Below are 116,899 nucleotides of genomic sequence, written 5' to 3' on the forward strand. Positions count from 1 at the left end.
AAAAAAAAAAAAAAAAAAAAAAAAAAAAAAGAAAAGAAGCCAGGAAAAGAAATACCAGTTCACCCTGAGAAAGCACATAAGAAGTTTTCAATCAGGAAAAGAGCAGAGCCCCAGTGCAGTGACTAGAACATGAAAATAATTTTGTCTGCAGCAAAAATATAAGCACAAAGTGGAGATGACAGGGTTGAGCTGCCTAGACTAGCAGTAGAGGGCTGACAGGGTGGTGAAACCAGGCAGAGGGGGAGACCAGACAACAAGCTCAAGAGCTGCCGTCACAGCAAGTCTACAAAAAAAAAGGTTAGAGATGCCTGGAATGTAAAATTCACTCACTCAACCTGCACTAATTTCACAGTGCAACAGCAGAGAATCTAAGCAAACAAAAAAATGGCTGGTACTTGAAATGACAGATTTAAAATGGCATCCCGAAGAGGGGGATGCTTATTTGAACTAAGAAAAAGGAGTAGTTTGGACATGATGATTCTGCATGCTGTTCACATCAAGCCTTGTGGAGCATACTGGGTTGGAATGCTGCATGTGCTATTTTTGTTTCTTTTTGTAGAAAGAGAGGTGTAAGCACCAGCACCATGATGCTAGCACAGATGCCTCTCTATGCTCCTGGTTGTCAGAATTTCTCTGGCCCAAGCCAGTGCTGTGCTTTCCGACTGGTAAGCTACACTCCTCCAGTCAAAGAGGAATCAGATTTGTTTAGTCAATCACAAGCACACGAAAATGAAATTTAAATTCCAAAATACCTCAAGCAAAGTGGGCACAAAGGACCCAAAAGTTCAAAACTTCTTATCAAAGTTTGATCATGGAACAAGCATGAATAAAGCACAGTATGTTCAGAAAATTCACTGTACCAGAAGGGTACATTGACTGTGTGGTGGTTTTACCATGCAATACAGACTGAAAAAGTCATTTCAACTCATTAAGCTTTTACTGTAATTATTCAATTCCTCCGAAGAAAAAATCAACTGAAGAATTCATTATGCCATATGTAAATGTGAATGGGACAGAACATGTACAGGTGATGTGTATATATGTCTCACATATAGACATACAGGACAACATAAAACACACATATATGAGCCAGACATTCTTTAGCAAAAAGCTGACACAGAAAAAGTACAACACAGCCAGAATTTTTTAAACACTCAGAGGACATTTTCCAGGACTCTTGTTCAGGAAACAAAACTACAAGCTTATCCACTTAAAACACTTAGGCGGAAGTGACTGAGAAACAATAAATGTGAAACCCAAATTATTCCTCCCCCGCATTTTTTTACTGTCATTTTCCAGAGTTTAACAACATTATACTTGTGTGCTTTTGTTTCTAAGACAGGGACAGTGCAGCAAACTGCCAAGAAATATCTTTGCTGGACATAATAAGTACTTGACTTCCATCTGAGGAGGAGTGGCTTAGCATAATTAAACTCTTCCATGACGCAGGGGAACAGACCTGACAACCCACGAAGGGTTCCAAAGGTTCCTTCCAAACATGTTTCTGTGATTAGATGCTGATTAAATACCTGTGTGCACAGCCAGCGTATTTCCCCATTTTTTTCAAAATGCATGGGTCAGACTTGAATCTGAATCACTATGACATGCAGCATTGTATCAGGACCTACGAATAAATGCCCGCCTCCTTTGTATGTCTGCCCCAGATGTTCTTGCTTCCCCTTCCCACCCTGTCCTCCTCCTTTTATAATCATTTACCCTCTCCATGTCTTTGTGCACAAACCTTCACCCAGCCCCTGCATGCCCCTGCCAGCACAAGCAGTCTGACATTGCCATGGTGTATTCTCCAAAGATCTGCCAAAAAGGATGCCCTTGATAAATTGGAAAAAAAAAAAAAAAAAAAAAAAAAGATTATCACGGGCAATTGGGAGCTGACCAGGAAGGATCTGGGCCAGGTTTCACTGCTATGCATTACATTCAACTCTAAAACTCTAAATAAACTTTGGAAGAGTAACTAGCCATTAGAGAGAAATCAGAGGTTAAGGAGACAAGCCAGCAGCACACTTCCCTCTGTTAGAAAAGGTTTGCTTGTGTTTTCTTCCAGACAGGCCAAAAGTAGAGAGGTCTGAAGTGGCTTCTCTGGGGCCTCAGGAACATTGCTCAGCAGAGGATTCACTGTACAGCCACCATGGCTCCCCTCCAGTAGACCCAAGTATACTCTCGTTCCTGGAAACACTAGCTAAACCAAGGGGAGCCAGGTTGCCTGGCCCTAGGATGTATATGCTTCAGGTGCAATCTCTTCAGACCAGGAACAATAACATCCTGTATTCAGACATCCACGTAATACCTGCAGCTAACTGTCATCTTAACAATTGTCTGTGTATTAAATCAATAGCTACACAAGATTACCTGCATTGCTTGCACTCTCTTAGGGGATAAAAACAGTTTCTGTTTGCTTTTAAAGTCTTTTCTAAACCATGTGTGGAACAGTGGTTAATCCTTGGGAAAGAAAACAAATGCATGCAAGTTGCCTGCACATGGCTGCTGAAAGCTTTTGAATAGCAGGGTGAGTTTACTCAATTCGGTTTCGAACCAATCCTCTTCTCCATCAAAATATTTTAAATTTGTTATACACATTCACAACAGATTCCTGTAATGCATCTTTTACACCTAGCCCATGGCAAATACAGTGGCACTCCCAAGCTCGTAATATCCTAGGTGATACCATACTGATCATATTAAGAGTCAGTACAAAGGACATATATCACCATTTTGGAAAACCACCATTTTTGGAAAAAGATCACTAGAAGAATACAGTAGCAGAACTCCTTCATCTCTCTCCAAACTGCCATTCCTTCAATTTTAGTAAGCGAAGGCTACCACTGCTAATGACAGACACAGAAAAGTCTCATTACCTGGCAACAAATTAGTATAGAGACTGTACGTGCGCCATTGAAAACTCCCAGTCTCACCATTTACCCATTGTTCTGCTGAAGAAATTTGTTGCCAATACACACCAAAATTGCAGAACCTAGGAGCTGAGGGAAGCATCTCTATGCCTTAGGTAAGAGTGCTCCCTGCTGGCTACAGGTCTGAAAGAGAACGATCTGAAGTGAAGTAACCTCCTTTGTCTAGATGTAAATTCAGAAAATTGTGCATCATCACTTTAAGCATAAAATTATATATACATATGTATATGAATGATACCCTGTTTGCATCTGGATGTGGGTATTTCAACATATCAGAACCTCTCACCTCACATCCAAAACATGGGGGAGATAAAACACTGTTTATGGAGGAAAAAAGAATATCATAACAGAGGCATAAGCCATGTCAGCTGAGCATTCATATCGATAGGTTTCCAAAAGCACTATCTGCACCATACTTTCTGCAAACATTTTACTAATAAGCTACTGTTCCTATAAATTCCACAATGCGTGGAATACTAAACATTATCAAATTAATTTGTTTTGATTTTGTAGTAAAAATAGTCATGCTTCAGCAAGCAATTGGGCCAATTGAAAAAACACAGAGAATGATTAATGGCAGTGGTTTGTTTTATCAACAGGCTTGAAACACAGGAATTCAGACTATTTTGCTAGTTAGACATAGATGTAGTGCTCAAAAGCACTTCCACCTGTCACACACATTCCATAAGCAAAGGAATGCTTGCTTTAGTAAAGTTTCCCATTTCTCGATATGATAAGCTAAGATTTTTATGCAACCAGTACATTCATTTTGCACTTCTGTTTGAAAAGCATTTAGATGATTCAGTAAACTACAATACACACAGTCTAGGGGTAGTTTACAAATACAACTGAGGAAGTAACTAAATATGGTGCAACCCACACAATTCTCACATCATTTCCACATGAAAGCATATAGAAATATATATAGCATTCTCATACCTACTCTACAGACTTTATTTCCCAAAGTATCTTCCATAATCACAGGCAAGTAGTTCATGTAATTGCTTTCAGACACAACCGTTGCTGCCATCGACAACCCGCAGTGTGCAGGTATAAGGATGAAGTGGGAGGGTTTTGGTTCACAGGCACATCTCTGAAAACATTCCCTGTGTTTAGCCAGCAAATGACTGCATAAAACTAATTTAACACAATAAATACAGGTGTGATAGATTCTCCCTCTGAATGTTTCAAGTGGATATGCAAATATTTTATGATTTTTTTAATATCATGTTTCATCTTTTAAAATGTAAGACAGCAAAACTTAATAATGTACCAAAGTACACACTAATGGTTTCCCTCTCAGTCACATCTTCCAAATGGAAAGAGATCGGTGTAACATTATTAATCCAGAGCACGCAGTAGAAACTGATAGAAAAGCAAGCTGCGTGCTTTGTGACAGTGCTGCAAGCATACAATTCTCTTACTTTTCAAAAGCCAACACTGACCTCTATGGGTAAATACATGTAATGGTACCAAACAGATTACTAAAGAGAGGCCAAGTGTGATACCAAAACACTACAGAAATCTTTGTGGCCCTAAGACAAAGCCATTACACTGAAGTAGGATGCGTATCCCTTCTCTGGATGCAACGATAGACGTCAGCCGCAGCTATATAATTCTTTCATTCACCAGAATAACTTTCATTGGTTTTGTATGGAACTGATTTTGTCCATAAATCGATTCTGAATACATAAAATGCACGACTAATTCTGAGGGAACAGTTCACAAACACAACATCCTCAATGCTCGAACGACTCCAAATTGCATCTTGGAACAGCCCAGGTTGGAGAAGACCTCAAAAGATCACAAGCTCCACGCTCGCACACTCCAGGTGGCATGGAGCATGAACAGGAAGCACAGGTTTCCCAGGCGCACACCAGCACTCCAGATGTCAAGCATGTGGCACTGACCCAGCCCTTGCTGCAGGACAACACAGCAGATGCACCTTGAGTAAGCTGGGCAAAGGAGTGACAGAGGATGGGCACCTGGGAACATGCCTTCTCTGTGTCCTCTTAAAATACAGGTGCCACGAGTGGGCACACACCTGGGTCTCTCTGGCACAAGGATGCATGCAGGAGACCTGGGCTATACTGGGATAAAAGCCAATACAAAAAAAATACAACACAAAATGCAAAAATACGAAACGACAGCACATGGCTGGGCAGTGGGAAGATGGGAGAAGTCTCACCCCAACACCATCTGGGCTATCCCCAGAGCTCTTTGATGTGGGAGTGTGGCCATGGGGGTCAACAAGCGCCATGGTTGGTGATAACATCAAGCTCTGAACGATGAAACCATGAGGAATGTAAAGCGTTTAGGAGGAACACAGAAGGGTGATTCAGAGGACGCCCTGTTGTCTTGGACTGCTTGTTCTCCAGCCATTAAGACATGGAAGTTGCTGGGTGTTTGCTGTTGCCAGGCAAAGTTGTTGACCAATGAATAGTTAGTGGAAAAGTACTGCTGTAGAGTGAAAGGTATAAGAAGGGGGCTGTCCTCAGTAAAGGAGTTGAAGTTATGTCCTCATTAAAGAAGTAGAAGTTATGAATCTTTAAAGAACCCTGGCCTCTGTGTGGTCATTATGCCACACCTTCAGTGCTCCTGCCCTGGTGCAAGAGGCCACTCTGACAGCTGCTGTGAAAAACAATTAAATGGGACAAAAATTTAAGGCTTGCTGTGCCTCAGAGCTGCAAAGGATAAGGCACTGCAGCTCGGTGATGAAGCGGACACAAGAAACACATTGCTCTTCTTCCTGCTCTATATTTTAATCTTCCTTAAGTTAATGACAAGGATGCAAACAGGCAGAGTTTCCCTAATTGGTTTAGTATCAGTTTCCATGCCAAGACTTCATCATTGGCTTAAATAGCCCTTTGCTGCAAAAAGGTGGATTAACGACTATAATTTTGTAAATCTTCCTGCAAGAAGCAACTATTCATCATTAGATACAAAGATAGCACAACATAACACTAGTAATATTTTTATTTTTAAAAATCTATCTTTCTGAAATTGTGGTACATGCTGTTGTTAGCAAAGAAAATACAATTTTACATTACAGAAATTAAGGGTATCTTTTAACCTAAAACAGTAGAAGTGATATCTCACCAAAAAAATAAGGGAAAAAAAGAAATCAAGTTTCTCTAAATCAAAATTTAAGAAAAACGTATCAGTTATGGAAGACTGAACTGTTTCAAAATGGCCTTTATAGACCCCACCACGCTATTAGGCCATACTAATTTAAAAGACTATCTCAGTATGGCATATTGGGAATAGACATCTCAATGGCTTCCAGCAGGGAAAAGCTAAGAAGAGGATGGAGTTACGACTGAGGTTGTCATATCCAAGCCTCCTAAAATAATTCTGTCCTACAGACAGAAATGAATGCCCATAGTTTCAAGTTGTAAAAGAATGGATGAAAAAATAAAAGTGCAAGTTCAAAAGTTTTAAATAATGATATTGATTATCATAGTCAAAGGTAAGCCACTCTCCAATGTAAGGAGACTATGTCTTCAAAGAGAAGAACCAGAAGTTGACAAACTTATAGTTATGAATTCCCTGCTTGCCCTCTTTCCCATATATACATCCCCCTCTATTTGGGCCTTGGAAAAACCCCATGAACTACTTCATTGTTAAAATGAATTTTGCCTATATGCTGCTGTCTGGAGACAGTAATATTATATGTTTTCTTAAGGTATGAACCACTCTTCAAGTAATTGTCTTGCTTTTGCCCTTTCAAATAGAGCTATTAAACATTCCAATTTAATGGGATTTTCCATTAAAAATTAACAGCCACCTCATAAAAAGTCATTTAAATACTGTGTAAGGAAGTGAAGCAATTGAAGCACCTGCAATCTCTGAAAGCTAGGGTGTATCAGGTAGGAAATAGCTCGAGGCAATCTTATCTTAGCAAATGGAAACCTAATCAAGCAAGAAATAAAAATAAGAAAAAGAACAAATGTATATAAACTGCTACATAAATGCTAGATGTTGGGGGAAAACAACAGTGAATTTGAATGTATAATTTTAAATAGTATTGTTATTTAAGTTTCTCAAAACTTTTTTGTTTGTTTTAAAACAGAGCACAATACATACACAAATCAAACTGGCTGGTGTCAGTGGGCACATGAACGAGTACTGGCTCCGCTAAGATAAATGAGGTTATATGTATCAAAAATAATACATAATTTCATTTGAATGTATTTACATGCTAGAACAGAAAAAGGATGGCAGACTGGCTTTTCCACTGGCATCTCAACTGTTCTTTCACCTGACATGATACCACACGAAGCTGGTCACGGAGCAGCTTAGAGCAGCTGGAGCCATCCTGCCGGCTTTGGTAGTGCCCTTGGTTCTGCCTGGGAGGGAGAGGCAGGCTCTGCACAAATGCTGTTCCCATGAAAATATCCCATCAAACCAGCCCAGTGGAGGCTTTTCCTCCTGGGCAATACTCCACTTGGCAGATATACCAGATACACAGTCATTGTTCCAACTCTCTGCAACTTAAATGTGGAGACATAGGAAAAAATCTACAGGAATGTTTAGCTTTGTCTTCCCATGCAGGAATCATGGAGAGGAATTTTTGCAGGTTCCCAACACACTTACAGTGTTATTTAAGAAAATAACCAACCTTTAATATGAAATAGAGTTTAATTGGTACAGGGAAAACTAACCGCTGTTATCCTTGTCTACCATCTTAGTTCTAAGAAAACAGGGATCCTATTTTTCAGTAATTTGCTACTATTCCCTAAGAAACTGGTACCATCTTATTAATTACTCAAGGAATAGCTGAGGTTGGAGTCACCTCTAGAGATCAGCTAGTCCAAAGCCTTGTTCAAGCAGGGTCTGCCAAAGCAGGGTCCGTCAAAGCAGGGTCCCAGGACTGCCCCATTGGGTTTTGAATGCTTCCAAGGATGGAGGCTTTTATATTGAAGCTCTCCAGCCAACCTGTCCCAGTGTTCAACCACCCTCCCAAATAAAAATAAACATTTTCAGAGGGAATTTCATATAATTTTGTGCCCATTGCCTTTTCTCCTTTCACTGGGCAGCACTGAAAAGGTCCTGGCTCCATCTTTGCACCCTCCCATCAGGTTTTCATAAACATTGATACAATCCCTCTGAGCCTTCCCTCCTGCAGGCTGAACCTGCACTCTCAGCTTCTTCATACAACCAATCCCATAGTCATCTTTCTGCCCCTTTTCTGTACTCATTCCACTACGTTCACATCTATCCTGCCCTGGGGAGCCCAGGACTGGCCACAGCACTCCACATGTGCCTCACCAGTGACGAGAAAAGTGACACTAGTGGCCTCACAATGACATCAGCCAGCTCCTTTGCCACTCGTGGGTGTACCCTCTCATGTCCTGTGGACTTCCATCCAATTTGTTTAAATGCTCCCTAATCTGATCCTCCATCACTGCAATGAGGAGTCTTCCCTGTGCCAGACTTTCTGGGCTCAGGGACCTGGGGCTCCTCCTAATTAGAGCTCAGTTCTTTGGCAAACTTTTAGTTTTATAAAAGTTCCAGGTAGATAAAATCAAAACTGAAAACTGACTAAAAGTTGGTCATTACTTTATCTCTAATGTTAGTCACAAATCACATGATACCAAATTTAACCTGAGCTATCAGATGGCCTCTCCAGAAACTCCTTCAGAGCCAGGTTTCTGAAAGCTCCCCACATCCTGAGTCCTGCTCACTCTGTGCATAGAGCAGTAAACCCCACATCGCACCTCTGTAGCATTTTTTCTCTGCACATATTTTGCTTTTTACCAAGTCAATTTTGCTTATTTTGGTGCAACAAATAAATTACTTCCATACTGTTGCATAAGCACTTTGAATGAGCTGAAAGCAGCTGAGGCCTTCGTACAATTGCTGTTCTCTCAGAACAATTTACAGACTGTGGGCTTAAAGAAAAAGAGGGCAGTTAAAAAAGGAGGAGGGGGCAGACAGTGCTATGGAAAAGCACAAGAGCGCATATGGCTTGAATGGTGGGGAAGGAACTGGAGGGGAAAAGGCAGTAGGTGTGGCGTGTGCTTGGAGCTGATGGACTGAAACTCTGGTGATCATTAAAGGAATTCAGTTCGCATTAATTTTTTGGATTAGCTTTATCCAAGCAGACGTTATGGAACTTACAGAGGTACATTCAGGGTAATTCAGGGTACAGTTTGAAAGGAAGAACTCTCAACAAAAATGCTGCATGTGATAGAGCAAGACAGCTCAAAAAACAGCAGTTCCCACTCTCTGACAGGGCATTGATGGCAGCACTTCCCCAGTCCCTTGCCTGCCTTGTGACCTCCAAAGGTGCCCAAGAGCATAAACAAGCAGCCCAAGCTATGTTCTCTGTGCACAGAAGCAACCCAAAGCCAGGTACTGCAGAGAACAGCAAAGCTTGTGCATGGTGCTGTAGGCCTTGTTCTTTCAAATGTAGTTCACAGGGTTTCTCTGAACTTAGTATATTATTACAGTATACTTTCAAATAGAGTAATATATGAATATACTTGGCATTGACTGAGTAGAGCTTGGCAGGTGATAGCCTGCTGGATATCTGGGTGCTACAGTTCTCCTTTACTGCATAAAAAAAAAAAGTGAGACATGCGCTCAAGGGGAGCAGGATGACTCACAGGTAAGGTTGGGGTAAGGTATCACACTGCGCGCATCTTGCTTCCGCGCTGCCCAGCCAGGTGCTTCCAGGAGACACCTGGGCAAGGACGTGAAAGTCAGGGTCCCTGTCCCTTCCCAGCTCTCTGCTGGTGTCACTGCTTATCCAAATTTCAACAGGGCCCCACTCCTTAAGCTTGTCTGAGCAGCACAGTGGGCAAGAGCTGGACCTTCTTGGTTGCAAGACCTCCAACTAAGAGAAAAAGCCACAGTCACAAGATGTTTAAACACAAGTCTTCCACTGAAAGCTGCTCCAAATTTGTTTCTTACAGCCACATAAGGCACTATATCTACAGTTTTCCACACAGTAAACGTCTCTCCCCCTCTTCTTTTGTATATTTTTTAAATTCATGAGTAGATGGGTATGACTGGGCTATTCAATTAATTATTAGCATGATTTCCAGAATTAGTTTTATGCTTTTCTTTAAACAGGAGTCTTATCACAATTCAGAAGTCTTTAAAAGGCAATCAGGGTTGTAATGGCAGCTTTCCTATATGCAGCAATGGGTTATCATACTGTACTTATAATCTATCTGTATATCTTGATCGTTTTCAAGACACCTTGCTCTGTAATACCAAGGTGCCCATCTGTATCTCTTCTTTAGGCTCAGTTGTTTTTCCTCCTTCCCAATAATATCTATGCACTAAATCCTTTAAATCTCTATCCAGCCTGCAACTTCATTGGCTCAAACTAACTAACAGAATTTTCTAATTCCCTTATGATAATCCTATTATCTGTCCAAAGCTATTTCTGCAAGGGTCATCATTATACAGAGATGTAAATCTGAGACCAGGTCTATCTATGTTCAGTTGTAATCCAGCTCCCCTCCTGGAAACCATCAAGGGCATTTGCCAACGCTTGAAAAAAGCGGAGCTGAGCGACTGAGCGTCTCAGGTAGAGTGATTTGTATGTTGATTGCCTTTCAAGTTTTATTTTAGGAGAGGAATAAAATATGGTTTTTGAAGTTTGCCGCAGCTGCAAACATTTATTAGTAATGTATTAAACATTCTAGTAGTTAAGCTTCACTGATATGGTCTGTCAGAAAACCTCACCTTTGGCATCCTACTGAAATGTAACCGAGATAAAAACTAATGCCAGATTTTCAGTTATGCATCTGGCAGGCTGTTTTGAATAAGGTGAGAATAAAAAGCTACAAGAGCTGTCATTATTCATGCTTTAAATAAACGTAGGCTTTACTCTAGATTTATAGTAAAAGGTGCATCACTCCAGATGGGAGTAATTTTGGCAAAGAGGAAATGCATTAGAAATCTGACCCCTGACCTGCTGATGGTGTCCAGACTATTGGAACTGACACCTATGTCTAATTTAAGAGCTTTCATATTTATTGCATGGAATCCTCTCTCTATTTGATTTTGTCATACAAAAAAGCAATTTGGTTTGAATGAAATCAATCTTTGAATACTAACCTATATATAAGAATGTGCAAAAGAATATAAACATAACATTTCTACCACCTGTACTTGGATTGAGTTTTACACACTGGTGACAAGTGAGTGAAGGGCTCAAATGTTTGGGATAATCCACACAACATTTTCCCATCAAAATGTTTGAATCATTTTCACAACCTCCAGGATACTCTAAATTCTAACTTTAGAATAAATCCTCTTTAATCAAGTATCTAATTTCAGGCTCAGAATTATTTTGTTGCCAAAGAGCATTTTGTTAAATATAAATATTGATGTAAAAGAATTTTAAAAATGCATTGGGTAAGTATGTAGATGGTATAGCAGCATTAATTTTAGGCGGACTGCAAGTATATAACTAAAGGTATAAATTACCTGTTATATGAAAATACCTCCCCCCTGTCAAGGATGCTAGCCTACCTACTTTGAGGCCACTGTCACTGACCTCAATGGAAAAATGTCACGTTCACAGCTCAGTGACGATGCAGAGACTGCTCCACTTACATATCAGTATTTTGCTGTTTTCAATGGCACATCTTTGTCATTTGTACTCAGCCTTGGATTTAGTAACGGACTTAACAAGAAATGATGTATTTTATATGCATGTCAATCCTCACAAAATCACTATAACAAGCGCAAACAGAAAACTTAGTATATATAATAGTTCCTTATGCCCCCATTTTTTCATACTCTACAGCTGAGAACCCCAGAAGATGAGCAGTTGTGAATTGTATGTTAAGTGGTCAAGAAACCTTAGGGAAAAATCACATTATGAATTCTTGTTTCCTGTCTGCTTACACAAGCAATATCATCTTCACAATCAACAGCTTTAAAAGCTCTGTGAAAGTACTTGAAAAATTTTTGACAGGAGGGAATAGTTTGAACAGTCATTCTTCTGCGGCTGCTATCTCCCAGATTGTTAGAATTATACACGAATACTTCATCCTGTTTCAAAATGAGATTTTAAGTTGATCTTTGTTATAAATATTAATAACTAAACCTACCAATTCCAACTGCAGCACAGCTCAAATCACAGGGAAATGCATTAGGGAAAGAAAGATAGTTAAAAAATAACTTGAGAGCAAATTACACGGCTAAAGATGATTGCTCTACACCAGCGTATGTAACTACTAGATCTCAGTGATAAAGGAAACTCATCACTAGCACCAATGGATCTTGAAACCATCATAAGGTTCTCAGCCTTAGCGTTGTCAAAGAGCATTACTTATTCCTAATTTACAAAGTGCAAAAACCCTACAGATATTTCACAGCTTCAAATTTCTCATGATGCTCTGTTCATATCCTCATCTCAACCACTGCTTGCTTTTCTTTTCCTATTACTAAAGGACATTCCAGAACTCAAAAAAAAAAAAAAAAAAAAGAGCATCAGTTCAGAAAAAAAAAAAAAAGGAAAAAAAAAAAGGCCTGACTCCAATACAACCAGAACCCCCCCACCTCAATGAGGAAATAACTTTCAATAAATATTGCACCAGATACTGGACTGGATTACAGAGTTCAGTTGTGCAACTAACTGCAGGTATACGCGGCTGTATATCACTACATGCAAAAGCTTTGCAAATTCAGAATTGTTTTAAATGCAGAAGACAGGACTTATAACAAAATCTCTGTCAGCCTTAAATTTCCACCTCATTTTATAGACCTATTATCTTCTTAGACCATTTTCAGATAGCCAGTGGTATACAACCAGAATAACAAGCTCATATTCCACAAGCTACCTATGGATAGAAAACCCTCCGAAGACCATACAGCAGTCTGGTTACATACTGGTGAGAAAAGAAAGAAAAATTGGGTTGCCTTCATGATTTGGTCTGTTTAATGTGATGACAGGATCCAGCAAACTCAGCTGGAGAGTGCAGTAACTGGCTTTCAGTGCTAACATACATTAAGCTACATAATAGACTTCATTTTAGGGTATACAGGTAATCACAGACTGAATTATAACCTCAGCTCTGAGTTTCCTGAATGAGCAGAAGGATTTAGCTTGAGTCTCAATACAGGGAAATGTTAAACATAAGCTGGAACTGCTATAAATCAACACACAGCACTCCATTATATTGCAACAAGCATACACCACAGTTTTTGCCTTTAAATGTTAACGCTCAATGCCTACTGAGTTCAGCTGAGAGCTGAAGAGGAATTCTCACAATCAGCATTTAGATGCAGAACAATTCCTACTCTGCCGCTTACTGGAAAGAAGATATCCAAGAACTATGAGTCGAAGAACGTAAAACAAATGAGAAATGGGGTTTACCCAATGCCATGTATGAGCAGAGCTGGCCAAGGAGAGGGGAATAGCACTTCCTGGGTGAAAGAAGAACAACTGAAATCCAAAGTCACCCTTTCTAACTACTTCAAAAACGAAAGACTTTGTGAATTCATGTCAGCTCTTGAATCAACTCTTACAAGCTGAAATTCAATTCAAAAATCAATTTTTCATTGGTATTTTCATTTCAAGTAGGCATGCAAGATGGGGGCAAGACGTAGAGGAAGTAGGATAAACCAAAAAAATAACTCTATAGTTGCCTGACTTAACAGAATCTATTTGATGACCCAGAACCCTTTCCATTGTAACTGCCACAGATAATAGAAGAAAAATACAAGAAACTCCACTGAGCAAATGCCAATTAGTTTTTCTCACTGCATTCAGTCAAAAGAATGGATAGAAACTTTGTGGGAACTGTGATTCCTGCAGAGAGAGCTACACTGGGTTTTAATGAGCTATCTCAGATGCTCCTAACAAAATACCTACAGCATTACCAATCTCTACATGGTCAAAGCTTCCCCAAGCAATTTTCGAACTACTGCTCTTGTTATCCAAGGCAGCCATCTGAATAAGGCTATATAAATTGTAAGAGCAGCAGCAACTTCAAAGTAAACTCAGCCATGCTAAGTGTCAGGTTCAGGTCTTGTTTTTTCTCAGCCTCACACAGAACTGTTGGACTTGCATAAAGCCAGCTGAAAATGTGTGATTCAAAAAGGTTCTTAAGAAATATCAATTAATTGATTTTTTTTTTTTTGTAATTGCTTCAGTGTTGATGAGAATTTCCACAAAACCAGTATCTTTGTTTTGAACACATGAAAGTAATAAATTAAAATGGCATCTTAAAATTAAATTGGTTTATAATTGCATATTCTTGCCATTTCACTAATATAACAGTAATTCATAATATGACATCACAGTTAAAATACTCTTAAATGATTCAATTTGTGCAATATTTTAAGGCCAGTTGTTTTGCATGGAAGTAAATGTTTTATCTTAATTTGAAATGAAAGCATATCATAATAAAGTCTTGTCATTTTTGACACAAAGAATCAAATAAAGTAATTCCTTTGCTGAGCCCTATCCTTCGTAATTGCTGAAATCCTATTAAAATAGCTGTGCCTTCAGCAGTACTCAAAGATAACCACAGATTACCATTTCTTCTTATAGCAGTGATGCTGTCTGTGCTTAAAGCAGTGAAGAGAATAATTATTCCTTTTCACAGAGATCCCTTAAGGAAGGCCTTCAAAACTTTTAAATAAAGCAAACTGAGACTGTTTGCAATGAAAGAAAGGAATTATGAGATAAGGCCTTGGATCTCACCAATGCCTTCATTGCCAATTTTAAGTCCAAACATATTAGTGCTGCTGACCATTAAATTCTGCGGTGTTGCCCTTTGAAACCTCATGATATGCAATACTGGACTTGGAGAAACCTCATTTATTTCTTGGAAAAAAAAAATCCCAGAAGGCAGCATTTGGCAGCAGTTCATATTCATTCTCATGTATGCTGGATGCAGTCTAGGTTTATTTTGTTATGTATCGCATTTGGTCACAGAGAAGAAGTACATTTGAAAAAACAGCCTGGTTGCTAAGATTTAAGCCAAACAGTATGAAGTAAACCATCAGAAAGAGTTAGGAGAAATCAGGCTGTATTACATGAGGAAATATGCTGGTCATTTATCCAAGTTCTAAAAGTGCCTTGGGGATTTCCTCGGTGTCCACGCTACAGCCATGTCCAGGCACCATTTGCTTTCCAGCATGTCTCCCCTCCCAACGAATACAAAATTCTGTTAGCGTTATCCATGTCTGTCTCCTCTCAAGGTTAGTTAGCATGAAGTTCTGTATACAAAAATTGAGTTTGTCCAAAAAGGGTTTCAGGCCACTGAACCAAGTTGTCTTGGAGATGTCAGTAATTTTAGAACTTAATTTGAAGGTACTCTTTCACTTAGTATAAATATTGATATGCCACCTAAGACTATCCTACAATATTTAAAATACAAGGATTAACATAGATTTGCTGTCAGACAGACCAGCCTGGTGTTTACTGAACATTAAATAGTTAAATGAATTATGATTTGATTTTCTTCAGAGATTGTGTTGTAACATTAATAAATGATGCTCTAACAAATTGATTCACATCTGAAGTGTTCTGTCGGGACAGTTAATGCTGTAGCAATCATTTTTCATTAATTCAATTAACTGACATCATGATAATCTGTCATTATACATAATACTATTATGTTTTTTTTCTGGTTTATGGAACTCTGTGTTTTTGTATCTGAGCTTACTTTTCCCAAAGGGAAAATGCTCTGTCATGCACTCACACCTTTAACGCAAGAGAATCTACAATTAGAAACACTTTAAATGCTGAAGCTGTCAAAAAACTTTTAGACATCAAACCCAGTAGAAAAATATGCTAGGAAATCAGATTTCATTTCTTCTAGGGCTCACAGAATTCTTTACCTGTCATGGCATATGGCACTCTATATGTCTGCTATTCTATCCACTTCTCGTGTCTGTTGCAGTTAACTCCAAAGCTGCAGAGTTGGGTACCTACAGCAGCTCATGTTTAACCAAGTGTTATGCTCTGCTGCATAATCACAACTGGAAGGAGATGAAAAAACATCACCAGAACAACTTTAGGACTTATTGATCTTACATCTTTGACCCGTCATATGACCTGCTGCTGCAAAGAGAAGAGTTCAGGACCTGGCTTATTTTATCACTTCAGCCATAACAGTGACAAGACAGAGCTACTCCCTTTACAGAACGTACCTAAAGTCTGCATCAAGTTTCTACAACAGCTGCACCAAACCTCTCAGTAGTGCTGTTGCAGAGTTGGTGGGGGATGTAGCACAAGATGCCCACACACGTTTTATGGCAAAGAACACTCTTTTCAGACACTTGCCATTCACTTCCTATTTTATTCACCAGAAATTCATGCTGTTGAGTACACTGTCAGTTTCCCCTTGAAATTAGCAGTGAAAACCAAAGGAATAAAGACATCTTTGCCCATACCTAGGACTGCAATACTGTTATTTCTTCTGTTTTGCATAAGCAGTTCTTTTCGTATCACGCAGGTGATAGGTAATGCTGAACTTCGGCTTTGTTCCAAATCCTGTCACTGGGAGGTAAATTGGTATTTGAATACTGTATTGCTGTACACATTGTGCTGCTGTGCACAAAAGAAACACCTGAAATGAATCAGAGGCATTCACAGTAAGATCTTTTTCAGATAAGGTTATTTTGTTCCTGTTCATTTTCCTTTTCCCCTTTCCCTTCTTTTCCCCCACTTTCCCTAAGCAAATAAGCTTCCTTGTATCTTGTACTTCTTGTTACAACAAGCCATTTTCTTTTGATGTTAATGTTCTTTTCTTGTGTTGAGATGCATGTTGGAAACCTTCAAGAAAAAAAAAAAAAAACACACTACTAGATCACCGCAACAAGACTGGCTTATTATGAATTGATGCAACTGCAGCCTGACCGTGGGAAAGGGTAAAACACTCAGAATCTCATGATAGAGTATTAGGAACAACTAGATCTACACAGAAAATTTTGCTCAGAATTTACACCCCAGTTTCTACATAAATTTAAGTCCCAGGAAAAGGACTTACTTTGCTGTTTATCTGAGCTATGTTTTTGGAGCAGGACAGGGAAGGCATGTCTTTTAAGTCATTGGCCTTTTCTCCAAGGTGTGACATTTATTTTCATGTTCAGAGAAAACCTGTGTAAATGCATTAGTTGCTATAGGAAAACTGGACGTGTACTTATAGTTTTGGTCTGTAAAGGAAGCACAAATGTTAATTCTAATCTCCTGCATTTTTACAAGCCACGTGTAAAGTTGTTTACAACTTTGCTGGCAAAAGTTCACTGTTTATAGTTAAGAATAAATCACAGGAGCTGAAGAAAAATACGAAGCCTCTGGAATGATACCAATGGTATAAAAGAGTTACACAGGAAAGGAATAAACCAAGAAGCAATGTAAACTCTGTAGAAATTACAGCTCTCCATGGTTCTCTGTGGCCACATGCTATTGTCTGCTCTGGCTTTCATCTTCTCATTAATAAAAGTAACACAAGGAACACATTCCTATTACTGCTTTTGTTTCACTCAATTGTAGTTGCCACAGGAATGTCAGGATCATACAGAGGAGATGTTATTCCTGGTAACGTGAGTAATAGGGCCAGGTAATCCCGCCATAAACACTGTGAAGTTGCAGCTGGTTGGAATGGGACTTGGACATCCATCATTTAATCAAATACCTTTTAAAACATTATAACCGTTTTTTTTGTAAATAGTTGAGTAAAAATCATGCTGTTGTAATACATCCAACTGGCACAGCCCTACAGCTCAAGAGAGCAAACTTTCTTTCCTCCCACTTAAGATGTGCTGATCTTATTCAAGATTACCTGTGTTCTCCTCAGTGTCTTTTTTGCCTTTTGACAAATCAAGGGTATATCACTTTTACATGCAGATCTTCTCATTTAAGATAAATATGGGGGAAATGAATAGATAATATAAGATAAATAATATAAAAATAAAATAAAATAAGATAAATAATAGATAATATAAGATAAATTTGGGGAAATGAATCCCCAAACTAGCAAGTTTCACTTTTTGTTCTGTGAAGGGAAAATATTTCTACATCCAATACTGGCAGATGTAGCTACTGTGTTAGCGTAAGCGTTAAGGACAGAAGAAAAGCATTTTTCCATTCTTCTTTCCACGCGCCTAAGAAACTTTAGTGGACAGTTGGGAAGAGAGAACAGAACCGTGTACCCAACCTACCTTTAGGTGGTGGCTCTTCCCATATTAATAGAGTGAAAGCTATTAATGCAGCAAGAGTATCTGCTTAACAACATAACAGCAAGGAAGGTGAAAGGTTCACACCAGCCCAGCCTGATCTGTGTTACACAGCTAGTCTCTTCAGCTTCCTAGAAGGGTCGACAAAACCAAAAGACACCTGAAAAAGGCAACAGGCTTGTTTTCTGTAAAGCAACCCCACACGTTGACCAGATCATGTTGAGAAAAAAAATGGCTTCCCACTGTTGATGCCTTAAGTTCATATCTTGTTACACTTGTTTAACAACTGTCAACTCTTCTAAAATATGTAGATGTACTTGGTGGAGTCTAAGGATATGTAGCCAGCTTTATTTGTCTACCAAAATTATAAAAAAAATAAAGGGGGGGGTTGTACTTGCAACTGAAGAGTAGCAAGTACAACTACAAGCAAGCATGCCTGTCTGCTTGCTTCTGGCAGTCCTAAAGGAAGAATTCCAAAGCAGCAAGCTGCAAGACCCAAGAGCTTCTTTAGAGCACAGGTCAAAGACACATCAAAACCCTCCTTCTTACCAGAGCAGTCTTTCTTGGTCTGCTCTGACTTATCTTACCCTAGAATCATCATCAAAAGACACATGTAAATCTAATACAGCCACCATTAAGTTAAAAAGTACTCCCTGTCAAGAGTGACTGCCCTAGCTTGCCCAAAGCATTAGAATCTGCACAGGGACACCCAACTGGGGTGAGCAGGTCCAGCTGCAGAGAGAGGTACTAATCCAGTGTTATCAAGCAAGAACTGGAAGCTAACACAACTTTTCAAATGACAGGAACATGGCAAACAAAATCTTCACACATCTCAGAGGATGCATATTAACAGTCAGAGAAAGCCAGGAATGAAAAATACATGAATTTGAAAGTTGTCATAAACAACTTCTGATAAATTGGCTTATTCTATCAAATCTGACAGTAAAACTGTTTATGTAGACTGCATTCATACTGAGCCTGATGGCTCAGTCAAGCCTGCCTTTTGCAGGTAATGATAAGAAACTGTAGATATGAAGAAAGCAAAAGCAAGAATGCCTACTGATATACTTTTACAAATACAAGTATACACTCTTTAAAAACTTTCAACCAAGCTAAGAAAGACCAGAAGAATTAAATATTACTCTTTCACAGACAAACTTATTTTGCTAACTGTTTTCTGCAGGCAATTTTTTGCACATCCAGAGCCCTCACGATGAAACCCTACCCCCAAACAGTCGGTGGATGTTCTCCCAACTTCACAAGTTTTGATTGCCACAGCCCTCCCTGCAGGGCCCTTTCTTCTTGCCAGAAAGGGAGCAGTAAGACTCCCTTCGAAGTGCCTACAAGGTACTTCTTCCTCTAGCTTTTCAATTAACTCCACAACAATTTCATAAAAAAATGGCCATCTACCGTTCTAAACATCTCTCTCTGGACACTGTCAGAGTTACAGCTTTATCATAGGTGATTTTTGACAACTTACTGGGATGAGAGGCACTGCCAAACACCCACCGGGCTTGAAGAAGGAAAAAAAAAAAACAACAAAAAACCCTCTGTGGCTTTGTGCTATTCAGCGGGCATTTGCTAACCTGCAAAAAGCTCCAACCAACTCTCTCAAGGACATGTCAATTCTAGCAGGTGTACAGATGTCTACTTAGAGTTCAGAAACTAAATACATACTTAAACATCAACTGGAACATCTGTCCTGACTTTTGAAGGACAAATCAGGTCAGGCATTGAGGTTAAACATGGATTGAGGTTTGTAGCCTCAGATATCTGCATTTGAAAATGTTGGCTGCTCTGCTTTTGCTGCAAATAGATATTTTCTTGGCATCCAACCATCCTCCCCCTGCACCCCATTTGATAAAATCCACATTTATTAAAAACAAGATAAGAGTAAAAATATGCATCACCATACTAACAAATATGTAACTGCACACATTCCAAAAATTCAAACCCTGAGTCAAATCCTGAATTTCAAAAGACATTTACCATTGAATACACAAAACTTAGATGTTTTGTTTGATTGTTTTATATCTGGTTAATGTTATTTAAACAATAAGGGAATTTCCTAATTGGCAAAGCCTTAAAGATAAATGAAACATTGAACTGCATCTATTTAAAATGTTTCCATCTTACAAATAAAGAACAGCATAACTCTCCTAAAGCGGATAGACCAAATAATCCAATCCAGTAACGCTCTCATCCGTCACAGTGATCTGCAGTGAAGCTGACAGCTTTCTGCGTCAGCCCCTCCTGGTTTATATTCTCTTCCTATCATAAGACCTATTCTTTAAGCTAATAGTGTCCTGTTTCAGCTTTGAGATATCTTTTTTCCTCTCCAAACACAGTGATCTAATCACTATGTGATACCCCAGCAAAGTTATCCTCTAGGTAAACCCACAAAATGTTCACTTTCCCACTCAAGTCTGCATTCACAAACCTCAGCAACACTACACTGGTGCAAATGGTCAAATGGGGCGACCGAAGTTGTGAAGGCTGGCTCTGAAACTGGTGTTTAGCACAACAACTGAGAGCGAGCCACTCGCTGCTGAAGGTCACAGGAGCTGTGGGTACTTTGCCTAGCAGCTACCTGGGTTGGTGCCCGGCGTCACTGATCTGCTCTGGATGATTAAAGGCGCTTAAGGCTTTCAGTTGCCTCTGCAGTGCTCTGGCAATGGGTCTGAAATTCTGACCTCAGACCTTGACATTGGTTTTGCTTATGTAATGACGTTAATGCCATTTGCAAATCTAAATACATACATGATCAAGGATTGATTTATTATTTTTTAATTGGACCAGCTGATGATACTCGGTACTGATGGACTTCACCCTCACCCCTATGTCTCTTATTCAGCAAACACGTGTTTTAGCCAACAGCAAGAACAACACAACATGAACATGGAACGAAAAATCTGTCACAAATGCAGTGACTTCAGAGTCACTATAGCAGCTATGCGACAGATCATGTCTGGGTCTGAAGCACATATATCCTAACTAACCAAACCGTGCAAACAACCTCAAACACACAAATTGTGTTCACTAGTGCAGATTACATCCTGCAGTGCACAAGTGCATTTATTTACTGACAAGGCTTCAATGACATTGATAAGCTTTAGATTAGGCTCCTCAGAAATTTGTCACCGTTGCTAGCACAGAAGGTGCTGCCTCCTGTCCCAACAGAAGGTGCAGGGTCTCGCACATGAAGGGCTCTTGATTCTGCTGTATTGGAAAATTGCCTCTACCTACACAGGGGCGGACGATGCCGCGTTCCAGTGTCTGGGAGAAAGGACTGAACACAGTCTGCAAGAGGAAATTGACATCTCATTACTGGATCATGCAGAACCTAAAGGGAGCAGTTCTTCATATCTCCCAACATGAGATTTTCACAGCTGTATCTGCATTTCCACAACTCTCTCATGGACAAAGCCCATGGGAAAACACAAGCACCTGCAGGTCAGAATAGCTGCAGACCTGCAGGTCAGAAAAGCTGGCTTCAGAAACTGAAGTCAGAATAGCTGCTACAGTATTACTTCCAGTCTATTTGGAGTAGTGTGTAGACTGACACTTAACATACCATTCAGAGTATCTGACTTCACCTGCTTCCTCCAATGTCTAGCAACCTAAGCATTTAAGTCCATAGCTACTCCTCTTGGCGTGCTTAATCAACTTTCCATCTTCCTGGTAAGTTCTAAGTTGATCAAACAATAGAGGGGACAAGCCTCGCAGGGAAGAAATTCCACAAATGGAAAACAGGAAAAAACAGTAGAGAGGAGAGATGTAAATGAGTGTTTTGAGAGAGGGAAATGCTGTTAATATTGAATCATGTTTTCCATGAGGCAGGAGACAACTGGACAATCTGGGTGCACACACTGGCTAGCCAACCACCCACACACAGCTCAATACGAACCTGCAATTGCAGCTCACTGACGAAGACGGCTTTCAGTCATCATTTACTTTTCATTCTTCCATTTCCACAAGTCCCTAAATTTCATAGTTCATAGGCAATTTTCCACTGATTGCTGGGGATTAGCATGATGCTGATTTACAACTTTATGTAAACAGAACTGCATTTTGAGTGGGATTTGCACATATGGAGAGCAGTGAATTTCTGCCTAGAGCTTGTTTACATTTTGAGAAAAATATTTCTTGTGTTTACTTATTGGACCACTAGCAAAACTTTTCTTTTAGGAAGCAATTTTTATTTATTGGCTTTGTCCTTTACAGAACACATCTTGCCTTTTACAGTTTGTTTATAGATTTATTTTTTTATTTCCCTCTCTCCTGTAACTATAATTTACTACTAAAGATACTATTTTTGCATTTGCAGCTGCAATATCTTACAAGGATTAAATAAGCCATTATTACAAATACAAAGGTAACATGCTTTCTTGCTGAGCTACCTTGAAATTTCAATATGCATAGGAATAGTAAAAACAGGAAACTACTCTGTGAAGCTCAAAAATACATTATATTTTTACTATATAAGTAGGAAGAATTATTTCATACTGGTTAAAAGGAAACACTTTAATAAATGGTCGTTTCTGTACTGTAGTAAGACAGCCCTGCCTGGTCTTATCACAAGAGAAGGATAAGCACCAGCAACATGAATGGCCAGGAACTACATATCCTTGAATGACAGCTCCAAAGCTCACAGAAATTAATTTGTAGCTTCAAGCATATGCTAGGGAGTTGGGCTTTGCTTTTGCTGAAGATGTGGCTGTGGAGACATAGGAAGGTCCCAAATACCCTCTACCAAGAAACACTACTTTCTGCTTTGTTCACTCAAAGTTTGACAGTAAGACAGGGAAGTAAAGAAGTTATAGAATTATCAGTCTCCTAAAATATATACAGGAAGTCACCTTACACGTCATTACATAGGATGGTCTAAAGCACTGATGATCAGCAGAACTGATTAGGAACTCCCCACACCCCAGCATTTTTCAAATAAAAACATAGGGAACAGTTTTCAGTTGTCAAAAGCAATGATAAAAAAATAAATGAAAATGCAATATATCTTCTAAATAAATGCCCCTTCCCCCAAGATTTTTATTCATCTGGCACGTCACATGCTCTTAAAATGTTGCAAAGAGAAAAAAATTTGACTAACAGCAATGCAGCCGGAGCTCTGAAAAGTCTATTGGCACTTCCTTAGAATTAGCTGATACAACTAATAGCTTTAGTGACTATGTTATCACTTTATTTGACCATCATCTCAGGATGTTCTGGCTCTCATCATGTGCTCCCACACAGAACGAATATTTAGCTGAACTCCAAGATGGCACATTTCCATGAAAAAAAAAAAAAAAAAAAGTTTAAAAAAAGGTTTAAAGCAGAAGACATTTTATATGAGATGGTTGCAACTGAACAAGTTCTCCAGCATGCAAGTCCAACCCTATAAATGGAAATAGGAAAAAGCTTTCTCTAGAAATATATTGTCCTATTACCATCTGATGTACACACTTTCTTATACTTGGTTTTGATGCCTTTCACAGAAGCCTCCACCAAACAGAGGATACTGAACTTGATGGGCTATGCTGTGTCAATTCCTGGATTCCTGAGAGGTTCTGGATACCCTGTGGCCCACAAATAAGAAAGATAAAAATGGAGAAGCTAGGTACTTCTGTGGCCTTACAGGAGAACATCAATCTAAGTATTGTAACAGAGAATAAGTGAAACTGAATTCATAGTCTTTATTTCCCACACACAAAGCTACCCTGTAGAGTGCATTTGTCAGCTTCTGCTCAGAAATCACTCCTGCCTCATCACCGAAAGTCCTGGAGAATTAAACTGTTGCAAAGTAACCCAGAGACATTTGAACAGAAGCTGTGTCACCGTGTACAGCTGCACCAAAGAGTGACAAGAGAAGGAATTCCCCAATGGTCATATAATCCTCACCTGTGCCACCCCTTTGCAACTAACTGCTGCCTCCAAGCTCTGCGGTCCACCAGGCTGTATGACTGACTCAGGTTTAATAGCACTGTGCTAACAGATGACCTTACATTTCTGAAAGGCAGTACAGTCAGACAACTAATTATGGTCCACTGGCAGATGGGAGTGTGAACGCACACTGGTCCAGCCATAGGGTTGCATGGTGCAGTCACTCTTCGGAAAGCTGCTGACTCATTCAGAAGACAGCTTTAGTTGCCCCTGCTCCCGGGCACACCAGAGCTCTGTGCACCTATACAGCAGGGGAAGTTGCAACTTCAGGTCCAAGGCACCTTGTGCTGGGTCGTTACAAACTGTTCTTTTACACAGCCTACTTTACTATCTCAGCATTAGGCTGACTTCGTGGTTTTAAAACTTTGTACAAGTAACGGCTGGGCATATTTTCTACCTGAAGGCACTTATACAACATGCTCGAGACCTGGTAGCACCCAAATACTAGGGATTTATATTTTTCCTTTGGAAAATGCTGTATGATTGCCTCATTACACCACGACAAAAACCAACAAACAAACCACAACAACAAACAGTAGCAACAAAGAACATGTCTATATCCTTCGCTAAGACATAGGAGAATCTCCTACCCGCATTAGGGTAGGAAATCACCCACACAAAACAGTAAATGCAACAGCTTACACCTTTTTTCACTGTGATTTTTTGGATGGAAGAGTATGTATAGAGGAGAGCCAACTCATGCTATTAGCTGAGCTTCCCACGGATCACCTTGCAGTTACATGTTCATTTGCCCTTATCCTCAGGTGGCTAATTGGGAAACACCTGGCTTGGACAACCCAGTGCCCGCAGCGCGGAGCTAAGAACTATAAATATTTATAACTCCACTGAGAGGAACAGAAAACGATTTGCGTGACTTGCTCCAGGCTCACAGTCTGACTCAGCTGAGGGCCAGGATTAAATTTGAGGAGTTCCCCACTCCCAGGCCTATGGTCAGCTTACTGGTCTGTGTATTGCCAAGATTATTGCCTCATGTCACACTTCAGAACAGTGGTGAAATGCAACGTGGTGTTATTATGAGTCACCTAATCTTTTCAGATTTATTAGGTACAACAGATCAGTAACACAAATTTTCAAGAGAGTTTTCATTCATTAAGCAATCAGTTTCCATCATTACTGTTCACCTAAAATGTGGCCCATTACTGGTTCAAGCCTGCAACAGGCCACTTAGCATCATATCCTGTGTTTTTAGTGTTTTTCAGGGCTAAAAGATATGAAAAAGCAAAGTATCAAACCTTCTCTTTCCCCATGAAAGAAAAAAAATTCCTCAGCATCAGCACACAGTAGAGCTTTCTGTAGACACCAGTGTAAGTGATGGGAATGCCTTACAAGGCCCAGCTTATCCATGTAGTAGTATATCACTGACATGACAGTTCTTACTTTTGCACATGTGAAAAGGGATTAGCTCCATATTTCTATTTCAGAATTGACTGAATAGCAATTGACCCAGCAATTGGGATCTATACTATCTATAGTCATCTACAGATGGAATTTCTACCAACTCATTACCTACTTCTATCCAAAACTAATTTGCAAGACTTCCCCCTAGTTTGATTAGTTGCCACCAATATATGTATGGAATGACATATCCATGTTTACTAATTAGAATTAGTCCCAATACACACAAGCATCAGATTCTTTGTGCCTTGCTCAGCCATTATTCCTCTTCACCCCTTGATGCTGATAGGTAAAAAACGAAGGTCCATTTCCTCTTGTGTATACATACTACAACACTGAAGTCATACAGGTCTAACTCTCCACCAACTTTTAAACATGACATTCATGGTATAATAACATTTAAGTATTTGCTTCAAGATCGGATTTATTTGACTTCATGGCAAATCCTATCTTAACATCTGAACACCTAAAGCTAAAAACTAGTCTAAGGTGAATGGAGGCACTCAAATTCTCTGCCTTAAGACTCCTGTGGACAGTGACACTTCATGATACTATAATTAAAAATTTAAACTAAAAAGGAAACTTCTGATTGATGTGTAATGCAAGAAAAGACTCATTACTAGGTGGTGGCTGAGCTCATACAGAGGAATATGTAGGATACCAAACATAGATCTGAAGTATCAGTACTTTTCTCTCCCAGTATATACATCTAACACAGGAAATTGATCTGCTTGTGAAAGTTGCAGGACCCCAAGAACTTTCAGGATGCAGCAGAACATCAACCTGACCAGCTGAGTTTGAGACCAAATGCTCTGGTCAAATCCTGCTGCTTTGTAATGCTCTGGCATTACTCAAAACTCATCTCTTCTTCTGAATTCTTCACACACAGAAACTTCTCTCTTCCCTTAAAGATCAGTGGTTCTACTTCACCCATCAAAAACTCCATTATAAAAGACATAAAAAGAATGTTACTTGAGCACTGCTCAGTATTTGAGTATCCCCTGGGTGGGGACTAGCTCCTGGGGTTGCCTTTTTATAGAACAGGTGGAAGAGGAAAATGATTTATAAACCCTACATTATTTTTTTTCAGTTTTGTAATAAATAAATAAACAGTTCAAGCAGTCTAGCTCCAGGATATTCAGAGGTTCTTTGCCCAAGAAGTACAAATACTCAGCTCCATCCTCCATATGAGAAATGAGCTATTCAGGCATTCCTTAAAAATGGACACACATGCAGGACTTGGAGAATAGGTTCCCACTTCCAAGGGGAAACCATTCCCCTTGCACAAAGCTTTACTAGCACTATTTATATGCTACGTTCAGAACACCAAGTTCTGAATATTCTCTGATGACTGAGAAGAAACAGTAGAGTGAAGAAACCCTTGCTGAGGCATTTTCAGTAAGGGTTTGGCCAGAGATCTTTAAGAAGAGATTGACATATCATCCTAATTGCTTTTTACAAGCTGATGAGAAGCTCTACAATTATCACGTGTTTTGATCTTCGCTGATACCTAACTGCTACAGGAAATACCCTGCTGTAAGGATACTTATTTCCTTTTCCATCCTGTTATTAATTGCTCTCCTTTTTGAACTTGCAGCATCTCCTGCACCAGTGACCAAAATGGAAGAAAATGCAAACACTAGCTTGGAAGAAGATTTTGAAGGACAAGCTACACACACAGGCAAGAAAACTGACTATACGTGTTTTCTAAAAGAAAGCTAAACTGTCTCTGCTCAGTAGGAAAGCCTAGAATCCAGGTATATTCACTGGGTTGCCAAAATCCTTGCAGAGAAATATATGCTGCAAATCCAGTGAGAATATTCGCCTATCTACTCTCTCCAGTGACCAGTGATAGTCCCCAAGGGAATGAAGTCAAGCTGCAATAGGGGAGGTTCAGGCTGGATATCAGGAAAAGGTTCTTCACTGAGAGGGTTGTAAGGCACTGGAACAGGCTCCCCAGGGAAACAGTCACAGCACCAAGCCTGTCAGAGTTTAGGAAGCATTTGGACTGTGCTCTCAGTCATATGGTCTGAATTTCTGGGTAGAGCTGTGTGGTGCCAGGAGTTGGACTCGAGGATCCTTGTGGGTCCTTTCCAACTTGGGATATTCTATGACTCTGTGATATTTTGGATTAAGTGACACCCCTCATAGAAGGGCAGGTAACATCAAACTGATTTTGACACCAATCCTTCTTGTACTTCAAACAAATGACAAATTCAGACACCTGAGGACAGCAACTGCCCAATGCAGACCTTATTAGTTTGTTTCAGTCACAAACAAACTGCCTTTCTTCTGTGGGGGGAAGGGTGGGGAGTAGGAACAAGAATCACAATGCACTAGAATTAGGTTGCAAAGTTTCACTTAAAAAAAAAGATTTTTTTTACCTTCTTATGGAAGGAACATTCAGTGTTAAAACTATAAATCCTTTTGGCAAATACAGCATAGCATTTAAAAGCTTTAAAAGCATCCTTGCTCAGACCACAATTCTTTTTAAACCAGCCCTCAATCACCATGAATTTTTATGAGCACTCACATTGTACTCAGTTCTACAGTTCTCTCTTCATCCTATCACCCTAATAGGTAACTGTATGCTTTAAGACAATCATCCCTCTCTGTGCTCCAACAGCTTCTTTTTCTTGTGCTGTAACAACTCTTGTAGCTCTTATAACAATCGTTTTTAGGGTTCTTTCCCAAGTAGCCTTGCTGCTGTTGGCTAAGATTTTTTTCCCCCTCCAGAGACCTAAACATAGGCACAACATCCACACTTAGGCTTCTAAGTAATTTGGAAAATCAGGTCACTGTATACTTAAATCATTATCACTATGCCAAGACTTTCAGGGTAATTCCTATCTTGGAATCCTATTTGCAAAAGATAATTCACCTTCCCTTTCCACCTAGGGGCGCAGTGCGTTTAGCTGCCTCTGAGATGTTGAAATTTAATCCAAAACAGAAAATGGCAGCAGTACTCTCCCCTCTCTCTCATGAGAGGGTGAGCTTCTTACCTAGCCTTTTCTAAATCTTCCATTCACCTCTGACAACACTGAAATATTCATTGTTTTTGCTTTATAATCTAAGGTGCAGATTTAAGTGTTTTGTTTTGAAAAATAACATTGGAATTTTGAACTGAAAATGCCCCCCACCCCCAACCAAATTTAGTCAATCAACCAGCTCCAAAGAACAAGATCCGCATTACAATCAGAATTATCATACCAATGCCTTACAGGTTACTCTTCCAAGAGAACTCATATGGCTTTAAAAAATAAAATAAAATAAAATCTTGAGTGTCCTGTGTTCTTAGCTTTACTATCAATGTCCACTCCTTATGTATGGTATGTATTCAAAGACCCTGGTCATAAAAATGGACAAATGTACAGTTACAAAACATTAGCCTTAGCCAAGACATCCGTTTTAACAGGCTTCAATTTCAACTATTCATGTAGCTCACCAAAATCCTTTTATAGGATCATGACATGTACCAGACCACCTAAGCGATGCAGGGTAGAAACTTTTTTTTTTTTTTTGGAGGTCCATGTAACACACTGGTTCCAAAACTCTGGTTTTCAGCACTCCTGGAGAGTGCTCTGAAATGAAAAGTGGTGGATAAATTGCAGCACAGAAGGACAAGCCAACAAAGGGTAGAAACTTAAGACATTCTTGTTGCAGCCAGTTTTTCATCTAACTTCTTCTCTCTCAGGACCCAAAGGTGTGATCAATGACTGGAGAAAGTTTAAATTAGAAAGCGAAGACAGAGATTCCTTACCCTTGAGCAAGAAAGAAATTCTTCGACAAATGTCTTCACCGCACAGGTCTTTCAGTAAAGATGATAAAGACACCAGAGAGAGATTCTGTCGTAAGGTAAGAGGGAAAAAAAAGAAAAAGCAAAATAAATACATTTTGATTCCGTATAAAATGCGTAAGTCTATAAACATGAAAATCCTGAATTCGCCAAACTCAATTCCTTGGCAGTTTAGGAGTCTTGTCATATAGACAGAACAAATCAGAACTACTGACAGTAAGTTTACTTTGTATTTATACTGTAAATTTAATATAAAGCATCCTCTTGGGCAGAGATTATACTACTAAGTGGCATGCAGCTACATAGTGTCATTGAAGAACAAGAGCATATTCAAAGAATGAAGACTTGCTTACCATGAAAATAGCAATACCTGACCTAAAATACAGATCCAACTGTCTACCTAGCCCTCTCTCCAGCAGGGTCTAACTTCTGTAAAATAAGCAGAATACTTCACAACAACATACCACACAATCCTTTGAGTCTGACCTTTCATGCTCCCTTCCCTGCCTCAGTGCAGGAGTGCAAGCACTCAAATGCCTGGTTAAAGAAATTGAAAGTTTTTTAATGTGCTTAAAAACCTTGATATGGGATCTTCCTGCCTGTCTCAATAGACATTAAAGAAACACCAGGATTTTGGTCTTCTTGCTAAGCTTTCTATGCAGCACTCTTTAGCCAGCAACTTATACTTTTCCTGTTTGAGTGGTCATTTGTTGACACTGATTTATATAGCATTCTCTCAATATTCACAGATGAGTATGCAGGAGTATGAATTAATACAAGATGAGAAAGAAGATGAAAGCTGCCTACAAAAATACCGCAAACGCTGCATGCAGGATATGCACCAGAGGCTAAGTTTTGGGCCTAAATATGGTTATCTGTGTGAGCTGGAAAACGGAGAACAGTTCCTGGAAGCCATTGAAAAAGAACGGAAGACTACCACCGTCATCGTCCACATTTATGAAGATGGCATCAAGGGCTGTGATGCTCTGAACAGCAGCTTAACCTGCCTTGCTGCCGAGTATGCCACCGTGAAGTTCTGCAAGATCAAGGCCTCCAACACTGGGGCTGGAGACCGCTTCTCAGATGAAGTGCTTCCCACCCTGCTTGTCTACAAGGGTGGGGAGCTCCTGAGCAACTTCATTAGCGTTTCTGAACAATTCAACGAGGAATTCTTTGCCGTGGATGTGGAGTCTTTCCTAAATGAGTATGGGTTGCTACCTGAAAGGGAGCTTCCAGCACTGGGAAATGGTAACACCGATGAGCAAGATGTTGAATAATTAGACACAGTCCTCACTCTCCCCTCAGTATGTCATAAATCCATCTCAGTAACAACCATCTCATTTAGAGAAGGATCTCCTTGCTTCCTAACTTATTTGTAAGATACACATATATTCCTTATCTGTTAGCACGTGAGTTTTACTGAAAACACATACAACAGCCAGTCCTGCACATACTTATTTCTGTAACGGCCACAAGCAATAGGTAGAACAGGGGATAACATTGGTGATCTCTAAGAAATCAGGGACACACAAAATTAAGGGCCCAACCACGCAAAAGACCTACTGCATTTCAACAGGAACAGAACTGACCTACCCCTCTTCACAGAAAAGTTATCCCCGGGCTCTGAAATTATGGAGAGGCCTGGCTCAAGAGATTCATTTCTCCATCCACCTTCAGTAGGAACAAGACCTCATCCAACAAGACCTCATCCTGCAGTTTTAGGGACAAACAAATAGCCTGAAGTCCTTGCATTCCTAAATGGCTTAGGTATCTCATAGAACCACAGAACGGTTCAGGTTGGAAGGGCCTTAAAGGTCATCTAATTTCAACCCCCGCCATGGGCAGCACATTACGTTTCTGCGTTTAAGTTTCAGTAATTGTGAAAATACAGAAGTTAACTCATCGCTTTTATTAACTTTGCCATCAAAACCACTAACAAACCAATTAGCTAGTAATTTCAGTTTATCATTGCTGTATGTTTTGAACTGTAATATTTTAAATATTTGCAAGCTACTGAAGAAGTATATTGTGCTTATGTAATAACTTGGAATAAAACTTAACAGCTCTCAAAACCTGCCATCAGGCATGTGAAATATGCTTGCAATATATGCCCCTAACCTTAAAAATATGGGAAATATTAGTAAACATTTATTCAAAGTTTTCGCTTTAGTGAAAGGGATGCTGCAAAGAACTAGAGTTTATAAACCTGTTTGAGGAAGATACATGGTAAATTCACTATAAACTAACTGGTTCTCCCCCTCCCTGTAGGCATAAAGACATCCAGCTCTTCCAGTTCTGATACAAAACAGCAAAACATTAGTAATGTTTCAGTGACTTCTTTTGCACTGTGGCAAATCTAATGGCTAAACTTTACTTTGAAGACAGAAATATCTGTATCTTGCTCTGAAGTTAAAAAATATCTACATGTTGATACAGTTTAGCTGATAACATTTGGGATTACCAAAATCTTAAAAGATAAGTTTTGACACTCACCTGATTCACTTACCGGTTTTTAATGGATTTGGTAGTTTCAAATTTCGCTCACTTTAGAGCGAGAGCTTCCAGTTCTGCTTCAGATCAGGATCCCACCACAGACAAGTCTGAACATGCATCAGTTGGAATTCAGTGACTAGCATCAAGGAACTATTGCTGCAGTGATATGACCCACATAGCTCAACTTCCATGACCACATAAAAAGCAGGCTCCTGTTTACTCTTTTAACACATTTTTTTCCTCCACTTTTCCTTTGCATGGAAAATTCATAAGATAACCAAAAGTAACACTACTTTCTAAAAGTAAATAAAAATAATAGTAAATAAAAATGCTCTAAACATTTTTGAAAAACATAACCTTTTAAAAAGTTACTGTAGGACTCACCAGAGAGCCTTTCAAACAAAATGATTAAGACCCAACTTATGCCTCATTTTTGAAAAATGGCAAAAAATCCAGTTTTTCATTTGTCCAATTTTAATGGCCATCAAAATACTACTGAACTGAATTTCTATTTTTAATATTGTTTTGCTATGGATTAATGTTTTAATGGAGTATTTATAACCCCACCTCACAGAAATAAAGCAACATGAAGTTTCATATCTCAGCAACACAATCTCTTTCAATCTGTAAAGCAATTAATGGTTTCATTTCACCAAGAAGCGTAAAACGGTGCCTTCCCAAAATTCAGTGATTTCCGTGTTATAAATTTCAATGAATACAAGAGTGATACAAGTTTGTTTTTTTTTCTGGTGGATGTCCTGATGGAATAAAGCTTGCACCACTCTGTTCCCTTACAGCAGACCTTTTCCCCTTCAACAAGCATGATGCTTGCCCCTCAGCTAAAAGCACCTACATCTTAGTATTTCATTTGCATCAGCATGTCAAAGTTTCAAAAACCTACTCTTTGCGGGTACACCTAACGTTATGAAAATCCCATATTAATATACCAGGTTATACAGAAACTAATGAATTACCTTCAGTTCATCAGAAAAACAACTAGCTCCCTGAGTAGCAGGACATTTGTCCTGGGTGAAATGTTTGAAACAGGAGGTATGAAAAGTTTGTCCTCTACACACCAGAAAACCTCCACATAACTGGCCAGAGTTTAACACTCTTGAGAACTCTTTCTCTTCATCAAGCTTGGTTCAAAAGTTAGGAGGAGATGGACACTAGCAGTCTAATCACGTAAGTCTCATTTCTTTGAGAAACCAGACTGAAAGCAAAAAAACCTTACAAACAATAACCAGCCCAGAAACTACATTAACAGCTAGTTGTAAGAAACAAGCTGACACTCCAATTTAAAAGACAGATTAAGCATGCTTAAGCAGGATTTCCTTCAACATGTAATTTAAAAAAAAAAAAAGAAATGTGACACCAAGCCTCAACAGAACCTCATGACTAAGTTTCATGTAAAGCTCTGATCACAGCAGTCATCCCTATTTCTGCAGGAAAAAAAAAGGCCACACACACTAGGAACTTCAAAACAAAAAGCAAGACTTGACTCAAACATCATCCTACTGTACAGAAGATTCTTGAATAACAAGTAGTAAATGTTTTAACAAGCACATGGGAGCAGCCTTCCTGCTACCCTAATCTACAGTTACTCTTCTGTTTGACAGAAAGTGGGATAGACCCTGCACGTCTTCAGACACACCAACACAGACAAAAATGAAGGTGGGGAGCCTAATTATCAGTGGTGTCACTGCTGATCAGACTGAGAATAGAAGCTCTAGTAGGTACACGTTAGTTATTGACATGCTGAAAGATAGCCCTTAGAATTGAAGCTTCTAGATGTAAACATTGCAAAAGAAATACTAATGAATTAAAGGGACAAGCAGAGAAAATGAATTTTTTTTTTTAAAAAAAGTATTCCAGAACTTTAATTTTAGAACTACATTTAGAGGAGCCAGATTTTCTGACATGGAAGTTCCAACAGCTCCTCTAGACTCTTGCACATTAAAATAAAAATCTGTTTGCAGACATCAATATGAGTTAGTCAAGCTCTATTTCAGTCGCAATGGGATTTTCACAAACTGAAAGCTTTAGATTGTCTAATTATCAGGAAGAGGATGTGCCTACGTAAGACCTGAATAAAAGTTATATAAGTCAATAAATAGGCATTTAGAAGTTTGCTTTTCTTTTTTCTAACACATACCTTTTAATTTTCCTTAAAATAAATTGTTATCTCAGGTTGTCAATGACCTAACAGTGCAAAGGGAATGGGAAGCAAGAAGATGATAAAATCCCTTCTGTAATTCTTAAACAAGCGAGAACCTGCTTTCTTCTACAACCACTATTTCCTCACAGCAGGATGACTGGAAGGCTCAATCTGTAGATACAAGTCAAATTACTCATTTTTGCTTTGACAGGGTTAAGTTGTTTTCTTACTGCACAGATGGTTACAAAACGCAGTCTCCTTTATTAAAGCAGAAAGCTCATCAAAAGCAACTTCTTTCTTTGCCTTCTTCCAACCTCAAACTACAATACTAAACTATCACAGATCCCTGATACCTGGTAAATTATAAACTGAAGGCTTAATTTGACAATTAGTGTGTTAATGTCATAAAGACCATTTAGTACACTTTGAAATACGCCTGCATAAGGAAGGGAGAATAGAGAGTTCTTTGCAAGGGGATCCATGGAACATCTAAACAAGCTGTACTTTTTGTACCACAGCTGCCAAACACAACAAAGAGCTATAGGAAGAGCATTTCATGACAATTTTCCTTTTGGGTGCAAGTGTCTCGATTGCTGTACTTCTCCCTTCCTTGGCTTAGTTTTGAGTAAAAGGCACCTACAGAATAACACGCACTGAGGTGGACACTGAAGCACTTCGCAGTTGAGTGGATTTTTGTTTTACAGATAAGCTAGGCATTCTGAGACTGAAGTAGAGAACTTCAAAAAGCATTACAGAAGCAGACAGTTTCTTGCATTTCTTTCTTGGCGCTGTACACAGAAACTGCAGGCAAACTCCAGTTCGAGACTGGCAAGAGGGGTGCAATTTAGTGACTTTGTTGTTGTTTAGGGTACAAAGATAACGCTTTGTTTTCTAATCTCATACCAAATGATTTAACCATTAAGAAAGCCAGACAATAGTCACACTTGGGCAAGAAAATATCAAGTGGATACAAGTTTAAGAGCATACTTGTTTAAAAAGAGCAAGAGGGAACTTCTACAGAATCAAGCCCTGGTCCTCCAGAGACAGAGATAAGAATGAGACAAATGGAATGATGGGTATGGGAAACAAACAAACAAACAAACACCTTTTTCTTCCCATTATTACCCTGCCCTACTTCCTTATACAGGCTGTAGTAGAGCTATTTTTAGACCAAGCATGTTTTGAAGCACATTGGTAAATTCATCTCATTTTCTGGACAGCACCCAACTTCCACCACAGGAGTGCCCGAATTGACTGCTTTTGTATGTCACTTTATATACTGATTCCACTCATTTGCACAGAATAATACACATCTATAAAACATGCAGCAGCTGAAGGACTTACCTGAAAGCAATGTTTCCAATTATAACATTCACTTTTCCCTGAGAGGCTCTACTTGAACAATACTGAGCACAAAAGATCAGCACTGTGTTCCAAAACACAGTTCAACACTCAAAGCACATAATTTTAACAAACACACGAAAACAGAATACACAGACGAGGCAAGAAGATTTAAAATGCATCCTTTTCATTGTTGACTTTTAATAAAAGTATCAATACATAGTCTATTATGCTTTAGAACGTAAGCGTTTATTTTTCATAGTGCTCTAGAACCTTTACACTAAAAAGAAATTTGCAGTGGTATTAAAATGCCCTAAAATCTGGAATTCTATTCTAATTCAGATCCAAACAAACATCATATTTCATATATGCATTGCCTTTACTAATCTTACTAGTTTTTCCTTCCTCCTGCTTTCCTCATGGCAAGTTTATAGTAATGTTATTGCCTAACATACCCAGGAGAATATCTTATAACAAAAAAAAAAATCTGCTTATATTCTAAAAATCATGATTACCAAACAAACTTTGACAACTTAGTTATCTACAAGATAATTAGAGCTGTCTAGATGAAGCTGTTGCTGAAATAGTTAAAATTTTTAAGAGAAAGATGACTGAATCAGGGCTGGATGAAGAAATTGTCATCAGAAGTCAGCAAGTAAAAGGCAGCATATCTATATTCCAGAAGCTCAATATATTTTACTGATTTCTGAATTCTCCTGGTCTTGAACTAAGGTATTTGCAGTCTGAATTGGTCTACTGAAAACTATTTGTATACCTAGTAAGACAGTTAACTAGTATTACCTAAAAATGCATGTGGTAAGATGTTGGCTTCATAAAACCTAATTTTTCCCTAATTAAGTTTAATGAGATGAGATTTCTCTTAACAAAGGAACCTCTAAAGCAAGAATTGCCATACTGAGTAACTCTGCTAGTATTACCAATAGCCTGAAAAACACCAGCTGGAGCATTTTACATTAAAATAGCAAGTCACAGAAAAATTGAGGTTCTGTGTTGGTTTAGGGGCTCTTTCTAGAGCATAGTACTATTAATTAATTTATACACAATAACAGAGTCAGCTTAAGAACTTGATTCACTGGCTACTTGCAATAGTAACTACGTGCTGGAACAAGGTAACTGAATGTTTCATTACAATTTATGTTGCACATCTAACCGGTGTCATTTAGGTAACAATTCTCAGGTGCTAATGTATTAAACCCAGATGTTTCAGTCTTGTGTAAGTGTGATTACTGATCAATATGTCAATGAGGGTTCTTTTTCTTGACTTCAGTCGCTGAAGTAATTGAAAGAGAAGATTGATGCAAAGACTGCAACAGCAGCTGCTATTACCACACCTAAAAACAACAAAAGAAATGAATTCAATGAGCGGCAATGGCAGCACAGTCATCAGCAGCTAGGGTGTGGAGGGCAGGGTCAATGTGAATGACAAGCAAGAGGAAAAACAGTAAAAGCCACCCCAAAAGCTAAGTACACCAGCGCTAAGCCTAAATCGAAACTTATGATCTCAGTTAATTAAATTATAGAAGTACCACATAACATTTCTGATCAGAGCAGGCTCCTTCCAGAACTACAGCTGCATATTCTGCAGTAACTTGGCCATGTCCTAGTCCATAAAATCATGCTATGACTACACACTACTGCTTAATTCTAGGAAGAATAGGCAGAAGACTAGCAAAAAAAAAAAAAAGCTTTAAGAAACAAAAGTTACTAAGTTTTTCCTTTCCTGTGTGGCACCTAGTCCTTAAGTCTTTTTGTACAAGAACAGCCATTTTCTTATTAATAGTTTGTTACTGATGCAGTTGAGTAGAACGTACTAGGAAAAAAAAGACTGATGATTCACAGGAAACATGGTTATATGCAAAACAAACAGAAATTAATATTCTTCTGCTTTAATCTTCCAGTTACCATGTTCTAGGCTTAAGAATTAATGGAAAGCAAATGATATCGGTTTGTTGACTGAAATATAATTGTTATAAGACAAAAAGGCAAAGCTCTCAGCAAAGAGAACTCCAGTAAGTGCAGACAGATGTATGAGAGCTGGACCAAGGGATATCATGGAGATGTTGTAGTTGGAGGATTTTGGTGACTGCTCTTCCCCCAATTTCTGAGGCTGACAATTACCACCCAAGCCCATACATATTTGTCAGCATCAGAAGAAGCTAATGAGTCACTAACCAATTTCAGGATGCCTATTTGAACAAGCCACTCAACTGTGGTTTTGTTTTTCCAACTACAGAATTATAGAAGTGATGGCTCTCCAACAAAGAAAGAAATCTACTTAAGCTTTCTGTATCAACTTGTAGGCTGAACAAACGCAAGCACTGGTTTTGTTCAAATAGCAGCTTGCAGTTCTTTTCTCCCCCAAAACACCATGCTCCAGTGAAATCAGGACACATCTTAAAAAAGCTGTTGCATTAGGATAGCAGGAGGGATTAAGACATTTTTAAATTAATCTTGCCAGCTGTGAGAATACCACCACCACTGTGGAAGCAAATTTTAGTGAAAGGAACCCATTAGAAATTCTGGATTGCCACAGCAGAAACAGTGAAGTAACATACCCATATTTTGTTGCAGTTTCAACAGCAATGTTGCTTTTGTCAGTTGTTTCTGTTGTGTGTCATCTCTGTTTTCAGTAACTGGACAAATATCAACTGCATGGAAATCAAGTGAACAATACCAGGTGAAAAGCTAACATCTGCATTTCATACTTCTGTTAATGCAAAATATAATCAACTTCATATCAGCTTCACAAAGTATATTTATGTTAGAAAAAACAGTTTGTTCTAGTAGGAATGGTACAGCAGCTACCCCAGACATATGAGAAAGACTAACAGACAGCTCCCATTCTGAAAATTAAGACAAAGAGGAAAAAAATACAACAGTGCAAACTATCAAGTCTACAAAATATTGATCTAAATAATAAATGGATCTCCCATTTTCAGAGTGAGGTTGTCAATCTGCTTTAATTACAAATTACATAGCTGAGTAATACAAGGCACATCCCATTATGATTCATGTGCTAATGATTCATGGAAAAGTACTTTATCATAAAATATGGGGGAATGTATAAACCAAATGTGTGATCAGATAGACTGTTTCTGTCATCTAAGATGAGTCATGTGCATGTATCTTCAGAATCTTAAGACTAACTTGCACAAGATCTTGAGTTTCAAAAAAAGCACTCAAACTAGTCTTTTACAACCTGTCTTTAGCCATTTCTACCCTTGAATCAACCAGCTTTGTATAGGATGTACTACAATACAGTAGTTAAGAACTGTCTGATACGAAACTTAACAGGATATACATATATACACACACCAAGCATAAACACACCTTTAAGATGTCTCTGCAACCTGCACAAAATACATAAAATAATGGCAAAAAAATTCAATGCATGGGAGTGATTTTTTGAAAGGGAATTATCATCACTTTAAAGTCCATTTGAGGATGTTGTTTCATCATTATTTTTTTCTGTGCAAAGGAAAACACGCCCTCACCTGCCTAAAATATGAGGCAGAAATCTGCAACTAGCACACATTAAATAAGTGATTAACTGTTACAAGATAGCTTTTCAAGTAAATACCTTAACCAGCAAAATAAGAGCATCACATTCTGTCCAGAGTACTTAATAGTTTTCAATTCCCTAAATAGCATCTTACTTTTAGAGAAGTTGACTACATTTCTTGGCTCCCCGTTGAAGCCTAGATCCAGCAGGTTACCTTCTGCTTTATTTCTGATGAGCAAGTAGGGCAGTTTGTGCCCTCTAACTTTTTTTTTTTTTACACGGTTTTAAGGACAGTTACACCTCTGAAAGAAACTGTTGAAGCTGCACATCAAGGCAGCAAAGCTCACTTGCTCAGGGAAAAAAAAAAGGGGGGGGAAAGAAGCAGTAAAAAAAACCTGGAGCTATTTAGTTACTGAAGGCATTTATGCCATTAAGTTACGGAAGGCCTGTATTTGAAGCAGCTGTGGTATAAATCACAAGCAGTTTTTGAAAGCAGAAGCTTTCCGTTACCAATTATATGAATACTTAATTCTTCATTAATTCTTCAATTTTCTAACAAAGATGGGGAAGAGATTACTACCACCACCTCATCTACTTAGTATATTTAACATCCCCCACCCTGAGGTGGAACAGGGATTTAGTAAAGCCAATAATAAATGCAGAGCTTTCAATGGCATGTATTAAAGTACTAAATACCTTGAAACCACAGTGTTAGAGTCATTTATAACTTTCAATTATAAAGAGGTCATTTTTTTTTTTTTCTCTTTTCCAAGTAACAATTTTAAAGCGTGGCCCATAGTGACCTCGCTGGAGAGCTGTTCAAAGAATTGAGAGAATAAAACTGCACGAGACAGCAGCAGGCCGTATTAAGAAAGCATACCTGACCCGCTCAAAACATCTTTGTCATATGTGCTGACTAAATGCTGCTTAAAAAATAAATCTTTTCACTGTGTTGATTGGATACTCTTCTTTACAAGTTTCCTGTTTTAAAAAGCACCGTTTTAAAAGCCTGCTTAAATGTTTTTAATTTTAAACATTACTTTTTAAAAGCAAAGGTTCCCCACTATTTTGTAATGGATATAATTTTCAGTTAATTCAAGGTTGGTGTCCAAAACCACAATAATTGGGATACAAACAGAAAGATGTCAAAATCCACATTACTAAAGCCAGCTCTAAGCTCTGAGAAACAACAAATCCCTCCCATATTAGAATGATGCACTGTGAATGCACAAGAGAAACCCCAAACTCTAATGCCACAAAAGCACGTTTACAGCAATCTATAGAAACTTCATCTCAAAGTACCAATAAAAGTCAAACTGCAAAGTGAATGCTTTTCTTTACAATAAATAATATTTGGGGGCGGGGGGGAAAGGAGCAGACAGCTAACAGGTCTAATTTCTAAAATGACCTCCTAACATTAATAAAAGAAGAGGCATTTTAATAAATGACAAGCTAATAATTTCACAACAATAATTATAAGAAACAAACAGCATGGCGTTCATAGCATTATTGCCACCACCATTGTTAACAGAACTCATTCTTATAGGCAAACATTTTGGTGTTCATTGGGGCAAGGCCAGTCTCTTTTTTTTTCAGAAATCCTTTTAGTATGTTTTTCCCCTTTCTTCTTTTACATGTTTACTTCAATTCACATTAAAAAAAATACCATGTGCCTACTTCTACAACCAGAAAGTTATGAGAACTGCTGACAAAGTAAGTTTGGGTATCTGGACATCACTTTAGACATATTAGTGCCATCAAATCTTTGTGATGCATTATGTTATTCCAAATTATGCTTTCCTCCTACCTCCAGATCATACATCCTTACATAAGCAATAAAGCCAAACTGAGTCATCATGTTTCCCCCCACACACCTACCTTTAGTGCTGCTACAACAACGTTAATTTACTTCCCTAAGTTACGCTAATTGTTTAATGCTCACTAACAATTAGCTTTAAGATTACTAAAGTTACTCTTGTATTATAAGGCAGATTTTTATTGGCTTTACTGTTTTTTCTTTAGGCTCTTGAGCTGTGCACATCTTTTACTTCTCAACTTGATGAGTCAGATTCACTGCTAACAGGTTTAGTTAACACCTAGGAATACTGATGTATTCAGAAAGACATGAATTTATGGTTAGTTCTCAAATTAAGAAATACAAAAAACCCTAAGTACACAAGCGGGTCAAACAGTTATCAGTAATCACAGTTGAACTCAGAGCACGTTGGCTAAACGTCTCCTTTTCTTGTACACAAGTATCAATATATATAAAAAAAAGTGTTTACTGCTATATCTGAGAATCAGTGGGGCTTTTTTGTATTCAAATTACAAAACTTTAAGCAGCAGCTTTTAAGGATATGTGGGAGGAATCTCTTCCAAGAGGTGACAGGAAGTATTACTAGATCCATTTCACAGATTCGGCTTCAACATTAAAATAAAATTCATGGAAAAAACATGAAACAATTTAAGTCAGGTTATTCAGAAAAAAATTCAATGATTAGATTATAACAATATCTATATTAAAAAAAATATAACAGTCTCATAGACAAATCATAAACTTATTAGACATTCAGTAGATGAAAAGCTCTGTTGATTTTCTTTCCCTTTCAAATGAACCACAAAACTTCAGTATTGAAGCACCATATTTGGCACATAAATTACAACATTCAGAACAAAGAAGAGACTTGGTATTTTTGAAGGGGTCTTATCATGAGAACTTCTTGAAAGACAATAGACTATTTTGTTTGTTTGTTTGTTTTGTTTGTTTTTTTGCTAATAGCTTAAACTTCTACTATCTATCTGAACTTATGAGCTGCGACCATAGTTGCACAGATAATGCAAGCAATGAGAAAGCACATCTTTTTCTGGAGGGCAAGTACTCTGTTACAAGCCAAACTCAGAAGCTGCAAAAACACTTACCATTTTTCAAAAATATATACAAAATGTAATTAGATTTATATAGAAAAAATGTTTAAGCTTGACAAGTAAACCAACCTTAAACATACTACATTCCGTATTTGGATAAAGCTGGCCTATGATATTAGTCAACATTTCAGCAATCACAGATGCCTTCTATCCTAGTTCTCAGCTGCTTTGTTTACCTGTGTTAAGTTCCTCTGCTATATGGATATCTTCAGCTTGCACAGATTGGTCCAACATCTCAACAAAACGTTCCCGAATTTCTCCAGCAGCCTCATCACCGAACTTATAATCACTGAGCATCACACTGGATCCAGCAAAAGGGACAAACAGTCTCTGAGGTAAGACATGATATACCCTCTCAAAATCTAAAAGAAAATGGGGAAAAATGCCATTCAAATAAAAGCCTTGCAAGTTATGATAAGATTCCTAAGTAATCTCTGACAGTAAAACAAAGCTATTGCAACAGAACTGCTCAAGGTTTCCATGTAGAAATCCTGATTTCAAACATGGTTTGTTAAGTTGTTACTATTTTATGAAAGTTTTGGCTGCTATTATACTGATTTATATTTTCACATTACTCTCTCCAGAAATATCTGAGAGACCTCCAAAACAGACTATAAAATGTTAAACAGACCTTTTATCATGTTTACAGTAACTAGCAAAAGAACTCTGGGAGAGACTGAAGATAAGAGTGTACGCAGGACAGCATATAATTTCAACAACACAGAGGATTTGCAAACACTTGGCTTCTTTATTGCATGTTTACAGCCACAAAGCACGGGTGCCATCTAAAGAGGAAACTGAAAACTGCATGCAAATAAAAGCATCAAATTTAAAGCACGGAGTTCAGATAAAGGTTAGCTAATAGTAATGTAGAATGGTATAGCACACCAAAAAGAACTGTTATCCTAAAGTAAATGATAATTTTGAACACAAGTTCTTTTTCCTTATACGATCAACCTGTTTCCATTTCTTTTCTTTTTTTTTTTCCCCTAGAATCACTACAAAAGATTGAAGATCCTATATACAAGAAAACCTTGTAGAAGATACAAACAGATATTTCAACTAATATTTGTTTTAAAAAAATTAAATAACACAGTATCATTACACTGCCTCAAAGAAGTTTAAAGAATCCTCCGAAATGAGCTAGCAGATTTGGTCTCTGTATATATCCCATTGGTTTTTAATATAATCAGGGTAAGAACTTTTATTTTCACGAGATCAACTTGCATTGTATTCTGGCTTCTGTTAGGATGCTCTGATAAATTCAAGCCAATGCAATTTTAGCAATTATTAGTGGTGTTGAAATAAGATCTACTTCTTTAAATGATACCAAGCCTGTAAAATGAAATTTGAAGTGATGAGAAGTTCTGTGGGAAGAGCCAACATGGCTCTTATAGTTACATAGTTAATTAGAAAATATGAGAGTGACGATACTTTTTCCACACCATAATGACCAGATACAAGGCCATATTTAATTTAACAGAGATGAAGTACTGGACTTCAAAAATGATGTCCACTAGCATTCATAACATGGGTGATGTAAGAACACCCAAGGCCACGTCCGGCTAGTTCTTTAATCTTGACAAATTTTATATCTTTAATTTCAATATTAATATGAATACCATAGGGAGATTTAAAAAAAAGTACACAGCACAAATGTGCTAGTTACAATTAGGAGTTCAGTAACAGGAGCTTCAACTACAGAATTAAAAAAAAAAAAATTACAAAATTCACTGCCATTGAGAAAGAGGCTGAAATTGCATTTAGTGGTTAGAAGACCTGAACACAAAATTTGTTTGAAAACTGTAATACCAATGAACATATACAAACTGAACCAAAATTCTCCGGATTTAAGAAAAAGTCAGGGCTGCCAAATAGAAACTGTGCCATTTGCTTTTTACTCTGCTCTAAGTATAGTGGAAATTCCTTATGCCAGCTGATTTTTCTATAAAAACACAAAATTCACTGCAAATGTAAATGGATTTTCCATTAATTCCTACTTTTTTTGTGAGGTCCTTCATTTATAATGAGATCCTCAAACAGTATTTCACAACGATCATTCAATGTGTTTATTATGTCTCTTTTCAAAGCCTGCAAAGAAAAAGACAAAGCTTGAGCAATGTAAAAGACATTTGCAAACCTTTTGACTAGTAAGAAACAACAAAAGAAGTCCCTCATAGGTCAAGCCCTTGTTGAAAGATTAGTTTTCCAGACAATAAGAGCTCTAAAGAGAATTAAAGGTCCAATAAAGACAAGCTAACATCACAAGAATATAAACCAGAAAACAAAGCAAAGATGAAAGAAGACAAAAAATTAGTACTGTTAGAACTAAAAATTTCTGAGCATTACTACTAAAAACAAAACACAATCACAAGGCATTGATTTAATAAGAAACAACACGGAACAAGACTGGATTTTCTCATTTATGTGTACATAAATATACAGTCTGAAATATTTTCTTAATTTTAAGAAAACTTGTGACAGCCTCATCATAAGTTTATAAGTTTTGTAAAGATTCACCAGAGAACAGTATTAACAGAAGACATATCTGCTAAAAGCAAGAAAGGAATTGAATCCATCACACAAATAGATGATTTCAGAAATAAATCTGTAAGTTCAAAAGGTGAATGTTTCAACACCAGTTTAGACCTCACTATTTCAGCAAAGTAAAAAACAGTATGATAAACTTCAAGTATTTTGGAAAAAAAAAACTGATGAACTGCTAGTTCACCTTTTCACTACCTGAACAGCTTCTTTAACTTTTGGCTTGTTGTTATGTACGTAGGCTCTGCATTTCACAGCACCTTTGAGATTTATGGAACCACTGCAGACTTGGACTGTTGCCGTTGATCTATGACTTGAACCCTGGGACTGAAAAATAAATGTTTCAATTTTATCTCGTTACCTAGGCACTTGCAGCATGATTAAGAAAAAACATAACTAGGAAATTAATAGCATACCGTAAGATGTTTACACATAATCTGTCTTCCCTCATAATTTGTCAGTTTTTTTCTTTGTTTTGTTAGCTACGACTGAGAATCTCTCTCCTTTTCCATTATGTATGATGTATTTACTTTGCCAGACATTCCATATTTTGTGATTTAAATATGCGTCTATAGAAATTCTCAAACCTTTCAGAGAAGTGGCTTGTGGCTTTTTTGTTATTATTATTCAAAGGTTTATTTATTTACTATGTAGTAAGCATAACCTAGGGTATCCTGAAAACCATCCCATCAGTCATCAATAAATCATAAATCTGATAATGTTTAGAACTGCATCGAACTGCTGCTGCGTACAAATAGTTCCCCTGATTGCCAAAACAATGAGTATGTTCTAGGAAGCATTTTAAGACAACACCTGGAAATAAGTGGATTCGTAACTTCCACATGAACTGCTTAACTGACTCATGTCATGATTGGAAACCCTTTTAAAAAGCGTAATGGTTTTAAATTAAAAGAGGGTAAATTTAGATTAGATATGAAGAGGAAGTTATTTACTATAAGGGTGGTGAGGCACTGGAACAGGTTGCCCAGAGAAGCTGCAGATGCTACATCCTTGGAAGTGGAGACCAGGTTTGATGGAGCTTTGAGCATACAGGTGTAGTGGGAGGTGTCTCTGCCCATGGCAGGGGGTTGGAACCAGATAATCCTTAAGGTCCTCTCCAACCCAAACCATTCTATGAGTCTATAATAATGTCAAAATAAAAAGCCTTCCTTCCTCTGAAGTGATTAACCATTGGAGCAATGACAGAAACTAATCTACTTTTGTTGATACAAGTCTTAAAAATGACACTTTATAAATGTATATATGTATATATATATACATATGTATATGTATGTATATATGTATAAATGTATAAATGCTTTGCTAGATGCATTCAGCTTTAGAGAATCCTATGTGACAAAACAGGTTGGCCTGTTTACTAAAGGAAGCCTACAAAACAATGCCTATACATTGGACTTTGCAAACTTGGCTGGGGCACCTAATTCAAATGTCACATCAACATAAGCTCTGCTGGAGTGGAAACTTCTAACACAGACCCAACAGCTCCAGATTATGATTCAGCTCACAGGATCTGTATCTTAACCCCAGACCAGTGACTGAGCTTCTGATGAAAGCATTAAAGTAAATGTCCAAAGATAGCCACGACAAACTAAAGCATGGGGTTCGTTCTGAACATCAGAATGCAGTCACTGTGAAAATAACGTATGCAGGGAGGTACAGGTGTCCCACTATCAACTGAATTAGTTCGTAGGACTTCATTTCGCTAACCAGCGGTTCAAATTTTCCTCACAGCTATATTGTGCAATTCTTACACAACATTACTATCACACTACGAAAATTTCAAAGACAAAAAGCATTCCAATCTGTCCATAGCCAGTTTCACAGACAATATCCAAGGGGGAAAATATCTTACGATAAATTAAGGTGGATTTCTAGACAACAATTAAGAATGTTCTTTCATTTTTTATTGTATTTTATCAGAGTGCACTACTTACCAGCTGTGTCAGAACCTTGACATCAGAAATCTGACTGCTGTACTGAGTATTTCCTCTTAACTTTTTCTGAGAGAAAAAGAATGTCAGATGAAATACAAAAAATCTCCCTGAATCAGTAATGTCAAGCTACTTTACAGTTACCTTCACAATAGCATAAAATGCGCCCTTGTTTATAGCTTTTAAGAGACAAAAACTTACGTAAAACAGCCATGAAAACATAATTACAAAACTAAAAGAAGATATGAATGTGGCAGCCACTCTTTATTGAGCATTTTGACACACTAGGTCTTAGAAATCTCATCACCTATATTTACACCTGACTCAGGTTGTTTAATGAGGCAACAAAGCCAGAGACAACATATAGAAAAAATTTTAGTCAGGCTTCACATATAGTAATTGCTTTCACTGTGTTAGAGGAAGAAGAGGCAATTTACTGCCGTGAGAATGGGAAAACAAGGAGTCCTGTGCATTACTTATTTGAAAGAGGCCAATTACATCAACCAACATCGTACAGAAGACCTCCCATTCACTGTTCTATTACACCAGGAGTTCTAACTATAAAATCTATTAAGAGTTTAATTCCTTGTTGTAAAGCACTCACCTGCCCTTCCAGCAGTTCTGTATCATCATCTTTAACTTGTCCATTGATCAGAAAAACACTGTCCTCTATCTGTTTTGACCATCGATTTAATCCATTCTTTAAAGAAAGCAAAGGCAAAAATCTCATAAAAAGAACTTCACTAAAAGAGTTGGGCAGTATCATGCTGAAGACTACAGAAACATGTTTCAAAAGTTACTCTGAGGAGGTTTTAAAGTCTCTGAAAATATCTGTTTATATATTTTTCTATGCCAAATCTTAAAGTATTCAGAATATATTGAAATATGAATATTGATGAAATATTCATTATTCATATATTCAATATGAATATTGAATATATTCAATATTCATTATTCGTTGTTCATATATTCGATATTCAATATTCATTTCAATATTCATTAATAAATGAATATTGAAATATTAATTTCTTTATGGATAAGTGCTACCCCAGAAATGAAACACACGATTATACTTTTGTAAATTCTATTGAAAGTTAATTTGTATTAAAAGCATCCCACCCCCATTTTAACTGGGTGCAACCTTTCACCAGGTGAAACAGAAGGGACTTTAATTAGGATCCTCATGACATTGCCAATAATTTTGAGAAAAGGGAACTGCCAACACTAAGCACAGCGGAAAAAAAAATATCTGTCAGCATTTTTTATACTAGGAATGCTTCACAGTAACTTCAGATAACATTTAAAAGATGAATTATAGTGTCAGACATCCCCTGCTTACTAGTCCTACTCATCTACTTACACTGTGTATTCAAATCTTTGTCACATTTAATTTCCAGCAGAAGAAGTACTGTAGAAATTAAAAACAAGACTGGTGCAGCCAGTTAGTTACCTTGGTATTCTTCTCCAAGTCATGGTTGGGTGAAGTAGCAAGAAGTGGAATGTGGATATTAACATTTACTGTGCAGTCCAAAGACAACCAGGAAGCAGACAGAGCACTGTGATATTTCCAATCTGCTGGTTTAGCTGAACTCTGAGAGAAGAAATAAGGAAGAAAGTGTCTATACAAAAAACAGTACATAACTAACGTGTTTTTTTTTCTTTTTTGAACATTGTCATGCATTAAAAGCTGTGCAAAAACACAAGTCAAACTTACCTTTGGATCTTGTACATCGTAGGTTCGGCAAACTATTCTGCACTACTTAAAGAAAAAGATTCAGTGAAAAGTAAAAAGCAAATAAGAACAGTTACTCTATCCTTTATATAGTAAATTCTTCTCCAATATAAGCTTTGAATAAAGTTTGCATCTTTCATTAGTGTAAAAAAGTACAAATGCATTTGACTGTAAATTCATACTACCATAGTGATGCTGTCCCATCTCTTACAAGTACTAAGATCAATGGTTTTTTTTTTTTTACAACCACCAATGTACACATTTGCAATCTGTCCTGGTTTCTCTCACTTTTCTCTGGAAAGCCTTGCTTTTTCTTGTGCTTATCCTGTTATCAACAGACACAACATTCTTCTGCAGCACTAGTGTCCACATGCTTGGCACTTCCCACTACCATTACAGCACCACTTAATGACAATCTTAAGTTGTACAGTATTTCAGATGCTCCCCTTATTTTATACAAATCAAGGAAACTGGTGAAAGGCATAGTTTGATACCACCACACACAAACCTAATAGTAACAAATCATGGAACTTGTGCAGCAACGAGAAGACCAGCAGCCTTACTAATGGCTAATCAGAAAACTCTATGATAGCAACTTACTGGTCTATCCAAACTCAAACAAATTTCCCCTTCCAATTCACCTACCAGTCTAAAACTTTGCTCTCTATTCCAGTTCTGAAGAAAACAAAGAACAATTATGTCTATCGGTAACAAACAGTTTCGCCTGGCAGTTTCTACATTAAAAGTACCAAACATAGCACACCCATTACTTTTAATCCAAAGAAAAATTTAGTTTCTAGCATGAGCAGTCTGATACCCTATCCTAGGTACTCATACAGAATACCCAGAAAAAGAGAGCTGCACATGCCATACCAAACACTGACTGGTTACACTAAGCACAGACAACATGTATTAACTGGACATCGTGCAGTGAACGGAGCAAACCAGAAGACACACTGCTTTTTAAGGTTTGTGTGCCAAACAAACCCTGGGAATCTTAACACAATCTTTCATTCAAAAATAACTACAAAAACCAGATTGGGGGGTAGTGGCCTCAGTCAAAGCTTGCTAATAAAGGATACTTCTTTGTAGCAGAACAAACTTGAAGGGCTGCTCTGTCTGAGACTTCCTCCTCAGCAGGTTTCCAGAGCCTTCTTTTAGTCAAAGACTTTTCTATTGAGAAGATTATCTAAAGATTTTTTTAAAAAAAAAAAAAAAAGTAAAAAAAAGTATTATGGATTTTTCCACGCAAATAATGCATTACAAGTTCTGGTAAATAGCCTTGCACTAAAGTTGTAAGCTCAACAATATCATGACTATAGATAAACTGAAAACACAGCTTATACATCACCAAATTATCACATTAAAAGAACATTCAGCAAAGTTTCATAGGCTAATACTCTAAAGGAAATGTTGCTTGTGCAAACTTAATTTAGGTTCCTCTTAAACTGAACCAAGCACATATTTAACTTGTATGCTTTTCTCCTTAGAAAAAAAATATTACAGCTTTATTCTTAAGGGTTAAGGATCAGGAATGACAGCTGTGCAAAACAGCTACTAAGTCAACAAACAAATTTGAATTCAGCAATCACTGATCACCTATACACAAATCATCTTCTCATGTTGGTTTCTAGTTTCAATAATCACTATTGAGACCAGATTATGCTGCACTATAAATATATTCTACTGCCAACGTTCAGTCTTAGACCCAAGGCTTTAAATCTTACTCATGTTAAAATCACTTATGTTTGTCTTATGAAAAGAAGAAAATGAAACTATATCTAGGGAACAAAAAGTGAATGTAGCACTAGATGCTCTGATCCTGGAACAATAAGGAATGTTACTAGACATGGTAGCAAGTAGTTTTTAAATATAATACCCCACACAGTTAAGTCAACATTTATATATACAATATTCCTTTTAAAGAAACCAGAACTATAGATCTTGCACTAGTATAAGTGCCTCTAAACAATTCAATCAGTCACAAAGCTAGTATGCTACCATTACTAATGATTGTGCTACAAAGATTTAGCTTAATATATGCAACTTTAAAGATATTTTCTTTAAGACAGAATGCCCACTTTTAGTAAACACCTTAAGACAGCATATTTGAAGAATTAATATTGCAATAACACCCTAATACACAGGTAGCAAATGAAGGCTGCTGTACAGTCCCAAAGGACAGCAGCTTCTGAGGTTTCAATCTCAAAACCAGAAATCAAACCAGAATGTTTTTGCTGCTTTATTTCTAAAAGGGCAAATAACCACGATTGTCTACTGTCTTCAGTAGACAGTAACAGAAAATTACTCAGCTACACACCTAAAATTCTCATCTTTCCTCCTCTTTCCTCTACTTACCTTGCGCAAAGCATTTTGACTGTCTTTTGACAATTCTGGAGTTGCAATAATAAACACACCAAGAACTAATAAACCTCCAGGAAGCATTCTAGAAACCTTAATAGAAAAGAACATGTATTAATAGAAATCAGATATCCAGCAGAGGTATAACCATATATACCAAAAATTCCTAACGAGAGAAGTATGCAGAGAATCGAAATAAAATAAGCAAGGCTGTTTTTCCGATACAGCATCCTCTGAAATGGAAGGAGAGTATCTCGCAAATTTTCCCACTTCAGCCCAATCAAGTCACTGTTTCGTCATAAACTTTGAAAACAATAAACATGGGGATTTTGGTTTAATTACTATACCAGACTGTGTGCCTAAAAAGGTTCCTTTACTTTGAGAAAGGGGCTAGAAATTACTGAAGTGATAGAAATTTCTGTACATTATATTTCCTTTTTGTTTCTCCCATCCCCTTCAATAACTCACTGTGCTACCTGACTTGCATGTGCAGTGATCCATTCTTCATCAATGGATTCCAGTTTTGAAGGGCTGGTGTTGCCTTCCTTCTGCTCTTCCTTTGGAGGTGTTCGAACAGCCCGAATAACGTAGTCTCTTTGTGATGAACACTTTCAAGAACATTAATATGAACAAATACAGCATTAGGGTTTTATCAAGTCTGGCAATATACTACGTAACACTGTAAAACTATGTAAATACTATGTAACACCTGTAAAAGCTGCCTTACAGCATGTAGCCTTAAACTCTGTAATAACCTGACACAAAACTACTTCCTTCATGTTATTCATTTGCCTTAACTCTAAACAAGGTTTTAATGCAAAGTTTTACAACTGAGATTTTTAGTTTCTTTTCTTTGTGTCATATCTTTCAGGAAAAAAAAAAAAAAAAGTTTTCAGAGACTTGAGTACTCATTTGATGCTGCATACACTTTATAGTATCCTTTCTGGTCATAGCACGACTCTGCAGCATTATACAAGCTCAGTATTACGTTAATAGACCTAACAACAATGATTAAAGCTAAGGGGAATTTATCCTACTAACACAAAGGCATGCTCCAAGCTTCACAAACTTACCTGCCCTATTAACAGGCCAGTGACATAAGGTTTAAATTTTGTGCTGAGGTCTGAAAAATACTGCCCAATAGCTTCCTCAACAAAGTAAGTTCTACCCATTGCTGCGGGTTTAAGACTCAGTATTACATTTTCAGCCTACAAAACAAAGGACACAAAGTCAGAGTATATATTGGCAACTACACCGGTTACACAAAAGGAAGTCTCAGAGAAAAAATCCTGAATACATTAATTTTTATCCAGCAAAGATCTTCATGATCTTGAAGTTCTTTGTAGCTTAAAAATACTCATTTCTGAACGGAAGGAAAAGCACACATGAGCCTTACTTTAAAGAAAACTATTTTAAAACCCTGGAGGAAAGTGCTAGGAAAAACATGCTTCCAAGTAACAGTTTCTTGCTGCATCACGTTGCATCAGAGATAAGCAGGGCGTTTGCTTTCACATTCAGCCCCCTCTGGGAGCGAACTGCTACAGTGCACGTTTGCACTGAACAAATTTAACCCTAATTATTATGAATTAAAAGCAGGGCAGCCGTACACTCTCCAAGATGCCGTCTTTAGGGTGACCACAGGAGGGCACGGGGACAGGGGGACTCACCGCGCCCTTACACGCAGCCCTGTGCCGGGAAGGGCCCGAGGCGCCGCGGCTGGCCCAGCAGCTGCCAGGGAGCGGCGGAGGTCGGCGGGCACCGAGGGCGGGCAGCGCCTGCGGCCGAAAGCAGCTCGGGGCCGGCGGAGCTGCAGCTGTGGGCCGGGCCGAGGCACACGGCGGGAACGGACACCTCACCTCACCCCAACCCACCTCACCCCACCTCGCCTCGCCTCAGCCCGCGCTGCCAGGCCAACAGCGCCTCCGCTGCCCGGGGCTGCCCGGGACCGCCCCGGCCGCCCTCTCACCGCCTCCCGCCTACGGGGGCTCGCAGCGGGAGGGCTGGCCGCCATGCTGTGTGCGGCAGAAGCCCCAACGCCGCGCCGCTCCGCTCCGCTCCCCCCCCACCGCAGCGCCCGGCCGTGCGGGACGCCCCATAGAAGCGAGCCGTTCCCCGGCGGGAGGGCCGCAAAGCCTTAGCGCCTCGCGGCGCCATTTCAGCCGTGCTCGGGGGGCGACCGGGGGCGCGGCCTCACCCAACATGGCGGACGGAGCTGCCCGACCAGAAGCGGAAGCAGCCGTCAGCGCGCCGGCAGCCGCGCAGGAAAACGCCGTGTCCCGCGGTGCCTGGGCGGGGAGGTGCGGCGCGCGGCGCCAAGATGGCGGCCGTGCTGCAGCAGGTCCTGGAGCGGGCCGAGCTCGCCAAGCTGCCCAAGGCGGTGCAGGGCAAGCTGGAGCGCTTCCTGGCCGACCAGCAGAGCGAGATCGATGGGCTGCGGGCCAGGCACGAGCGCTTCAAGGTGGACAGCGGTGAGCGCGGGGCGAGGGGTAGCGGGAGCCGGGCCGGGAGCCTCGCGGCCCCCCGATGGGAGGAGCGGGACCGGAGGGGTCGCTCGGTGTGGGGCGGCGAGGAGAGCGTGGTGCTGCTCCCTCGAGTTATCCTACAGAGTCAGAACCCCTCCAAAATGCGCGCACAGAGCGTCTTTGGTTAGGTTTGCAGAGGCAGTGCCTCGCTCCGGTCAGCTTCGATCCTCGTGGAGGAGCAGTACTGATTTGTTCACTCGACTCCCCAAGGTTTTCCTTTAAATTCCACGCCGGAGACTGCAACTTTTCCGGATAAAGTGCTCCTAATCCAAACAAAGCCTTTGTATTGGTTTGGAGATTACATGGTCACGGAGAAAGTGGTGGCTGTGGAGAGCTGGGGTAAAGCGGGAGGAGGGTAGATGAGTGTAAGCCCTGGACAATGCTGACAAAATAAGTTAGTTTACATAGTAGGCATAAACATTCTATTTTTCCTTCAACCTTTCTGTCTGTTTCACGATAAAAGTCTAGCTACAGTAAGTGATTAAATTGTACTGTAAATTAAGGTGAGTTACAAGTTTTAGCACGTTAGTCTCTTTCATGTGCTGGCTTTATTCACGTAGCTGGAAGGCAGCATTATTTCGAATTTTAAAACGTGGTAGTAAGTATAAAATACATTAAAAAATCCCTCAATACTTCCCTAGAAGTCCACTGTGCCTGATAGATTAACTCTGGTTTAACAAAGCATTTAACAGTTAAGCTCTGTGACACAGTGTTTCAGGTGATGAATCAAAATTCAGATCTATTTTATTTTTATTTTTTAGTGCTATGAGAAATGCAGCATAGAGCACGAGTTAGTTTTTTTTAAGAACTTTTAAACATTTTCCAAATTAAATCTCAACACCTAGACTTACATGGCTTTCCTTGTATATGTGTAGACGTAGTCTGTCTTCTTACATCTAAAGACGTAAGAAGCTTGAAGCTTTATGTTGGCACAACTGAGCCCACTATATGATTGTGCTAATCTAGCTAACTCTAGCTACATAAAAATTTTCAAGAAGTATAAAAATTAATCAAACTGTTATTTTGTGGATCATTTCTGGAAACATATATTTCCATATTAAAAATGCATTAAACAGCGCTAATTATATGTGAAAACTTATCTTTTAGCTTCAAAAAGACATTTTTATTCAAATTCTATTTTAGTATTTTTAAAATATTTTATTGACAAATACTGTTTTTGTCTAAAGTCTGTAAATATGGATCCTTGATAAATAGAAGAAAGAAAAATAACAGTTTTGAAGCAAAATTGAGGTAATATTGTTATTTTTCAGAACAACAGTACTTTGAAGTAGAAAAGCGACTGGCTCAAAGTCAGGAGAGGCTTGTAACTGAGACACAAGAATGTCAAACTCTCCGTGAGGAGGTTAAAAAACTTCGTGAGTATGACCATTCTTAAGACTGGATGGGATTTTAATTCTTTAGTCCAATGTTATGTTGATATGCATTAAGTTTTAAATAGGAGTTGAATATTCAACCATCAAATGCAATTATTACTTCTGCAAACAGGGAGGTTTTGTGCTTATGTATGTCTGCATTTTTAATGGAATTTTCTGTTCTAATGGGGAAAAAATTGTAATGGTAATATGGTGGTTTACGTATTTCTTTTCACAATAAATGCCTCTGCCCCCAGTGACTATTTGAGGCTGCTGCAATACTGCCTAGTCCACCCAGTCCACTTACTGGATTTTTATTATAGACACCTCACTACTGTGTGTTCTTTCCCAACAGATGAGCAGTTGAAGTCACTGAATGAGAAAAACAGAGAGCTTGAAGATGCTCAGGATCGTAATGCATCCATCCAGGTATTGGAAGAACTAGGCAGTAAGACTTCAGTTTATCTGATGCCAGTGAAGAACACAATCAAATTCCAAGCTGGGCTGTGTCAATATCAGCACAACTTTGTATTGATGTACACATCCAGATGAACATGTGTAAAGGAAAATTGCACGTGCTTCTCATGTTGGTTTATTTGAGTAGACATTTATGTTCTAGCAAATTAAATTACAGGTGAACGTATGCCAAAGCAGATGCTTTTATTTCATTTTGAATAGATTTGTTTCATTCTATCTGAAACCTGTTCCAAAGTGACTTTAAGCTGAACCTCAAAAATCAGACAAAGGTGTGCTTCATGTTACAGTTAATTTAATGCAGAGCTGCAAATTAAAGAGGAGATCTGTTTTTCTTCCGTTCTTTCCCCTATCCTGGTACTGTTTTCCTTATGCTCAGAAGTCATGGGGTTACAGGATGAGTCACTTTGGATGACTGATCCAGCGGAACACTAATTTTGGGGCAGGAAAGAAAATGTTATCATTATATTGATTCTTCCACAATGAGAAGGCGGACGTGATTGTTTTGCCAGAGGGCCTTACATGGGTCTGCCTGAAGTGGTTTGTATTGCCACCTTAGAAGACAAAGGCAATACAATGGCCTGTAAATAATCCAAGACTATTGACTTTGTTTTTGTTTTTTTTTTTAACGTGTTCATTCCTCGGTTACTCAGTTATCTTTTACTTAACCAAATAAAACAGTTTCAACGAACACCTTATCTAAAAAAGTTGTATTTCAAAGCATGTTATAATTAGATGTAGTTTTGAACAGTTCTTGTTGTTTGATTTGCATTTCTTCTAGGACTTCAGTTCATTTAATCTGCTGTATGTACAAAACTTTTCATTTTAGTCTTTGTTTAAATACAGCAAGAATCAGGAGGAATCTTATGGCAGTCCAGACCTTAATGTCAGTTAAAATGCAAAGATGTGGAGACTACCTATTCAGTCTTGGTCTTGAAAAGCTGTGTTATAGTTCTCTCTGCTTTGCTGTCTGATCTTTGATATTTTGCATTTAAGCACAAAAGGGCAATTGGGCATTAGTATCGAAATGATTTATGGGGGGAAAAAAAAGAACTGAAACCTGTTGTCTCTTAGGCTCTAGAAGAGTATGTATGTTAACTTGAAATTGTTTGACTTGTTCCCAACACGACAGAAACAATGGACTTCAGCCATAATTTCATACTCTGTAGTTTAGACTGTTTCGGTTGTCCACTGTAGAAGCTTCTTATCCTAGTTTTCAATCTCTGTAGTTGGGTGGGATAGCATTTAGCAGTTTCCCTGTGATGATAAGTGTAAGTACTGGCTGAACTGTCTTAAATGCTATCAGCTTTCTCTCTCTTTATTGCTCTTTTCTTTTTTTCTTTTTTTTTCTTTTTTTTTTTTTTCAGAACCAATTAAGTAGAGAAAAAGAAGAACTGGAAGCTGAAAAGAGAGATTTGGTTCGAACAAGTGAAAGACGATCTCAGGAAGTTGAACATTTAAATGGTATAACCAAGAATATATTAACAAATTGGTTCATATGATTATGCTAAGTAGAATGCTTCCCTGGGTGATTGGAACACTACGCAATGTCCAGTTTATATAGGCAGCTCCAAATAATGGATTATCAGGAAGCTACTTAGAGGAAAGAAAGCAAGCAAGGCTTTTTATGCCAGTTGCACAAAACTACAGTAGTTTGATAATTGATGTTTGATTTTCTAGATACAAAATCATAAATTGTACATTGTGTAATGAGATATTGTATAATTTATACGTTATATGTTGTTTGTTCTCATTCTTTACAATTCATTGAAACTTGGTCAGTAATGAAATCTGAGTTCTACATTTAATTCTACATTTACCTTTTGATTTTAACAATGGTTTCACTTCTTCTTCCCCCAGAGGATGTTAAACGCTTAAATGAAAAACTCACAGAAGCAAACACAGAAAAGGTGAAACTTCAGCTAAAATTGGATGAACTTCAAACATCAGATATTACTGTGAAGGTGAGTAGTTCCTATGTGCATAGTACCTGTTAGTGTCATAATGTTACCAGTAAGTAGTTGTTTATATGTGATGTAATCATTTTGTCATTATTGACTTTGAAAGTAGGTCAAGCCTACTCCTGTTACTTATGATGAATGATTTTATTTTAAAGTTGATGGTTGGGCCTGGAAGTGAGAAGTATAATCATGGAAGACAAGCGGGAGAGGGGAGCATTGAGTTAGGCAAGCTTATCCAAGCCTCATCAGTGGCAACAGTGGCTGCTTCTGCCAGCTAGTAGGAAGGGCTAAAAGGAGGAAGGGCTCACAAAGGCAGGTAGAAGGGAGAAAAATCATTATTTGTGAATGTTTCTCTGTGGGCAGAAATAACTCTGTAAAAAATTAAAAGGGTGAAAGGAAAAGAGAGGAGAAAAAAACTTTGATACCTTAATTTATTTCTTTGAACTAGGTATTACCCTAGTTACTGTTCCCAGCTGAAATAACCATTGAGGAAACTAACTTATGTGTCAGGAAGTTCTTAGTCTGAGATTGGTAACTTAGTGTTACCAATGTATTACCTTTCATTTGGTGTTATTTACCAAATTAAAATACATAATTTTTACTCTGATGGTAGTACTTTGTTAGCTTCTTTATTTTCTAGGGAACCAGTACAATTACAATGTGTGATTTTCTTTTTAGTACCGTGAGAAAAGGTTGGAGCAAGAAAAAGAACTGCTACAGAGTCAAAACACTTGGCTGAACACCGAGTTGAAAGCCAAAACAGATGAACTTCTACATACTGCCAGGGAGAAAGGCAATGAAATCTTGGAGCTTAGATGTAATCTGGAGAACAAGAAGGAGGAGGTAATATAATTTCTGAGTGCTTTTGCCATTTATTTTTTTAAGTTATATTTCCCGATTACCTGAATTTAACAAAAATAAGTAATAGCTGTATTAAAGGAAAAAATAGTGTGTTTTATGCAATTAGCAAGGAGTTCTTTCTTTTAACTTGAGAATTATAAGGAATATGAATGCTTATGACTGTCAAACTTTTAATGGTAAGCTAGAAATTTAGGAATCACTTCTAACAAAAGGATAAAACAATATAATGCTATTAAAATGTACAGGAATGTAATTCTTAATTGTGCATGGGGCAAAGGAATCTGATTCAACTTTCTTTTGGAGGTGGGTTGCTGATATTTTTGTTTTCCTGAATCAAAATATGTGCCAGAATCAGTGGCTGTATTTTGCAAATATTCAACTTTAGTGAGCTTCTGTTTAGGTAACTAAACAGTTGTTTTAATGGGTCAATTGGTCAGGCTTTCTATAGCACTTACATGCCTTGAGGACCATGCGGCTATTTGGGTATACGTAACGTAATATGAGCAATTTGAGGATTCGCACTATTTCATTTAGGTGAATGTGTTTGAGCCAAGACTGTTTTCTACTTATAAACAAGCAAAGGTGCCAGAAAGAGCATAAAAGTTTACATTTTATAACAATGGGATCGGTATTTTGAAAACAAATTACTAATTTGGCTCAAATAAAGACAAATTTATACATTGTGTCCTCATTCACTGTTTGAACAGGTATCCAGAATGGAGGAACAGGTTAGCAGTTTAAAACAGTCAAATGAAAATCTTCAGAAACATGTGGAAGACCTTTTGAATAAACTGAAGGAGGTAAGGTAACTCGAAGTACATGCGTAATAGCATTACAGCTGATTGTAAAAAAAATTTTTTAAGTGTGAAATAGAGGTGATTGAATGCTCTCTTGCCCTGTGTCTCCTTTCATTTACTAGGCAAAAGAACAACAAGCTAGTATGGAGGAAAGATTCCACAATGAACTGAATGCCCACATAAAGTTATCTAATCTGTATAAGGTAAGTTTAACGATTCAGCAATGAGAGTATATTAGTATTACTTGTGGCTGCTCTTAGGCTTAAGTGTGATGCAGGCCAATTTTTGTGAGAGTTCTTTGCTTTTTTTTTATTTCTGCAAAGTAGAGGATGTAAGGAAGACTACCTTCCATTACAAACATTGTAAAACATCCTGTCTTAGGCAACATGTTTGCATCATTTTGTAGTTTAAACAAAACTGGTTAAATAGTAACTTTATGCTCACTGTTTTAGTGCTTCATATTTTTATCAGTGTAGTTATATTTTATGATGTATTAGGAGTTAAATGTTGTTACATAAAACATGAGTGGAAGCATTTGTTTATGTTTAGTAGAAGTTCACTTCAGTGAATGCTGCAAGTGTTAGAGATCCAGTTGAGAAAGCTGAATGTCATGCTTGTGTCAAGCAGTGTCTAAGCAAGAAATTTTTGATAGTTTTGTCAGCTCAGAGTGAAAAATATTCTATAGTATGTTGAATAAGACAAAGATAGGTAAAGAGGCCAACTGAATGGTCTTTAGTTTGCATGTCAGGTTCACAGGCTAATTAGTTCTGTTTCCAGAGTTTTCATGCATAAATGCCCACCTAGAATTAAGTGCAATAGAATGCTTGAATTCTGCATTAATATTGTGTCTGATCAGATGTTAGCTGATGACCCTTCAGTTAACAATCAATAGCTGACTTTTCCATGCATCACCGTTTACCTTTTCGTTTGGTAGTGGTTGTTTTTTACTGCTTTCTTTCAATTATAGAAACACTGGGTTGAAGGGGCTTGAATACTTGCCTTCTACTTAACATAAGTTTCACTGTAAGTTTGGAATCACTGACTTGATACTAAAGGCATCCAGATTTAGTGTCCTCACATGAGAGCTTACTCTGAGACTTTTCTCAACTTTATTTCAGTTATTTCCAATGGATTTGCAGAACTGCTGAAGTATCGTGAAGTCATGCACTCAGGAGATCTTTAATTGGGAGCAAACATAAACTGTTTATATAAGATTTTTGAAAAATTAAAATTTTTAAGAATGATCAAAATTGAACATTGAAAATTTCTTCATATTGTTCCAGCTCTTCAATAAAAAAAAAGCTAGCACTACCTATGAAGCAGCTAAATGGCATAGAAGCATACATATTAGTTGGTTTTGTTCTGTTGTATCAGTGTCTGACACTTCTTGCTCTCAGACAGTTTGTATCAAGTGAAAGTTAATTCAAGTGGAAACACTTGTCCAGTTCAGCTGAATCTCTTAGTATTTTACTCAAAAATCTGTATGTTTGTAACTTTTTTGGTCAGTTCAGGCTTTCTTCTATAGTTGCTCTTACTATGTAATAAAAGCTTAAATAAAATGCTTTTATTTAGAGTGCTGCTGATGACTCAGAGGCAAAGAGCAATGAACTGACAGGAGCGGTAGAAGAGCTGCACAAGCTTCTGAAGGAAGCAGGGGAAGGTAAGCTCTGAGTGAGAAATGGCAAATGGGAGGAACAGAACTTTTTTCCTTCTTCATAACTAAGCTGACTTATTGAAAGATAGATATCGAGCACTTCTGAAGGGATAATCTCTAGGATTGGGGGATAGAGAGAGCAAATTTTGTAACAAAATTTTACCATTTTACCATGTTACTATTTGAATTCACTTGAAGGCATGTGTGGGCAGGGGGATCTTCAAACAAACCTGGAATTTTACTTTGGATTTTTAGGAGAGAGAAGCATATCTCATCATTTTGGTTTCTTAGTTTTTTAGGTTTAGATTTTGTTGATAAATGGGCAGTTATTATTTTATCCCAATTCAATGCAAAGGTGATAGGCAGCAGTTCTAACTTCTGTCACACTACTGAGTTTTCTTCTCAGCGTGATCTTCTGCAGACTATATAAAAGTCAAAGTGGAGTTTAAGGTTCATATGCCAACTTTGGTCTTTCTAAAGGAAAAAAAAAAGGAAAACAAAAACCACAAATTGCTTGTTAATTTTAGCTAATAAAGCAACCCAAGAGCATTTGGCTGAGTTGGAAGAGTCAAAAGCTGTAATGGAAAAAGAACTGGGAGAGAAGATCAGTAAGCTGGAAAAGGAGCTAGAGAATGCTAACGATCTTCTATCTGCAACGAAACGTAAAGGTAACATCAAGAGCTAAAATACATGAAGCCTCAGGCATGTTATCTGTACCAGTCTACCATGAAATTATTATGCTTTTATATCTATATATAGATAGAGATTTATATTTGGTAATTATATAATAATTTTCCCCTGACAGAAATGCATTTTTCTACCAAAATGTTTTCTCAAGTTGTTTTGTTAATCTGAAATACCTTTTCAAAGAAAATGGAAAGGAAAATACTTTCCTTAAGGCTGAATCATCCTGCTTGTAATGCTTTTCTGGAGAGTGGAGCGGGGATAGTACACTATTCTTATTTTCCTCTTTATAAACAAAAAAACACTAGACACGCCAGTCTTTAAATTTGTTTACCATTAAATCTTGCTCAGTATTAACTGCTCTGCTTGTAAAGAGTAGTCTATTTGTTGAACGTTTGTAATATTGAAGGTAATTATGAGCAAGAGAGAATAGAGCAGAAAGGAACACAGGCATTAAGTGCATTTGCTGTCTCTGTATGTTAATGTAGTGAAAGTCAACAAGCACTTTGCCACTCTAAACCTCCTGCAGTTTGCCAAGAAATGATGTTAAGCTTTGCTTCAGCCATCTCTATTTACCTTCTGGCATGATCTAAGTCTTAAGAGTCTAATAGTAAAAACTGTTAATCATTTCAAATTAAATTGGTCAAAGGACTTGATAATATATGAAAAGGAATATTAAATATAATATCAATCATTTGCACATGTGTATGTATCATATAGAATGCAGAAAACTCTTGTACCAGTAACCTTAAGAAGTTAAAATACGATCACTTCATGTACAGTAGTTAAGAAAGTGCAAAGGTTTATGAGGACACTCTTTATATCAATAAAGAATATTTAAGATGGGAATTACTGCAACTTTTTAATGGTAATTGGTGGGATTATTTATTCAGGAGCTATCTTGTCTGAGGAAGAACTGGCAGCTATGTCTCCCACTGCTGCAGCAGTAGCTAAAGTAGTCAAACCTGGAATGAAATTAACAGAGGTAAGTGAGAAGAAATTCTTCAAGTTTCAAGGCCCTTGAATAGCCAACAGAGATGCACTAATAACAAAATTATATAGACTGTCATGTACAGTCTAGCATTTGGTGTAATGCCTGAATGAAGCTGATGAAATCCTGTTTTTGAGGATTTTATTAGCTTTATTAGCTATGATTTTGGGATGTTTATGCGACATAAATGACAGACTTTCCCTGGTATATCAAAACATTTGCAGGGTTGTTTGTTTGTGTTTTGAGCACATGAACTTATTTTCTGTATGGATTTTTGATAGGAGCTTTTCTTCAATTTCCTTTTTTTTTTTTCCTTTTTTTTATGAATAAGTGCATAATTTAGATTTGTTTTGCTGTGGCATTGGCTTATTCTTGCAGAAAAAATGAACATAGCCATGGAACTATTATTTTCCTTTAGTTATTGCTCATTCTGTCCATTCATTAAATAGTTTTCTGTTCTTGCTGCTTTTTTTATATTTCTTTAGTCTTAACCTTGCTTGAGATTTATCCCTGTTATGGGATATTATTATTACTTTACTATATACAGTTGCATGTCTTTTATTATATATATTATTATTCTTTTATTATATACAGTTGTACTATAAATGTTAGCAGTTTTAAAATTAGTAGGGATAATTGCTTTGCCGTGGTATGACTCATAAGAATATTTTACTTGTCATACTCATTTATTTGAAGAAATTACTTTATGAGCAGTCAAATTTTATACAGCAATATGGTGTAATTACCAATGGTTCTTTGACGCATCTGGACAGATGTCTTTAAAAACATCTTTTGTTGCAGCTGTACAATGCATATGTAGAAACTCAGGATCAGTTGCTTTTGGAAAAGCTGGAGAATAAGAGAATTAATAAATATTTGGATGAAATAGTGCAGGAGGTGGAAGCCAAAGCACCAATCTTAAAACGTCAGCGTGAAGAATTTGAGCGTTCCCAAAAAGCTGTTGCTAGTCTGTCTGCAAAGCTTGAGCAAGCTATGAAGGTTAGTATAAAAGAAGGAGAAAAGAGTGTGTAAAAATATTGAAGAAAATGATTTGTAGTCCCTTAATCCTGAGTATAATCCTTCCTTAATCCTATGTGTATAAACTAGATCTTTTGGTCACCTATTGCTGGGGGGAAAATGTCCATTGAACTTTCTAGCTTGAGATTTATTTTCCTATATGCTGTATTTCACAGAACCATCATTCTTCAGCAATTATTACATTGAAGGCTTAAATGCAGTGACTTATCTCCAATTCTTTGTGAAAGTAGAATTCTTTATAACCGAATACCAGTATTTGTCAAAAAAATTAAAAAAAAAAAAAAAAAAACACTTTGGTGCCCAGTTCCTATTAATTTTAATACACGCTAATAGAGCATAAAACATCATGGCTTTTGATTCCTAAATAAGTGGAGTTTAACCTTTGGAGTGCAACTCCAAAGCTTTACTTCTTGAAGTAACACACTTTAGCTGAAGAGAGCTATTGACATATCTTTCTAGAAAGAAATGGATGAATTGCTTCGTATTTCTGAATTGCAGGAAATCCAGCGATTACAGGAGGCTGCTGATAAAGCCAATAAGCAGGCTTCTACGCTTGAAAGAGAAAACCAGAGACTGGGAATACAAGTAAAAGACCTTTCACAACAGGTAGAACAAAAGTTGCTATGGCTTTAAAATGTACCCTTCACCGTTCTTTATTAATATGATACTGTATTTCTGAAGTCTGCTTGGAACAGTTGTGTATGAGAGCCCTAATGCTATTTAAAAAATCTCCTTGGGACAATGCGGTATTTACATTTCTGCTAAATTAGAGTAAGTTTATGGATGCAAGGGATGCTGCTTTAGCATAGTACTGGTCAACATCTGGCAGGAAAACTGAAGTATAGCTTGTTTTGTTTGTTTGATTGGAATGTCCTGTGATATTTTCAAAGAACGGAACACCAAGAATAGTTCCAATTTTGATGTGGTTTTCTTTTGCCAAACTTTTCTGTAATGCAGTTACCTTACAAGGATGTGTTGATAGTAATAGTTCAGGTGTTGTAGAAAAAATATAATTCCAAACACTTTCTAATACCGTTTTTCAGAGCAAACTTCTAAAGCTGTGTGCAAGTCTTATGCTAGAATGTTCTCTTCCAGATTCGTGTCCTTTTAATGGAACTTGAAGAAGCTAGAGGAAATCATGTGATTCGTGATGAAGAAGTGAGCTCTGCTGACATCAGTAGCTCTTCTGAAGTAATTTCTCAACATCTAGTGTCTTACAGAAATATTGAAGAACTTCAGCAGCAGAATCAGCGTCTTTTGGTAGCTCTTAGGGAGCTGGGAGAAGCTAGAGAAAAAGAAGAGCAAGAAACAACATCATCTAAGTAAATAATCTGTTCCTTCTAGTAAAGTGCTTATACTAACTAGTAACAGGGATTTATTCACGTACATTTTGCTTCTTATTGTTACTGATTATGTATATTTAAGTGCATATATGCTTAATGAACAACTATGTAATCCGTAACGGCAATTAAGGAACATTTTTTTTCAATCCACAGATGCAAGAACACACACTGAAATGCTAGTCTTATTATAATAGGAGTAGATTTGTGTGAAAATCCTTGAAAAAAGATTTGTGTGAAAATGTGTTGTTCAAGAAAAGTATTTGTCATTGAAAAACTTCACTGAATGTTCTTTTCAGCAAATGTAGTTATACTCTGAGCTGATTTTCAAACAAGGAAGATAAAGTTTTCATTCTTGTTAGCTGAGAAAAATGTGAGTATGTGCACATCTGTTTCACTAGCTATAAAGTCCACAGATAATATAATTCTGTATGAAAAAAGTTCGTAGCATGATTTTCTGTTCACACTACTGTTTGAAGTTACTTACGTGAGCAGAATTACCTGTATTCTGCTTTGTCGTGGAAGAGACCTACACTCTTTTAGTCATCTATAAAATGTCAAGACCAAAGGCCAATGTTCCCAGAAGTTTTCTCAAAAATCTCAGGGATGCTTAGCCTTTCAAAGATGTAGTAAGTGTACACTGGAAGGCAAAATATAAGTATTATGTGTTATCTTAGTAAACTTTTCTGTGTATTCTACTAAAAATAACTGGTCTTGGTTTCAGAATTTCTGAGCTTCAGAGTCAGCTTGAGGAAGCTCTCAGTGAGCTAGAAAAACTGCGTGAATCACGTCATCATCAGCTGCAGCTCGTCGAGTCTATAGTTCGTCAGCGTGACATGTTCCGCATATTGTTGGCACAGACCACAGGAGCTGTTATTCCTTTGCAAGGTAAGCTTCACGTTTCTGTACCACTCAATAAATAAATAGAAATAAAACTCATTTGTTATTAGCTTCCAGTGATGACGCTAAAATGTTACCAGTAACTTGTTAATCTGGTATTCAACTTTTACTCACTAGAAAACCCAATACTTTAGATTTAGGCACCTGATTCTATTTGTGCAGTGTAATAACTTACCACACAAAGACTGAGCTGTAGTGGTGATTACATATGCGATCTGGTAGCATGTTGTACTAAAAAGAATGGACAACCAGTTGCTTTCTCAGTAATGTCCAAGGCTTTCCTAGGAAACATGGTAATCTTAGCTGTGTTTAAGTATGGTTATATGGTGCTTTGGCAAACATTCATTCAACTGCTGCTTTTAAAATCCCCTTCCATTTCTACCCTTCCTATTTTTTTTATTTTTTTTTTTAGCATCAGGCATGTTACCAGAGGAGATTTCTCTTACATCTACTCCAAAGCGCTCAAGCATACCTCAGGCCATGTCAACTCCTGCTCCAGTGTCGATGAGTGAGTCAGTGGAGACAGTGGAGGCTAAGGCTGCACTTAAGCAGGTATTCTTTTCAGTAAACACGGTAGAAAACTATCATAGTTTTTACTTTTGTAAGCACTTCAACGTCTATTCTTTGATGTAGTTGCAGGAAGTTTTTGAGAACTATAAAAAAGAAAAAGCAGAGAATGACAAGCTGCTGAATGAACAAAATGAAAAGCTTCAGGAGCAGGTCACAGAATTAAGGTCACAAAATGCAAAGATATCTACACAGCTGGAATTTGCCTCCAAACGGTATATCAGTTATTTAATTGCATTACCATATGTGCGTGTTCTTTGTCAATAGAGTCACGTTGACTGCTTGATGCAGATTGCTCAGGAAGAGTTGTCAGTTAAATGTTAGTGTTGTCTAATCTGTTAAGAACACAAAGTCATGAAGGTGGGATCAAGAACATACTTTCTAGATGAGTGTGCCACATAAGGCTATCTGAAAACTCACATATGTGAAAATGAAACATAGCTGTGTGCCTCTTACAAATAAATAAAAATAAAATATGGTCGCAAACATACTTTGTTTTGTTCTAAGTTATGAGATGCTACAGGATAATGTTGAAGGCTATCGTCGAGAAATAACATCTCTGCATGAAAGAACCCAGAAACTCACAGCAACAACTCAGAAGCAAGAGCAGATTATTAACACTATGACTCAAGACCTGAGGGGAGCTAATGAAAAACTGGCTGTGGCGGAGGTGAGCAGTATATTGTATTATAGTCTCAGATATTCCAAGTTTGTAGAAGGATTTTTCATACAATTAAAAACTGTCAGAATTGATTGCGTGGATTTTTGAAATGCACCAGCTATTACATTTGTACAAGTTTGTTTATATGTATGTCATTGTATTTATGGGTGCCTTTGTAACATTCCAGAAAAAGTCTCAAGTACTGACTAAAGATAGAGTGAAATGTACAAGGTGTTTCAAAACTCATATTTACAGAGAAAACAGAGATTAGTAAAACAGTTATGTTCTTATAGTTCTTGGCCTATTTGCATAAATCTTAATTTACAGTCTGTAATCTTACATACAACACTTGTTTTTTTCATGAGTATTAACAGACGATAAAATTAGTATTGTCCAAATTGAAATCAACAAACAGATTTGGGATTGATAACTAAGTTCTTGTTATTTGTTATCGTAAAGGTGAGAGCAGAAAACTTAAAAAAAGAGAAGGATATCTTGAAGTTGTCAGATGCGCGTTTGACTCAGCAACGTGAGTCTTTACTGGTTGAACAAAGAGGACAGAACTTACTACTTACTAATTTGCGAACTATTCAGGTATGTGGTATTATTGATATGTTAGATCTGGTCTATCTGTCAGAGTTAGCAATAAATAACAATTGAAATTGACTTCAGCGTTAATGGAATTTATTCTGAAAGAGGGTATTTTTTTGGTTACAAGTTTGACACTGAACGTAAATTACTTGAGTAACTTGTTTTAGTAAGTTTGTCATTCCTATCATGAATTATGATACGTAGTACTTTATCCACATATAAAAAGGAGAATTTTGAGATAAGGAGCAGGGTTTTCACAGTAAAATAGGGAGGAAAAAAAGTACAAAGAAAACAAGGTATATTAATTCTTATAACAATAAAATTGACTAATGCCCAACTTGGTAGTTTTTTATACTGTTTTAAGTTACCTGTTTTTTAATAATTCTGTTTTCTATTTTAAAGTGTACTTAGTTATATACAGCTTAAATATTGAAGGCTGCACATTTTGTCATGTGACTGACTCCTATTTCTGTAGTAGGTTTCTGGTTTTTTAATCCCCAATATCGGACTGCTTAGATAATGGATTTTCTTCTAATAGTTGTTGTTGTATTGATGTTATTAAAGAATATTTCAAAAGTCATAATTTTTAAGTCATAATTTTTAAGTGTGACTGTTCATAATATTCTATGTTTACCTTTTATTTCTTGTTCTGTGCAGTAATTATGTTGTGGATAGGAGAATTGTTGTGACAGTAACCTTTTATGAACTGCAGTAATTCAGAAAAAAGATTTTGAAATGTGTTGTAAGCATACTGTGTGATGTTTTTTTGTCAGGGAATACTGGAGAGGTCTGAGACAGAAACAAAACAAAGACTCAATAATCAAATAGAAAAGCTAGAGCGTGAGATATCTCAGCTAAAGAAGAAACTAGAGAATGAGGTTGAACAAAGACATGCCCTTTCCAAAAATCAAGAGGCAAGTATAATTATAAATGTTATAATTGCTTTAGTGAAAATAAAGCCTGAGTTGCATGGCTTCTGCTAGCCTACAATGTATTGTTTTTCATATGTGAAATTTACTAACATGTTGGGGCTTCATGTCATGTGTGAATTAAATACAAGTCTAAAAATCTTTTATTTTCAGGTTCATATCCTGGATCTTAAGAGGCAACTAGAGACTGAGACAAACCGTCATGTTAACACAAAGGAACTTCTGAAGAATGCCCAGAAAGAAACTACAGTGTTGAAACAACAACTTAATAATACAGAGGCTCAGCTAGCATCTCAGTCATCACAGAGGGCTCTAGGGAAAGGTAGGATGTTTTCCTACATATAATTTCTTTTTATGTTAAACACTGCTCTCAGCAGAATGATAAAAATCATCATTTAGAGTTAGGAGATCAGTACTCTAAATAATAAACCTCTTTGTTATTGTAACCACAGATTTGAGCAAAAGATAACCAGGATAATTTTTTTAAAGTAAAATCTCAGTCCAGACCAATTTAAACAAAAGGGGGAAAAAAAAAAAAGGCCAAACTTAAGGCTCTTCCATCTATAATGTTACCTATTCTTAAAAAGCCATTTTTGTGAAACAATTGTTTACTCTAAGGTTCTATTTCGATTAGGGATGACAACTTTCTGTAGGGAAGCTTTGTGAGAATCTTTTTATTTTATTATTGTTTTCTTCTTTGTTGTTATCCTCAAAAGACTTCAGTTTTTAAATAGAACAGTGGTTTAAAAGCTGCATTGGGCTTCCACAGTTAACAGTATGTTCTGATATTATAGGTCAGCCTACTACAAGTGAAGATGTGGATGATCTTCTAAGTCGACTAAGACAAGCTGATGAACAAGTTAATGACCTGAGAGAAAGACTCAAGACTAGTTCTAACAATGTGGAACAGTACAGGGCCATGGTTCTTAGTCTAGAGGAATCCCTTAATAAGGAAAAACAAGTAAGTAGTTAACATCTAACATTCTTGAATAAAGCAAAACGAAAGATGATATTTTTGGTTTGTATTGTAGTCTGTAGAATTATGGGCTGCATTGCAAAGAAACTCAAGCTAGTTTAGAAGGTGTTCCAAAATAAAGTAGAAAAAAACATATTTTAGACAACTTGATTAAAAATACTTCTAGGGATGAGAAAACTTTTTGCAACATATTTTTAAAATGTTGATTCATATGTTTGACTCAGCTGTACTCTGCCAATGTCTTTCTTCTAAAGAGGGGAATTCTTCCTATAACACTGTGATCAGTGATTTAAAAAATTTAATAAGCTCTCAGTCAAAAGCAGTTAAATCCCTACCTTTTCCATCAAAATGTTACGGTCTTCAGTGATGCAAGAGAACATTCTTTATGTGGTCTCCCTTCTGTCATATACTTCACCATGTTAATGGTGAACAAGGCCCCTTCTTCTAAGCTGTTCAGCATGTCAAAATAAGAGCAGGAAAACAGAATTCTCATTTTCTACTTAAGTTACAGCATCAGAAGATGACAGAATGTCTAGTATCCTGTTCTGTTCTGGTCTGTGTTCTGTTTCTCTAAAAATCTCATTGTAACTTTATTTGCTTTATGAGTATTGCAGACTTCAGCGTGTAATAAGAAGATATGCTAGCTTCTGTGTATTTGAATGTAGTCACCTAAAACTTTTTTTAGATGGACTTCATGCTGTATTGCAGTTTTGAAAAAAACAAATATTTCTTTCTTCTGTGCTATATGTGATTTTCAACATTTTTAGTGATGTTCTAAATTAGGTCTTGAGAATACCTGCTGTGGCTTTAAAATGTTACTAAAATGTTGGTTTCACATTGGAATACCATATTTAAAGCAAAATAAGACAAAAAATATTGACCTCTTGTGATGGATTTTGATGAAGGTGACAGAGGAAGTTCGTGCAGCTGTTGAAGCTCGTCTGAAGGAATCTTCAGAGTATCAGGCACAGCTGGAAAAGAAGTTGATGGAGTCAGAGAAAGAAAAGCAGGAACTTCAGGAGGAGAAACGTAAGGCTGTGGAGAATATGGAACAACAGGTATGCATCGAATACCACCTCACTTAAACTCCTTTCTAAAGAGTCTGCAAGAATATGTTTTTACTTAACTTCTTAAACGTAGATTTATTCTTGCTCCCTTCTGTAGAGGCAATACAGTGTAGTAGTGTCCAAAAATAAATAGTTCAGGATATTCAGAAGACTAACTAAATTTGAGAGATGACCAAACATGAGTAGTACATTAAGTTTCTTGCTTCATTAGGGTGGTGGTGTATTTAAAACTGTTACCGTCCTCTTGAACTTTGAGCACTAGTTGCAGAAAAACACAAGTAAAAACCTTTGAGAAATGTTTCAGAAAAATATTTTTGCAACATAGCCAAAACCACATTTGTAATGTTCACATACCCTAAAACTGGAGCAGTCTTTGCCTTAATTTGTTTGTTCTGTGTTTGGGCTCTTACCGGTCTTGAAAGAAACATGATGACTGCAGCTAGTATTGCTTCAAGCCTGACTCTGGAAGAACAGTAATATTCTTCTGCCAGGAAAGAGTTCTGAGTGTTTATAAGTCAGAGCCATAGAAGTATTTCATTTTACATTTCAACTTGTTACAAAATAATTATACTTTAAGCTTAAAATTACTCATAGCTCTCTACATTCAAAGCCTTGCAGAGTTCAACATTCTGTGAAATACTTTATCATTTAGTCTTTAAGTTTTGTTTTGTCTGGTTGTGTTTTTTTCACTACAGCTATTGGAACTAAAGAAGAGTCTTACAACCGTGCAGTCAGAAGTTCAGGAAGCCCTTCAGAGAGCCAGCACAGCTCTAAATAATGAACAGCAAGCCAGACGTGACTGCCAGGAACAAGTATGTTTGTAATGTTTGCCTACTTTAGCCAACATTAATAAAATTAATATAAGCTTTTCATCATTTTTTACTAGAACTCAAAACATTTTCTAAGGTTGCATTTCCAATCAGTGACTGACAGATAGAGAAGATGTTCTTACAATTCTTTTCCTATTTTGTGAACATCTGCTTATTTAATGCTTTGTTGTTTCACCTTATCAGACATTGTGGTGTTACAGAGTAAACTGATGTTGAACGTAACGTAGTGTTGCAGGCACAGTTTTTGTCATATTAAAAAAAAAAAAAAAAAAGGAAGGAAAAAAAATAGAAGGTGCTATCAGAGAATCACACAACGGCTTGCGTTGGAAAGATTTTAAAGATTGAGTTCCAACCCCCCTGCCATGGGCAGGGGTGCCACCCACTTGCTGTTTCTAATGTCTGTTTCATTATGAAAAGATTGATTGTGGAAAGTAATTAACTGCTTTTAATGAATTTCTACTTCCCTCTCCTGAGTCAGGAAGGAAAAAGAGAACAAACACAACAAAACAATGGGGAAAATACCTTTTTAACCCAAAAGATAATTGTCATTTTTTAAAACTGCAGGCAATATATTTAGCAGCACCTGATAAGATTATCTTGCTAACCATGTTTCTACAGTGAATCTACTTTTCTGTAGGTGAGAACTCCAGCAACTCTGATTAGTGTAAAGGATAGAGAAAAACTTTTAGCTGTCGGTTCATCCAACCCAAAATTTAATAGGCAGGCGTTTCCATTTTTTTACCTAATACCATGACTGCAGTCTGTCTTTAGCTTTTTACCCTCATGGTAAATATCTTTGCCTATTCAATAGATGTTCTTGGAAGAATTCCTGCATTGCATCTATGTAAAATCTACAGCAAGAGGATTGATTGTAGACTAGTTCCTCCTAGCCACTAAAGGAAATAATTACAAATTCTAACTCTTCTTAAAAATAATTCCTTTAAGGGAACCATTCTAAGAATATCCATTTCTTTTGTACTTGAAAATGACAGAGGTTTTGGCCAGTGGTTTTCATTAGTGGTCACTAATTTTGTCTAGCATTTGAGAATCTCTGTGTACATATTAAATGTAACATTGAGGATATCAGAATCTGTTACTTTTTTCTGCAGGCAAAGATGGCTTCTGAAGCTCAAAATAAATACGAACGGGAATTAATGCTTCATGCTGCTGATGTTGAAGCGTTACAGGCTATTAAAGAGCAAGTTGCCAAGAATACAGCAGTACGGCAGCAGCTTGAGGAAGCTGCTCAGAAAGCTGAGTCTGCATTGCTAGAGTGCAAAGCCTCCTGGGAAGAGAGAGAGAGAATGATGAAGGTATGATCATTTTTATGGTTCTAGTAGGTGTTTTCATTTACCAGTCTATACAGGTTTCAGTTATTGAACCATTTTGTTGTAGGATGAAGCTTCAACACTTGCATCCCGCTGCGAGGACTTGGAAAAACAAAATCGATTATTACATGAACAACTGGAAAGTCTGAGTGACAAGATGGTGACCTCTATGAAAGAAGCCATGCCATCCGCATTGAATGTTTCTCTCAACGAGGAAGGGAAATCCCAGGAACAAATCTTAGAAATTCTTAGGTAAACTTAGCTCCAAGCTCCGTCTGGTTGTGGTTATAAATTCAGTTGCCAAATTAAATAGTTCTGTCTTGCTTTATATTTCAAGCACAATGTGTAAAATGTAAGTACCCTTTAACTTGGTAGAGATTGTCCTGCATCACTAACTAATAAAGGAGACTTCTTTCTACTCCTATAAAGAAACAGAGTCAATTTTGACAAGAACCTAAAGCAGACTTTAGAAGAATATGATTGGCAGGCATGTTTCATAGGGATTATTTTCTTGTGGTTTTTAGTTTATCTAAATTATTCTAGAATATTTTTTCTAGGATTTTCTTTTTCATCTTTCTGAACTCAGTAGTTTTTCATATATAAGATTCTTCAACTTAAAATGCTTTACCTTGCATTTTCATTGACGTAATGCTTTGTTCATTTTCTTATTGCAGATTTATACGTCGAGAAAAGGAGATAGCAGAAACTAGATTTGAGGTGGCACAGGTGGAGAGTTTGCGTTATCGCCAAAGAGTAGAACACCTTGAAAGGGAACTCCAGGAACTACAAGACAGTCTCAATGCTGAGAGAGAGAAGGTGCAGGTATGGTTGGATGTTGTTGCTTATGATTTCAGTAAGTAGAGGGCTGTTCTCTGTGTTCTACTTTCTCTCATTAGCTGCCTTTGGTAAGCTGGGGTTGGTATATAGCCAAATGGAGGGTCTTGTTCTGGGTCCTGTGAAGCAAGTGTGGCAATCCCAAAAACACATGAATAGGGAGAATAAAGATCTTTGCTCTGAGTTTTTCCCAATCCTTTTTTGTTAGTGATACTTACTTGTTTTGAACGTGTGTGACATAAGGAATGCCACAATATCTATGTAAGAGTGTGATGCTGGGTCCCAGTATGTAAGTATATGCAAGCAAGGCAAGTGAGTAAGTTCAATCTTTTTAAAAGGTAACAGCAAAAACCATTGCACAGCATGAAGAATTAATGAAAAAAACAGAGACCATGAATGTACTGATAGAAACCAACAAGATGCTAAGAGAAGAGAAGGAGAGGCTAGAACAAGAGCTACAACAAATGCAAGCAAAGGTTAGTACTGTGTTTCACTTGTTTCCATGTATTCAAATCAGACAGTTAATGTCTGGATATATCATTGTTAGTTATTTAAACTGGGCTTATTCCTTGACATCATAAACAAAAGAGGAAATGTTCAATTGAGAATTTTATAAGACACTACTTCACCTAGAGTATTGGAAAGTCAAAAGTTCAGTTTCGTTTAAATGGAAGAGAAGATCAGCATGTTTTAATGGCTAAAGTTATAACAACAATATCAACAGGTAAATGAAAAACGTGACAGAAATAGATACAAAGCAGTCCATAGCTTTATTAAGAATTTAAAAGGGAGATACTTTCCTCTTCCCATTTTTGCATACCGGTTGCTTCGATAGAATCCAGTGCAGTGTTGCTTGACTTCTAATACATAATTGATAATCAGTTTCCTACAGCAAGGTACAAAGTGAGAATATTGAGATTGTGAAGGTGTGTTTATAATTTTTTCCCTGTGGGCTTGTACCCCACTTTTGCTCCACGTTGCTTTCCCTGCACACAGTTGGCTACTGAAGGGGAGCAAGTGGGAAAAGAAGCTATATCATTACTTCTTGAGGGTGGTTTTGTGCTGGGTTTGTTTTTTTTTGATCTCTCTGTACCTCTTACCACCATTGTTCAAGGCCTACCATATTCCATTTTCTTCAGTCTTAAAAGATCTAGATAGTTTAATCCCCAACTATCCTTTTTTTCAGGTACGCAAGCTTGAGGCAGACATTCTACCTCTACAGGAGTCTAATGCTGAATTGAGTGAGAAAAGTGGAATGTTGCAAGCAGAGAAAAAGTTGTTGGAAGAAGATGTCAAACGCTGGAAAGCCCGGACACAGGTGGGAATGCATCTTTTAAAACAAGGTGTTCTAGGGGGAGGGCAGGGTGGGGAGAATAAATTATCAACCCTTGGAAAAAAAGTTCTAAAAGCTCTTTTAAAACAAAAAATGTAAGCTATATTGCAAAAAGTGTTCAAAAACAAGGAGATGTATTTGCATAAGCAATGCTTTTTAATTCAGTTTTAAAATAGGCTATTCTAGTTCATTGACAGTCCAAGTCAAAATACAAAAGCAGCAACTCTAATTAAAAACAAATTTCTATGTGTAACTGTGTAATCACCTTCTGAAAATGCAAACTGTTTTGTCAACCTTTCAGCATTTATTGAGTCAACAGAAGGACACTGATCTTGAAGAATATCGCAAGCTACTTTCAGAGAAGGAGGCAAACACCAAGCGTATACAACAAATGAGTGAAGAAACGGGCAGGCTTAAAGCAGAAATAGCCAGGTTCAGTATTTAATCAATGAGTAAAAACTTCTGTGCGAAGCCTCATTTTGTGCAAAGCTTCATTTATAATGAAGCGCCAACTGGAAATTTACTTTCTTAACTATCTCAATGTAGCTTTTTCATATTCTTACTGTAGCTTGATAATATGTAAATGAAACATTAATTGTTTTGAAGTTCTCTCTTAACTGAACATGCATTATTAAAAGTGCATTATCCATTTGTACTGCAAAGTCCTAGAGAACATAGTTCACTACAGATGATACCCACAGTATTACATTAATGAGCAGTATTGAAATGTATTGTTTCAAATATCTCATTTGCATCTCCTTCCAATCTTTTGCCATTTAGAACGAATGCGTCCTTGACTACAAGCCAGAATCTTGTTCAGAACCTGAAGGAGGAAGTAACTAAAATAAGAACAGAGAAGGACACTTTGCAGAAAGAACTGGATACTAAAGTGGCTGACATACAAGAGAAAGTGAAAACTATAACACAGGTCAAGAAAATTGGGCGCAGATATAAGACTCAATATGAGGAGCTGAAAGCACAGCATGATAAGGTAGATGAACTTCTTGTTTGTTTGGCAAAGAAATTCATCTAGATTCAAGTATAATCTGGCTAATGATTTTCATGTTTGCTTAGTATAACATTACATGAACACTTACTGGTAAAGAGAAAAGCAGAAAATTACATCATTTATTCTGTTGTTAGCTCAGAAACTGCCACAAATCATAAGCTGTATATCATTTAATAATTAGCAGCATTGTTAATAGAACATTGGAGTTCATTAAAATACCTGTGTTTTCATAGAATTCTAGAATGGTTTGCGTTGGAAAGGATCTTAAAGATCATCTGGTTCCAACCCCCTGCCATGGGCAGGGATACCTTCCACCAAACCATGCTGGGAAGAACACAGTGCTCCAGGTGGGGTCTGATGAGAGCAGAGCAGAGGGGGACAATCCCCTCCAGTGCCCTGCCATCCTCTCCAATTTAGAGACAAGGATATCATGGGGAGCATGGGGACAGTGTCAAATGCTTTGTACAAGTCCAGGCAGATGATGTCAGTTGCTCTTCCCCTATCCAGCAGTACTGTAACCCCATCGCAGAAGGCCACCAGATTTGTCAGGCACAATCTGCCCTTAGTGAAGCTATGTTGGCTGTCACAAATCACCTCCTTATTTTCTGCCTTGGCAAAGTATCCAGGAGGATCTACTCCATGAACATGTTTTGTCTAGAACTTAAGTGATTCGTTTGCATGCAGAAGCAGCTTGTGAAAGCAATAACATTCTAATTGGATAGTACCCTTTAGCCTTATACCACTTGACGTATTTCAGATGGTTGCCGAAGCAGCAACTCAGTCTTTTGCAGAACAACAAGAAGAACAAGTTTCTGCCCAGGAAGTACAAGAGCTGAAAGACTCTCTCAGCCAATCTGAAGGGAAGACAAAGGCTTTGGAGAATCAGGTTGAAAGTTTACAAAAGGTAAGATCACAGTGAGCAATTTCAAAGCACTGTATTGTACTGCAATCTTAAGTAACTGAAGACTATGAGGATGTCATTGTGTGTGTTTGTGTGTACACATAAATCTATGTGCACACAAATGTGCAATGACCAAGCTATGCCTCTACCTTGCCAGGAAAGATGAACCTTAAACCTGGTTTAAATCCAGTGTCTAGTGTCTCTCATTGTTTCTTGGACTAAGTAAGTGGGGGGAAAAAATGCTCTTCTCTTAGCCATTGCATTCAGAGAGGACTGGACTCCTTTTGTTGTTATTGATTAAAAGTTTTTTATACAGTGGCCAGGACCGTGGAGCATTGTAGACTGTATGTGCTGGAGTAGCTCATTGTGGCCAATCTCTCTCTATAGAATATAGCAGAAAAAGAAACTGAAGCTAGAAATCTTCAGGAGCAGATATCACAGCTGCAATCAGAACTTGCTCGTTTTCATCAAGATCTGCAAGAGAAGGCTACACAGGAAGAACAGCTTAGGCAGCAGATCACTGAGAAGGAAGAGAAAACTAGGAAAACCCTGCTTGCAGCTAAACAGAAAATTGCACAGTTAGCTGGTATTGTATTTTTTTCATGTGCTTAAGGTGTCATCTTCTGTTTGTTTGTTTGCTTTTTAATTATTCCCGTGGAAAGTATTTAGACAGATTTCCTAAAATATTTTCTTGACTGGACGTTACAGAATTGTTCTAAAAATGGGAAATTTTAATTCCTTAAGGAGATGATACAAGTGAAGCTGTACATTGGGGGTATTAAAATTTTGCCATAGTTTGGCCAGCCATTTTTTTGGCCATCTTGTTGATTAGACTGACTGCTTTGGTAATTCTTCCCTTCTTTCCTGCCTTTCCATAATGTACAGGTACAAAACATACCAATTCTATTTTTAATTGATGTTGAGAGGAAAAGTGTTGCAAGAACTTGCTGAAAAAATCTTGGCCTTCTATAACTGCTCATTTTTTTATTTGTTGGATATATTTATTGTATATTTTGTGTTTATTTTTATTTAATTGCAATTAAATAGAAAAATGGCACATGAAGTTTACCTTTAAGATCTCTTTCTAAAGCTTAACATTTTTAGGATTTCAAAATATTTCAGTAACCTTTTAAAACCGACAGACATCCAGTATGCAGAGTAGGCAGTTTTACAGTGGCAAGACTGGATTCTTTCCTATTCAATTAGGTTCAAAAGAACAGCTAACAAAAGAAAATGAGGAGTGGAAGCAAAAGAGCAGTTCATTAGAAGAGCAGAAGACTGAACTGGAAGTGCGGATGAGTGCGCTCAAGTCACAGTATGAAGGTCGAATCTGCCGTCTTGAAAGGGAGCTTAGAGAACAGCAAGAGCGACACCATGAACAGCGAGATGAGCCACCAGAATCTACAAATAAGGTACAAAATCGTTCAAGAAAGCTGTGTGAGAGGAAATAAACTGCTTTTATGTTCCATGACTGAACTACAACAACAGCTCTTAGCACTAGCATCATTAGTTTGTCTTTTATCTATACAGTAATTAATTTATTGGGAATATTTAGGTAAAGGTGTTTTTTTCTAAACATCCTAAATAAAAGATGGAAATTCTTGTTAATAAATAAATTTAAACAAATAGCAATGACCCAACAAACTACACTATTCAAGTTCTGCTATCACCGGATTACTTGCTTTGAAAATATGTAAGGTGGCTTTAGTAAAGATGCAGAACTTAATTTAAAACCTGTTTCCTGCCAGAGTCAAAATACCCAGTGTTAGCAAGCATATCGTTGTATTGTTCACTGTGAATCAGCCAATAAACTGTTTGCACTCTGTATTCTATTTTTCTATTTTCATACATCTGTTCAGCAGGTTTTGACAGTACTGAATGTCTCAATAGCTTCAAAAAATATCTGAAAAGATCTGAGAAATTACTGAGTTGGTTTATATATTTGGTATGACTAGTTTGATTTACTTTGGAGAACTTGCAGTAATCACAAAATCTGACTAGGTATGCTAACGTTATAAAAAACATTTTTTAGTGAAGAGATCTGTCAGCTGAAGTGTTTGACAAAGTCACTCATTCTGTCTCATACTTATATGGCATGATACTTTTACATCTTATATTGTAGGTCCCAGAACAGCAGAGACAGATCTCACTCAAGTCTACTCCAGCTTCAGGTGAAAGAGGAATGTGAGTTAACGGGTTTGGGGATTTTGCAGCTTTTGTATTTGGGAATTTTTGGTTTTGTCTTTATCTATGTGCTCTTCTTTTTTAATAAACTACTGATTTTCACAAATCATCTTTAGCAACTTGGAAGATACTGGTTGAGAAATGATGTTCCTCCTGTTTTCTCAGACCCAATTAATCAATAAAGAAAAAAAATATTTAATAAATTGATTGATTTAATCAATCCTGTTAGGTGTTGAATTGTCATATTAACCACCAGAACATGATTTTTGGGGAATATAAAATATTTTTTAAATATTTTCAGACTAAGAATCCTTAAGTAGTACAGTTGATTATTACCTCTCCCCTATTGAGGGAGGGGATCTTTCTCGTGCAAAGAGCTCGAGCTTGAGAAATGCACTAAATAGATGGCAACTAACAGATAAAATTATCAAATGAAAAAGCAACCAAGCTCTAAAATGGAGATTATTACTGTATTACTAAGTTTAGAAAACCAGCTCCCTTTTAATTTTTACAACAGCATTCATTTAAACCAAGGTTGTGATGTTTAAAAATGCCATTTTAGAATTTGGCTGATCCTTGTCTCAACCAAGACTTTATATTGCTCTGTACTGAGTGAGCCAGTTAGTTTTAGTATAAGATATATTACTGACTATAAGATAGACCCAGTGCAGCTTATGGTATGAGCTATGCACTGTTCCTTTTGATCTGCTTACGGTTTTGTAGTTGATTAACCTTGAAGAAATCTGTCAAGCCTTTAAGCTGGACAAAATGCTGCTAATGATATAGTGGGTCACTCTTATTTTAAACTATTAGCAAATTTTGGAAGACATCATTATGTCTTTGCAGGTTTTTAAATTCAAAACCTTTAAAAATGACTGTGGTTATAATAAACTTGATATTTTAAAATCTGCTTTAAAATGTGTGCTACCATCATGAATCCTGTCTTTCAGTGCTAGCACTTCAGATCCACCAACAGCAAATATTAAGCCAACACCAGTTGTGTCAACTCCGAGTAAAGTGACTGCTGCAGCAATAGCTGGGAATAAGTCTACTCCAAGAGCTAGTATCCGTCCAATGGTTACTCCTGCTACAGTCACTAATCCTACCACTACTCCAACTGCCACAGTTATGCCTACAACACAGGTGGAGACTCAGGAAGGTGAGCATTTTAGGGTAGTACAGGGATCTACAGTAAACATAAATGCTACCTTTCCCTTGAAATCTCATTAATTATTAGTTTGAAGATACTGGAAGGTACTTTCATTGTCCCTGCATCTCTTTATGTTTTGTGCTTTTTTAAGCAACCAAAGTGTTCGTAAGTTCTCAATTCCTGAAGACAGGTATGAGAAACAGTGTTAACTGAATCTAGGAAACATTGAGTTTGACTGTTCAGGGCATCCTGAAGTGGAGAATGTGAACTGTGCTAGATAATATGAAGTCAGTTGAATGTACTACTGTTTGCCTTTCAGCTATGCAATCAGAAGGACCAGTGGAGCATGTTCCCGTCTTTGGAAGCACTAGTGGATCTGTGCGTTCCACCAGCCCTAATGTTCAGACATCTCTCTCTCAGCCCATCTTGACTGTTCAGCAGCAGACTCAAGCGACTGCTTTTGTGCAGCCCACTCAGCAAAGCCATCCTCAGATTGAGCCCGCTAATCAGGAGCCATCCCCTACCATTGTAGAAGTTGTACAAAGCTCTCAAATAGAGAGGCCCTCCACTTCTACAGCAGTGTTTGGCACAGGTTGGTTTCATTTTATAGGCCTACCTTTTTGAACCATTGATATTAAATAGCTCTACTGTCAAAACAGGTTTATCTTAGCAGAAAAATAATTTGCTTGTGATTTTTTTTCCCCTTCGTGTACTGCAAATTTTACAAATTTTTACAAGTAGGCTCCTTTCTTGAACATTCCAAAGTGTTACCCCTGAAATTCTGGTGTCACCACATTCCTTAAAGATGAAAATTCATGTCTTTATCAATCCAGAGTGGTGTTGGGCTTTAACACATTAAACCCTTCTGCTCCTGTTTCCACTATACTGTTGGAGCAAGGTTAATTTTAGGAGTCATTAGTAAACTACGTAAGCTGGTCTTTTGTAAACTGCTTTTTTTGTTTTCCAGCTGATACTCTGTTAACTCTTAGGTGCCCTTGTCAGAAGCAAAAATGTTGGAAAAAGTATTTTAACTATAACCCTGAGAATCTTATATTGGGGTTCAATTAGGGAGTGAATATGGATCCAAAAACGTAAGGCTTGTAACCAAAGAGGCTGATATTTTCATGATGGAGGAGACAGCAAAATGAAATTGATTCTGTTATCATTCAATGCAGAAAAAGAAGTGGTCTTCCAGAGTAAAATACCAAATTTTCTGCTTCCTACATTTGCGGTTCTCCTTCTGAGAGTAACTGAGAGGTTCTTCTAAGTTTCAGCTACCCCGAGTTCTTCTCTGTCTAAACGTCCACGAGAGGAAGAGGAGGATAACACTGTGGAAAACTCGGAACAAATTTCGGAGGAGACAGTGGATGTACCTCTTCCAAAGAAAATGAGAAACATGCAGAGAGTTGGTCCTGAGGTTTGTAGGAACATAAAATGCTACTACTTATTCTGCCACTTTGGTTGATTTTAATGGGAAGAGCAAGTCAGTTAATTTTTGATGTGACTTTTTCTTCTGTCAAAAAAGAAGGCAAGTACATTTGGTTATCATAAAAGGCAGAGGTTGTTGCAGTTGCAATGGGAGATTCAAATCTTGGCTGTAGTGTGGATAGAGAGGGGGGGCCATATTCTAGCACTGAAGAGGAAGGATTTAGAATATTTTTAAATGTGGTCTAGAAGGTCAGTAGCTACAGTCATTCTGCCAAGAAAGCAAAGATGAGAAGTTTCATGCAAAAGCTTAGAGAAGATGCATGTGAATTACTGTGTGAGTTGGGATATCCTGGAAAAATGGATTGCACTTGAGATACCTCACAGCAGACAACTCATGAAAAATGTTAAGGAAGACAAAGGCACTTCACGAACGATGTAGGAAACGGATGTTGCATAACATAGAAGGGCAAGATTGTAAGAAGATTATCACTTAATTTGCTCAAAGGATGGAGATGGAGTGGGAGACCTTAAGGTTTCTTTCCTGGTTCTGAAAAGTTTTAGCGATGTAGAAGAGAATAGGTCCAGTGGACTGGAATGGGAAAACTATTTCTTCAGGTGCTACATAAAAACAGAACTAAAGGAGAATAATAAACGTTATCCATTATCTTTGTGGGAAAATATAAGCTTTATATAAAATAATAATAATGATCTCTACTATGTTAAAGAATCAAACTTTAGGACTAATGATGTGTTTTAAATGAGAAAAATGTATGGTCTTTCAGGAGGAAGTGACAGCAGAAGAGAGCACCGATGGTGAGGTAGAAGCTCAAACATACAATCAAGACTCACAAGATTCAATTGGAGAAGTAAGTATATGTGAAAAGAAGAAAGTTATAATTTCAGCAAAAATAAGCTTTTTTTTTTTTTTTTTTTTCAAACAACGTTTTTGAAATAAATTTCAAATCAGGTCTTTCAGATTTTCAATAGAAAGCAGTTAAAACTGTTTCAAGTTTAAACTTCTTATGTTCAAGGATAGATATTGAATTTTTATTGCACTCAGCATATACCTACATAAGTAGCTGTGGGAATGTTAATGGAGTTTTGCAATTCTGAATGTAATTTAATGTGGTTTAGAATTCCCGAGTATCTTTATACCAATTCTGTGTTGTGAAACTGAGACACAGTGATTTAATGTGTCACAGTCTTAAAACAGAATTTGAATTTTCATTTCTTCATTTACTCCTTTGCTTTCTGGCTTTAATTTTAGAGAAAGATTTCACAAATCCTTGAGCAAACTTAGCATTAGATGGGTCATGGTGTGTTAAACAACAAACAAAGATACTAAAATAAAAGCAACTTAAAATGCGCATTGTAGCAGAGTTAGGAAAGCCAAATACAAATGAAAAACGTGTATTTAATCTCCTTTCTCTTCAGACCCATGTACAAATTATGGTAATTTATGGTAATTTTATAACTTAGCAAAGTCTTATGTAGAGTTGTAGAATCTATTTCATTTAAGTAGTAGTGGATATTGAGTCTTTAGTGAGGCATTTTCCCTCAATAACCTTTATATATTTAGATGTTTATCTACGTCCTGGCTGTGTGCCATCTATTCCACAGGTATCTTTAAACTTTCTTTAAAAGTTCTTATACTCAATGTGATTATTTTAAATTCTGCTGCTTTACAGCAGAATTTGCAACATTATGGTGTCACATTGGAAAATAACAAAATCTAGTTACCTTACCTGAATCAGAAGTCCTGAATGCTACAAAAAGTATGTTAGTCCTAATTTTTTTCATTTTTTGAGAGGCTTTATCTCCTTGATGCATTTTTTTTTTTTTTTTTTCTTAGCGTTTCTGGTCATATTTTTCAGATTCAGTTCAACTGTTTTGAACATACACTTGTGCTGAATGAAAAGAGAAAATTTTAAAACTCTGGCTAACATGCAAATAGCTTTACTGTTCCTCCAGACTGAAAGAACTCTAAAAACTCTAAAACAGCAGCTCAGAGTTGATGCTCAGAAGAGAAATGGTTATTCCTTGATGCTGGGGAGACTTTTAGTTGTCTGTATTTGATTGCCATATGCTACATTTTGTTTTCCTTTTATTATTTGCTTCTACCTTTTACAGGGTGTTACACAGGGAGAGTACACTCCCATGGAGGATAGTGAAGAAACTTCTCAGTCTATCCCAATAGATCTTGGACCTCTTCAGTCAGATCAACAAAATACTTCTTCATCTCAGGATGGTCAGTCCAAGAGAGATGATGTCATTGTGATTGATAGTGACGATGAAGATGATGATGATGAAGAAAATGAAGGCGAGCAGGAAGTATGCATACCATAGAATTACTTTATTTAACAGTTACTGTACTTTGATGAAAGATAAAATTGTAAAGCTCATCTTGCACTATCAGTATAATTAAGAACATCCTTTTGGCTGTATAAGTATTGTATGGACTTCTGTAGCCTGGACTTAGTGTCTTAAAGACACTTGCTAATCCCACTTGATTTTTTGAAGTTGTAAAATTCCACAATGCCACTGAGTTCCAAAAGGAGATCCCCCCCCGCCTTAACCAAGCCAGCCTCATGCCCTCTTTGCTTCACTTCACACACATGGGAATTGCCCGCTCCTGCATTCTTTACAGGTGGCTAGCATTTATGGACCTCAGCGGATTTCACTAACTAGTTCCTTGAGCAATCTACAGTCTGCTCTCCCCAAATCCAGGGTAGTAGCTTTTCTGATAGCTTTTCTTTCACCAAAGTATTTTAAAATCAACCATTTCATGATTGCTGTGGCTAAGGCAGCCATCAGTCATCACTTCACCCACAAGATCATCTCTATTCACAAACCACAGATTGAGGTAGGCAGCTTTCATAGTTGGCTCCTTTAGTCCCTCTGTCAAATTTATCTTCAGTGTGCTTTAGGAATTTCCTGGCCCTGTTGATGTCTGCTCTATGATAATCCCAGTTAATATCTGGGAAGTTGAAATAACTTGTAAGGACAAGGGCAACTGATTTAAAGATTTTTCCACCTCACCTGCCCTGTCTCTCTCTTCTGAAGTGTCTGTAACTGTCCATCACAGTATACCAGCCACAGGACTTTCCCACCAAGTCTTTTTTCCCCTCCAACTTCAGTCTGTTTTGCTTGTGACTGTAATCAGTAAGTGAACTTCCTGTCTTTCTCTTGCTCCTTGAGCTTTTCTGTCTATTTTGGGCCTCTCTCCTGTTGAAGAGAGGGAGTGAGAGAGCAGTTGGGCGGGTATATGGCAGCCAGCTGAGGTCAGCCTACAACAGCAAATGAAAAATACATACATCCACTCTATGAACAGTAAACACTGAATATCTTCAGATAAGAGTTCCACAAAGGGGGTCTCTGTACCATTAAATGAAGCTTATCACTTGACTATGTGAAGTGTTCCTGCTGCTCTTTCAGCATTTCCCTAAGGTATTTTTATGGTACTGTTGCAGGATTATGAAGATGAGGAAGAGGAGGATGAGGATGATGATGAAGACACAGGGATGGGGGATGAAGGTGATGATAGTAATGAAGGAACTGGTAGTGCTGATGGGAATGATGGGTACGAAGCAGATGATGCTGAGGTGAGATTTGTGCCTTTTTATAGTCTGCTAAATTACTTGAAAGAAATTGGTGGTGTAATGCATTTGGAAAGATTTGAATACTTGAAAGTCATTTATCCCAGAAAATTGTGGTTGCTAGAAGGTGTAATAATTTCTGTTATAACTGATCTTTTCACAAGAAAAATCAACTTTGAATGTGTAAGACTGAATGAAAATGCCAAGTGTAAGAGCCAGTGTCAAAAAATGTGGATGCCAAGTTAGTGAGGCAGTTTCTTCAAAAGCTGGACATTTCATTGTCTGTTATTAAATGATGATGACCATGTTGTTCGCGTTTGTCTGTGCACAGATATTCAAAAAATTTTAAATTTCATACAGCTGCATACACGTATGTAACTTCATAGGTATTTACAGGAATATTTTAAGATTTCATATATATGACTTTTTTTACTTTCTGAATGCTTATATATTCTTTTTACAGCCAGAGGGTGTTTGGTGCTAAATCACATTATGTTTGTTGGTTTTAGGGTGCTGATGGTACAGATCCTGGAACAGAAACTGAGGAGAGCCTGGGAGGAGGTGAAAGCAACCAGAGGGCAGCAGATTCTCAAAATAGTGGTATGGTTGATTCAAAGTCTGTCTGTAAAGGGGAAAATGTAGAAGTCATTTTGCATGTGTTAAAAATTGCTCTTAAGGATTTATGGCAAAGTGCTAATGACTGTTTTAACCAGAAGCATAGATTCCATTGAAATGTTCTGTTCTAGATACATTCTACGTTCCTTTGATAACCCTGCAGCCTCTGGTTGCTGTGGAAACTGCAGTGGATGGTTCAGGAGATTAATCCCCTCAATATGAATCAGTGTTTGAATAATCAATAGCTTGTTTTGGTGCTAGTGTTGGCTTAGCTGTCACAAATCCCCTTTCAAAGGATTTGAAGTAACAGCATTGTGTTGTCCCCACTTCTGCAAGAGTAAAAATGTCCATTTTAATGTGGTAACACAATTTGATGATCTACCTTATTTTTTTTCTGAATTGAAAATATTTGGAAGGCATAAATTCACTGCTCCATATTTCCATACGTTTTAGGTGAGGGGAGTACAAGTGCTGCTGAGTCTACTTTTCCTCATGAAAGTTCAAGAGAACAGCAACCATCATCTGCCTCAGAGAGACAGGCCCCTCGACCCCCACAGTCGCCACGCAGACCACCACATCCATTGCCTCCACGATTAACTATTCATGCTCCTCCTCAAGAACTGGGTCCCCCAGTACAGGTATAAAATAGTCCTAGCAGTTCAGAAGAATTGTATGATTTGTTCTAAATGAAGTCTAAATACTCTTCATATTGTAAAAATAGTTCACATCTATTTAGCATCCTGAAAATGGAAGCTAATAAAAATGACTTAACATGTCTCATTCTACAGATTATTGCTGGAGAGGGAACATTGATAGCGGTAAAGCACTTGTATCTTGAAATGATTATACCAATGTTATTTATTAGTGTGGGCTGATATTTCCACTATTTTAAAAAAATGTTCTTAAATACATTGTAACTCAGGCTAGTAGAGATTTTTATTAGTCTCTGCCCCAATGCAGACTGGACAAAGGAAAGTTGCTATTCGTTTTCTAAGCTAAACCTTTCAATAAGAGTGTCTGACTGATGATAATGCTTTGACATAGACCTATAGATTTTGTAAATTAAAATGTCACAACCTGAATTTTGCAAAAATACAATAAAAATAATCTAACTATGGAACTGTACTTTACCATTAACTTGTTCTGTGGCTCAGGGCCATGAAATTTCTGTGCTGAAATTTTATATCCTCAGTAGAAAGTAAAATAAAATACTTTAGTAGAAAATAAAATTGTTTACCCAGGATTTAAACCTACGTGGTTCTCTTTCATGGTTAGGCCAGGCAGCAGATGTGAGCTGTTGGGTATCTGCTGCCACGATCTGTTCTTTAAAAAGGTATGATGGTGTACTGAGCAGTGTTCTATACTGAAATACAATTATTATGCTCTTACTCATGTAGCCAGTGTACTTGGCTCTGATTGAACAGGTCTGTGCTATTAGAATTCCAGGGAAGCATTCACAATACGTATTATTCTTTCTCTTTACTATAAAGAGAATCCAGATGACTCGAAGACAGTCAGTGGGACGTGGACTTCAGCTAACTCCTGGTATAGGCGGGATGGTAAGTGTATGAAAGTCTGCTACTACTAACCTTTCTTGAGGGAATTCATAACTCTTAAACATCTTCAGCAAAAAAAAAAAAAAGCTACTGGGGTCAGGAGTGAGATGGATTCTTGCAAGTAATATCAGTGCTGTTAATTTATATATTAATTATGAAATGCAAATACTAGAAAAGTATGGTTGAGAAAAAAGATGTTGAACTGATTTTGTCCAAGTCAGATTTAATAATATGTTTTTAGAATTCGTCTTAAGTGGATGTATTATTTGAAAACTGTTTTCAGCCTCATACTAAAGGAGCAATGCTAATTCATGTATGATTTCTGCCTCTTTCAACTAATCTTGACCCCTTTATGTAATTTCAACCATGTTTGACAGAACAAATACAAGTTCTTTGAGGGTGGGGAGAGAGTGACTGTGATGAAAAAGTATGCTTTCTGTGACGAAAGGCATCAGCTCAGTATGTTTTTATTCTGCTTGCATTGCATGTACCTGGCATTCAATTTCTGCTTGGAACTGGCCTAACCACCCGTTTTTTTTGCCTAGACAATAATTGAGCATATGGGAGGGAGCTTGGGTATTTTGGAAAGGTTTGAAAGATATGGACAAGGAGGAGAAGAGAATGCTTCATGGATTGGGAACATATGAGGGAAGAGGGAGCGGAGGTTTCTGGCTTTGTAGGTAGTGTAGGAACAAAAGATACAAATTGATTCACATTGTGGAAAAAAAACATAATCCCGGTATATTAACTAAGACAGATAATTCCTATGTATTTATGAATGACTCACCTCAGAATTCCTTTGTAGTTGACGCTTTGGCAGGGTCTTCTCTTGAAGCAGATGTCTACAAGTCCTTTAAATGTTGCAACCTATATAACAGCCTGGACTTAGATGTATAAAGTGACATAATTTGTGTAACAGTTAAATCTGTCTTTGTTTTGCTCAACAATGTGGAAGAAGCAAACAAACCCTTAACTTGGCTTGGTAGGAACTGGAAATACACTGTAGGCTCTCATATCAGTCTCTTTTCTTCCAGCAGCAGCATTTCTTTGATGATGAGGACAGAACAGTTCCAAGTACACCAACTCTAGTAGTTCCACATCGTACAGATGGGTTTGCTGAAGCAATTCAGTAAGTAGATGTAAAAAATAAGTAGAATTATGACATTTTTTTTTTCCTCTTGTCATAGGAATGAAAATAAATTCAAGCAAAATAAATTTCTAATGGGAGTAACATGTTATGATGTATACAAGAGGACTAATCTCAATTAAATAAACATTGAAGTATGCATTATGAAACTTAACAGCAAATTAGAAGGAGGCAGGTCACCTCCAATATTTGTTTCCCTCAGCCCCTATGCTAATATTCTAACAATTAGTAAAAAATGGACAGTTTTGTGTTATGTGTGCTACTGACCAGTAAAAGTAGCACAAGTTCACCTTCATTTTTGGATTCGGGATGGTTCTGCCATGTCTACTAATCCACTTAAAATTGTGAGGACTCATCACGTGAATAAGGAAATAATATTCTGTTCAGCACTCTTTTACTGCTTTTTACTGCTTTTGGATGCAATCCAAGTAAGTTTGAGAAACTTATCACTATTGAATTAGTAGTAGTTTAGCTTTCTTTTGATGATTGCTATTAATTCATTTTGTCTCACACATAAGTTTTTCTCTTGTTTTGGTTAGAAAATTATTTTTTTCCTGATCTTTGGAAATTGCAGAATTCTTTTAAATTAAAATATTTATTTTCATAGTTCCCCTCAGGTAGCTGGAGTTCCTCGATTCAGATTTGGACCCCCTGAAGATATGCCACAAACTAGTTCAAGTCACTCTGACCTTGGTCAGCTTGCATCCCAAGGAGGTAAATCATTTCTATACTTCTTCCTCCATGATTGTTCGAAAAAAAAAAAAAAAAAAAAAAATCTGCCATTAAAATGCAATTCTCCTTTGGGTACATGTGGAACATGGGAACCTCTGACTTCTAAATAATTGTCAGCAGAAAGATTAATGGTAAAATGAAAAGGTGTTTCCTTCAAGATGCTAGACTTCTATTTTTATTATGGTTTAATACCAGAATACTTCTGTGGGAAAAAGACAGGTTTGTGAACTGAAGAAACATAGCTGCAGTTTCATGCAGGACAAATTGTCTCCTGGGCACCAGACACTTATTTTAAGGAGAACTGAATATTGCAGGACTGGCTTTTTACTGTAGCTTTCTTGTTAATATAAGCTTTTTTTTCAGTGAATTCACATAATCAGAATATCCTGAGTTGGAGGGGACCTATAAGGGTAATTGAGTCTAACTCCTGGCTCCACACAGGACCATCCAAAAAAACAGGCCTTGTGTCTGAGAGCATTGTCCAAATGCTTCTTGAACTCCAGCAACTCAGTGCCTGACCACCTCTGGGTGCAGAACCTTTCCCTAACACCCAGCCTGATCCTCCCCTGTCCCAGCTCCATGCCGTTCCCTCGGGTCTTGTCACTGTCCCCAGAGAGCAGAGCTCAGAGCCTGCCCCTCTGCTCCCCTAGTGAGGGAGCTGCAGGCCGCCATGAGGCCTCCCCTCAGCCTGCTCTGCTCTGGGCTGTAAAAAATAAATGACCTCACTGCTCCTCAGACGTCTTGCCCTCTAGACCCTTCACCATCTTTGCAGCCCTCCTTTGGATACTGTCTAATGGTTTTATGTCATTCTGATGTGGTGATGCCCGAAGCTGCACCCAGTGCTCAAAGTGAGGCTGTACGAGTGCAGGGCAGAGGGGTTGATTCCTTCCCTTGACCAGCTGGCAGTGCCATGCCTGAGGCACCCCAGCATGCAACTGGACCTTTTGACTGCCAGGGCACACTTGACATGTATTCAACTTGCTGTCAACCAGAACCCCCTGTTCCCTTTCTGCAGGGCTGCTCTCCAGCTTCTTATCCCACAGTCTGTACCTACCCAGGGTTGCCTCAGCCCCAGTGCGGAAGCCAGCACTCATTCTTGTTAAATGTCATATGGTTGGTTATTGCCCAGTCTTCTAATTTGTCAAGATCTTTTTGCAAGATCTCTCCACCCTCAGCACCTCCTCCTAGTATCATCTGTCAACTTAATTTGGATGCAGGACTTGAATACACACTGACCGTTTTTTTAAAACCATTAGAGAACTGGCACTAAAATGGAGCCCTGCAGAACCCCACTAGTGACTGTCTGCCAGCCTGATGCAACTCCACTTACTATAACTCTTTGAGCGTGACTTGTCAGCCAATTGTTTGCCCATCAGATTATGTATTTGTCTAGCTGTTTGCTGGATACTTTGTCCAGAAGAATATAAATAATAGGGGAAATCAGCAAATGCAAAGAAATCTTTGAGATATATTCTTACTGGTTAAGAGATGGCCAGGCAATCTGTATTGTCTGTATTACTATTGTCCTGACTCAATTTCTTTCCCCTGCATCCCTGTCAGCATGGAACAGTATGCTGTTCTTCAAAGAAAGCTGACAGCAAAACAGTGATGTAAGGAAAAAGACTAAATCAAAATTAGTAGTAGTATTTTCATCAAGCTTATACCTTTCAAGAAGTTGTGATTAGCTATGACAGTAAGTCAAAACCATTTGTAATAACAAAAATCTCCGTTCTTAAGAACCTATCACTGGATTCTGTCAGGTGTACAGAGAAAAGAAAGCAGTTAATCTGTACTTTATCTGGTTATATAAGTTGTCACTACAACTTTGTGTGTTGCAGGTTTAGGAATGTATGAAACCCCACTCTTCCTTGCTCATGAGGAAGAATCAGGTGGTCGTAGCGTTCCAACAACACCTTTACAAGTAGCAGCACCAGGTAAGTGGCAGGAAATTGGCAAGCTGAAGTAAAGGTTAGAAATTTCAGTTTTACAGAAAGGAATTATTATAGAATCATAGAACGGCTTGGCTTGGAAGGGACCCTAAAGATCATTTTGTTCCAACTCCCTGCCACAGGCAGGGATGCCACCACTAAATCAGGCTGCCCAGGGCCTCATCCAGCCTGGCCTTGAACACCTCCAGGAATGGGGCATCCACAACCTCTCTGGGCCACCTGTTCTAGTGCCTCAGCACCCTCTGAGTGAAAAATTTCCTCCTAACACTTCATCTAAATCTACCCTTTTAGTTTAAAACCATTCCTACTTCCTATCATCTGAGTAAGCAAAAAGTTGCTCTCCAACTTTCCTGTAAGCCCCATTTAAGTATTGAAAAGCTGTAGTAAGGTCACCTGGAGCTTTCTCTTTTCCAGGCCGAAAAGCCCCAGTTCTCTCAGCTTTTCTTGCTAGGAGAGGTGCTCCAGCCTCTGATCATTTTCATGGCAATTATATACTGTCAGGAACATTCCAGTAGCTCTTTTCTTTATGGGCCTAAGATTTCCATAGATTTTCTTTAGGAAGTCCAAGCTAACTCTATGCTTATTGAACTACCTTTCCTGTCCAGTTACAGTTTTTACTGAAAGTACCTCAGCTGATGCTTCAGAGCATGCTTCTCAGTCTGTTCCAATGGTTACAACATCTACTGGCAATCTGTCCACCACTACAGAGGCTGGAGCTGGTGATGATGGGGATGAAGTTTTTGCAGAGGCAGAATCTGAAGGGTAAGCTGTACCTTCATTGTTTGACTTGAATTCATATTAGCTTTAATTTTAACGATCATTTAATTTTAACTATGCCTATGATCCATTAAGTCTCCATTTAACCTGTTCTGGTATAAAGGTCAGTCCACCAGGCTTTAGTAATTTTGCTAAGTAAAGTACTGTGACCTTTTCATGTGAAAACAAAGCTTTTCTTTTACTAATTTAACATAGTTTATACTTGTCACTTTAAAGGTATTTTCCCCATTTGTTCAGAATGCAGAGGGCTCCATTGTAGTCAAATACAGATGGTAAAGGCCCCAGTTTGAATGAATAAAGGCTAAAGCATTGCTGGTTGTCAGTAGATAAAATCACTCCTAACAAAGAGTTCAGAAGTTCAGTTAAGCCAGTGCAAGTATTAAAGCCAGCACACAAGGGAGAGGAATTAGTGATTTTTAAAAATGGGATAGACAAATGTCTTTGTCTCCTACCTTGCCATTGCATTTGTTTATATTTATAATAATTACTGTATTATGTGTTATAATCAAATATATTATAAATCTAAAAGGGCAAAGGCTATATGTTATTATATATTTTACTTTTTATTGGTTACAGAATTATAAAAGATGCGTGCTTCACAATTTACCCAAATTTGAATGTACTGATTATAGGAGATTTGGTCATAAGTAAATGAAATGTTACTGCTGCAGGTTGAATATGCCATGCAGTTTTCTTGATGTAGCACCAACCTGCATCACCATAGTCTGTCTGCGTGTTTGAGTAGCAAGGGCTGAGAATGGATTTTCTGATGTTAAGATCACATTGTTTCCTACAAAACATAGACATGTTAGACATAAATCCATGTAGGAATTAAATGGTTCACAGAATAGTGCTTGTAGTTCAGAAAAGGCATTTCCCGCATCTTAGGAGTTTCAGTTGTCTTCTAACATTTTATTTATATATGTTTACATTTAAGTTGATTATTAAATTAAATGTATACCAAAAAGCAAGCTGTATTTAAGCTAAATGGAATGTTTAATTATCCTTTTCTCTTCCATCCTCGTATTGCTTTTTTTTTTTTGTCTTTTGAAGACAGAGTCCAAAAAACTAAATATTGCACCGAGTGGATGTCCCTCAGCTTTATCCTTCCCCTGTCTAAATGTGCATACAACTATCATGTTCTGGTTTTAGTCATTGTTATTAAATAGCTTCTATAACTTTCTCTGAGAGATGATTAATATGTTAGATGTGCATGTGGAGTTGAGCTACATAATAAGGAAATTATATCACTATCTTTCTAAAAGCCAGATTAACCTGTTATAATGAAGTGGAGCAGGGAAAGCTGAAGAAAACATGAAAATTTCTGGGGAAGGATGTTTGGAAAGGAATACTTCTGCTCTAAAATAAAGCTTTCTTTCCCTGAGTTTTTTTGTCAGTATGAATACAATTATCTCTCTTCTCCCCATCCTAACCCCCTGCCCCCTTCTAGAATTACTTCAGAAGCTGGACTAGAAATTGATAGCCAGCAAGAAGAAGAATCTGTTCAGGCATCTGATGAGTCAGATCTTCCTTCTACTAGTCAAGATCCTCCCTCTAGTTCATCTGCAGGTACTGGTTAATTGATGTAAACAACTATTTCTTTAAGTGTAGGAACCTCTTTGGACTAGCATTGTGCGCTGCTGCTGCACATATAAAACACAAGCTATCAACTCTTACTTAGAATAAAAACATGTTTAGATGCCTTTAGTCTTGACGGCAAATCATTTTTACTTGAACCACAGTAACTACAGTAATCCATAGTAAGAATAAAGCTTCAAGGAGCAAGAGTTACTGCTGATACATCAGTGATGCATGAGTCTCATCAATCTATCAACTGTTACATTTGATGTCAGATTTAAACTAGTTTTCAATTAAATTGTCAGAATATAAGTAAATGACTGTTCAGTTACCGATTTACCAGCTAGCACAGATAATGAATGAAATGCCATACTTATTTGTTCTGAGGCTTTTATTTATATCAGAAGTGTCAATGAAATAGCGTCACCTTCATAATTTTAAGGTAGATTCAAGACCGTAATATGTATCAAGTCATGTAAACATTAACAGTGCAAAACCACGCCAGAAAAAGACGTTCTTTTCTGTATTTCCACCTCTTCACAGACACAAGTAGTAACCAGCCTAAGCCATTTCGACGTGTTAGACTTCAGCCACCAACATTAAGAACCGGAGTTCGTGGCCGTCAGTTCAACAGACAGAGGGGTAAGTGTGGTTGCTCAAATTCAGGCTCCTTTTTTTATTTCAAACCAATTTTTATTGCTTTCTTCTTTGCTGACCATATATGCAGTACTTTATATGCTTGTGTTTGCTTGTAAGACACTGAATAATACAGCATCCCTGCCCTAGCTTTCAGTATGTTGCCCTAAAAGCTCTGTAGGTTTTTTTAGTATATTAGTCTGAGCATTTTTGTAATAGGCAAACTTTTCCTGTGGCACTTGCTTTATCAGCGGAGAGAAAGTGAATGGCACTATAGATCTTATAAATTTAAGTTACTAGACCTTACCAAAATTTTGAAAGAAACTTTAAAAATTAATACTAGGATATAAGATTAGAAATCTTTAAGTGTCAGTTTCCTGTTTGGCACACAAGGAGTTCCAGTTATCTCACCTATCTTATGCTGATTGTATTTTTTTAATTATTTTTTAAATTATTTTTTCACTAAAAAGTGAAAGAAAAAATAGTGAGGAGGATGAGCTAGGATAAATTTCCACTATGCTCTATCACCATTTCTTTATTAAGTACAAGGAGGGGGCTAACTGATTTCAAATATGGCATGAGCCTTGTACTTGTTCTGTTGGCACAGAGCCTGAGACAGTATCACAAGTCAACAACATTCTCTTAAATGACAGAAGCATAAGGTATCTGTATCACGAGGGTCTAGAGGAGGAAGAAGGAGATGGAATTTTACCAGAAAGGAAGAGTTCCAATGCAGTAGAAATTCTTTAGAGAAAGATGAATATCACGTGTACTAATGTTTGATTAAAAGGGTGAAAAGGATTTCTTGTAATGCATTTGTTTTCTTTCCCAACACAGGTGTAACTCATGCAATGGGAGGCAGAGGAGGCCTGAACAGAGGCAATATTAGTTAAATGATCTGTAAAGTAACTACAGCTGTGTATACAAATGTGCCAGTTTGCCCGTGGTTGCTTTAGTGTAATGAAGCCAGAGCTTAAAGCAGCATTTTATACTTAGATTTGTGTGCACACACTTCAATGTCTTTATTAATAAAATCAGACAAACTGTCAAAATTCAAATGGCATCTTTTTTTTAAAAAAAATCCTCTGCTCTGCATCACTTTTCAGGACAGTTATACCAGTCTTTGGATACAGTCTTTCCTGTGAGAGCGGTAACAGGTCTTGCTATTCTTTTGCCCACGTCCAAACTGTAGTACCGATCTGAAATGAAGATATGTCAAAATTAAATTCCAGAAGCGATATTTAGCATACAGAAAGAATCTTGAAATTAAAGCCTGCCTTTTAATTTCATTTAGGGATTAATAGCAGATTTTCATTCCTCATGTGTATATATATGGAATTGAGAGGCTATAAAAATCAATTTTTAGCCTCAACTGTTTGATCTGTTCTTCTTTGTGTTCAGCTTAGCTTTACAGTACTGCTAATAAATAAATCTGCTGCAAGAACAGGGAGTAGAGAAGATTACGCTTGTACTGCTACAACACAGAAACAGTTTTAAGAATTTAGAAATCAAACAAACTAAAACCAATCCTGCACTACTGTAAACATGAGAACTCCATGGTCCATGAGTGTGAAATAGCCTATGTTAAGGTTATACAATTATTATACTGGCAGAGACTTACTTTAGTATCCTGTATTTGGATAGTCTAGTATTTGAACTTTTTTTTTTCCCTGAATAATCAAGAAAATTCTGACAAATGCTTTTAGATGAGCCTGGCTAGAGGGAAAGGATATACCTAATGTGGAATTAGAAATAGTTATTTCCTGAGAAATTAAATGGTTTGTGTTGCTCCCTATATTTTTGTTGTTGTTTTGTCAGAAACGTAGTTCGATGGAAGCCAGTGAAAAACCTTTTGATGTATTATGGTCCAAGGATCTCATTCTATCATTAATATGATTGTGTATTTAGTTGTCAGCTTTTTTTTGTCATTTTATAAACCTGTACTCTTATGGCAATGCATTCCACAAAGGGCTAGTCTGAATGATTGTACCTCTCTCCTACTAGCTGTCCTGTAACTCAGTTTTGAACAGAAACATCTCCATTACAGGCAACAGTTTGTTTCTCAGAACTGCTTAATAGTGCTTCCTTAAAATTAGCCTTGCTGACTCACAAGTGGTAACTTTGTGCTGCAGAACGCTTATAGCTACACCGGCTTCTTTCTTTCCTGTCACTGAGTCTTTTGGAATACAGAGTAACTTGCATTAGCTCTAACTTACTGTAAGAGAAGGCGTAATAGTCATAGCCATCTGGCTTATTGTAGTTGGGTACTGATATAGTTGAATGAATTACTTTGGGGAGCCCTCTCCAGTAGGTGGTCATTTTGACTTCCTTGCGCAGAACTCCTGCAAGCAAAAGAAAGTGTCACATTTAGAAAGTGTCACAGCGTGACTGACAAAAGCTGTCATCTGCTTATATAATCTACAGCAAGTAAGAATCATCAGATTGAAAAAAAAGTGAAGTACTACGTTAGGGAAATAAAAATGTAACAAAGTTGTAATTCAGAGACTACTCAGATTAAAATAATTGTGTAAAAGAAACTTAATAAACATAAGATACCGGATGGATATGGATTGATTCTGACAGTTTGAACAACGGTTGGCAATCCTACTGCACGTTGAAAGCGTCTCCTTATTACAAGCCTTGGGACAAAAGCTGGGTATCTTATGGTAATGCGGGCTTTTCTTTGGCACTTCTTGGCTGGCTCTTGTCTGTATACATACTGTTGCATGTTACCATCTAAAAGAGACATTAGTGTAATTAAAAAATAAAAAATAAAAGCTAAATCAGAGATCACAGTATCATCAATATCACAGGCAGAAATTCAATAGCATTATTTTAATACATCTACAGCTGTCTAATGCTGTTGCAACCTGCAGCTTTTTCTATGCATTCCTACATTTTGTGATGTACAAGCATTGCTCTCTAAATCCAATCTGTGCTTCTAAATGTAGCAATAACTCCTGCAGCCTCATTAAATTTCCTGCAGTAAGTACAATTCCAGTGGAACTGCTTTTACAGCTGTCACACCTATTTATCAAGGCTAAGACCATAGTTTTGGGGTACACAAGGGGGAGGCTAGGGTCCAGAAAAAGATTTGCCTTTCATTAACCTCAGCTTTTTTTACATTTAGATCAAAATCTAAAATCTAATGCCTCTGTTGGCAGTGCATCATTCGTATTAGGTAAGGAAATTACTTTCACTTTAAGCATGAAATGAGAAATAGAAATAGTTAGCAATAGAAAAAACAGAGGGAGACTTCGGTGCATAGTTCTGAACTAATAAGGTTATTTAAAGTCTTTCCATCTCAGATTAATTTGAGATTGAAAAAAAATTACCACCAGATTAAAACTTACCTTAATGGTGGTTTACTAAGATTATGTCCCTTATGGTCTGGTCTATTTTAAAAAGCACTTAAACATTCTAATGCATTTTTTTAAAGCCTCAGGCTATGTTTTGACTACCTAGTGTACTCTTACATCACTTAGTCATATTTTGTTCAAAACAGACACCTGTCAGTCAAGATTCAACGCAATTCAAGCACCTTTTGATCATCTATGAATGTTAGGATTACAAAACATACCTCTTTTGATAAAATAAACTGACTCTGGTCTGCTGTTGTATCTTGCCACAGGGAGCGCTGCTACCATTTTCCCACTTAACCCTGCAAATCCGTTTGCAAGAGGTTTGGGATAGCCTTTGTCCATCACACCATTAGTGAAACGCCAGTATAGGTTACCCTAGTGGTTTAAGCAAAAGATGAGCTTCAGAGGAAATTCATTCATGGTAACTGAGCTTCAATACAGACATTAAAATTAATTGTAATGCTAGCATTTTGATAACTACCGTGTAGAACTGGCTGGAACTATTCTATGTCCACTAAAAACAAGCTATTACAACATCGCAAAGTATCTTCTGCAGTCTTTTAACAGTGCCTTTGAGTATGGGAAGAGTCTTGGAAATGAACTGTAATAACGGTTACTAAACAAAGCAATAATCAGATTTTAAAGTTTTTTGGTTTTGTTTTTTTTTAGCTATTGCTCATACTGATATCAGTTAGTCTGTCAGTAACCAATTACGGGGAGAAAACACTGGATTAAGTCTATTTGAGAAGCACAATGCCAAGGCAGTGGAGGTGGGGCTAGGGAAGGGATATGTTTCAGTTCCATTTAATTTTAAGTGTGAAAATGCTGCTTATTCTATAAAATGAGCTATGTGGCCTTGGAGCACAGGGCTGCACTGAGCTGCTATGCAACAGGATGACATTTCAAAGCCTCTCTGCTCTTCCCCACCTTGATGAAGAAGGTCTTCCCGTCACAGTTGCACCGGGAGAAGACGGTGTCGATGGGGGACGGGATGCCCCAGCCCTCGCTGATCCGGCGGGGGTTGGTGGTCGGTGGGCTCCTGCCATTCAGCAGCCAGTAGTAGTGACCTGCGGGCGGGAGGGGACAGTGGCCCGTACGGTGAGACACATGTAGGTGGACAGACAGACAGACACGTGTTGGAAACCAGGATGCCTGTGGACCGCCTCTCCTCATGGTCCTGCCTGAGAACCATGCTCCTCATGCCTCCACCCTGAGGCAGGCCAGGACCAGTGAAGGTCGGGGCAGAGGGCTGCAGGACTGACATACCTCGGAAGACAGCCAGGGTGCCGTTGGGCAGGGCTACCATGCTGTCCGCCGGCTTCCCGCTGCACAGGTCCTTCTCATCGGTCTTGTCCACTACAAAATAGCAGTTCAGGTTAGTTTTTGTTTGTTTTTAAACAAAAAAGGCATTGCCTCCCCCCCTGCCCACCTGAAGCAGCGCTGGTCGCATTTAAATGGGATTTTTGTGTGTAGGATGGCGTTCAGGGCTCTCCTCAGGTCTGTCTGAGGCTTTTCATACAAACGGTTTAATTGTTCATTCAAGATACATTGTTAAAAAGTTTCACTGTCATGATTTGTTCTGAGGAGCATAACACTAGCTGTTTATATAACTAGGTACAGCTATTGTCATTTATTGTTTACCTTATGTAATTCATAAAAATATCTATAAATGCATCATATGCTGTCTTATATTTAATTTCTTCATGCTTATGGATGTTTACTTGTTCCTCCAAGCTTCTGTAGCAGGTTTCCCCTCCTTCATTCTTAATGGATTTACATTTATTTTCGGTTGAATGTAAAGAAAGGATATGTTTCTGACAAAAATCCAAATATTTTCAATCTGGAAGACCCCTTTTTTGTTTTTGTAAATCTGTTAAAACATGAATGAAAAAATGCCCAAGAACCTTGTGGGCTGTATCTTAATATATAATCAATACTGAGGACACGAAAAAAGCTGTGGCAAAAAGCACAGAGAAAGAATATAAGGAAAAGCTTTCTTGTTTTCCTTATGAGCCTACAATATCCCAGGTTAGGTACTATAACTAATAGTGGGTATTCAGCCTGATACTCTAATGGTGTTTTCATGAGACTTAGAAATTTATCTTGTTTTTCATTTTTCTGTTATTTTTGTTTGCATCTGCCACGGTATTTACAGCAAACATTTTTCAGCAGGACCAATTGCTGAAATGACATCATGCTACAAATGAGGTGGAGAATTTCAGTAACAACACAACTGAAAATTAAGGTACCAGTGTTCGGGATGCTGCATCACCACAGTCACAGTTAACCACCGAGATAGGTGCACCTCCTTCTGACACTGGATAGAAAGGTCTTGCACATCCTTCACTTGAGGTTTTGTTGTGCTCCCAGTTTTTGTACCTACTGGAATACACTTACCTTGTGTTTCTCCAGGTAGAACTGGCAAGTCCACAGTTTGTATTAAAGGCTTGTTTATCTCAGGCTCTTCTTTTACTGGCATGGTTTCAGGGTTGGCTGGATGAGGCTCATCACGTGTGTCAGTAACCTCCTGGAAATGAATATCTGGCTTGGATGTCCCTCTCGAAACAATAAACATTTCTTCTATTGTATCTTTTTTAACTGTTGTAGTTCTCTCTCTAATAACTGTAGTTTCCTCTTTCTTTTCAAGACTAGGGGCCTTTTCAGTGGCATCTTCTATTTCTTTTTCAGTTGTGTAGCTAGTTTCATCAGTGAGGGTAGTTATCTCTTTTTTACTATCTGTTGTTGTCTCTTTAGTGGTAATTACACACTCATTAGGTGCTGCTGCTACAGTCTGTTTATTCTCTGTAGTTGTATCACTTTTAGTTGTTGTCACAGTCTCCCTGGTTTTAGGAGCTGAATCTGTTTTGGCAGTTGTTGGCAGCAGGGTGGGCTTGCGCATGGGAGTTGTAGCTGCTGGTGTTGTTACAATCACGGTACTCACCAGACGTTCTTCTTCCTTAGCTGTTGGTGCTAAACTCTCTCTTGGTTTGGGAGTTTTGTCTTGTGTAGCTGGGATTGCTTCTTTTTCTGTAGCCACTGCAGTCTTTTTGTCTACAGTAGTTGCTTCTAATTCAGCTGCTGTAGTTACAACTTGTTTGGCTGCAGGAGCTATACTTGGAATATTGTCTGTACCTTCAGGAAAGTCATCAGCCATGGTAGGCTTCTTGGTTACAGTGGTTGTGTCTTTCCTACCTGCTGTTAAAATGTCTTTAAGCACAGTAGTTTTGTCTTTCTTGGGTGTTGTTATCTCTTTGTTCACTGTGGTTGTTTCCTTTTTAGTTGTTGTCTCTTTGGTTACAGGAGTTGTTACAGGTTTAGCTGTCGTTTTGTCATTTTTAACAGGTGTAGTTGCAGACTCCTCACCTGAAATAGTTGTGTCTGATTTAATGTTGAGGGGTGCAGGGGTAATGAATTCGACTTTAGGGATGGTGGGAGAGCCTGCCTTGGTTGTTGGTGCCTCTGTGGCCAGAGGAGTTGTCTCTTTTGCTTTAGGGGTGGTGGGAGACTCAGCCTCAGTTTTTGGTGCCTTGGTGGCTTTTGGGGTTTTCTTTGCAGCTCTAGGGGTTGTTGGAGCCTCAGTGGCTTGAGGGGTGGTGGAAGAGTCAGCCTTGGTTGTTGGAGCCTCCATGGCTTTCGGGGTTGTCTTGGCTTTGGGGGTCATTGGAGCCTTGGTAACTTTTGGGGCGGGCTCCTTAGCTTTGAGGGTTGTTGGAGCCTCGGTGGCTTTCAGGGTTGTGTCTTCGACTTTGGGGGTCATTGGAGCCTCAGGGGCTTCAGGGATTGTCTTCTCAGCTGTGGGGGTTGTGGGAGAATCAGCCTTGGTTGTTGGAGCCTCAGTGGGTTTTAGAGATTTCTCCTCAGCTTTAGGGGTCATTGGAGCCTTGGTGGCTTTTGTAGTTGTCTCCTTAGCTATGGGGGTCATTGGAGCCTTGGTGGCTTCAGGGGTTGTCTCTTTGGTTTTGGGAGTTGTTGGAGCCTCAGTGGCTTCAGGGGTTGTCTCCTCAGCTTTCGGAGTTGTTGGAGCCTCAGTGGCTTCAGGGGTTGTCTCCTCGGCTTTAGGGGTTGTTGGAGCCTCGGTGGCTTCTGGGGTTGTCTCCTCGGCTTTAGGGGTTGTTGGAGCCTCGGTGGCTTCAGGGGTTGTCTCCTCAGCTTTCGGAGTTGTTGGAGCCTCGGTGGCTTCTGGGGTTGTCTCCTCGGCTTTAGGGGTTGTTGGAGCCTCGGTGGCTTCAGGGGTTGTCTCCTCGGCTTTAGGGGTTGTTGGAGCCTCGGTGGCTTTAGGGGTTGTTGGAGCCTCGGTGGCTTCAGGGGTTGTCTCCTCGGCTTTAGGGGTTGTTGGAGCCTCAGTGGCTTCAGGGGTTGTCTCCTCGGCTTTAGGGGTTGTTGGAGCCTCGGTGGCTTCTGGGGTTGTGTCCTCAGCTTTCGGAGTTGTTGAAGCCTCGGTGGCTTCAGGGGTTGTTTCCTCGGCTTTCGGAGTTGTAGGAGCCTCGGTGGCTTCAGGGGTTGTCTCCTCAGCTTTTGGAGTTGTTGGAGCCTCGGTGGCTTCAGGGGTTGTCTCCTCGGCCTTGGGGGTCGTTTGAGCCTCGGTGGCTTCAGGGGTTGTCTCCTCGGCTTTCGGAGTTGTTGGAGCCTCTGTGGCTTCAGGGGTTGTCTCCTCAGCTTTAGGGGTTGTTGGAGAGTCTGTGTCAGTCATTGCTGCTTCGGTGGATTCAGGCGTCATCTCTTCAACTTCGGGTGTGGGTGGAGGGTCTGCTGTTGTCATTGGTGCTTCTGTAGCTTCAGGAGTTGTCTCTTCAGCTTTGGGGCTGGCGGGAGAGTCTGCCTCAGTCATGGGTTCCTCTGTGGCTTCAGGGGTTATCTCTTCCTCTTTGGGTGTGATGGTAGGGTCTGCCTCAGTTGTTGGAGCCTCTGTATCTTCGGGGGTTGTCTCTTCAGCTTTGGAAGTTGTTGGTTTTGTGGTAATACTTGTGGTAGGTGTTAAACTAGGTTTTGGAGTCGATGGTTTAATTGTGGTTGCTTTGATTGGTGGTGTTGTATCTGGGTGTTTTGTAGTTGGAGGAGGACTGGTCACCATTTCTTCACTGCCCATATCTATGAGAAAAAAACTACATGTTAAGACACTCAAATTTCAGTGCATGCACCTGTTTTTTGTTGTTGTGTTTTTTTTTGTTTGTTTTTTTTGTTTGTTTGTTTTTTTTTTTTTAGTATGCTGATGAGAAGTAGCTACTTAACTTTTGAATAGCTATTATCTTGTTTTTGTCTTTGCTTAAAAAAAAGCCTTATGTCTAAAATTGCAATTTTTTTATTTGTGTGTGTGTGTGTTTATATAAATACATGGAAACGCAAGTTCAATTTGATAAATACCAGTTATGGACTTAGGTAACTGCCAAAAGATATATACATTAGAGATCCAGACTAACTTGGACTGTATGTTTCCTTTGCCTTCCTGGGACTTCACAGGAGCCTCCTAAGTTTTAACTAATACCTTTGATTAACCTGTAGCACCTATGAACGCAGCACAGCTGATTTTAATTCAGTGTTTGTATGTGAGACCACATAGTGTTTCTATCTTTCTCATGGAAGGGGAACCACCTTATATAGTTCTTCTCATAGGACACTTCCCTTCCCAGTTTGTGCTTTTGATTCCTTTGGCCGTAATTATAATAAAGCCTGCACCTGTGACCTGGGCTTGAAGGAGAGAATTAATGAAACACGAGGAAAACAAACTTCTTGAGTACAGACACCTGCATACACCTCCTACTTTATATCCTTGGTATTTTTCCTCTTTGTGATTTACAGCTTTAAGACTCTACTTTTATATGTAGTTACATGAACTTGAGTCAAATTACAGATCTATTCAGCAGAAACTAACATTAAATGTTTCTGCATTTAGTCTTTTATCTCTCAGTGTTACCTTTGTGATGTTTTGCCATTTAGTTCTGTTTTCAAAGCTTTTTGTTTGTTTGTTTGCTTCTTATTTCTATGATTCCTTACTATCTACTGTTATCACCGAGTTGACACTTGGTTCTTGAAAACCTAAGGAAATCATGTGCAGCATCATGTGATTTGGGGTCATGTTGTTCATCTTCTGAACAAGTATTCTGAAAAAGTCTTTCAAGATCTGAGCAATTGCTGACAGTCATGGCCTGATGAATGTACTGATGCAATGCCTCTCTCAGCAGACTGGAAACACTTAGGATCTTGCAGTATGAGGAATAATTCCTGTGTAAATGTATTGTAGAAACAGTGTAGAATGAGCAGAGCATTACAGAATAGTATTCCTGTTTCCCGAAGTGTATGTAATTTTGTAAATCAAGTGGGATCTTGTTTGAATTTCCTTAATTTTGTTTCATTTGATCTGCTGTATTGATTTCGTAAAAGGAAACTGCCACAGCAGAAAGGTAAGTATTCCAAATTATTATAAATTGTTGTTATTATTATTATATGTTATTATTATTATTGATAGTAATAATAGCAATAATAATACTAACAGGGTTAAAGTATTGGCCAGTATTGACTTCTAGCCTTGTTTCCTTGCTGTTACTTCAGGTTTCAAGTTCAAATTGATTTCCCAGATTATCAATTAAAATGCTGGAATAGAATATCAAAGAAGACAGGAGTGCAACATGTTTTCCATTCTGAAAAATAAATTGTTCATGTTTTCTGAAGCTGCATGAGGCTGGGCTTGATTAAAGCTAGAGAAACCTGTTAGGAGATTTTCCTGTCCTGGTTCTGCCAGTTTTCACTGTCCCAAAATACAATACCCTTCCTGTTCCAGCCATGGATTTTATCCAAAACTGACAATGGCATGTAACATAGTTTTTGAAGATATATGTGGAAATCAAATAGAGACCTGGGAGGCATCACCACAATCTAACATCTGTCTGAAGTGAGCACTGCAAAATCAGTACAGTCTTTCTTGAGAACTAGGTGAGGTAATGAGTTTATAAACTGAGTGGTTCCAAGCTTGGTAACTGTCTGGTAATGTCTCACATTGCCCTTCTATTTCCAGAGCAGGAAAATGGTCTCTAATATTCCTTCAAGTAACACCCATCCTGTTTCATTTGTGTTCTTTCCTACCTTCTATAATTTCATGGGGCTGTGTTACTTCCTCTGGCTTCTTTTCTTCATTTGCAGATGACCTCTTGGATGTTGATTTATTTGGTGGAGGAGTCTTGGGTGTTGTCTTTTCTGTGTGTGCTGAAAGAAATTAAATAATCTGTTAATAGGAGTGTTTATAGGTGTTTGGTGTAAGAAGAAAGTGATACAGAATTTCAGTGTCCCTTTTCCACATAAATCTTTTATTTTTTCCCATCTATAATATTCTTTAAAATATTATTCCTGAAAAAAGAGAAAAATATCCTTTGGATCCCTAAGTGTTTGTCATAGATCAGAGAAATATTTTTTCCAGAAGTGTGAGGTGAGGCATTCCTAGCTAACAGGAATTTTCAGCTGTGAAAAAGAAGAATTCTGAGTGGAGTTTTATATTCAGAGAATTTCTCTTTTTTTGTTGTTTGTTTGTTTTGTTTTTGAATACAGATAGCTTGGGGCTAACTTGTGAGTGTTTTTTATAGTGGCTATCTGAGAGATGGTGTATTACTTTGATAATCCCTTGAAGATTTAGTTATGATGTAGTTCTTCAGACATGGGATAACTCTGCACGTATATCCTGAAGTTTTTATTAGGAATGAGAGAGAAAATGCAATTGTAGAATAAAATCACTCTGGGAGCTGAATCAGCTTTCAGATGAGTAATGTGAACCAAATGATAATCCCTAACACTTCTCCTGTCTGCTAAAGGACAGGCTTTGAAAATTGGCTGCCTTGTAGGTTGTCTGGTCTGTGAAGGGCTGGATAAACAAAAGTGACTTGACTGTGGGGCGGTACAAGCATTCCCTGAACTGTATTCACAGCCTGAAGGCTAAACGTGGACTTTCTTAAAATGGCCCACTTGCAGTGTGAACATGCAACCACATCTCACCAGGGAGGCCCTCCTTGCCCCCCAGGAGGGGGTTCTATGTTGGGCTGCTCCTCTTGTTTTGGATTCAGGGTGGGAAAGATCTGGGCGATCTGCCCATGTGCTTCCAGTGATTACAGCAACCACAAGCAAATGGTCTTAAGGTTCAAGTAGCGCTATCCCCAGTGCAGGGACTGGCTATTACGCACGTCTGGGTGGGTTGCAGGACAATTTAAGGGAATTGGACCTACCTTACTACTTCTTCATATATGACCTAGACTTTTTACTGCAAAGCATCATTCATTTTTGCCCAGCCTCTGTCTTAGAATTATGTTATTGACATAATTTTAGTAGCATGAGTGGAATACGTGTGTCAAACCTGGCCTTATATGTATTGTTCTGAGTAATGGTTCTGATAGTGAATTAGGGTATGGAGTGCCAAAGAGGCTAAGACAAAATAAAACTTTCCCCTTGGAATTCATATCATGTGATGGATGCCAGTATATCTACCTATATGCTTCAGTGTTCACACTTCAGAAAATGGCCAATTTATTTCTGAAATTAGGTTTATGATTTTTGTTTTGTTTTGCTTTGTTTGTCTTTTGTATAGCTAATGCTATCTATGTATAGCTGATGCTGAGTGCTGGTGATTTTAGAGAAGACCAGTAAGTTGTGTAGGATCTCTGTGGTACGGAATTGTTAGCATTTACGTAGTCTCTGCCTCCTGGTTCCTGTTTATTGGGCTGTCATGCTGTGGGTGTACTAGCATGGCTGAACTTTATGGAAAGGTTCACTTGAAAACTAATGTGGATCATACCAAGAACAAAGTCTATGTGGTTTATATTTTATGGCAATGTAAGGTATAAATATATGTAGGAAAAATTTTGCGATACAGAAATTTCTTACCTTCTTTACAGTGTTTTGCATAGTCAGGGCAGCATTTGCCATATCTTTCACAGTCTGCATCACAGTCACACTCTCTTCCTCTTTCAAAGGATTCAAAGCAACGTCCTTTGCAGGAGACTGCTACATTAAGGCAGAACAAAGGAGTTAGTATTTTTGTCTAGCTCACATTTAACACTGGGACCTTTCTATAGTGAAGTCACTTGCTTAAGCTGATTTAAAGAACAGCTGCCAAGGTGGTTACTCTGGTCTGATCCAAAACTTGTTTAACTTGTTGAGTCCAACGAGTTTTGGATCAAATCATGTAATCAGAGCAGCGCTTTGCCATGGTGGTGTAGTGAGACCATTTAGAATTCATAGTGGAATGTAACAGCCTCGGAGTTCACTTTAGATAGGCCCCATCAAAGAAGGGTTCCCAGACTGGCTGAGGCCAGCAGGGACCTGGCCGCAGGCCTGCCCCAGCAGGGCCCCCCCAGCTGGTGCCCAGCCCCATGTACAGGCAGCTCTGGAAGCTCCCCAAGGAGGAGCCCCCACAGCCTCTGTTGGGTAGTCTGTGCCATTTCCCTGATCAAATAGAAGCTATCTCAATAATCCTTAAATTCGGTAAGAAAGTAATTCTGGGCCACATTTTCAAAAAGTTGGTGCTTCAGAGCACTCTACCAAAGTATTTCTGAAAAAGAATTGGCCTGTATAAGTTATGACTAAGTGTACCTGGTGTCCACAGGCAAATACTGTAATTTAGTTATATGAATGACTATACAAAGTTACACAAAGTCACTATTTTTTTTTTTTTCCCAGTCTAATACAGTTCTTAAATTATTAATACCACAGGATTATCTGCCATGTTTTAATAGATGACTAATAACCACATTTTTAATATTACATTAGTGGTTAACATCTGATAACTTTAGTGACCACGGTATGTCTGTTTTGTACTAAATAATAACCAGATGGTTTTGGAAAGTGTGTGTGCAGCTATTACAGACTTGAGCAAAACATACTTGCTATATATATCAAGAATTAAGCTTGTCCTTAAATGTTTACATTACCAACTATTTTTTGAAATTTGGTAATATCTTTAATAGGTACTTAGTTGATAGCTAAATTGGAGTACATTAGACCTGAAGCTGGTATTTTTTAAGATGCTTAGCATCTCATAGAATTGAGCTGAGAATTAACTATCACTTGGTATTTCCAGAATTATCATGTGATCTATTGTTGTTGTCCTGTATCTTTACTGTGCATGAGTCCCTCTGAAGTCAGCGTCTTGCTGGCACTCAGGGCATCAAATCCTATTTTACAATTAACTAATTATATATCAAAGTTAGCATTACTGTGTAGGCATATTTTGAAGAGTTTCTGACCAGTGTAGAGCCAGTGTGATCTGTTGATGCCAGTGTATTCATTCCATGTGCCTATGTGAGAATTGTTGTTATTTTTTAAAGAATTAGCATTTTAGGTCGTGCTGCTTTTGAGTTTTAATACTCAGCCTGTATTACTAGATCTAAGAAGTCTTATCTTACACCATCAATCTTATTAGAACTACAGTGTAGTGCAACAAACTACGGTTATCTAAATCACTGGTATTTTTGATATATTGATAATTTATAAGAATATCATATATTTGATAAATTCTTCAGTAGAACAGTTTGGAATACCCGTGCTTATTTACACTATAGTTTTATATTACATATTAATAATACTTGTCCAGCCATCTTTTCTGTCACACTCCAGACATGGTTCTGACACAGAGTTAATTTCTGTCAGTGGAAGGACTCCCTCTGACTTTGGATTAGTCTCCACATCTGTTGCATTTGAATGGGATTGTCCCAGAATTTCTCTCTGGAAAACCCTGAAACTTTCCTTCCTGCCTGAGTTTGCTTTGAGCAGTTTTGTTGCATAAAAGACCAATAGATACAGTACAAATGCACAAAGAAGGAGAAATCAAGCAGTTGGGAAAATCCCCCTCTTGCTCTGCTCTTCCAAAAAGCAAAACCATTTTCTTGGTGATAAACTGCAGATACAGAATTTTCATTTAATGGTCCATGAGAGGTTATAATTGAGGCTTTTTGAGGGAGGAACCACACATATGAGAGGAGAACAAGGATGCAGTGAAGCAGAAGAAACATTTAAGCATTCGGAGGAGAGACACGGGTGCAAGCAGGAGGAGAAGCCTTTGCTGACAGGAGCTGGCTGTGTTTGGGAACTTACCCACCGTGCAGACTTTCTTGAAGTCAGCGCAGCATTCCATGTAGTATTGGCAGTTATAATCACAGTGGCAGCCATGCTCTCTAGAATACCCTTCCCCACATCTCCCTGTACAGCTCCATAAATCTAAAATCACACGACATCAGTGTGAACGTTGCCAAACCAAAATGCGACGCAAGGGAACACTGAATGGCAAGGTGGGAAGATTCACCCTCTCCTAAAGAAGGCTGTTTCTTCTCTGTGAGCCGTGGAGCTGCAGGCCCAGTGCCACCCAGCGCCTGCAGAGAGGGCCCAGCCCCGGGCTGCTCGGCGGCCCCTCCGGGTGAGAGAGGGGCTGCACCACTTCTGGCATCTGAACAGACTTGGGCTTAACTTAGGCAACATATCAGCCAACACTATGTTGTTTTGCTGATTTATCTTCTGTCTTAAGACCCTACGCATGGTGATAGAAGTGCACTTGCGCCAGCATACCTGACAGATTAGGTCTGTCAGAATTTTACTTTTGGTAAAGTTATTAATATCAAAACCAGCTTAGTTTTTAAACTGGTGAGCATTGTCATACTAAATACAGGTCCCTGGAGCCATTTTTATTGTCAGTTTTCAATATCTGCCAACTCCCCCTCCTATGTGAAATCTCTGCTAACATAATGCACTAACAGCTTCTTCTGGAAATGAAACATGCAGGACCATAAGTAGAGTGCCCCTAAATACAAACAAAGAAGCTGAACAATCAGCAAGCTAAAACAGACTTTGGATAATTAGCTGAAACACTGAGGAACAACAAGAAAATAACAAGGAATAACATGTAACACGACACAACACCAAAGACAATAATTTCTAACAGCACACATTTGGCATGTGTGTATTAAGGAAGACCCTAAAATAACAAATAATTAAGCCTGTGAATCTACATTGTGATTTTTCTGTGGTTAGGTATAACATTTTTTTTTTTACCATTTCTTTACAAATAATAAGTGCTACCATTCTTAAGAGGACTGCTGGGGCCCTGATAACAAGTCATCAGCACAGGGGAGCTGGGGAGTAAATGGAGAAGTCAGTGGGTTCAAGTTAATGGGCTTGTAATAGGGGAGCTGAAGAGGGAAGCTAGATGACTTCCTTCCTGGGTATGTGCTCAGTAAGTTGCACCTTCCTTGCCATGGGGGAAGAAAATACAGATAAATCCAGAAAATACTGCCTTTTCATCCATTTATTTTTTAAAATTTATGACTTGGAAGTTGTGAAGGTACTTGTAAGGAAAATGCCCAAGTGGTTCTAGATGCTGTTGGCATGAGTCTGGTTTCTGTTAAGCTAGCAGGAAGTTTCCCCTGGCTGTGGAAGGCACAGCACCAGATGGCTCTCTCCTGCAGGTAAAGCCTGACAGCTGTGCACTGTGATGAGCTGCTCAGATGGAGCTGGACAGATGTTACACTTCTATGCTCAAGCAGTAATAAACGTTACTTTACTAGCAAGTGGCACACCATGTTATCACTGTAATGCCATGAGAGCCACTTTAGAACCATGACAGCACATGACTTGCCAGGCTGCAGGTTCTTTCATTTCTTCATAACACTGCTACTTTCATCAGAGGTCAACTACAGAGCTTAAGAGTAAATTAAATTCTGTAGTATTAGACACCTACATGCTGAAATCAGCATTGGCAGGGATACTAACAGTGTATTTCATGGCAAAGAGCTTAGCACGGTGTGCACATTCCTTTCCCTCAGCCCATTCTTCTATTCAACATTTCTAACTGAAGTATATGGGTGTTATAATTCAGGATTCTCTTTGAAGCATATTGCCAATCACTTTGGTTAAATATGTCAACCTAAGAACATCAGGATCTGTAGACTATGTCTATAGAAAAAGAAATAGGCTTATATGCATCTTGCATAATATTCATATTTATGTTATTCCTCAAAATAAAATAAAATAAGAGAACTACGCTGTACCAAAATTTAGGTATGAAAGTAATCAGTGATGATAAAACTGAATCAGAATGCCTGTCTAAATAAATGGACAGGCAAATAAATACTAAGTTCTAGAATTTAGTATTTTTATGAGGATACATTTAGAGCTTTCTTACTATTTGTCAGATATCCTAGACACCCTCCCCTCAACTTTGTATGTTACGGTACCTTGAGAAGACACTTCTTGAATCACGGACAAGGAAAGGATCACCAAGGATACACAAAGTACGTTCCATATGATCATTACTTTCAGGTACGACATCATCCCTAAAAAGAATAATTTCACATCACTACATGCAATTCATTTTTTTAAAATAATGAATCAATTAATCTTGAAATGCATATCTTTATACATACTATGAGTTTCATAGCAACATAAAATTCACATTTAAATTATTCAAGGAGAGTTAGTAATTTAGAATTATTCCATAAATTCTCTCATGGTTATTAGTTGATTAGCTATTAATTTTTGTAGTAGGATTTGGAAAATTCACTATTAACAAATAAGAAAAGTATTTTTTGCAGAACTGTATTAGGTGAAATCTACAGTCACAGTCTACTCCTTTTATTTTAACCTTGATGGCGTTTAGTACACCAGTCCCTTAGGCTATAATACTGATAAATATAGATCTATTATATTTTTAATTTGTCAAAAACAATCATGAAACTGTCAAATTAATTATTAAAATGTCAAAACAATTATTAAGCAGCATACTTTTATAAACCATAATCTATCATAAAATATTAGTGTTTAAGCAAGTCAATGGAAATGTAGGATAAAAGTAAATCTTCTTTCAAAAGGAAAAGTTTTTTTTTTTTTTCCAGCCCATCATTTTCCTGTTGAGGAAGAGCACTTTGATCACAACACTCTGAGTAGAGAGAGGCATTACACTTACCTAACAGTGAATGTGTCTGCCCTCAGGGATGGTTCAGATGCCTTATATATCTCTTTGTAACTATCCTGGGGTTAACTAATTAGACTGCTTGTTAAACAAAACTGCCAATGACAGCCTATGACAGCAAACTTTCCACATGAATTGGAAGAGGTCCCAGATGACTAGACTAACACAACATCTGGAAAACACTCCCATTAAGAAAAATGATTACAGAAAAAAAATAGAGACTTACTGGTCAAAACACATTTTGATTACTGAGTGAAATGAACAAATTGTCCTGAATGCATCTGGAAGGCATTAGATGTTATTGCGTAGCAATAAGAAATCATTATAGGCGAATGCAGAGTATATTTTCTTTCCTGTCAAATAAGGCTTAGGTGACAGTAGCCTAAAATTATGCAGTACTATCCACTACTGATGGTGTTTCTTCTCCAAAAACTTTTGAGATCCAGTTCACTCAGTCATAAATAATTTTCCAGTTCTGCACTGAATATATGTTACTTTCCCCTAAGCTGAATGGAAATGTTGCCAAGGTTTTGGCTAGAAATCAAACGATTTAGTCAAGTCTCAGATTTATTGTATCTATGCTACCCAAAGCATCAGAAACAAATGGAAGAGAATTACATTGTTTTAATGGTCTTTGCATTTCTCCATTCACTATTCAGAGTACTAAGAATGGCTGCTTGGCACTCCCAGAGTCAAAGGCGATTGACTCCCTTTGAAACTTTAGTCGTCCTGACTCTCAGGGCTTGGGGGCTGCCTCTACACAGAAACTAACTTAAATAGAGGCAGGGAGCTTTGGTACTCCTGCCTTATGCTATTATTTGAATCCCAAAGCAACTTCAATATCCCAAAATAACAAATATGTACAATTCACACTGATCCCACCTGAGGAAAGCACTTAACTATTAGGCTTATGTCACTTAAAGAAAAAAATGTAGGTATCTGAAAAAGAATGGGTTTAGACCTGGGTTCAAATGTTTTCCATGCTTAGTCCAATGACTGAATAGCTTTTTTATGCTAGAATTGCTTTGTGATTTATATGGTATCACAATAGAAGCAGTTTCATTCAATCTTTCTGCATTGTGGACATTTCTCATAGCTTTCATGTCATTGCAACACTCCATTAATTAATTCTGATCAATAAAAGAGTGCTTTTTTATTGCTCTAGGAGCATGCATGATCTTTGCAAAAGTTTCTGGAGTTATTTACACAAGTATTAAATGGGAGCACTTACAGTATCAGTCTGCTATTCGAGCTCTTCTGCCCACTGCCAATAATTTTCAGCTATTACTATACTATATGAAAAAAGAAACCTGAGGCCCTGAGATTTCATGGGGTTTATTCAAGGTAATACACTGGAGGAAGTACATTACCTTTCTTTGTCATAATAAGAGCTTTGATTCAGCCTTTAGTGAAGCTGACTATACACTTGACACAGAAACTCTGTGGATTGAGATGAAAGGTACAAACTTGTAGATACTTAGAACCCAGGAAAGAAGTTAGGTTAGTTAAACAGAATCAACTTCATTTTCTAAATTCTCTAGAAAAATATTAAAATACTCATAACTTAAATAATTTATAGTTAGATCAAGCTGAACATTTAGGACTACTTTGTAAAGTATATTTTGATATCCACAGTTTAAAGGAGATTTGATTCTATCATTTCAGTCAGTACAGCTCTGAATGCCAGTTAATAGCGGCCAGATACATGAGGTGAAAAAATATGTATAAAAAAAAGTAAACAAAAATAAACCCTAAATGTTTAATCGTGATCTGCTAACATGGCAGTATGAATAAATCAAAAGCCAATTAGGTACATACACATCCTGAAAATATGGATAGTCATGACGGGCTGCTACAAGTATTTTGTTTTACAGATGTGTTCGTTTTGGTAGGGCTGTATTGTTTCATTTCTCTTATGAATTAAGTAATTGGATTGGCAAGAGGTATATGGGGTTGCGAAGTATGAATGGTGAGATGATTTCCTAACCTGCTGTGACCTGATTTCAATTGCAGTTATCCTTATCTAGAGCATTTGTATTTGCTATAGTTGAATGACTGCTAGGTGATCATTGATGACCACTAATTCCTTAGTTATTAGCTATTAGTTAATTAGTTATATGAACTTCAAATAGAAACTGATAATGTAGTTTTTCCTTTCTTTCCGGTCAATGCAATTTTAGCTAGCAGCATCTGACAGTATGTTGGATTTTTACCAGCCTGTGTGGGTTCCATTTACTTTTGTGATACATGGAAACTGAGGCTGTTACACATTTGCTCTGTTACCTGTGCAGAAAAAAATCAAATTTTAAAATCTCCAATGAATCTTCTTTGTAGTACTTTTCTCTACAGCATTAAAAAACTAATTCAGAAGAGCATACTTTTTGAAAGACTGGTTGAAGGTTAATTTTTATTTTTTTATTTTTTTTTTTTCCTTTGGAGATTAAGGAAGTCAATGAGGATCGGTTCAGGTTCGTTTCCAGTTCTGGAGCAGGCTTGGTCTATGAGTTTTAGCCAGTCACTTATCCTGAAAGTTAAATTAGGATTTCCAGAACTGTGAGGTTGCACCTATAAATACCATAAATTCTTTTTTAGAGTCTCTTTTTTTTCATAACAAATTCATCAGTAAGCTGCTTTTGCAGGCAGGTTTATCTTCCCTGTGGGCTGTATGGGATAATTCAGTAAGTGGATTAACAGAATGTAAAAAGCACTTTAAGCACCTTTAAATCTATGTAGTGGAAACACTCTTGCTAATGATCTTCCAGGCTTTCTGTCTTGCAAGAACAAGGAAGGAGAACAATGCAGGGGATGCAGAAGCCCTAATGTGGGAGAGCATGGGGTTACAATTAATTCTTCTGGGGCATCTGATAACTGACCAAATGACACTTCCCTGCATTTCCTTCAATGATCATGCACCTTCTTCCATACCAGAGCTGGCTACGTTTCATTTCCATATTTAACTAGACTTGGGGGGTGGGGGGGGTAGTTAATTTTGAAGAGAAATTAAATATGTTGACTTTTAAGACAAAGGAGTATTAGTACTATGGTCTTTCTGTGATCTTTGACTATTGTGAGTAGCAGTAATATTGCAATGAATTCTGCTCTAGCACACTCTGTAATAAGGGTCAGATGGACATTTATGTCATCCATTTGATGTTAATATAGACTTATTACATTTCCAATACCTAAAAAGTTGACAGAATGGTTTAAAAGTAAGAAGTAGAGAGAAGAATATGACTTTAAAATTGTATATGTCCACATAGAGATAACAGATGAGGCAATAATGATAAGTGGAAGATGAAGGATAAAATCTGCATGGTGTTTGTCTTATTTTTGTAGTATTATCGAGATCGGTAGGAGAAAGTTTTTTATTCCAGAAACCTCTCTATACTTGGCACAACTGCAGACATTACTGAACACCTTGAAGAGCAGGAAGAGGAGGAGCAGATGTGCTGGCTGTTTGCACCTATAGCTTTAATTCCTCTGGAGCCTTGACCCTACGATCATCATTCAATGGCTATTACAATACTTCTCTATGGGTCTTATCAATTTCTTCTAAAAGAAGAAAGCCTCAGAGCTAGAGCATGGATTTACTTAAACTAGGCTAGAATCTCATGTTGCGTGGAATACACACTCTGAGTCATAAAACAGAGCAGGCTTTTGAGGCAGAAAGTTACAGGGAGAAATCTTCCATCAAAAACGTCTGACAGAGCGGGATGTTACTAAATCAGAAATATTTGTCTTTCTTTCCAAGTACACTAATTATTCCTCCCCCTTAATTTGGTTCTGTTTATTGATTTCAGTCCATACAGGCTAAAAAGTGGTTTGTCTCATAAAAAACGTCTCTCAAAATGACCTGTATTTAACATTGTTCTTTTTTTAGCAATACAGTATATGGACTAATTCTTCTAGTGAATAATAGCAGGAAAAAGCAAGATGTTCAACGATAGGAAGAAAAAATAACGGAAGGTTTGGTTCATATGAAGGATATCAAATGATAAGAAGAAAAGGAAAACGAACACAAGAAAGGTGCCTGGAGTTGAAAAAGAGGTAAATCTAGAAGAGTTAAACAGGGAATTCCCAATTAAGCAGTAGGAGTGGAATTAGCAGTGGCTCCTGGTTAACTTGTGAATGAAAGATGCAGAAAACTCTTTCAGAACACAGTTATTTCATTACCACCTACAGGACTGTTAATAAAGATTCCCAGAAACAGCCACCACTCTTTAAGTGACTGACAAATAACACCCTTGCTTTGGCAAAATACCAGTGAAAAAGTGTGAGACATCATTGCAAGTCTTTATTTTATTTTCAGACTTAGTATGAAGTAATTTTCTTGTAACATGAAGAATCATCTTTCTTAAACATTGCGCTCAGGCTACTATAAATAATCCTCTTTACTCACGCTCAAGCTTTCACGTCTCATGCGTTCAAGCAAAAATGGTCTGTTGAAATGTCTGTATTCAAGGGGAAAGACTGGCTGGATCAGCATAACTGTATATAAGAACAAGTAGTTAATTTATACTTCTTGGAGAGGGTTTGTTTTTTTCTTGTTTGGAACTTTTGAGGTGTATTCAACAGCAAGGTCTTGAAGAACAAATAAGTTAACATACAAAAAACCTCCCTTGGCAGTACTGAATACTATGTATTAATACTAGTAGAGAGAGCTATCACTGAAGCTGCCAAAGGCTTGTGGAAGTGGCCTGTCTTTTCTCTAAAGTAAACACCTGATTTTGATCATTCATAGTTTTACAACAGTCTGAGTTCTTCAACTGAAATGATCAGCACTTAGCTTCTGCTTAATGGAGTTCTTAGAGGATGGTCTCTTCAATCACCCTTGTAATTCTGTATGGTCATTGAAAACTGATGTGACATACAGCACTTGAAAAGATTTTGCAGAATGAGGCAGAGTTCTTCATTACATTTGTGAACAAATGTAATGGACTGGGATTTTGCCAAGCAGAAAAATATAGCACAAAGTACAAGAAACAGCATGGGCTCAATAAAGAAGGCTTCTGAGACAGACTTTATACAGGTGGCTTATAATGTCACTATCAAGTCTGATTTCTGTAAATTATAATACAACATGATTTATCAATGAGAGTAACCAGCTTAAGAATGATTAAGGATGCAACTCAAACCAGGGCACGCAGAACACAACAGCTCATTTGCAGTTTAAATATAACAGCAAGATTTTTTGAAACAAATACAATTATTGCAAAAATGTAAATTATCCAGTGAGGCTATAGCACAGCACAGCTGGTGCAGTGCTGATCCAAGTCTGACTTGAAAAAGGAATTATCTGCAGCACAGGCAGGATTCATAATTTGTCTACTGAGGAAATAGCAGGGCAAAATGAGGAAAATAACTGGATTTAGTTGTTTGTAACTCATATATCTTTCTTCTGTATCAGGAAAATTTCTAGTCATTGGTCTCTATTTGCCTATGGTTAAATCTGGGATTAGAACTGAAATAAGTATTAGGTGTTAGAAATCTAAAACATAAGGTCCACCTGATTGTCAAGGACAGGGGCAGGTGGAGCATGAATGGTCCTGAGGGAGCTCAGCAATTAACCTCCCCTACACAGCCCTCTTTCACTGTATGGATGACCATAATGAGAAGCCAGCATTAGGGCTGGGATGGAGTCTGAGTTAGTCCTCAAATCTCTCCTCAGGTGTACCTGTGCTTGAGGCTGGGGCTTGGTCAAGCTTTGGAAAGATAAAAACTTGAAGGGATCTGTCAGCAGATCTTAAAAGCCCCATGAGTTAAAGACAGCTGGCAGCAGCACGGATGAGGTATGTGGGGTTTTGTATGCATGCGTCTTAATGATTCATTCCCCTTCTAGACTTCAAATTAAGGTTATGATTTGTATTAAAGTTAGATTATAGGAATCCAGTGATTCAGCTTCATGGCCTTTGGTTTTAGGAGTGTGTCAAGCAGACCCTGTTTACTCCCATTTACCACAGAGATTGATCAATATGTTGATGTTATTAAGTATGTATATTGGCTCAGAACACCCAGTTTTGAAGCTCAGGTACTAAAGCTTAACTAAAAGGTTAAAAGGAGGGCTGGAGATTGATTGAAGATCTGTTTCACTGTAGGAACTGATCTTCAAAGTAAAATACAGTTTTTGTAGTTTGCACCATTAAGACCCTAATAGGTGGCTACATTGCTCAGTATATGCTCAGCAATAGCGTTACAGTCATGTTTGATTTATGTTTCAGCTTCAGCATACATTTTCAGATTAATTGCCATGTTGCTTACTGTAAACATCGGCCACATTCTTATAACAGAGGTTAGTGTAAAGGTGTGGGCTGCAGCTAATATTTAGGCATTTGCAGCTTTAAGAACCAAGAAGCATGAGCAGACTTGCACCA

At 37.9% G+C, this 116,899-nt stretch overlaps 4 protein-coding genes and 1 long non-coding RNA gene across 16 annotated transcripts; 2 read left to right on the forward strand and 3 right to left on the reverse strand.

Annotated features, from left to right (window-relative positions):
- Positions 1-16,225: 16,225 nt before the first annotated feature.
- Positions 16,226-30,109, reverse strand: LOC118171112. Its single transcript, XR_004753042.1, has 3 exons — positions 29,200-30,109; positions 18,072-18,217; positions 16,226-16,477 (listed from the first exon to the last, which is right to left on the reverse strand). It is a non-coding gene; the product is annotated as an uncharacterized LOC118171112 (long non-coding RNA).
- Positions 26,943-32,247, forward strand: PDC (phosducin). The gene is made up of 3 exons (XM_035333925.1): positions 26,943-27,120; positions 29,134-29,294; positions 29,985-32,247. The coding sequence occupies exons 1-3, from the start codon at positions 27,060-27,062 to the stop codon at positions 30,510-30,512; spliced, it is 750 nt and encodes a 249-aa protein (XP_035189816.1). The 5' UTR covers positions 26,943-27,059; the 3' UTR covers positions 30,513-32,247.
- Positions 32,248-35,397: 3,150 nt separating this feature from the next.
- ODR4 (odr-4 GPCR localization factor homolog) lies at positions 35,398-52,531 on the reverse strand. Of its 4 annotated transcripts, none has more exons than XM_035333923.1 (14): positions 52,459-52,531; positions 51,338-51,472; positions 50,741-50,872; positions 50,262-50,357; positions 48,986-49,092; positions 47,886-47,922; positions 47,622-47,762; positions 46,776-46,871; positions 46,175-46,240; positions 44,418-44,546; positions 43,676-43,766; positions 41,852-42,037; positions 37,804-37,896; positions 35,398-36,579 (listed from the first exon to the last, which is right to left on the reverse strand). In XM_035333923.1, exons 2-14 carry the CDS (start codon positions 51,434-51,436, stop codon positions 36,512-36,514), a joined length of 1,341 nt encoding a protein of 446 aa, XP_035189814.1. In that variant the 5' UTR covers positions 51,437-51,472; positions 52,459-52,531; the 3' UTR covers positions 35,398-36,511. The 4 variants fall into 4 exon arrangements, with proteins under 4 accessions (XP_035189814.1, XP_035189812.1, XP_035189811.1 ...); XM_035333921.1 differs by lacking the exon at positions 52,459-52,531 and adding an exon at positions 51,932-52,066; XM_035333920.1 differs by lacking the exon at positions 52,459-52,531 and adding an exon at positions 51,661-51,889.
- A 12-nt stretch (positions 52,532-52,543) lies between these two features.
- TPR (translocated promoter region, nuclear basket protein) lies at positions 52,544-95,797 on the forward strand. 4 transcript variants are annotated; one of them, XM_035333910.1, is made up of 51 exons: positions 52,544-52,732; positions 54,058-54,162; positions 54,515-54,588; positions 56,001-56,097; positions 56,494-56,597; positions 57,273-57,437; positions 58,163-58,255; positions 58,375-58,455; positions 59,825-59,912; positions 60,434-60,574; positions 61,484-61,575; positions 62,383-62,580; positions 63,118-63,225; positions 63,715-63,941; positions 64,684-64,847; positions 65,272-65,411; positions 65,493-65,641; positions 65,934-66,096; positions 66,547-66,681; positions 67,452-67,592; positions 67,761-67,929; positions 68,402-68,568; positions 69,489-69,641; positions 70,346-70,462; positions 71,590-71,793; positions 71,876-72,060; positions 72,483-72,630; positions 72,981-73,118; positions 73,829-73,960; positions 74,277-74,407; positions 74,756-74,966; positions 75,742-75,888; positions 76,273-76,471; positions 77,092-77,297; positions 78,008-78,069; positions 79,020-79,228; positions 79,539-79,811; positions 80,488-80,636; positions 81,430-81,513; positions 82,778-82,978; positions 84,118-84,249; positions 84,753-84,843; positions 85,312-85,496; positions 86,349-86,417; positions 87,434-87,543; positions 88,169-88,275; positions 90,132-90,227; positions 90,848-91,004; positions 92,470-92,588; positions 93,141-93,239; positions 94,071-95,797. In XM_035333910.1, the coding sequence occupies exons 1-51, from the start codon at positions 52,582-52,584 to the stop codon at positions 94,124-94,126; spliced, it is 7,122 nt and encodes a 2,373-aa protein (XP_035189801.1). In that variant the 5' UTR covers positions 52,544-52,581; the 3' UTR covers positions 94,127-95,797. The 4 variants fall into 4 exon arrangements, with proteins under 4 accessions (XP_035189801.1, XP_035189803.1, XP_035189804.1 ...); XM_035333912.1 differs by having other exon boundaries at positions 52,582-52,732; positions 87,449-87,543; XM_035333913.1 differs by having other exon boundaries at positions 52,582-52,732; positions 87,452-87,543.
- PRG4 (proteoglycan 4) lies at positions 93,780-109,893 on the reverse strand. 6 transcript variants are annotated; one of them, XM_035333917.1, is made up of 14 exons: positions 109,795-109,893; positions 107,663-107,785; positions 105,455-105,574; positions 103,673-103,792; positions 101,391-101,683; positions 100,584-101,156; positions 100,247-100,391; positions 98,993-100,180; positions 97,862-97,951; positions 97,523-97,662; positions 96,814-96,970; positions 95,790-95,969; positions 95,450-95,575; positions 93,780-94,432 (listed from the first exon to the last, which is right to left on the reverse strand). In XM_035333917.1, exons 1-14 carry the CDS (start codon positions 109,889-109,891, stop codon positions 94,329-94,331), a joined length of 3,456 nt encoding a protein of 1,151 aa, XP_035189808.1. In that variant the 5' UTR covers positions 109,892-109,893; the 3' UTR covers positions 93,780-94,328. The 6 variants fall into 6 exon arrangements, with proteins under 6 accessions (XP_035189808.1, XP_035189807.1, XP_035189805.1 ...); XM_035333916.1 differs by having other exon boundaries at positions 98,993-100,391; positions 105,455-105,571; XM_035333914.1 differs by having other exon boundaries at positions 98,993-100,391.
- Positions 109,894-116,899: the final 7,006 nt, after the last annotated feature.

This window comes from Oxyura jamaicensis, chromosome 8 (assembly GCF_011077185.1).
Source record: "Oxyura jamaicensis isolate SHBP4307 breed ruddy duck chromosome 8, BPBGC_Ojam_1.0, whole genome shotgun sequence".
Taxonomy (NCBI): Eukaryota; Metazoa; Chordata; class Aves; order Anseriformes; family Anatidae; genus Oxyura; species Oxyura jamaicensis.

Excerpts from the sequence above, each read along its gene's own strand:
- TPR (XM_035333910.1), top strand. The coding sequence starts at position 52,582 with ATGGCGGCCGTGCTGCAGCAGGTCCTGGAGCGGGCCGAGCTCGCCAAG. Across the intron at positions 58,256-58,374 it reads TTTTGAATAAACTGAAGGAG|GCAAAAGAACAACAAGCTAG; the intron begins GTAAGGTAACTC and ends TTCATTTACTAG. Across the intron at positions 59,913-60,433 it reads TCTGAAGGAAGCAGGGGAAG|CTAATAAAGCAACCCAAGAG; the intron begins GTAAGCTCTGAG and ends TGTTAATTTTAG.
- PRG4 (XM_035333914.1), bottom strand. The coding sequence starts at position 109,891 with ATGATGTCGTACCTGAAAGTAATGATCATATGGAACGTACTTTGTGTA. Across the intron at positions 101,684-103,672 it reads GCCCCATGAAATTATAGAAG|ATATGGGCAGTGAAGAAATG; the intron begins GTAGGAAAGAAC and ends TTTTTCTCATAG. Across the intron at positions 97,952-98,992 it reads TCTACCTGGAGAAACACAAG|TGGACAAGACCGATGAGAAG; the intron begins GTAAGTGTATTC and ends GCTATTTTGTAG.
- ODR4 (XM_035333920.1), bottom strand. The coding sequence starts at position 51,738 with ATGCAGCAAGAAACTGTTACTTGGAAGCATGTTTTTCCTAGCACTTTC. Across the intron at positions 46,241-46,775 it reads CAGAACTGCTGGAAGGGCAG|AAAAAGTTAAGAGGAAATAC; the intron begins GTGAGTGCTTTA and ends TTTTTCTCTCAG. Across the intron at positions 37,897-41,851 it reads AGCAGAGGAACTTAACACAG|TTGATATTTGTCCAGTTACT; the intron begins GTAAACAAAGCA and ends ATTTCCATGCAG.
- PDC (XM_035333925.1), top strand. The coding sequence starts at position 27,060 with ATGGAAGAAAATGCAAACACTAGCTTGGAAGAAGATTTTGAAGGACAA. Across the intron at positions 27,121-29,133 it reads AGGACAAGCTACACACACAG|GACCCAAAGGTGTGATCAAT; the intron begins GCAAGAAAACTG and ends CTTCTCTCTCAG. Across the intron at positions 29,295-29,984 it reads GAGAGAGATTCTGTCGTAAG|ATGAGTATGCAGGAGTATGA; the intron begins GTAAGAGGGAAA and ends CAATATTCACAG.